The sequence below is a fragment of the Dryobates pubescens genome, chromosome 30 (assembly GCF_014839835.1).
Source record: "Dryobates pubescens isolate bDryPub1 chromosome 30, bDryPub1.pri, whole genome shotgun sequence".
In the NCBI taxonomy this organism is placed as follows: domain Eukaryota; kingdom Metazoa; phylum Chordata; class Aves; order Piciformes; family Picidae; genus Dryobates; species Dryobates pubescens.
Genome location: NC_071641.1, coordinates 1 through 141,425, shown reverse-complemented (window position 1 = coordinate 141,425; position 141,425 = coordinate 1). Strand labels below are relative to the sequence as shown.

At 40.2% G+C, this 141,425-nt stretch overlaps 2 protein-coding genes across 2 annotated transcripts; one reads left to right on the top strand and one right to left on the bottom strand.

Moving 5' to 3' along the window:
* Window positions 1–22,810: 22,810 nt before the first annotated feature.
* On the bottom strand, window positions 22,811–30,998 carry LOC104305258 (protein NDNF). Its single transcript, XM_009906089.2, has 4 exons — window positions 30,792–30,998; window positions 28,489–28,678; window positions 25,348–25,481; window positions 22,811–24,354 (listed from the first exon to the last, which is right to left on the bottom strand). Exons 1-4 carry the CDS (start codon window positions 30,847–30,849, stop codon window positions 23,003–23,005), a joined length of 1,734 nt encoding a protein of 577 aa, XP_009904391.2. The 5' UTR covers window positions 30,850–30,998; the 3' UTR covers window positions 22,811–23,002.
* Window positions 30,999–71,953: 40,955 nt separating this feature from the next.
* Window positions 71,954–134,786, top strand: CCSER2 (coiled-coil serine rich protein 2). Its single transcript, XM_054174671.1, has 11 exons — window positions 71,954–72,049; window positions 72,880–73,058; window positions 81,987–83,460; window positions 84,203–84,402; window positions 94,247–94,337; window positions 98,135–98,297; window positions 98,984–99,179; window positions 109,280–109,363; window positions 113,269–113,355; window positions 114,849–114,947; window positions 133,442–134,786. Exons 3-11 carry the CDS (start codon window positions 82,026–82,028, stop codon window positions 134,261–134,263), a joined length of 3,177 nt encoding a protein of 1,058 aa, XP_054030646.1. The 5' UTR covers window positions 71,954–72,049; window positions 72,880–73,058; window positions 81,987–82,025; the 3' UTR covers window positions 134,264–134,786.
* The last annotated feature ends 6,639 nt before the right edge of the window (window positions 134,787–141,425 follow it).

Here is a 141,425-nt window from a genome sequence, read left to right as displayed (position 1 = left end):
CACTTCTTTACAGTTTCTAATGATGAGGTCTCCATGACCTCTCCAGGAAATTCCTGTGCTTCACTTACCATCAAGAAGTACTTTTTCCTCTTAATAAGTAACTTGAATTATTTCAGCTGCAACTTAAAGCCATTAGTTCTTATCCTGTCCACTATGGACATGGCAAATGAGTTATTCCTTCCTTGTATCAAACTTTGATGCCTGTGCATCAATCCTTAAGTCCCTAAGCCTTTCAGTTCATTCTCAGAGGTTGCATTTCCTCTTGTTCTTCAACAAACTCTTTTCACAGTAGTCTGTATCCTTCCTGCAATACAAAGCACAAAACTGGAGAGCATACCCCAGCTGAGGCCTTACAGCTCTGAACAGAACTGCATTATCTTATCAGCTGTCTCACAATCTCTACCCTGCTTATTAATTTCTTTATCACACTTTTCCTGTCTCCATGGCACCATGTTACTGGCTTGTGTGGATGCACTATAATCCCTTGGTCCTTCTGTGAAGAAAACACTAACTGATTGTTATTTGTCGCATATTTTTGGGGTTGATTCGTTGTGCTGAGCATGGTCTCCTGGTCTTTTCCCTGCTGAATTTCATCCTGTGTTTCTTAAAGACTGTTTTTCTGATTTTTTGACATTTATTTGCACTAATGCTGTACTTCTGCCATTTTAATGCCTCTGAGAAGCATAGTTTCAGTTTTTTTCATCCAGATCATCAGTTAAACACAGAACAGATAGGGGCCCAGAACAGAATATTCCAGTCCTATCTGATACATTCTTCCATTTTGACAGTGAAACAATTGTAACAATCCTGCATTGAGATGCTCATGCACCCATTTTTATGCCATTGATTGACAATTTTTGCTACAATTTCTGGCAGTGTTACGGAACATAGGATTTTAACTCAGCTCAAATTCTGAAGGATGGACTCTGCTGCTACTCCTCTGTCTACAGACAGTCCTCGTTTATTATAGTAGCACATCAGTCCGATAAGATTTATTCTTGTGAGATCTGTATCAGCTGTGCATAGATCTTCTTGCTAAGTTACCTGTTCAAATTACCTATTCCAATTTGTGTGATACTTCTTTTCCCCAGAATATTTCTGGGAGCTGACTTTAAACAGACTAGGTGAAAATTTTCTTGGCTCCTTTCCTGTTTTTTGTTTGTTTTTAAGAAAGTCACTATATTTGATTTTTTTGGTATGTCACTCATCATAAAAGAATTCTAAGGAAAGCTGTTAAAGGGTGCGACAATGAGCAGGGGAATAAATACTTCCTGGGTGAACCTGACAGAAAACCATAGGATCCAGGCTTAACAAGTTTGCCTGAACACACACAAGGTGTTAACATTTGGTAACATTCAGTGTGCTGTATAACCTTATATGCACACTGTTATTTATTATAGCCATGCAGCTTGAAACATCTTAATCTCTGGAAGACCTTTCAACAGACAGACTTTGCAAACCTTGCCTTTGCTGAAATGTCACAAGAATTAGAAACAAATGTACAAGAGACAGAAAACCAGGAATTTGCACTGTTGGAAATTGCACTGGCAATTTCTGGCAAGAGGGCAACCTGTCTCTTCTGTCTCTCAGAAGCAAAGTAATAAAGTTGTGTTCTAAATCTAATCAGAAAACAACTATAAAGAGAGATTTAAATCTTACAAATTAGAAACAAATATATTCTGCCTAATTTGTTAGGAGAGTAAGTAAGAAATAATAGCATGAATTAATGTGTGGTTGTGGGTGGTACTATAAAGAACCAGAAAGACTGAGACCATGAGTACTGCATCAGCAATCTCCTTGTCATGTCAGGTAGTATCCCATGTTGTGTCAAAGGAACTGCATTGCGTATCTCTGTAAATTAGGAAGAGTGGTTTTCCAACGTTTTCAGTAAATTAGAGCCTAAATACTAAATCCTGATTTTGATAACCATGCTATTTCTTACTTGGAAGCATGACAAATTCTCTCACTTCTCCAGAAGCCACATGAAAAAAAAGTCATCCTGGATTAAGAAAATTTGTTCCTGCTCTGAAACTCTTCTGCCACTGTAATCTTCACAGGTGGTTTTTAGGTATTTCACATTCTTTCTGTTTGACTTAAATAAGTTTAAAGTGGCAGGCAGGAAAAAGTGTATATTAAAAAGGGAGAGCATATCTAAAATAATTTCTGATATAACTAACACTGAGGGGAGCTAATCCTTCACTTAATGTCAAATATATACTTCAGCAGTTTTCCTCTATATTCCTAAACTAACAAAAATAAAATCATGCACCAATTAAAGTGTTTTCTGGAGTCAGGATCCAAGTGGATTGACTTTCTTACTAGCATTATAGTAATTTTCATTTTCCTAGTTTGATTTGCTGTTTTAATTTCACTAGCTAATTGTACCTGTGGTGTACATTCTGAGCCTCCTGCATAGCTGGATGTAACAGGGATGCATTTTTTGAAGTCTGTATTTCCATTTCTATAAGGTGATAAGGCTTACTAAATTATTATAACAGTCCCTCAAGTAAGAAAAAAAATATCCTTTACACAGCCCTGATACCCTTAGTCACTCAAGGCTTTCATATTGTCTAAAATGGTTGGACTAATTCATGCAGTTCCACTTCAGCAGTAAAAGCTGACAGCTGCTGAGATCAGCCTTTGGTTGTCTCCCAGATATCAAACAGAAAAATGAGATCTGAGGATTTGTTTTCTCCCGTGAATCTAATGCTTAATTTCATGGCTGTAAAATTGCTTGTACTTTGTGTATCACTATTCTGTAAATAAACACCAAGACAGACTTAGCAACTAAAACATGCTTGCTTTTATTCCCCACAGCTACTATCTCTCAGTCCTCAGTAGCTATGCTTTTACATTGTCAGGGCTATGGGTGCTCTAATAGGCTTTAATGTCTCGGACCAGCCTCACCTGGGGTCCCACCTGTGCTCTAAACCCATAGGCTTAGGACTTCTATTTAAGCTCGGCCCCAAGCCTGCCTTCTTTGTTTGAACTACAGAGGAGCTCATCTTTTTTTGCCCTCTCTCTTGGTTGGATGTTGGGAATGTGTTGCAGGCAGATGGTTTTCTGTTCTGTTACTTGCCATGTTTGCATGGGTTCTTTGGAGACTCATTTTTGTTCTAACAGCATCCAGAAGCAATGGCCATGATGAAATGTCACACTCCACGCAAACCCCAAACCTCTCTGGGCTTGTCTGCTTTCCTTGCAAGGTTTTTCTTCTCTTGGTGTCTGCATAAGGATAGTGCTGAGTTCCCTGGTAGTAGTGTTTTGGGGAAGGAAAGTATCTTTTGGTTTGCCTTTCTCTCGAGCCGTTTACCTTAAGGCTCATCAGACATTTGATGGAGTTTCACAGCGATGTCTGCTCCCTCTGCCTAAGGCAGGCTGTTTTTTTTCCCCCACATACAGATATGCAAATTGTCTATGACTCCCAAAAACGTCAACAGCTTGAAGCCAAAAACTGCGAGCTGCAAGGACTGCTGGTGGCTCTTCAAGGGGAACACTAGGAGCTGAAAACCCTGGTGCAGTTGAGAGAGCTGCAGAGAATCAGCCCACTTCAGCAGGTCAGTTCATGTTCCCTTTTTGTCTGTGGTCAGCATTGTGTTTTAGTGTGGCTCTGGTCATGGCTTTCAGGTGTTTTGTCCTGGGCACCTGGCTCTCTTGGGTAGCCTCGTGACTCTGGTTTCCTGTAGAGGAGTTGCGCAGAGAGCCAATTCTGTGACTCCCTGATGGGTCTTGGTGATTCATCACTGACCTACATTTGATATAGCACCCTATTCTGCTTGTTCTGTTGAGTTAGTGTGAAATTGCACTTAGACTGATGTTATGCCCTGCCTTCCTGGTAGGAACTTCTCTCATCTTCTAGGAATGCCCTTTATTAGCTGCTGCCCTTGATTTCTAATCGGGAGCCCTACTCCCCAGTGGGTATGTGTCAATGCTGCAAGCTTAAATTGTGTAACTGTGACTGAAATTACAGAACACAGAATGTTAGGGGTTGGAAGGGACCTCCAAAGATCATCTAGTCCAACCCCCCTGCCAGAGCAGGATCACCAAGAGTAGGTCACACAATAATACATCCAGGCAGGTTTTGAATGTCTCCAAAGGAGACTCCACAACCTCTCTAGGCAGCCTGTTCCAGGGCTGTAGCATCCTCATAGTGAAAAAGTTTTTCCTTATGTTCCTGTGGAACCTCCTGTGCTTCAGCTTGCACCCACTGCCCTTGACCTATCCCTGGATATCACTGATAAGAGCCTGGCTCTGTCCTCCCAGCACTCACCCTTTACATCTTTACAAATATGAATGAGGTCACCACTTAATTTCCAAGCTAAAGAGACCCAGCTCCCTTAGCCTTTTCTCATAAGGAAAATGTTCCTCTCCCTTCATCACCTTTGTGGCCCTGTGCTGGACTCTTTCAAATGTTAGAGGCGATTCTAGTGGAGCTCTAATGAGTGTTAGATCAGACTTGTTAGTGACACCTAGCAATGTGGACGTGGTATCAGAAAAACAGAATCTCATGAGCTACCTTCTGAATTCAAGACAACTTTTTTTCTAGTACTCTTCACTCTATGTGTTTATTCATCTAGTTTCAACTGCTACTGTTTCAAAATTTCCAGATTTTCACTGACAAAGTAATACCCATGTGTACTTTATGCAGCTATAAGTAGCAGAACAAAATACAGGGAGTGAAAAGTCTTTTTCTTTTTTTTTCTTTTTTTTCCTTTTTTTTTTTTTAATAAAAAAAAGGGATTTTTCCTTTTGGAAACTTAAGCATTGGTTTAATTGTTTCATCTAAAATTATTTGTTGGCCTGGGCAGATGTGATATTTCATTGGTTCATAGAACTACTGGAGTTAAAAAACCTGTTCTTGAAAAGATGTCGTAGTTTTCATTCAGTTCCTCCCCCTCCCAACACTCTTGGTAGCTTTGGTGTCTTTAGTTTTTCATGATTCCTGAAGACCTTTTTGTTCTATTTTCAAAGACAAAATAAACAAATGACCTGTGGTAAAGGAAGGGAGACAAAAGGTCCATGTACTTCAACACAGAACTGGCTGGGAGGGCAAAAAACTTCTTGTCCTTATGAGAAGACACACAAGTACTCAGTAAGAGGCAGCGAGACATCCTCATTCTAAGCACAAGGAAGTTGATAGGTGAAATAATTTTTCTCTTGCATGGTCTTTTTTCTGTGATGCAGGAGCTTAGTTTTGCAACTCAATCCAAGCAGAATCCGTAGGAGACAATGTTTCTCAGTACTTTCTAGTTCCCATTTCTGTGAGTATTACCTTAAACTGGGCATGCTTTTCTGAATGTTAAATACAGATGTGTGAGACAGTGGCCAAGTTCTACAATTAGCATTGTAGGGATGCATGAGAAAAGTCCTGTTTTCATGTCTTTCAGATTTTTAACTTTATTATACGTTCTGTAGTTTCATCATTTTAATATCTAATTTAGGAATGAGAGATTTCTTCTCTTTGGGGTGTTGAGTCAACCAAGGACAAAGTTGTTTGATGAATAAGCTTTTTTATAAAGTAGTTTGCTTTAATGCACCTGTTGCACATAGAATGGCTTAGGCTGGAAGGGACCTTATAGATCATCTACTCCAACATCCCTACCCTGGGCAGGGATGCCTCTCAGCTAGGTTCAGCTTCTCAAGACTTCATCCAGCCTAGCCCTGAACACCTTCAGGGAGCAGGTATCTACAGCCTCCCTGGGCAGCCTATTCCAGAGTCTCACTACCCTCCTACTGAAGAACTTCTTCCTAAGATCCAGTCTAAACCTACTCTTCCTCAGCTTAAAACCCTTCCCCCTTGTACTATCAGTAGAAACCCTTATGAAAAGACCCTCTTTTGCCTTCCTGTAGGGGTCCCTTCAGGCATTGGAAGGCAGCTCTAAGGTCCCCCCAGAGTCTTCTCTTCTCTAGGCTGAACAACCCCAGCTCCATCAGCCTATCCTCTTAGCAGAGATGTTCCAGCTGTTGGATCATCTTTGTGGCCTTCCTCTGAACTTCCTCCAACAGCTCCACCATGAGCCATGACTCTGAAGAGAGTAGCCTTAGTTTCTCCATTGTGTTTCTGCCTGAGGCAGATGAAGACTGTGACCTAAATGTCAGAAGAAGGGAGGCGCAACCTTGCTTTGCAGCTGCATCTGGTTCTTGTGATACTAGAAATGTGCCCCATTCCTGTTGGTGCCAGTGGGAAAGATGCCTATTTGTCAGTATATTTCCTTTAAATGGAGGTAGTTTCAGCAGCTGTCCTTATCTTTGAAGCAGATGACGGAATGCGACTTGGCACCTTACACCTATGTGAAGTCTTTTCAAGTCTGCTATCAATAAGAATGATTTCAGTAGTGGTAAAAGCCTTGAGCCCATGTAGTTCAAAAACTGATGCAAACCACCTTTTACCTGGTCTCTTCAGGATCTATCATCTTGACCTATACCTTTCCAGAAAGACATGTTATCCATCTAGGTTTATTTTTTAAGAATTGGCTTGAGTTCTGTGTGTGATCCAGTACTGAAACAGACCTATAAGAAAATTCTCCTCATATTCAGGAGGTCAAAGATCTCATGTACTGATATGCTTGTTTTTAGTGTGTATTTTCCTACCTGAGTGATCAAAATGCATCCAGAGATTTTGCATACTTAGGCATAAAGACTTCCTTCAGTCTAAACTAAGGAATGAAAGAATGGAGTGGTACAGCCAAATTTCTAACCATGGGGGAAACAGTCATCTACAAGGGCTGTTTCACAGAATGGTATTAGAACACAGGGCTTGGACCCTCAACTGTAAAGTTGTATGACTTCAAAGAATTTATGCTGACAGCTGAGCTTGGGTGATTTACATCAGGTGAGATTGTTTCAACAAAAATACCTTTGATAAATCCAATGTAATAGAGAGAGAGTTCTAGCTCACAATGGAATTAAAACCAGAAGTTGAAGAGGAGCATTGGCAGTTCCTACTATCCTGAAGACTGCAGCCAAACCAGCAAAGATTGAAGGAAATGACTCACAGTACTCAAAAGAAAGACAAACATCATAGTAATAGCAAGAAAAGCTAGGTTAATGTAACCAAACTGTTGAAGTCAAGTTTACTGGCCCACAGAGGCAGAGACAGGAAGCACTGAAATGACTGAATTACATTCCTAAAACAAGTCTGTAATAGTGTTTTATCAGGTTAGTGACTGTAAATGGCCAAGAACTTCAGTGGACATTAAGGAATACATTTTGCTTTTGGACACAGCCATGTCAGAGTGCACGTGTAACAGAAAGATTTGATCCAGAGATTGTTGCAGTAACAAATACTCCTTGGCAATGCAATAAAGCATGTTCTTTAGTTTGCCTAATACTTGAGTTTTGAGTTCCTTATGTGCTAGTTTTTGAAATGTGACTTCCAAAAAGCAGGACTTATTACGTAGGAATGCTTGCTATCTTACTGCATGAATGGGCTGCAAATAGTAAAGCCGAACCTGGGCTTCCACTGTCATTACTGAAATTGCATGTTGACACAGAATTCATCTGAAAAACAGTTTAAACCATAATTTAATATTTATTTGTGAGATCCTGCCTCAAATACTGTGTCCAGTTCTGGTGACGCCATCATAAGAGGGACAGACAGCAGGGCTGTTGGAGTGGGTCCAGAGGAAGACCACAAAGATGATCTAAGGGCTGGAACACTGGGAACTGGGGTTGTTCAGCCTAGAGAAGACTCCAGGGAGACCTTAGTGCTGCCTTTCAATACCTGAAAGGTTTTGGATTTGGTGTGTACTATTGCACTTCTTTTGTACGTAATCTTTTTCCCCTGAGAACTGTGGTGCATGGTGATTTAGTTTTGTGTGTATTTAATTTAATTTTATTTCCCTGATGATGTTCCATGATATCTCTCATCTGCATGGGAGTGATAATGGCCTTTGGGAAATACAGCACCTATACTGTGCTAAGTGGAGCTGCTGTTGCTTTTCTTGTGTTCTGTGTAATGTTTTGATTGCTGTAGATGGGAGGGCATGGGGATAGAGTGAAGTTTGTCATGAAAGCACAGTTCATTGTGTAATAGAAGGCAGCAGCTTGTCTCACCCCTGGAGCTACATCTTACAGTCAACTGGCATCAAGTAAATAGGCATCTTTTGTTATGCAGACCACACTAACATTGTTTCTTCTCACAAGAATTTTCTGGCAGCAGAAGAGACAAATCTACTTTCTAAAATGCTCAACTGGAGACTGTTGTCATTATTGTCTTTCTAGATTTAGTTGGTGTAGGTGAGTATATTAATAATAATAATCAAAAAGGATTCTCAGAAAAGTGATGGAGTTAAGCAATCCATTCAGGTTCATTTACAATTAGAATCAAACATCTGATTTATTTTTATGCGCCCTGGACATTTTTTTCCACTCGATGCCTTTTCTTGAGGTTTAGTTTCTCTACAAAGCTGTGAACAATATTGGAATTAGAACAACTGTGCTTTTAAAGCATTGTTTGGAGTAGTGACTGTCTAGGACAACCAGTAGCAAGTCATTATGGACCGTGTTGTAGGTATAAAGTACAAGTAACCTTGCAAACTGTATATTTGTACATATACAGTTTTGTCTGTACTCTGGGTGAATGATTTAGCATTTGAACTGATGTAGTCACCAGAGCAGTTTCAGCTATGCAGCTATGTCTTCTGTAGCAATCTGAGAGGCTTGGATAGCTTCAAGGTATGTGACTTCCTGCACTTTGTCACAACTACCAAAGCTTGCAGCAATATTTTACTTCTCTGGATGCATATTGCACTTGTATATACAGTCATAATATGGAGCTATGCATGGGTGAAAAGTAAAATAATCAGTCTTCCATTCCTTTTTTGTCCTAGTATGTGCACTTTTAAATGAGGTGAATCACTAACTTGACTTGGTTAACCCTAGGGGAAGGCCTTTTAATTATTAACTGAAGTTGTTGTGGGAATTTTGCACATTCTGCTTGAAGAATGCTATACATTTTTTAGTAAAATGGGCCAAGTGTGTCTTATCTGACTTTGATGGGATGTTTAAAGTAAATCTCTTAATATCCAGTACAAAACCACTGGCTGAGACCTTTGAATCAAATTAATCTCAAGAGGTGCAAGAGTGATTCCAGCTATTAAGTGCAGTGCCTTTCCACAGAGCCATGGTGTGTAAGAAAGAGCTGGTGGAGTTAGCGAAGGACAGTATGATTTCAGAAGGTGATGTAAGAAAGCAGAGAGATGAGGACTCCAGTTTGTGAGGTCTAATATTTCAGTACTGATGCTGAATGCTAAATGAAGTCCACTTCACTAATCTCTACCCTTCGTATGCTTGTTTTTGTAGTACTAAGTTGAATAGTGCTGGAGTAGGAAAAGCCATGTAGGTCTTGAAGTGAGAACAGATGAAAACTGCATGGTCGTATCTTTATGGAAACACGTCCAGAAATACAAAAGACAAATAATCCACTGGTGGATGTGGTAGCTAGGGACAAGCGGCCGGAAGATTTCATGCTGTACGTGTAGATAAGGTTTTCTGTAGCCTATGGTACTCAGGCCATGATGTAAGCAGACGGATGTGACATTGTAACTCCAAGGTTATAAAAGCTGATAACAACCAGCAATAAACGCCATTTGCCATCCACCACATTGGTGTCAGTGTGCCGATGGACCAGCAGCCTGGGTGTGGCCGCTGTACCCCCCCCCCCCCGGACCAGGTCGTCTTTGCCTGCTACAAGCAATCAGCTTGTAAAAATAAAAGGCAACAGGTGGATGTACAGTTAGTGTTCCTCTGATGTGGAGGAACAGACTTCTTGAATCCCCTTTGAGAGTGTAGTACTCAAGAGGCTCACTTGTAGTATCGCATTCCTCAGGAGCAGGGACCAGAACCCTGGAGTAGCCACTGTAGTACCATCATATCTGGTATCAGCTAAACATGGGTACAACTGCTGTGAAACAGCTAAAGCTGATGGATTGGAGCATATTGTGTAGTGGGGACTAGTGTTTTGATGGTTGGATTGTTGCTGATTTATAAATAGATTATTAGATTCATGACACAGGCTTCTGAATGCTTTTTCCACGTTTTAGTAGGAGAAAAGGTAAGATGTTTAGCAAAACCTATTGACTACTAATATTCATTCTGTTGATGAGGACTCATTGCCAGTTTGATAACATTAGCTTTCTGGTGAAGATCCCTCTTTTTGCAACATGGAGCTGATAAAACAATAGCTAATCATTGAAAAAAGCCTCACATGTTCATACCAGATAGTTTCACAAGCAACATTCCTGTGTCTTACAAATGAGCTGCCATGGCACTGTGATTCCTGAGCAATGAGAAAATGTTTTCTTTAGTTTACAGGTGGGTTAATATTGGAAATTCCTATGAACACTGCCAGATATTATTTGCTCTGATAAGGAACAACAGTTTAGTTTTTATCTTGTGAAAGACATCAGTCTTCTAAACTACGATAGCATGGAGGTAGCAAATTTCAGAGCAGTATTGAAGAGTTTTGATTCTTCCTGCTGTAGCTGAAGATAACTTTAGACTGTTACAAAATGTGGGGGGGGTTGCCTCTGTTTTTATTTCCTTATGACACATTAGTTAGACCACAGTTGTATTTTAAAATTTCTGGCTGTTTTTCACACTAATAGCTCAGGTACAGCTCTTAAATTTGACACAATAAATTGGTGAATTTAAGTGAAAATTAAGTAATTAGGAAAAGATGAAAAATGGCCTTTCTAGAGAGAAAATAATTGTCTTTTGTACATGCAGTTATTTTAATGTTTAGACTGTTCTAAGTATTTTCAGATAATTTTCCACAGTGTTGGGGGTTTTTTTTTACTTTTGTTGGAACAGACCAATCTCCCTCAAGATCAATTTGTCTGGCTGGATATATTGAACATGAGAAGGTTCTCAGGCTTTGTGGTACTTTTTCCTCTCCTTTCACCAGTAGCATGATTTCTTTCAGACTTTCCTCAGCAAGTGGCCCATTCAGGATTTTTCCTGCAGCTTTTAGTCAGGCAACACTCCCACTAGAGCAAACCAGCAGTCTGTAGTGTAGAAAGTGAATTGTGCTCTGGTGGGTATTGCGCGATCTGACTCAAGGCAACTTATGTTTGGAAAGTGACTGGCAAGAATCTCAGTAATTGACTTGCCTGTGGATAACTGTCATTTAATGTTTTGCTATCCGTGGCTTAAGCCTTAGAACAGTTGAAGTAGCTAGAATCTAAATATAAAGAATCTAAGCAATGGCTTTCAACATCCTGAATTCAAGCATAAACACAGTGTGAAGTGACTTGTGGACCTTTATTTTTCTTGCATGATCAATGTGTGATTCAAACAACAACAAAAACCCAGAAAAATACTTAGTGAAGAGCATACTCTCATTGACCTGGATTGGCACACTGGCATAGTGCAGCATGAATAATTTTTGATGGTTTATTATAACATCATGAGAGCTATATAAATTTTACAGTATGAATATGACACATTGTTTAATTTACAAATGTGTTAGTTGTGGTTTTTCCTTACTGATTCTGAGTTCTGGTTCATTGTTAATATATCATTATATTCCCATCTTGCTGCCAAGTAGAATGCCTAGAGATTTTTTGGTAAAGACATGGTATGAAAACACATTGTGTTGACAGAATCTAGGTCTAAGCACTCTGTGAGTAAGAACATAGGACCAAATTCAGTTGCTTAGTCAGGTATGTCAGTGGTGTGCATAATGTACCAGTGTTCTGACTGTTAATTGTAGCCTTATGTTTATCTGGCACAACAAAGATGTCTTAAAAAGCAATCTGCAATTAATAATAATAATTAAACACAAAACAAAACTCTCAAACCCCACCACCAGCAAAATCAGAACAAAGCAAATAATTGTAACTTGGAAATTTTTTTTTAATCTTATGCAAGACATTTATTTTCTTTGACTCTGTCAAATGAAATAAATAAGCTGTTGCAGGAGTCTGCTGTAATGCTGGGAAGTAAAGCCTACCTCTAAGTTTATGATGGCTTGAAATCAGCGTTGGTAGAATGCCTAAAAATTCCTGCTTCCTGTTGAAAGCACATCCAGCGCACTGGGACACATTTGTCTGGATGTGTGATATGTAGAAGGCTACTCTTTTATTTACACTAAACTTTCAGTGATTCCTGTTATTTCAAACCACATACACCCACACAGCCATGGTTACTCAGAATCTGCCTTGACTGGAATATATCAGGAGTAATTGGATTGGTATGCCATCTTTTGTTGATAATTGGAAATTCTTGGATCCGACACAGAAAGTTAACAAATTCCCTGTACTTAGCCATATGTTTTAGAAGTTCTTGCAACAGCAATTTTCAGGTCATTTGTCTAGCTGGAATTCGAGACGAAACATATGGCTACCGCTTATGTCTTGCCTTACTGTTCTTAAGAGTATTATTTCATAAACAGAAAAGAGCTCATTAGCTGGTAAATTATTCATAGACCTACCTGGAATTGTACCAGATACTCACAGGGACTCTTGAAAGGGTCATTTTAACAGCATATATTTGGAATTGTCTTGGCAGATATATGTATGTTGGTTTTTCTAAAATTTTCAGTGAGACAAAACACTACAAAGTCATTAATTTCAGTTAAATCAAATTATATGGCAGCTTCACATTAAATACTCCTCAAATGTCACTAAGAACAGAGAAAACCTTGCTAATAAAGATATCCTGGATTTTGCTGTGACTTGCATTCTAACGAGCTGTGTAGAGTCAAGTAATTAAATTGCTCTTCTGCATATCAAGGATGGCTGCTTTTCTGGGGCTTTTTCTGTTGTTTTGTTTTTGAGGTGGTTTTGTGGTTTTTCTACTGTTTTGTTGGTTCCCTTCCCCGCAGTTTAATGCCTTGAATCTGCTCTAAAACTACTCCAGATTACAGGTTCAGGAGGCCTTCATATTCAGATAAAAATATTCTCTGCTGCCACCTAACGGTGAAATTCTCAGTTTTAAGTAACTGAATAATAAACAACGGGTACTTGAGACATTTTTTTATCTCACTTTCAAACAGAGAATGGCTTAGGTTGGTATGACTTTAGAGATCATCTACTCCAGCCTTCCCACCATGTGCAGGGATGTCTCTCAACTAGACTCGGCTGCTCAAGGCCTCATCCAACCTGGCCTTGAACACCCCCAGGGAGCAGGCATTTACAACCTCCCTGGGCAATCTATTCCAAAGTCTCACCACCCACCTACTGAAGAATTTCTTCCTAAGGTCCAGTCTAAACCTACTCTCCCTCAGCTTAAAACCATTTCCCCTTATCCTATCAGTAGACACCCTTATGAAAAGACCCTCTTTTGCCTTCCTGTAGGGGTCCCTTCAGGTATTGGAAGGCCGCTCTAAGGTTCCCCCAGAGTCTTCTCTTCTCTAGGCTGAACAACCCCAGCTCCCTTAGCCTATCCCATTAGCAGAGATGTTCCAGTGCTTTGGTCCATAAGGATTAGTGCTGTTGCCTGAATATACATACAATATCAAAAGCTTCTGACTCAAATTGCTTCCAGTCAAAACATTTCACTGTGAAAGGAAAAAGTACAGTAAACGTTATACCACTTCCTTTAACTGTTTTAACTGAACTGGTTTTTGAAAGGTTTGGATGCAAGCTTGGACCAAACCAACTTGAATGTAAATCAAAGCTGTGTTCCGAAAACAGCTCATAATTTTGTGAAAGGCCAGTATGCTCTTTACCTTTTTTTTTTTTTTTTTTTTTTAATTGGGATAGCAAAATTCAGATAGGAATCCTAGGTTTGTGTCTGTTTTCTCTGTTGGTTTTCTGCTGTATTCTTGCCACAATGCTGTAATTTGCTGCTCCTCCATGATTTCCAGGAAGCAGAAAGGTGTCTCTGAGAATATGGGAAACACAGTACAGATGCATGGCAATAATACCACTCATTCTGCACCATCTTCATAGAGCATTTCAGAGCAGTTGTGCTCTCTGCACAGTTGGTAGCTCTGCAGTGATTGTACCCCCCAGGGCAGGCAGTGTACGGGAAGATGTGTGAAGGGACCCCAATACAGCAGGTGGGAGTTGGTCCAAGGCAGAAAAGAAACACAGAGAAACTCTATGAACCTTGGGAGGACTCCTGGAGGATGTCAGGTTCTTGTATAAGAACATTAGCCTGAAAGCCATTCTTTTGACCTACCCAAAGTAACCCTTAGGAGACATGGATCTGCTCCTTCCTGTGTGAAAGCTTCAGGCAATTTTCTAGTTTTCTTCTCAAACAATTAAGATTTGGTTTTTCCAGTATTTTGATTTCATTTTCTTACCTTTACAGTGGGACATGAGTATGCTTGCAGTTTTATCACTGGCTGTCATTGTCCTTTGCCATGACAATTTACAGGCTTTCCTTGAGGAGTGGGTGGGGAACTGTCCTATTATAAAAGCAACTTCCAGCTCTAAATCAAGTAAAGGTGTGTGTGAATGTTTTGCTCAAGTCAGAACTGTAATAAGACAATAATAGATGCAAGTGCTCATCCTTACAAGAAGCTAGTGGGGGGGAACAGTGTAGCCAAAGGATGTTGCAAAAGAACTACTTGAATTATTTCTCAATCTTCTAGAAAAGAATGTTCAGTATGTTTTGATTGATCAATTATGCTATCACACATTTTTTGAATACCTGGTTAAGATAGACTTAACAGAGCTGAGGAAAATAAACAGCAGTGCCTTAGAGACAAATAACAGTTTATCCAAATAGCTGAACTATTAGGTTTGATCCTGGTTTCTGAGACTCAAAATGCTATTAAATAACATAATTGTCAGTTAGTCTGGTCAGAACTGACTGTGCACAATACCATGTCAGCTGAGGATTTACATTCTGGTGTCCTGGTTTGGGCCATAAACTTAGAGGGTTTTTGCATGCTCTGAATCGTCTTCCAATCCCATCTTTGAGCCCTTTCTTCAAGAAAGGCAAGCCCTTGCAAACAAATTATTTTCTTGAATAGACTCTCAGCACTTTTAGAGAACTTATTTTGAAGTCAGACTGTCTGCATTTTAGCAATGTTTTGGGATTAGAGGGGACTCTTTTGTAGCTGATGAAATGCTGTTCTGGGAACACACCCCATCTTGCTTCCTTCTCCCAGGTGTTCTTGACATTTGAGCATCAATATGTGTGACTAACACAGATAAAGTCGTTTCTATGAAAGGAGCTTTTTTTCCCCCTTTGCATAAGCATGACTAGGGAGGGAAATATTACGGGACAAATTGTTTGCAGATGTAACTGTTGTGGTTTCATGGAGTTACAGGCAGATTTTTTAAAGATTCTTCCCAGTAAGATAAACTATGTGCAAAGCACTTCTGGTGGTCTAGCCAGTTTGTGGGTTCTCAGTCTAAGCAGAGAAGCTGGCACTACATGCTTTTGGAAATCTGGCTTTGAGGACTGACACACTACAACACCAGTGTTTCTTTGGCTCACTTAAGAAAATAACTGCATGAATCTTTGAATCTCTGAATATTTTTTGGTCAGCTCAATAACTGTTTCATTCTTGGAGCTTTAGGTAAAGAAAGGAATTCTTCCCTGTGGGTGAATGGCTGTTGTCCTCCAAGGCACTGAGCACTGACAGTAATGCTTAATATTGATTCCTTCTTTGGTTGAGATTCTTCTGCCTTGAAAAGGTCAAAGAATCCTCCAAGCTGAAACTTTCCCCCATACAGTAAGTATCCTGATTGCCATTGTGAGCAAACTCTTCTTGCTTTTGTGGTCCTTCATGAAATTGCATCTGACAATCCACAGTCATGGATACTGACAAATCCAAATGTTGGAAAATCATGAACCTGTCTCCAAGTCATGAGATGCTGTTAAGCCAAGTAGCTCATACATATGAGTACTTTCTATGCATCAAGAGTTGAAAAAGGTGAAGGAAGGAATGAACTCTCTAATTATAAGGGTTCAGTGGGCAAAACATTAGAAGACAAACTCTTGGCACTAGTGCAGTGAATAGCAATGATTCTACTTGTCCCACACCACTGATTTTAATATTGCATTGCAAGCATCTTGGAAACACAGCAATGCTGTGTCTGTTGGTTATGGGAAACTCAACCTGGCCCATCTGCTCTTTTCAGTCATTATTGTCTTGTTTCTGAAACATTTTCTCTATGTTTTATGGCAGGTTTTTCCAGTCCCTGCTCATGGTTAATTTCTTCCAGGACAAGTTCAGTAGGATTTGAAAACATGGATTCATTAAGGATCCTCATGTCTGTCTGAGTGAGTGTGTGCAGAGAGCTATGGCTCTTTTCCACACTAGTGCCTAGAGCACACGTTGTGCAGATGTGACTTGATCTCTGTGTGACTTCATATGAAGCAATATGAAGTTGTTTGGAGCATAGGTTTTACGAAAATGAAGATGGGTTCAGGAGGAGTCCTTGTGGATTCCTACCTATACATCTTAAGCACATACTTAGTATATCAGTGTGTTCAGTTACTTGTATGCAGAAGTGTTGACTTCAGTTTTGCAACTAAGTGCTACTCATTCTCAATAGCCTTGAATCCTCATTACTGAATTCTAGGAAAAAGGTAAGTTTACTGGCTGTGCTTCTCAGCCATTTCTCAGAGGTACACCTCTGAAACTGCCCACTGGGACATGGCAGGAGAGTTGCTATTTCTTCACTCCTGTAACTGAGAGATCAACTCAAATAGCTGACCCTAAGTGTTCTAGTTAAGTCTATGGCCTTAAAAGAGACAAATAGTGCCCTACGGTCATAGTGAATATGCATTTAGCCTCCTTAAAGCCATCTCCAGGCTCCTCAATGCCTCCACAGTAAGTAGGGGAGCCTACACTGTACTTTAAATTGGACTTTGTTTTCTCAACAGTGGTACCACCTCACCTGTGCTGTGTAGTACCACTTAGAGTGTTGCCAGGCTGGTTTTGAGATATGCCTCCCAGAAGAAAGTGAAAAAGCAGAAGAGCTAGATGTTAACTGTCTCCTTCAAATCTCTGTTTTTGTTTTCTTGTTTTTAATGCAGCTAGTCTGTTAGATGTGAAGTCCAGAACTTACAGCCCCTTAACAGCGTACAGGAGACCCAGAGTTTGAGTATTTTCTTAGGGTCACAGTCTTGGTACAGACAACATGCTGCATGGTGAGTTCTCCTGTTTGTGAGCCATGAGCTACAGGGATACTATGGGCTTGGTAGATTTATATTCTGGCACAATCTCAGAGACAGAAATTAATCAGTAGTGAGGCTCAATCAAGCACAATCTGCCTTCTGCTGTAAAGAGAAGGGAAAAAGTGATTAATATCACAGTTACCACTGTGTTGCTGGTACCTGTAAGATGAAGCAGGAAGGGCCAGGACTCATATATTCCATTGGCAGTGTTTTTCAGGGCTCCTGTAGAGCCCTGCTGAAAATGACTGTCATTCTGAAGAAGTCATTGTTCAGGCAAAAAGGCTACCAGAGTCACTTACAAAAATGGGAGCTGCATGCAAAATGTGGATCTAGACTGGGCCTTTTCTTAGCTTCTAAAAACTCTAATTTACCTTATCTTCAGACTCTTCATGTTTTTCTGCTCCTACCTTGGCCTGTGAGGGTCTCCTTTCCTACTGGGTTCTACTTCCAGGGTGAGTTAGCACAGGAGTTTGAAACAACCCTTTTCTAACTGAGCTCCCTGGTTACCTTCTTGGAGACTTTCTGGTGTCTCTGATACCAATAACTGGAAAAATCCCTGCACTCTGGTGCTTATCTCCTTATTCTGCTGTCAGCCAGGGGAAATCTGTCCCTGTTCAAGTGCTTTCTTAAGTTTGAGGTAGAGGAACAACATTGCAGAGAACCTTCCTTGGAGCAAAAGCAGTATAGGACAGAGTGTATGCAGTCTTCCAGGAACGGCTCTCAGTCCCTGTAAGTAAATCCCCAGTCTCTCAGAGAGCCCCTAAAATCGGTGCCCAAATTCCCTGAAGACTAAACCTGTGCCAAACAGATCTGTTACCCATGTCCCCTAGTATTGGTAGAACATCCAGATCTGGTGTGTGTCAAGTCACCGCAGTGTTATTAGTGAGACAGGGAAGTAATCATCCAGAGAACTTTGTTGTTCCTTGGCTGTCACTTTTTATGCACTTCAATTTTAAATTAAAAGCTACCAAACTTGGAACACTTCACACAGACTAGAAGAAAATAACATGTAAGCTCCTTGGATTTTTCTTCTATTTCTTCTGCCTTAATAATCTTATCAGTAAGATGTTTGGCTTGTCAGACTTGCTACAATATTTGTTCCTGATAAACTTTATCAAGTAAGGTCCTTCCACTTCTCTCGCAGCTGGATACTGCCCTCTTGTGCTCTCAGGCCTGGCAGCAGCACAGCAGCTCATGTACTGCCTGGGATGCTCGACCTTCTGGTAGCCCTGGCTGCTGGAACAACATCCGTTGAGCTGAGCTCATTGTTGAGTTGCAGCATGTTTCTCTGCAGAAGAATGTGAAGCAGGAGTGTGGCATACTTACTGTTTGCCTCTTCTAGTTAATTTATCTGCTTTTTGCAATGCTATTTCTTAATATTATTTGACAGACTTGTCCAGGAAATACCTCTTGTTTTGCAAGAAAAGCACATTTACTTGTCTGTGCTTTGTTACACCGCTGATATCTCAACCCAGCATGTGCAGAATAGGTAACACTGATGAGTAAATCATGCATCTTTTGTTCATCTTTATCCCCAAAGATACAACAATCTGTTTTGTTTTGGTTTGTGTGGGTTTGTTATTTTGCTGAATGAATGTTCAGCTACCAAGTCATCCATTTTTCTCTAAATGCCAGAGCGCTTCAGTTGCTTTAACAGTACCTTAAAGCCTTTGACATTTTGGGGTCACTGGTTTGGACTTGCTGTCAGTGCTAATATTATTTGACTTCCAAGATTAGATTTTAAGCCAAAGCTACATGTGGCCAGGATGTTTAACTGCAGTGTTCATGGTTCATAAATTCCACCCACCAAACCCCAACAACTAAGCCCAAAACTGGAGTGTTTGGTATACATGTAAAAAAGCACATCATCTCTGTATCATTCAAAGTAATTAGTGAGCAACATTTCAATCCAGCACCTGAGGCAAAAAAAAGCAAGACTGTCTCTAACACATTGCTTAAACTACAAGCAAGTCTTTGGAGTGGGAAGGCATTATCCGGAATAACCATGCAAACATACAAAGATGAAATTGAAAACAAAACAAACCCAAACAAAAAAACCCAAACAAAACCCCACACAGAACCCCAACTTGCTCTGAGCTGTGCATGCACCTCTGAATGTGGGCAGATAGGGAACAATTTCTAAAAGAACATGACATCCACTTTGAAGGGTATTTACATTTGTGATGAAAGTCTAAGGGGAATAAATAAATAGATTAAGTGGGAAAAGGAATAACAAAATAGATTATTCCTCATGTCAGTCAAATATTAACTCATAAATATCATGAGTTCTTGAACTCGATGTCAGAAACCTCTACACTGCTTTTAGGTAGCAGTAGTTTTCAAAGTTTTCTTCCATTACTTGCCTTATCTGTTTCTGATCTACCTGACCCCAAATTCCCACGTGGAGGAGTGGCTTAGCAATGGGAGCAATTCTGTAAATAGTGCTGGGAAGAGATGCATAGCCTCAGACTTTGTCAGCTGTGGCAGGACTTGAGATGTGGTTGTGGAAGCACGCAAAAACTTGGATCCACCACTGAACACAAGGAAAACTGCTTTGGCCTGATAGCAATGTAGAGGACTTCCTTTAAGTGATCCACAAAAGCAGAACATTGCTTGTGAAATGTTCTCCATGAAGACATCTGTCTGCATTTCCTATGTGACTCAGGTTCAGTAGGGATGGGGAACAGATGGGAAGATCTGATGACAGCTTAAGACAGGCTGGCTCAAAGGAATTCAGCTTCCTTGGAAATTCAACAAGAAAAACTGCAGAAAGCATAAAGAAAAGCAAGGAGATAAATGTGATAAATGAGAAATGTTTATCGGCAGACTGCAGCAGGCAAGCGCTAGTCCAATGGGAGGGAAAGAAGGCAGAAAGATGCCAAACAGCATTGCAAGAGGACTTCTGAGTGCTGAAGATGGGCAGCTGTGCACATCAGCCATTGGTAGAGGCAGAAAGAGCTCCAATGGTGTAATGCAGCACTTGTGGTTTAGTTGTGGTTAAATCTGAAATTTCACTCCCAGGACAGCAGTGAGAGAAATGACACTCAAAACCTGGTCCACCCAAAGGTTGTTCTGCAAGCAGGGTATGGGCATGAGTGAACTGAGGACAGATCTGTGGTCTGGTGCACATAAGCAAAATTACAGTGGAAAGATCGGTGGAGAGGAATATTCCCTGTGGCTCCTAGGGTCTGTATCACAGACCATGGCTGGCTGCATGCATAAGCAAAGTGGGCTGCTACCTGGAGGGCAGGTTGCCTGCTCGGCTCAGATTAAAGACAATGGATTTTGACAGAATAACACGTTCCTCTCTATAGCTAAGTTCTTTCTCCCATGTGCAGGGGCCTTTGATTATGGAGGGACTGCTCCTCCTGTGAGCAAAAGGCTAGTATCAACCTTCCCCCTGCAGCAACAGTAGTCACTACTCTGAGTCACTGCCTGGGCTGCAGAAGGAGTCAGTTGTGGTCTTAAGAGCTCCACAATGGTCTCTGCCTCGGTCAGTCCTCTGCATGTGGCAATTGCCAGGGAGAGGTGGAGTGAAGAAGAAGTGATGAAACCAGGAGGAGGAGAATCTCTTGGCTCTTCTTGAGCCTTGAAATATCTCCTGATCTCCAAACCTACACTTTCTTCCCTTCGGGTTCTGATTAACTGTCGGTGCTGCACCAGGCCTTTGCTCAGCTCTCCTTCTGTCTCTTTGTCAGGCCTCCTTGCTGAAGCTCTAAACCAAGGTTTTGGGGAGAAGTCTAAAGCCATTTCTGTTGTGTAAGACAGTCATCAGTAGAGGGACTGGCATCAGGCAATGTGCCAATGTAGCTCTTCTTCCAAGTGGCATTTGTGTGCAGTGAGCAAAAGCACTGCAAGGGGTAGATTTAGATTGGATGTTAGGAACAAGTTCTTTATTGTGAGAGTGGTGGAACACTAGAACAGGTTGCCCAGGGAGGTGGTGGAGGCCCCATCCGTGGAGATATTTAAGGTCAGGCTCAACAAGGCTCTGAGCAACCTGATCTAGTGGAAGATGTTTTGCTTACTGCAGGGGAGTTGGACTAGATGACCTTTAGAGGTCCATTCCAACCCAGTGTGTTCTATGGTTCTATAATGGGCTGAGCCCAGTGGATTAAGAGTATATTGTATCTGCAGTTAAAGAGATCTTCCTGTTATTCCTCTATGGGTATTAATGGTTTTTATTGCAGTCATTTGTATGGTATCTAAGTGAAGTTCATCCAGATTATAAATGCCTCCAAATGAGGAGGAAGGCAGAGGAAAGCAGTAAGTTTTCCCAGCAGAGATGACCTCTGTTGCTCTTTGAGCTCAGACTATTTTTGGCAGGAGAAAATGAAGAGATAGCTTGCCTTAGAAAGAAGGCAGTGTAGCTGCCAGCCCATGTAATTAGCCAGAAGGCCCACACATTGCAGGGAGGAGGTCACAGAGCATGTGGTTCCTGCGCTGGCACTGGTCAATCCAGAAGAGCGCCTGCAGGAAGGTACAGCTTAGCCAAAGCCCACACAGTGCAGCTGATCCCATGTGAGGGCAAACCCCTTTCTTCTAGGACTAATGAGTCTGCTAATGTACAGCCTGCACACTGCAGGGTGCACAAAACTATGCAATCTTTGGATTGGGAAACACAGAATCCTTTGTGAATGCACAGAGGACCTCTTCACTCCTTACTGAGTGCCTCCAAGCTTGCTTGCAGGTAATAATTATTCAGAATAAACTAGAACCCGAATGGCCCTGAATGACAGGCAACCTCCTGAAATATACAGGAATGGAATTAATCATTGATATCTCTGCTTACTGTAGTCGTAGAGGGAAAATAATTACAGCAGGTAAGATTTCTCAGTCAAACTCTGGGTCAGTGAACCTGTCATATCTCTTTATATGTATTTTCTTCTGATAGTTGAGGCTGAGTGTGAGGGGATAATTATGAATACTTTTTAAAAACTTTAATGTGTCTCTTGGCATCTAAGGAAGGTAATCAAGTAAAGAAGACCACACAAAAAAAAGTTTGTCAGGATTTTTGCTACAAATATTTTCTATTTAATAGAAACCACATATAATTTTTCCTAAAGCAATGCATTCATTGATACAGGCTGGGTTAAGGATGTCAAGAGCGAGTATATTACACTCGGGAGTTACACAGTGACAGACAAAGGCTTGATATCAGAGGCTGTAGATAAAAACCTCCTTTCCATGGCAAGATTCCTTACTTGCTGCTTTTCTCAATGGGAAGCAGCACAGCAGAGTATTAGTATACTCCCCAGAAGAGCTGCATCCAGAGCCAATTCCATTTTGTCCACCTCTAACCAAGCACAGTTTTTCTATGGAAATGAAGGCAAAGCAAACAAGCAGGAAATAGGGGAAGATATGTCAGCCTACCTCACTCAAAATTATGGAGCTTTACATCAGTTCTGTTGCCTTTTAAAATGTTTTTATCCACATCCCTGTGTGAGCAGCAGGGAAGTTCATTTTCTCAAGAGTAGCCTGACTCGTGGGGTCTCTCAGTTCCTTATTAGCTGATGGAGTTATACAAAGTGGAAAACTCTCTGAGACTTTAAAATAATGATATGTGTTTCTAAAGAGGCCTTTTCCATCGCTTCTGTGTTGGATTTCAGAAGCACTTTAGGTAACCAATCTATTTCCCATGGGTGTCATTGTGGGTATTTTATTTCCATGTGCACGGATTTGTTCCACAGATCTGGTTTTGATTTCTGAATGAGACAGCTGAGGGGGAAAAAAAATACAGGAGAGAAGATGCAAAAATAAATGTAATCATCTAAAAAACTAAGATGTTTCCTCCACAGAATCTCAGAACTGAAACTTTTTGTGTACCAGCATGTTTTAAACTGCACAGGCTATGGCATGGGCTGGCAGAGGTTTTGATAAGTCTTCATTCACTCACTTCAAAACATTTCTTTAAAAACCTTCAACATTTTTTTCTGGTCTTCACAACTTTGCTGTGATATCTGATAGGGATGCCAGATGGCCCAAAGAGATAAACATCAAACAAGTAAAGTGTCCCTGCATCCAACCCTCTGATGGTCTCAGTGGTGACAGCTCGCTGGACGTTTACATCATAGAAATCCTTGCAAAGCACTTTCTCTGACTTGTGCCGAGATTCAGGTCCAGAGCATCTGTCCACACTCTGAAGTTCCATCCAGACCTGGTCTTCTTCAATCCTTTTCTTGTATACACAGTACTTGCTCTTCTCTTGTGTTCCTAGCCAGGCAATGGTGACAGAGTTGCAGGTCCTCAGTTTACTGAAGGACTTGATTTTTAAGCTCTCTGGAAGAAGTGGGAATAAGGGCTTGTGGAAGTAGGGGGAAACCTGTACTTTTACTGAAGAGTTAGATTGTTCTGTGGACCTCAGCTGCACCGCATATGTATCCAGTAGCTTTCCCTTCAATGAGAAGTATCTCAGTCCTGAGATGTTTTCCAAAGCCACTGTTTTACCATTCTTTGTTATGTGAAGCTGTACTTGGCCTTGACACAGCTGGAAGCTGAACTGTATTTTCTTGTGCTTCGCCTGGTACTGCAGATTGTAGAATTTTTGGTTTTTCCCATCCAAGACAACCTGAATCACTTTCCCATCTTTCAGCTCCATCACCTTAGGCACAGGTTCTTCCAGGGTCCTTGCAAATGTCCCAGTGTAAGCAGCACTGGCATTTGTGAGGAGATTGACAACAAAAACATCGAAGTAATATTGAGTGCTGGGACTGAGATTGGGCACTGTGTAAGTGTTCTTGGTACCCATGCATATCTGCCTGACTTCACCACTACTCACTTTATTGATGATACTCAGTTCACTGTTGGACAATATCATTACCTGCTGCGGTTCAAGAAGGTATGGAGAGAGAGACAAAGCTAGTGCAGGTGGCAGTTTCATTCCGGAGGATCTGATTGCTGTCTCAGCAGCACATAAGCTCTTGTAGTTGTGCTTTTCATTAACTAGAAGACAGTAATGGATGTTTTCTCTATGTTGTAAGACAGAGGGACTGTTTTTCCAAGTCAGAGTCACTGTTGTATGCCCAATGCCAATAACATCTATGCGTGGATCCATTGGAAGCTCGGGGTAGAGGTGCCCGGATGTTGTGTCAGTAGTTAAGTAGACCGTGATGTGTGTGTCTCGCTCGGTGGATAAGAACTCTAGCACGTAAAGGGCAGAATGAGAAGACATACCCATGTAAGTCTCAACAGAATTTCCCTTATAATTAAAAATGGTGGACACCATGGTTGGAGACCTCTGAGATTTTGAGACCTCTTGTGTATCATGATCACCTGCAGGCAAAAAGCAGACTTGTAACTTCTATTGTAACAGATGTGAAATAAAGCACATCACATAGGTTTTATTGTTCATATGTCAGGAAACATCCCATTTTCTTCCTGGAAACAATATTTATAACTGAAATTCTTTTTGCTACTGGCAATGTATTGAAATAAAAATTGAGTAGGTTTTATTTTAGCAGTTCAGTTGTAGAATTGAGTTTTCAAAAAGGCTGTAATTATAAACCCACAACTTCTGAAAGCTTGACTTGTGTAGTGTCTGATGTCCCAGCAATTTTCTTTGTCCGGTTGCTGTCTTTTTGAGTACTCTTCTTCAAGGATACTCATACTTTCTATGAAAGGAGTCATCTTTGGTTTAGTTTTGTGCCATTGTCTCCTATGAAGAGGAAAAATTTACCACTTCAAAGGAACATTACTTGAACTCCTCAGTTCAGTGTACCTGCCTGACAGGTGAGAACTCATTAATGTCAGCTTTCAGACTTCAGTTTGAAAACTTAATTCAAAAAATCATAGTAGAGAATGGAAATTGCTCTTGGGCTAAAGGCAGCATGATGCCTGCTGCTATGGTAGATGGTATTCCTAGAAAAATTAACATCTGAGTCTTCTCCACATCACTGTGGAAGACTCCACATCACTGTGGGGAACAAAATTTAAGCCACAAAAAAAGAGCTGAGGTAGCAGAGGCAATTTTGGGCAACTCCAAACACCTTATGAAGCTGATCCTGAAGACTCAGAGCTGTCTACAGGTATGAACCATTGTTACAGAGTTTTTCTCAGGTAATCCTTAATTTACTTGAGTTGGTGATAATATCCCATGATCTCCCATGTTTAATGCATGGAAACAGGGATTTCTTCTTCAGCCCATGGCAGTTTACAGCCAACGGAAGCATGGGTTGATAAAGCTTGTGGGGAATTTCCTGTAACACAACTCCTTATGAATAAATTAGGCTTGCTTTGTCTTTGCTTAGGCAAAGTTGAAGGTCTTACCTCGTGCTGCTTTTCCAAGGAAACTTGCTAAAGCCTTGTATGCAAGTATGCTCCACTCAATGGGAACATCACAGGGGGTCACTGTTACTGTGAAAGGTGCAAGGGCTCTGCCTTCCTCCAAAACAAAGTAGTACCTGTAAATGTGGTTTAACCAGAAAGAAAGTGTCAGGAAATGCAGGCCTGCCTGAGAATTCTAATAATCAGCTGTTCTGATGTGTATCACTCCATTGTGGGTAGAAGTGACTGTTGCTTTTTGAGGTGCATCAACTCAAAGGGATGGTCAATGTCTGAAATCTTCAGCTGTGGGAAGAATGTGTGCTGTATGTTTTTCTAGTCCACAAGTATTTGCTGGAAATTTTATCTGCTTACCATGGACACTGAATTTCAATGCACTTCAGGTGAATCATATAACCATAGAATGGTTTGGATTGGAAGGGACCTCCAAAGGTCATCTAGTCCAACTCCCCTACAGTCAGGAAGATCCTCCGCTAGATCAGGTTGCTCAGAGCCTTGTTGAGCCATACCTGAACATCTCCAGAGATGGGGCCTCAACCACCTCCCTGGGCAGCCAGTTGCAGTGTTCTACCCACCCTCATGGGAAAGAACTTGTTCCTAACATCCAATCTAAATCTGATCTTCTCTAATTTCAAACTACTGCCCCTTGCTCTGTTACTCCAGCCCTTTGTGAACAGTCCCTCTGCAGCCTTGTTGTAGGCCCCCTTCAGATAAGGGAAGCTCACTATTAGGTTTCCCTCCAGCCTTCTCTACTCCAGGCTCAAAAATCCCAGATCCCTCAGCTTGTTCTTGTAGCAAAGGTGTTCCAGCACCCCTTCCCCCCGCCCTCCCAGTCATCTTCATGGCCTTTCTCTGGACCTGCTCCATCAGGTCCATTTCTTTCCTGTGTTGAGGGCTCCAGAGCTGGATGCAGTACTCCAAGTGAGGTCTCACCAGAGCAAAGTGGCAGAATCACCTCTCTTGATCTGCTGGCCATGCTTCTTTTGATGCAGCTCAGGATGACATTTGCCTTCTGAGCTGCAAGAGCACACTGTTGGCACATGTCCCGCTTCTCATTCACCAGTACCCCCAAGTCCTTTTCTGCAAGCATGCTCTCAATTCCATCATCCCCTAGCCTATACTGATATCCAGGATATCTAGAATATTATCTCTTAGTACTTACCTGGTTATTTTGAGTGATGGATGTGATTTAACTTCTAGATTACCACCTATTGGCTAACTCTAGGGAATTTGGTATGCTTTTTGTCAAAATTTCCTGACTGGAGTTCAGTGAAAGGTCTTGGAGCCTATACCTCATATATGCTTGCATACCTAGGTTTCCCTGGATATCAGATGAAGCAGATGTAATTGAATGGTTTTAGCTAGTCTTGGACGTTGTCAAATGGCAATGGCAGTTTCATCCAGGTCAAATCTGACCTACTTGCCTTCATTACAGAAGTTGCTGTGAGTGAGCAGTACAAAGCAACATCAGTCTACTTGGTCAAGCTTTGATTATTTCTCTTCTTTTGGTACATACAGCCACAGGAATATTTAGATTTGGGTCACTCACTCTGCAGTTAAGTAAAGGCAATTCAAGGGGTTTTGTGTTCACTACGAAGAAGTGCTGGACTGTGTCCAGAGAAGGGCCATGAGGATGATCAGAGGGCTGGAGCACCTCTCCCTATGAGGGCAGACAGAGAGAGTTAGGGCTATTCAGTCTGGAGAAGAGAAGGCTCTGAGGAGACCTTATTGTGGCCTTCCAGTATCTGAAGGGGGCCTGTAAGAAAGCTGGTTGAGGGACTTTTTAGGGTGTCAGGTAATCAGAAGACTAGGGGGAATGGAACAGAAATAGAAACGGGTAGATTCAGATTGGATCTTAGGAAGAAGTTCTTCCCTGTGAGGATGGTGAGACCCTGAAACAGGTTGCCCAGGGAGATGGTAGAAGCCCCATCCCTGGAGGTTTTTAAGGCCAGGCTGGATGTGGCTCTGGGTAACCCGATCTAGTGTGAGGTGTCCCTGCCCATGGCAGGAAGGTTGCAACTGGATGATTTCTGAGGTCCCTTCCAAACCTAACAATTCTATGATTATGGATAGGCCATGTTAACCAAGAGGCCTGGCTTTCATTCATGATATGGCTACTGGGCCAGAGTCAAGCTTCACTGGAAGAAGTTCCACATTCTTGAGTCTAAGGCAAAAAATTGTAATGTCTGTTTCCTGTTCTGGTTACTCTGGGGTTTATAAGGTCCATACCAGATCATGCTAAACTGCCACAAGAGCATAGAGAAATTAATTTTTTTTTTTCTCTGAGTTTTCAGTACCCATTTGCCTTTAACAAGGAGAGCTCCTAGCTTTGCTCTTCTGAGCATCATCACATTACATAACATGTGTCACGTTCCAGTTTCTGTGCAGTGCATGTCAGGACTGAACCATCTGGCTCACCCTCTGCTCCATGACTGCACTGCTTGAGTGTATGTCAAAACCTGCATGTGCCCATCACTGTTCAAGTGGTGTCTGAAACCATTTGAGATCTGTCTCTTCCCAAACAAGCAGATCAGTTTTTGCTACCAAAGTGGCAATGCCAGTTGTAATATGTACACCACCTATGTATCTAGATATAGCAGAGAAGCTTTCACATCGTTTGGGGAATTAAAGAATCTGTGGAATTTCTGTGTGCACAGCACTTTTGTCCTTAGCAAACTTTAGTGACATCCAAAAAACCACTTCCAGCATACAGGACACTGGCAGAAGTTTTTCTAGTAAGTTTGTATAGATATTCTATTGATTTTTCTCTTTTGCAGTGAATGTAGGAAGGATGATGTGTCTGCAGTTCTGAAGCCAGGCTGCTTGCGTGACACAACTGTTTGCGGTTGGAACCCACCAGTTCTGTGTCAGCTTTGCTGTTCCTCTTATGAACACCCCAGAAAACTGTCTGCAATGCATACATGAATCTAACCTTCAGAGGGTCATTTCAGATTCTGGGCTATGTAAGGATACCTGAGCTTGACAGCAATGGGGTATTTCTCTGGTAATTCAACAGATACTAAGACATCTGCAGGAGCATAGCAATGCTTGGCTTGTACTGGTAGCATGCAGCTACCAGAGTCATGGGGAAATATTTGAGAACAGGTGTGACTGATTTGCTCTTACCTTTTAGGTATATCCTTCAGCAGGTGAATTGTAGTTTCCTTACCATCATCGAGTATCAGGGAGTGGTAGAAATTGAAGAGATCAGTCTTGAGCCTCTGTTGAGATCTGGTGGTAGGTGCTTTTATGGAATGACACAAGCAAGCCACCATGAGAAGATGGAGAGGCAGATAAAAGCAGAACATCTTCAGTACTGCAAAATGAGATGAGACAAGTGAACAGCAACTGCTGTCTTGGAGAAGAAAACCACTCTTTCTGTGCCTTTCCTGTTATTGGTGATAATCACAGGATGCCAGGCATTCAAACAGTGGCTATCTGCATTTTACAAAATAGTTAAAAGTTCATGGAGAAATTTTTCTCAGAAGACCTTTCTGCAAAGATTTCATGGCAGAAGCTGCTATTAGGTCTTTTATTATGGAAAAATGCAATCTGTGTAGCGCAGGTGTAATATCAAAAGGCAATCCTAGAAAACCCCTTGTGTTGCTGACAGAATGAGTGGAGAATTAAACCTGAGATATTTTTTTACTACTTCATAGGGGTGTTTTGCTATATTTCAAGGATGGGTTATTTGCAATGTAGCTATCACTTTGAAACTCACCGGAGGTCACTATATACCAAACATTGCTTCTGCTGCTCTGTCAGATATATTGTAATTCTTATTTCACCCATCATGACTATAGACATGTGGAAAGAAGAGGATCAGAATAAATTATTCAGTACACTGTATGATACTATTTGATGAGAAGTGGAAGATCCTGGATAAAAATCCCCAAATTGATACTTTGAAGATTTTAAGGTCTTTGTGTATCTGATTTGGAGGAAAGCTTTATCATTGTAGCAGCTGGATAAACGATTCTGAGATTTTGCCGTTGGCCATCCCTTTTACACCTGTATCACTTCCAGCACATGTCAGCATCTGCTGCTCATTTGAGCTTGTAATGGCTCTATTGTATGCACTCTGATAAGACTATGTATGCTAACTTGGCTCCCTTTTGCGAGATAGCTTTATTATCAGCTTTGAATCTATAAATGAAATGTACATAAATAGTCCCAAAAATCATCTCTGAAAATGCAGATGTTATTTAGTCTGTGCTGTTCACATTGCATACAGCTGCACCGATGGAAGCTCCTAACTAGGACAAAAAATTTTGTCAGTATACTACTACTGTGATACATGAGGTTATTGATTATGCTTACAACTTTTAATATCTTCTGCATCCAGTTTCACAAAGAAAGGTAAGGGCATAAAAGGGAGAAGGAAGTGCATAGACCTGCAATACAGGTGCCAGCTGTAGCTCAGGGATTTGAAAAGCAGAGGGAGCTCTGGGAGCAAGATCTCTTTTTTGAGGAAAAACTAGCTCACTGCATCTTACAAGCAACAAGGAATAAAGATTCTGGTTAAATCTGACTGTTGGCTAATGACACAAGAGAACGTAAACACAAAGCCTCCATCCTTTTTAATTTTCACTCTTTTCTGACATGATCCCTTTCCTCATGCTGCCTGCAAACGTAAAGAAGAGTTTAGGGACTTAAAAACCCCCTGCAATTCAGCAGACTTGCTCTCCATTACAATTAAAGTGACTTTATAAAAAGAACAGTTCCTTTATAGGGCACCGTATCAAACATGCACATTTAAATGTAGTATTGAATGTAGCTGTAGATTTTTATGTAAAAAACTTGTTTTCACCTGTGATTCCCAAAGTATTGCATGTCTATAGTATCAATGAGATTATCATTGAAATTAGCACTACCAAGTCATCTGAGTGTCCTACTTAACATCCTGATAAAGTTAGGATATTCTCTTGCTCTTTGTGATGCTTTTAGCACCTGGCTGAATGCAAGATTAGACAGCCATGTGAACAAGCTGATAGCATAGTTAAGATTTTTATAGCTTTCCCTCTGTGACCGAGTCACTACTTTGCTACTTTGTTATTCCTGTAGGCTAGCTATAGCTTACAGATTCAAAACATAACCCCGAGTATTTTGTTTTACCCTTGACAGTGGAATCAGTTTCTCTGTGCTTCAAAGAGGATTAAAAAAAAACAACCAAACCAAAACAAAGCAAAAAGGCAGAAGAAAAAGTCTTTCCACTGCTTAAATGACAGGATCTTGCAAACCACACTGATACCACAGCAGCTCAGTTTTTCTTGTCCAGGAAAATAAACAAACCAAGCAAGCAAGCAACCAACCTATAATCAGCTTATCCCAAAGAGAACATCATCCTAAAGGCTGATTTCACTTGATTACACAGACAGTATACTCTTAGACTTGTGGAAATACTTTAGACCAAAAAACATTCTGCTTACCTATTGTGTTCTGGCCAAACAATCCCCAGAGTACTTGCTTTCTTTGCTGAATAGGCATAAAATAAAGCAACACAGGCTTTTCAGATCTCTGTAGACAGATGAAAAACAAAACTGTGCAATCAGTTTAACAGAGCAGAACTGACTTTTCCATGTGGCTCCTAAACAGTCTTAGTAAGTAAAATGCTTGCAGTCTTTCAAGGGAGAAAAAAAAAAAAAAGCTAGAGAGTTCTGGTATTTTCTTAAATTGTATGTATTCAGAAGTTATTTTAAACTTGCATAATTTGGAAGTCTTCAAAGTCCTGATGGTTGCTTCTTCAGTGATAGAGTTCCTTCTGGAGTGCTGTGAAGCAGGTTTGTGTGAGCTGTCTCCAGACAGCAGGACTTTATTCCTGCGCAGTGTCAGCCAGACTGCTAGAGCAGCCTAATCCCAGTGGAGGCTGGCCAGAGAGCAGGTCTTTGACAGAATGCTCAGAGAGGAAAGCGGAGCGGGGGGGAATGGAAAGAACAAACACTGTTAACCCTTGTTATCCCTTAACTCAAGCTGGCCAGGGTGCACTAATCTACTGTAGAAAGCTTCTTTAGCATTAGCAGCTTGAAGGCCTTTCCATGGAGCATGTGATCTCCTTGCCCACCACACTGCAGAAGTTTCATGTAATTTCAGGTGTTTCTGGTGCATTTTTTTATGGCTCAACAGGTGCTGACTGGCTCATAGAAGGGAAGGCAGAAAAGCTGTAAGAGAGGGAATGCTCTGCATTTTTTAGGCCCACTGGAATTAGTGATCTTTTGAAGACTGTCAGGAACCTACTGAATAGAGCTGGGCAGATTTCTTGGCTTGTAGAGGCTGTGTAAGAAACAAATGCCACAACTGTATGGGCTGGGGGAGTATTTGTGGTGTGAAAGCATTGTGGCTGAGGGGGCAGGCAGGAAAAGGGTGCATGGGTAGTGGCTCACAGTGAGTGCAAAAAATTGCTCCTGCAGCTAAGGCTGCAAAGCAGTTGTAGCAAAGCCATGGTCCTGAAAAGCCCTGCTCCTGCTGAGCGAGAGCTGAGTACAGCTAGGATTCATGCCTGCATTTCTTAGCCTCTTGGCCTAAGATGTCAGGAAAGGACCCCTGTGGGGATGTTTCTCATCCACCAGCACCCCCAAGTCATTTTATTGAGAGCAGCCCTGAAGAAAAGGAGTTGGGGGTGCTGGTGGATGAAGAGCTTAACATGAGCCACCAATGCACACTTGCATAGACCTCTGAGATCATCAAGTCCAGCCTATGACCTAACACCACCACATTAACTAGACCATGTCTCTAGATGCCACATCCAATCTTTCCTTAAACACCTTCGGGGATACCGACTCCACCCCCTCCCTGGGCAGTCCATTCCTGTGTCTCATTACCCTTTCCATGAGGAAGTGCTTCCTAACATCCAACCTAAACATCCCCTGGTGCATCTTCAAGCCATGCCCTCTCCTCTTGTTACAAGTTGCCTGGGAGAAGAGCCTGACCCCCACCTTACTACAGTTTTCCTAGATGTGATGTAAGGGAAATTTCCTGTGCAAAGCTCTGACCTTGTGGGATGTGAGAGACTGCTTCTGAGGTTACTATATCAAACTTAATGGGAAAACTCCTTATTTTTATGACAGATTTTTTTTCCTCTACCAATGTAGATTCAAGGCAGCAGAAAAATATTCAAGCCCCCAGCAAGGAGTCAGTATTACAGAATCACAGATAATTGATGCCTTAGGAAACACCTACAACATTCCCTTCAAGCTATCAAAGCAATTTGGGCATGTATGGAATAAGACCTCACCCCTTAGCTAAAAGCTGCTGGTTATCTCAGTCAAGAAAGTCACGGAAAGAAGTGTCATTGTCCATCAGATGTACCATTTTAATAGGGTAATCCTGTATTTTGTGTTTTAGCTATACTGTTGCTTCTTTTATATGCCAAAGGATTAAACTCGTTTAAATAGAACTAATCCACCATGGTGGGCAAGGAGCATCTCAGTGTTTCCTGTGGTGGAGGTTCTCAAGTGCTGGTTTAACTCCTTTCACTAACAAGTTAGAGAGTGGCAGGAAATGCTGAGCGCCCAGACTTGCCCGTAACACTCCTCTGGAGGGAGGCTCTCCAGTTCAGTGCAACTCCCTTCAATCTGCCCAGGAGGTCTTTATCCTGTAGGTGCTGGTTGAATTTACAGTATTTCTCTTCCCTCTTGGGCTCTGGTGGACCCCTCTTCCTTCACATACACAGGGGAATTTGCAGACAACTGAAATTTCCACTTACGGCACGGAACAATTTTTCACAGGTATGTGATCATCCATCCTTGCTTTATTTGTCCCCATGGGCTGCATCAGTTTGCTCCAAGGAGCTTTAAGCTATAAACTGCCTTTCACAGTACTGGAAAGCAGCCTACATTGTTTTTCCTGTCCAGACTCTTCTGCAGTGGCTGGCAGAGGAGGAGTTAACCACCGACTTCTTTTTTGCCCTGCTGGAGTCACTGGCATCCCATCTGGTTCAGGCTGTCTGTAGCTCTTCCCATCCTTCTCTGGGGAAGGCACTACAATACCCAGGAATTTTAACAATCCTAAACAGATTGGGGGCCACATATGGAGAAAAATTATTAGATTAGAAGAAATCCAATCACATTTGCTGTCTGAGCCTTATATTTTTATATTTTACTTTAGAAGCAAAATCACTCTATGACATGCATGTTTCTTCAATGACAACCCTTTCCCCTCTCCTGTGTTAATAGACAGAGCAATTCCAGCCTCTGTGATATGACGCCTTCCAGTGGTTTAGCTCCCAGCACAGCTTTACAAGCATTTTCTGTGTGTAGGAGTGGGGCATGCAGGGCAGTGATGGGAACACAGGTGGTGAGGGGCAGTGTCAGATATGAGACTTAACTGAAGCCAGTATTGCACCAGACATGGAGATGTTCCTCGTGAGGAGCAGTCCTTGTGAGTCAAAAAAAGGGTGGCCAAAGGGAAACCCTCTCTATGTGGGAGATCTCTTTAAATCATCTTTTAAAACTAAAATAGAAGAAAAGAGCATGTTGACTCTTTGGACAATAGCAGTGCTACTTGGTGACAAATTTGGTAGTTGCTCCTCTAGCCTGTCATTCAAAAGATTTTAGCTTAGATTCTTGCCTCACCTGCTGTGTCTCTTTATATTAGGAAGAAGAGAGTCCCTCCTTGCAGAGCTGTGGCTAGCCAAAGGACAAAATACCAGACAGCATGACTCTTATGCCTCTCTGTCACAGGTATGAGGAAAGAAAGGACCATTATTAATGGAAATTGAATTTGTAATATGTGGTCTGTTTAGTGCTCCTGCAGATTGAAGAACAGGTGTGTTTATAATGCTGGAAAGGAGCCATGCTAGGAATTATAGATACATTATCATAATTAGAAGCAAGAATACATGTAGTAGAATGAAATAATAGAACTTCCAGTTTAAACAGGGGTATCAGACCCAGCCAGGCATCCCTGAGGAAAAACATCGTATGCAACATAGAATTCTGCAGTAAGGAGTACAGCAAGGAATTCCTCCTACTTGGGTCTCCAACCCTAGCGCCTTTGCAAAGCATGCTCTTTGTTGATGTAAAAAATTCCTCTCTTGAGACAGGAATGAGAATTTGTATGCTTAGGGATGCCACTTGTTTAACAAAACAGACATAAATGAGAGCACAGGTGGCCTCTCTCCCTCATGAATTAGTCTTGAGACTTCAAGTATGCGAGGTGTAGCTCCTCCTACATTTAAGTCAACTGTTTTCTGTTTCTGAATCATGAACCTCTTGTCCTTTCTGCACTGCTAAATAGAGTAGGGTGGGGTGAGGATCTAGCTGGGACCCAGAGTACTCTAAGTGTGCTTTTGTAGGGTGTCACAGCTGGGAAAACTTGAGTCGCTGATCTGATTTTAGGAGAGCAGATAAACAGGAGGCAAGACTGTTTTCTTAAGACTGATATTTACAAGTAGATGGATGCATGCTGAAATGAATGATCAATTAATCTGCTCCTACCTGTGGTTTGTGTAAGGGCATTTATTAATGTTATCTGAGATGCATTCTTATCTGAGATGGACTGCTGGACAGAATAGTACAGCACAGCTTGATGTTAAGAGTCCATTTAGGATTTCATTATTTATTCTTGTTATTGATCACTGGTACACCACACTGCTGCCATTCAAGTCAGAGGGTGAAAAAAAAATATCCTGACCTCCACTGAAGTCCTAAATTTCTTTGCTGTGTGTTTCTAGACAAATCAGCTTTTAGGTGACCTGATCCCAACTAAGGTCCCTATTTTGGGCAAGCCTGAGTGCACATCACAGCAGAAGTAAGGCCTTAGGTTCCCAATACTTCATTCTTCCCTTTCATTCACTTTTCTCTTAGTGCACAGGAGAGGAATAGTTGAGTGTTTCCTGGGATTCATAGAACTCCCAATGAGTTGCTGAAAGGCTTTCATTTAACTCAGTGCAAATTGATGGGCCTCCAGGAAGTTTTGGTAATAGATGAGGACAGCCAGATTGTTCCTTGTCTTCAGTTGTAATAGCTGACAATACTGGATGGGGTTTTATTAACATCATTCTGTTTATTTTTTAATAGTACTGTGAAGAACTATGACAAAATAATATCCCTAAAGGATGCAAGTTTATAAAAGTATGAACTCACCACTTCAAGCATTGATTTGCAAGGTGAATCACAGTATCATGAAACACTCAATATGTAGTAGAAACTACAAAAAGTCAACAGTTTTGCATCGCATCCCAAGAGTTAGCAGCACTTTCCAAGCATCCAGATTATTCAAGTAGGAGACAAAACACCACTGTGTGAGGGGTTAAATTAATTACAGGGCTTCTCACTTTCCTGATCTCTATGTAACTTTGGGATCTACTAGTGCAAGTAAGAGCTATGACTGTCCTCTGTGAAATTACGTAAATCCTGTTCTCCAAGTGAGAGATTTCTCTCTGTCTCTCCCTTCCTTCCCTCTCATTTCAATCAGTTTTGATACTTTTGATGAAGAAAGTATAAAAATGCCTCACTGGCAGAGTCAGAGGCTGTACAGAACCTGCTGCCACATAAAGAATGGGAAAGAGCACAAGGAGATTATGTAAACTGGATGGAGATCTTTCTTAAGCCAAGTGATCTGAAAGGGTTGCCATGTATACACGCTTCAAATAGTGTCAAAAGTGATTTTTAAATAATGAGGCTATACAGTCTCATCACATTGAGTGAGTAAAACTTAAGCAAGCATCCTGCTTACACTTTTTATGGAGACTCTCCAGAGAAGTTTCCTCCTGACAGCATGGGAGAAGAATTGTCATTGTCTTGATGCATCCATTGACATTATATTTGTTATGTCTTTATTTGCAGTGGCTGCTCTGTGGGTGGACACAGGATATCTATCTGCAGAGCTGACAATCAATAACTTTGATCAATATTCACTTCATTTTTAGAGTAGAGACACTGCATCAAGAGAAAGGGACAAGTGAGTGTGTTAGGCAGCTTGATGTGTTTTGCTATTACCTCTCTATCACTGCTGTTCTGAGGCACATACAAAAAGCCTCTGTCTTTCTGGTGACCAAACTGCTACCTTTTGTAGAGAAAGTAATCCTTTTATGGACCTGCCTAGCCTCTGCCCAGGGCTCTATTTAAGCTCAGCCCTGGGCTTTCAGCTCTGGTGAGAGCTGTTGCAGAAATGCTGGCCTCTAGCTAAGCCATGCTTGTGATTTACTCTGGTGCCTTCTACTCCAGACATGTGGGCTGGCTTAATGAAAGACCTTCCTCATCATCGTGAGGTACTGTGGGAAGGCACTTGTCCTGCCAGCCCTGTTACTGTGCCTGCCTGTCCCTTAGGAAGTAAATGGCCCATATTGCTTGCTTATCAAAGTTAAAGGACCAGCTGGGGCAACCCTTAGTGCTGAGAGTTTTATTTTTACAAATGAAAGCAGTGGAAAAGAATTGTGAAGAAGACATTAAATATTTATATGATTCCTCCTGCCCACAAACTACAGCAAGCTGAGGATGTGTGTAGCTGTTAGAGCAACACGGTTTCTGTTGCTCAAGCACTAACTGCTCTGTGATCTAGTCTGCTTCCTGCATTGGTGGAAGTGTGTTTGTGTTTGAGGTGGCTTATGGATGCTGCTTTCCACAGGAAGCTGCATGGAATTGAGATCCCCTTGCTCAATCTGTATGTTAAATCTGGCACATGCTGTTTAGGTTTCTGCACTCTGCAAGGCTCTCGTGCAGTGCCTACAAGAAGGCTTGTAGAGCAGAGCAGTGTTTACAATTGCAGCATCCTTTGCATTTGCAATCGACCAAGCACAATCCAGGAGCGCTGCACATGACTTTAGGCAGCTGTTGATGTGAAGTAGGGCAAGATTAAGACCTATAATGTATTCCAGGGCTAGGAGCTGCAACTCCCTGCATCTCAGAAGTTGTTGTCAATTTTTTGCCTGACTCCTTTGAATAATAAAAAGGAAATGTATTGTGCTTCTGGGGATTTACAGCTTCTGATTGGTGCCTGTTAAGTGCGGAATTCTAGTTTGACAACTGAGGAAAAATAGAGACATTTTAAAATACTTTAGGTTAAACAAGAAAACAAAAATCAAATATGTGTTCAACCATCATGACTACAGCTGTGTTGGGCTCTTTTCTAGCTCAAGCATAGAAAAGGTTTCCACCTCCCAGTCTGTGGAAGTAGCCTTGAATCTGCCTTTGTATCTAATTTCCGAAAGTCTTTCTGTTCAGTAGCCACCCTGCATGCACTTCATGAACCAGCTCAGCAAGTGTATGAATTCTGCTTGTTACTCTGAGCCACTGGAATTGTCCTTTACCTGTCATTCCACCCTCCCTTCAGTGGCAACACAGACCAGTTCCTGTGGGGCCCTCTTCATCCCTGTTTGGCTTTCATTGCAGCCCAAGAGCTGTTCCCATCTCTCTGAGCAGGCCTACCTACAGCAGGTCTCCAGGGTGTCTTCTGCTCCAGCAATACATTTTTTAATAGAAAATCCAAAATACAAGTGAGAGGTGGGAGATGAGTTTCATTCTCCACCGTACACTGCAATCAATTTGCTGAATGTCTCTCTCATTTGAGCCAGACAAGGATCTGTGCCCTCTGCAATGCTGAGTCCCCAGGTCCAAGTGCTAACTGGCAGTTGCAGTCCACCTGTCAGCCCTGTGCCCCTCATTCTGTGTTTACAAATGAGTCAGAGAGAAATAAAGTGTGTTTGTGGCCAATCTGAGAGCTCAAAGGGATGTGCTGTATAAGCAGGTCCCTCATGAATGATTTGCCTGGAACTAAGGGGAATATAGCAGTCATGAACAGATAAATATGCCCTTTCCAGGAAAAATTTTATTCCTTAAGAGATACAAGGGAAGTCATCCATCCCTCTTAATGTTTTAACCAAAATTTGCCTGTTTGTTAGATGTGATTTATTGTTTTACCTTGGGTCCTACAAATGGAATAGATTCGAAGGTTAAGCCCACATGAGCTCATGCTGTTCAGCTGGATGATATTAGGGATTAATCCCTTTGCATGGTACCACGTTCTGTAATACCTCTCAAGCCTGATGATTGCAGCTGTATTTTAAAAGCTTGCCTTTTTTTTCTTTTTTTAAGATAATCTGCTGGAAATATGAAGCTGGTAAAAAAAATATAAATCTCTTCTTTCCTTTGAAAAGATACAGTATTTCTTTCCATATTTAAACTTTCCTTTGAACTGGTTTGCAAAACAAGTTCAGGATCTATTGCATCCTTCCAGCGATGACTTGTAAATTCAAACCTATTATAGAGATATAACTGGTAATGTTTCCAACAGCTTCTGCAAGTAATTAAAGGTCTCCCTCACAGTTTTAATAACCTGCTTGTTTCCAGGCTACTACATAAGTCTTTTGTTCCAAGTGGTTTTTCTTTGCTTTGTGTTGTTGCCACTTAACATGGCTGGTTTCTGGAAGCCCATGAGCTGCTCTGTGTTTTTAATTGTACCTTATCAACCAGGTAATTTTCTAGACTTCTGGCTATGATATAATTAAATACATGTATAATAAATTTACCCTATAGACTGAACCTCCAATTGTGTGCTTGGTTGACCTAGGGGTTCTGGCAGGGGTTATTTATTTAAGTCCCACGATAACAGAATGTTTTAGGGATTTGCTACTTACGTGAAATCCTCGTACCAGGTTTCTGAGCCATCTACCAAACAGCTGATCCACTCATCCAGGTTAACCTTCTTGCTTTCCATCTGTGTCACAGGACTCACAGGATGGAAAGTAGATTGCAAATAGCAGAGTTGCTCTCTTTGAAGAATTGTGGGAACGCTGCAGTGCCCCAAGTGTTTGCAACATGCCTCTGAGCTAAATATCAATTAAAGTAAGCTTACTTGAGAAAGAATGCCAGAGTATTTCTAACTCTGCCTTTCTTCATATTTCTCATGAGTTTTATTTACGGCTTCTGTGTAAAAAAAAAGAAAAAGGAAAAAGACCATATGGTTGCATAGAAACCTGATCTGAGCAAATCCTAGTAACCTGGAAGTCAGAAAACAGTAGAAAGTTTAGTGTAGATAAGCATGACTGTCCTTTCACTGTCTGAGTTTAAATGCAAAACTCTCTAGAACATTATGGTTTACATAGCTGGCCTTGGTCTGGTCTGTCAGGGCCTAGGAGAGCTAGTATGAAGCTCTTTCTCTTCTCTAATAGCATTTAGTGTATCAGCTGTTACTCTAAGCTCCTTGTGGGCATATGCTCAATCTGAAGAAAGGAACTCTGCAGGCACACCACAGGGGAGCTGTTTTCAAGATCTGTGTGATCTGTAAGTCAATCAAGTAACTCTGAGGCCTGACTTTCCATTTAGTCTTGCCAGTGGCAGGAATGGAGCAGAAAGTAACAGAAATGTTGTTTGGAAGGAAACTAAGTGATGGGGGAGAAATAGAGGAGGAAGAAAAAGCACACTATTCTTATGCCAGCCATACTTTTCAAGTGGGATTTTTTTTCCCCATGTGTTTCCCTGATTCCTTTCCCACTTTTTCCTTTGCGCTCTTTTTTTTCGCTTCTTGCTTCCTAAATTCAAATACACAGTGCTAGAAAACATTGGTCTTGGATTTTATCTGCATAAATTTGTAGAAGAGATTCGAGTTTAAGGAACCTCAGTTCTAGGCTGGAATTTGTGAATAAATAAACAGAATAAAGATTTGACCAAGAATATAATATTGCCTCTTCTGGTGTTAGACAATAAGTGATAGTGAAGCTCTTGAGGGCTAACAAGTAGGTCATCTGTGCTAACTGTGAGACTTTGCCTCTTTACTTGTTTGGAATAGTTTTCTAGGTTTAGTTATTCAGCTTGTCCTCTCTCATGTAGGCCAAAAAGCATCCTGGGTGAAGCTGAACTAAGACTGCAAAGATATTTTGGTTCTCCACTACCCCTCTGAATGACCTTTGGCAAATCTGATCTTGATGCATCTGTTCAACAGAAACAGCAGGCCTCTCCCAAGAGTGGAAGAGGTAAGCCATTAATGGTTACAACATCTGAGAGTTTCTGAGGGATGAGAAACAAAATACCTGCGGAGATCAGCGAACTTCAATTGGAAATACCACCCTTATTTAGTATGCAATAGCTAATAACTATGAATTGCTTTAAATAAGCATGGCTAAAGTCTGCTTGGTTTTCATATAAACCAATAGTAATATGAGCTAAATTACACTGTCAGATGTTTATCAGTGATGTTATCCATGCTAGTGCTAGCTGGTTGGGTTTTTTTAGCAGGCTCTTTTGTGAAGCACCTGCATCTCACTTCCCTAACAAGCAACTCGCCAGCTTGTTCTTGATTTTGTACTCTAGTTTACCTGGCCCCAAAGCTGCTGTAAAAATCAGCTTAGTGAGAGGAGAACTTATTTTATAAACTTTAAGTTGCTGTGGTGTGCTCAATCTAGTTCACCAGCATCATGCACCTAACTGAGTGGCTGTGTAAAACCCTCTGGGGACCATGATATGTGTAGCTGAAGGGTCCCTGCTGTTGTTCTCTTAGTTAAACTTGGAGCTCCAGGAAGTACTAGTGCCTGCTCATCACTCTTTATTTCAGGCTTTGACCATACTTGGAGAAGGACAAGGTACTTCTGTAGAGATGCAACAATCAGGAGGTACCTTCTCACCCCCTGGGCCTCAGCTCAATGCATCTGGAAATGAAATGCCTTATATTCAAGAGGAGTGAAAACACACCTGGAAGAGGAAGCAGAACTTTCTTCCTGTCTGATTTATAGAAATTAAGTGTTTGTTATTTAACAGGAGAGGAATCATAGAATCAATAAGGTTGGAAGAGACCCCAAAGATCATCAAGTCCAATCTGTCACCCAAGACCTCATGGTCCACAAGATTATGTACAGACCCAAACCCAGGTCTTTGGGATTTTACCTTAATAAGGAGGATGTAGCTAAAGCTCACTCTGACAAGGGCTATACCATAGTGTAACATACTTGGCAATAATTTGCTTCACTGATGTGGTTATGAAGTAGTAGTAGGCAAGGCTAGTCATTCTGTGTTTCACCTCCCCATGACACTTTCCTTTTCTTCTTTCCCTGTATCTGTGATGATGGTTTACTCTTGGTGAAGTGTTTTGGATTTGCTTTTATAAGCTGTAGAAAAAAAAGAATTGCATGTCATATCACTACAGAGACAGTGCTTTTTGGTATCATTGCACAGTGACCGTTTTCCCTGAGGTGTCTGGATTGCATGCTGTATCCTGACCTGGAGAGGGTCTGTGAATGCATGCGTGCTTCAGAGTTCTGCTTGGCTTTCATTGTTTGACATGTGTCCAGCAGCTTCACTGCTTTCTGTAAACCTGCAGCGCTTTCTTCTGAAACAGGAGAGAAAAAGCAAGAAGAGAGATCTGCCTTTACCTTCATCTGCTTGTGCTGAAGATGGTAATTTCAAGAGGGAAGCAGCCACTTTTGAAGTACTGGCTGCCAGGGCCAGCAATGAGCTGGAGCTCTGGATCAGGAGCTGAGCCTCATAAATACTTGTTGGGCAACTCTCTCATGAGTCAAGGCAGCCATCCCAGCAGTTTGTAGGGAGAGGTAAAGCCTAGGCTAGCTGGATTCCTATGCACTACAGGAAGGCTTCTTTCTTCCTGGGCTTGAAAAGCATCAATGAGTTTTGAGCAGAGTGCAGGCTGTGAGCAATTGCTCAGAGTTTACCTCAAACATATTTTGATGATAAATTAAAGCATTAAATTAATTCATTTGGCATAACTATTTGGTCTGCTCATAGTCAGCTATGCTTGGAGGTGACTGTTGCTGTCATCTGATGGCAAACCCTAGAGCAGATATACTCCATTGAGTCACCCAGGTGTGTCCCAACCCTGACTGCAGCCAGGGTAGAGTCCCCAGCTGGGGAAGGCAAAGCAGTGTGCTGCCAAGAGAGAATCCTGCACTGCACATCACTGTGCAGAGCAGGGCACTGCTCAAAGCTGGCCTGTGCCTGAGAGCATCCCAAAAGGAAAATGCTTCCCGGGTTCCAAAGAGAGTGCGTGAGCGTAATGAGAAATGTTCTGGGCCTGCCTGCTCAGTGACCGTCTGTGTCTCCAGCTGCAGACAGTACAGTTCATAGCAGCAGTTCTTCAGTGCATAACAGGTACTGAAAAATGTCTTGTTTAATGGTTTTACTGTAGAAAAGGAGAAGAAGGAAAGATCAGGTTATGATGTGATTCACATACATTCCTCCTTGAGTGGGAGGAAGAAGGAGCAGCCAAATATCTAAGGCTTTCACCATTCCTTCCAGGTGACTAAGCAGCAATTTTATTTCTAACAAAAGCTAACACTAGGGAAGTGAATAGAGCTGATGGTACAATCTGAACGTGCTTGTGTCACTGCCTGCACTGTGAAAATCTGCTTAGGCTTTGAGAGATACATTGCATTGCCTTCTATTGATTTTTCTACTTTGTGTTGAGTGTGCTTGTTAGCTTTCTTCCCTGTGACAGATTAGGTCATCTCTGCTGAAGGTCACTGATGGCTTTTCAGCTTCTTTTTCATTACTGGAGGTTGGGGCTTTGGCTTCCGTGTCTGTGCCGATTTTGGCCAGCAGAGGGCACCAAACGAAAGGTTAACATTGAAAGGTTTCCTTTTGCTGTCAGGCTGTGCTCAAAGTTGAGGATAAACACTGCACTTTAGATAACGGAGGCCTGTAACAGACAGAAAACAATCAGAAACGCTTATATCCTCCAATTGCCTTCCTATGCAAATTTGCTTTGGTCTATGATTAAGACATTTGAATTTAAAACTTGCCCGTCATGGAAATGATTGCTGGTTTTATTCAGCATTCAGTTAGCAATGCATGTTTTACATCCCTGATGACATCTTTTACAGACATGAATAAATGTTAATAATTTTTTTTTAGTAAAAACAAAGCCATAGAAGTAGTCATGAAGTAATTTCATTACTTTTAAGAAAGAATTTACTTTGAAGAATGTATATTTAAAGCTAGTGTTTATCCTCCAAGATTAACATGCAGTTGTCACCCACTATTTTTGTCCTCATGCCACTTCATTTTCTCTTATGTCACAGCTAGTGTAATCAGATGTTGTCTGCCTTGCAATGAAAGGGGTACTAAATGCCCTTGCTCCACTGCTTTTCAGACAGGAGTTTTGCAAAGCCTTGGATAAAGATCATGCTCTGCCTTCCCTAGCTGATTGCTGCTTCTTTGTGTCAGCCCTGGACCTGGCCTTGCTGTGTTAGTCACTGTTCCAACGCATAAATGCCTCAGAGATCCCTGTCTGGGAGGACAGCAGATTGCTGCTGCTGAACTCTTGGAGCTGCAGAGGGGCACTTCCTGTTCCTTACACGGAGGGTAGGGCACATTTGAGTTGCTGGCTGGAGCAGGCTGCAGCCCTCAGCAGCTTCTTGTAGCAGGGAGATCTCCACCTACTCTGCTCTCCCAGTTGATGTGACACCTATGAAGTTTGTTAGAGTGGTTATGAACAGTGTGGATAACTAGTGAACTTGTGCAGCCTCTGAGCTGTACCACAGCCCATGCGCTGCCCCAAAGAAGGGCTGCCGGGATGCTCTGCCACCGATGCTGTGTCCCTTCTGGGTACCCTTGCTGTGTGCTGCGGCAAGCAGCTTGGATGACATTTGGAGCAGTGTGACAGCCAGGGCTGAATGCAAGGCTGCAAGCAACAAATCTGCTCATTTTGGCTCATACTGTGGCATTCCTGTGGATTTCAGTTTTTTACCCTCTGAAAAAAAAAGGTTAAGACTTAAATATTTCACTGAAAATTTGTGACCTGCATTCATGCTCCCAAGAAAATGTATTACTACTATTTTGTTAATTTTTCCAGTCCATACTTGTGTTCCCAAAGTACTACATGAGGAAAACTGAAATACAGCTGCTACCAGGGAAAAAAAAAAAAAAAAGTATTTCAAAATACATTGTTAAAAAAAACAAAACAAAACAAAACAAACAACACACCAACATGTCAGGAAGATATAATGGTGGCATTTTTCAGCTTGAATTCTGAAACAATTATATGTTGCATCTGGGAAATACTCTTCCATGTAGTGTTAGAATGATATTTTGTAGGCATCTTTCATACATCGATGTGTTTATCCTTTTATCTTCATATTTTTACATACAATGCTAACAGTAAAACTGACCATCATGCTTTTATCAGGAAATGCAATGTAAGATTGAAATCCAGTGTGCAGAAATGCAGAAGAGAGGTTCCAAGCCCAGCTGGACCCTTTCATTTCTCATAGGACTTGTGACACTATCTCTCTATTGCATATTCTTTGTCAAGCAATGTACTGCAAAGAGAGTATGGAGAGTGTTAAATTATGGATCTGTGCTGCATCTACAGAAATGTGGTGGGGGGAAACAGAAGTGCTGCAGACATTTGCTGCGCCTCAGTACTCTGCACCTTTCACCCTCTAAGCTGCAATCAAATGTGGAAAATTACAATCCTTAAGGAATTTGTTTCAGAAAGTGATGAGGGAGTGAAAGAGGTGTTATAATGAAAGCTGGAACTCAACCCTGACAATGTGAAAAGTGCTTCTGCTAGCTGATAGCATAAAATGTGGAAGAATGTTCTTTAGAAACCCACCCATGCTCTCTGCCTGCTTCTCAAATTTCTGCTACTTTCCCCTTTACTGCTGTGTTGTGATTGCTTTCTGTCCTTGCTGGCTGGAGTCCCTTTCTTTCCACCTTGATCCTGGGGCTCTGTTTTTTCTCTAGTAAAACTCCCCATGCTGCTAAAGCCTCTCAGACCCCACAGATCCCGTATCAGTCAAGCCCTGGTCACCATTATGGGCCTGTCAGCTGCCTTCCACATTCATCCGTATGTTTGTCCTCCTAAAACTTGTCCTTTGCTTTCTATGACACTGTCATTGTCTAGTCCTTTGCCCTTCAGCAATGTCTACTGCAAGATTTTCCTCTAATGGCTGAGAGGCTGATGGTCCCATTTTATTCTTCCTCTACAACTTGGCTGCAGGAAATCTTGCATGTAAAGCTCCAGGGAGTCACTGACTTTATGAACAGTTCAGCATCCTTTTTCCTGTTTTCCCCTCCTTCCAAATGGAAGCCTTGGCCAGTCTTGCTGCCACCATGTCAGTGTCAACCTTAGCACAGCTTCTGAGCTTTTTCTTTCTAACTACTGCAGGTATCACCACTGTCCTGCTGAGACTCAGGGTCGTATCCACGGTGTGGATATCATCTAAAGCTCTGTAAATCAGACATCCTATGTCCAAAAGGGGTCTATGTTTCATGAGCTGACTTTGAATAAAAGCTGTAAATGATGAGAGTCCTTCCTTTCTATCCATATTAAGCCTCCTACTCAGACTGCAGTCCTTTTTGATCTCTGTTCCTGTAGTATGTTCCTTTTCATCCTCAGCAAACATCCCACATAGTCATGGTATGCTGAGGCAAGGACTTTGTCTTGATTTAAATTTGTTTTGAGCTTCTCATCTTTCACCCCCCTCTGTTCTAGAATATGAGATTTATTGATCTGTCTGCTTTCACAGCCTCGTGACTCTTTGGCAGTGAGATGTCAAACCTTGCTTCTGACAGGCCCACAAAAACTTTCACCATCCTTTTGGTTGCAAAGGACTTATTATGTTTTATGTAAGTACAACAGATTTCTTAAATTCCTCAGGGCTCTCCATAACAAATATTAGTAAAAATGATACTGAAAATAATCTAATGTCTTCCAAACAGTCTTCTGTCCTGTCTTGTGCAAATTCTGTCACACCTTGTTTTGTACTAGATTTAAGCCTCTGGAAGACAGAAAGGCTTAGTGTTTTTTTGCTGCATTTTTTCTCCTTCTAACTGATAGCTAGAAAACACAAGAGTAATGGACAAAATGAACCAAAGTACTTTTTATAAAATGGGCATCTAAACAGAAACAGTGGAATTTAACATATAAACCTGTAAAGCCATAATTGCCTTTTGCTTGTTTTCAGCTTAACCTCTCTGGATATATTGCATCAAGGTGTGAACTAGGAAGATTGTGTACACAGGAGTGTATCATTGCCTGGGATAGAACAGTCCTGTGTTTGAAAGGTGAGTTAACAAAGTGAAAAGTAAAAATAGAGTGCTTGATTTAGAGAACAACACTACCATGCCATTTGCTGACTCTGAAAATGAGATGATTAGCTTGTGTATAAACCCACTTACAAAGCTGGGGCCTTAAGTCAGAGTGATGTTTAGTTACTGCGTAACAGTACTGCTGTATTATGTGTTAGACTGGACCTTAGGAAGAAGTTCTTCAGTATAAGGGTGGTGAGACTCTGGAGTAGGTTGCCCAGGGAGGTTGTGGATGCCTCCTCCATGGGAGTGTTCAAGCCCAGATTGGGTGAGGCCTTGAGCAGCCAAGTATGGTTGAGAGGTGTCCCTGCCCATGGTGGGGGGTTGGAGTAGATGATCTCTGAGGTCTCTTCCACCCTAAGCCATTCTATGAAGTTGTGATATACCTCCCTGAGGACTTGTACTGTTTTCCAGAATAATTTCTGAATTTCCTAGATTTATTTGCCTCTTCCAGAGGTTTCTCCAGAGATCTCTGCACAACTCAAATCTTTAAGTGCACATTGGGAGCTTCAGTAATTTTGAACACTGTTTCAAAATCTGTTTTCTCTCAGTTATTTGTGCTAAGTGTTCGGTGCTGCTCTAGAATGCTTGGCATGCTGAGCAGGTCAGATGGGTTCCTCCAGTTCCTAGATTTTTCAGTTGTATATGGCACTGAAGCCACGTGATTGTCTCTAAAATCAGTAAGAGCTGTGATTGCAATTCTGTGTGATGCCCTGAAAGTGTAATGGTAGCTATCATTTAATACCCCCCAATATTTCTCTGCCTTTGATTCTTTGGAGCAGACGTAGGTTAATTAAACTCTAAACTGAGCTTGCAGAAAGTGATTCTCATCATTATTTATGTATTCAGGATTAATCAGGCTACTGAAAATGCTGCCTTTCTATACGGCAACAGCAGTGCGTGTTTATCTGTGCATTTGGGAAGCAGCAAGGTAAAGCAGTGCTTACAATCTGCCATGAATCTTAACAGCTGTGCATTTATTCCCATGCGTAGTACAATACAGCAATGCACAAAATAAAGGGTCATTGTAAAGCCCTCTGAGGACCATGGTATATGCTTGGTATGTTAGCAAAGTTCAGCTTGCAACACTAGAAGCTTTCCCGTGCTGGGAGCACAGGACAGAGGGTAGTGGTATCTAGTGCCACATAGTCACAGGCAGCCCCGCAACCGATACTGCTGCTCCAGACACTTGTTGGTTTTGTTGTTTGTTGTTGTTGTTTTTCACTTTGGTTTTTTATTTTTGTTTAACTAGATTTTACAGCTAGTCTGCTGTCTGAGGATGTGGAGCTGAAGCAAGAATGAATCAGTCTTGTCCTGCTCCCATTAGAATCAACCCAAATGGTGGCAAAGACAGCAATTAGTGAGTTTTGCTTCAGTTGTTGTTTCAAATCCTGAGCTGATGTGGAAAAAAAAAGAGGCAAATGGAGCAGCTTAGTGTGGTGCGATCCATAAAGTGTCTATTCCATACACTGCAAAACACTTCAATATCTTAAAGGGCTTTGCACTGGTAATTTGAGCTCACAACTGCAGCACATTGGGGAAGAATGCATGCTCGAAGCAGGTGCTCAAGCCTGCAGTCATGCCTGCAGTCTGGGAGAAAGGCTTCACCCATTAAAACTGGTTTGAGAATACAAACCAGCAAAGAATGTCCCCCCTCATTTTTCATATTATTTGCATATATTTGGGTAACATAATTAGCATAATGCCCTAAGTAGCTGTTGATACTAATTGTAAGGCCGCATCTGGAAATACTTATAACATCTATTTTTGCTACATTTATTTTCAGTTTGAAAAACACAATCAGTTTTTTAGAGCAATAGGTAAATCATAATTTTTCAGCTCTGAGAAGAGAATGCATGAACATCCCCTGGGGATTATTCTATTAAAAGAAACTTTCATAGTTCACGCCTCAACCTTTGATTGCAAGGAATTGTTAAATACTCTGAAATATCACTAATTCAGCAGATAGCATCGTTTGTATAATCAGGGTAACTAATTACTGTATTGAAGATGTTGTGCCAGGTGCACTGCACTCTGTCCTCTTAAAGTACTACCCCTGTTCATACATGAAGTAAAATTCTATTAGAGTGCAGGCTTTTAACAATGCCCCTTCATTAGGAAGAAATGGCAATTTCTCCACAATAATCACTTCTATACTTTACATCCATTCTTTTCTGTACACCTCATTAGGAAACTCTCAAAACCAATTTGCACAAATCTGGGTATCCAGTAAACTGTTTTGAGTCTTATTTAACAAAAACTGAAAAAATATTTATGAGAGGCATAGGAGATGGCAGTGTAAATTATATTTCTAAAATGTTTTTCTTATGCCAGAAAGATTTTATTTAACAGAAAGGACGGCAAACAATTCTAGATGCCATCTATTTGGTTTTGCAGATGGAATATTTTGCTTATTATTTTTAGTAAGTGCTAGAAGTAATATTTTGCTCTTTTACTTTGTTAGTGCAATGCTAAAGTCTCTACAAACCAGTTTGTGTTGGAGTTGTAGTAGCCTCTGAAATAACAAATCAAGGTCCCTTTCCATCATACCCTAAATCTGCCAATAACTGTTGCTTTTATGAGGCAGCAGCTGCGGGGAGCTTGGCTTCTGTGGTGAAAGCACCACCCTGTCTTGCAGTGATGCTTCAACCTGTGGTTCACTGTTCCCTGCCTCGGGATCACACACTGCTTAAGATTCTATCAAATACCATGCTTAGCAAAGTCAGACAGTGGGTTGCTGACCTGAACTGTGATTGCTGTGATGGAATTGCTTATTTCACTGAAGTCAGAAGTTCCACAAACTGCAGAAATGCGCCACACCACTGTGGCCTACAGGTAGCCAAGGGAGTAGAAGTCTGCCTCAGAGTGGACAATTAAAACAATGGGAAAGTGTAAATGTGGGAAAGTCTTGGCTGTAACAGTGTCTTTTTGAAGTATTCTTGTGGATACTTAGGAATTGTGCTAAATGTTCAGTTAAATAACTGTTGGAGGGTTATTAATTTAATGGTCTGGACAATCTCCATACTGGGATAAGTATACAGGTCAGATTGCCTTAGCTCAGACCCCAGCAGAGTCCCCAAGGACACTCAATATGCACACAGGAGAAAGCAGTAGCAGGTCTCCTGGTGATATAACCTCTTTTTGACATGTTTAGAGGCATTTCAATTAGGAAACAATTGCCTTCCCCAGAAGGAACAGTATGGGATTTTTACAGGGGTTAAAGCCCATAGGCCTGTATTTAGCTGAGGGATAAGAGCGAGCAGCTTCTATTTATGTCATGCAGCTGTTGAAATGAGCACATTGCTGGCTGGAGGCATCAGCACAGATGCTTTAAGGAGCTTATTGAATCTGAAGCTTTGCTGTTTACTGCTGCCCTTTTATTCCTTCTCAAAACACAGACAGAAAAATCATGTTTGTTCTCACAGAATAAATACCTGTTCCACTCTTCTTTCCTGCTCCTAGGAAAAAAAAATGTGCTTGCTTCTGTAAAGCAATGCAAAAAATCAAATAATAAGCATGTAGATTTACCCCAGTTTTCCAGAGCCTGGACAAAGCAACTGCCATGTGTGCAGGGAGAGGTCAAGCCCCATTCTCAGCCTTCAGGGTAGAAAGTCAATACTCAGACACCATATTGACTTATGCAGCACCCTGTACCGCGCTCTATTATCTTCCTCCCACATGAGCCAGAACCCCTCACAGAAGAACACTAGGCTGAGAGCAGACCAACTGAGATGGTGCTGCACATGAGGTCAGCCTTCAGAGCACTCAGCAATGCCCTTCAGCGACAGTTAACTTCCTTGCTGTCAGCCACTCCATATGTTAGGGTAGGATTGTTGCCTTGTGCTTTTTGTTGTTGGTGGTTTATTTTGTTTTGGTTTGTTTGTTTGTTTTTAATGATTCCCTCTTGTTGATATAGCAGTGGATAGAGAATTTGGAAACAGCACTATAACTGTCCTGTGTGGGAGGCATCCTAGAGCTGCAACCAAGGCACTGGGCATCTCTGAGCCTGGCCTCAGCAAGGCAGGGAGGAAGATGGAGGAGGGAAGGGGGAGGTCAGTACATGGAAATGCTGCTGTTTCCTTACCTCATCAGTGTATATGAAGAGCAGAGTTGATGCTGAAATGACTCAAGCTGGTTCCAGTTTGTGCTGGCTATGCAGAATCTGGATTGTGACCCCGTGTGAAAAAACAGCTTCAAAGCACACAGGTTTTACATGGCAACTTCTTTTGCTTGCTCCTTTCCTCATGTGAAACCTAGAGAACCGGGAGCTCACATGCTGACTTCCTATAGTCTTTGATACGTGCACATAAAATGCTGTAGCTCTGGCTACTGAATCCCAGGCATGTAAGAAAAATGGAACAAAAGAAATTTCAATTCTCTGTAAAACTCAATAGAATAATTAAATCTCATGCTGCTGAAGCACAGTATAAATAAAAAAAAAAGTAGGCTGTCACCTGTACTTTACATTTATTTCAAAATGTGAAATTATGAAGTGGAGCATATCAGCTTGTTAAATTATTTTCTTAGCGATATCTATGTACAGTGTGACTTCAAATCAAACAACTGACTACTTAGGAACCAGAAACAATGCAGTTCCTGTATGAACTTGTGAAAACAGCTAGTCTTCATCTTAATTTTAGGCATGAGCGTGGAAATACCTTAAATCCTAAACTGAAGAGTATATAATGAGTCATTTCAGTCATATTGCAACTTTATCTAAAATTGAGAAACTGTTTAAATATCTTTCCAGAGATGAAGGCCCCATTCTTGCTTGCAAATAGTGTTTCAGCAATAGCAATGCTTTAATGAAAGCCCTGATTGAGAATTGAAATTAGTTGCTCAGCTGCATAAAAGGACTCATGGTGAAATTAATACAGTAGAAATTTTTAAATGTTAATTCAAATCTAAATTGACTATGACAAAAGCCCCCATGACTTCAAAGGAATTACTCCAGTGGGGATCTTCTGCTGACTTCAGGAGGCATGGGTAGGGCTTGTAATTATAGCTGAGCTGTAAGAAATGACTGAAAAAAGACAAGTAATAAATGAGTACATCACTGTGTATGTCCCAATGAGTGGGTTTCTTGAGAGTAATGTGGAAATGGGCTCCAGATGTTCTCCTTGTGCAGTGGCTGCATGGCCAGTCCACCTTTACATGTTCCCTGGCACAAGGGCTGCATGAGGCTGATGCATTTGGCTCTCCACTGGGCCACACAACAGCTTCTAGCATAAAGAAGTGCTGTTAGTCATCCATGTTCATAAAGACCATATACACCCAGCTCTTGGAGCCTACTGGGGAGCAATTGCCCTCAGTTTTTCTTTAGATGGCTATGGGAAAACTTCATCATCCTTTCTGTGCTCTTCCTGAATGTGGTACTTCAGAAAGGAAACTCCTCATAGCAAGATGAAGAAATAGATATAATATTCTGAGGTGGGATTAGACTTTCAGGACAAGAACCTGTTTGTGTGCTGGCTTGGAAGCTGCCAAACTGTTAACAAATGACTAAAACAAACAAACAAAAAATAACCAAACCAAACAAAAAGAAAGAAAGAAACAAACAAAAACCCCAGAATAAAAAAAGAATGCCCCTTGCTGTTTGTACATTCAGTGCAGCTGGCCAGGTCCCTGGAGGGTGGCAGTGTCCTTGCCTGTCTGCAGCCTGCCTTGTGAGTGCTCTGCTTTGAGACCGAGATTTGTAGATGCCGCAAGATAAAGTCTTTGAAGAAATTACTGTTGTTACTGTTCTGTTTGTTCTTATTACTACCCTAATTAGGATGACAGCAAGAGCTGAAAGCCTGAGAGATGAACTCATTGATACAAGTTTAGGTAGTTCCTCAAAATCTCAAGATATTTATGTACAACAGGAAAAAGTCAGACTGAGAAAGAGAAGTTGAATTGTGAATTGGATTGGGTCGGATTTGATCTGAATGCTGTCCAGGCTGCAGCTGGGAAAACTTTCACAGACTGAAGGGGGGTGGGTGTAAAATAGGTTTGATTAATTTCCCATCGAGGTCCTGTAACTGTTGTCCCTTGTATTAAACATTAAGGAAAATTCTGTAGAGTTTGCAGCTTAAACTGGTATATCACTTGCGCGGTAAACATTTTGTTTATTGATGCAGAATATGCTGGATGCCCTTGCACAGCTCCATTTCAGTCTCATAAGCACATTAAAATGTATTTTAGACACCTCTCTTCAGTGCTGAGATACCTGGAAAATTCCTCTTGGATCCTGTGGGGTATGACTCCCTCATTGTGCAGTGTCATCCTGTGATGCATCATTCTGCTGTATCACTGTGGACAAATCAATTCCCTGTTCAGTTAACCCATGTGACTCTGATACCCAGCTCTTCTTTAGCACACAGATAATTCTTTCTGCTCTCATGACAATACAAGAGGAGCTTTCTGCTACGGAAAAGACATAATGACGATGAACAATGCCCAGGCAGCACTGCAGAACTGGATGGCAGGACATTGCATATAGGATCAATCTTTCCATTAGTTCATCTCTAAAATGCTGTTGTCCCATGAAAGTAAGACGTACAAGTCCAATGAGATTTCCATTACATGATTAACTGAGTATAGGTCAAATATTATTTAAAATCATATGATAATTATCCTGTGAACATGAATGTACTTCCCTAAGGCACATGTAATAGAACTGTGTGTTTGTGTAACTAAAAGTTAAGCATAGATTCTATTTTTAAAAAATCTCAGAGAATCCACAAAAATAAATTATCATAATATCAAAGTCCCAGGCTAGGATGGCATTTTAGTTGTGTGAGAAGCAAGCCGGCATCACTAAATCCTGGCCTGAAATTGTATCATGGGATGTAATATCATAATTAGGTGGCTGATCACACTTTTCCCTTTAGCAGGCTCATCTTGTAGATGAGCACTGGCTCAAGGGACTAATCAATTCAGATGGCCCCACATACCATCTCTTGTATCCTAATACAGCTGTTGGGGTCCTGATCCTAATTCTACAGGCCCAGGTCCTGTCAGGAGTACTTTAGATAGCCCGCTAATCCCCCCCAAACTGCTAAATGACTTTCACAATCCTTTCTAGACCATTTTTCTGTGGAGGTGTAGATCTATACTTGTGTTGCCTACTCAAAACTCTGTGTGGTTTCTCGTAAGGTCTCTCCTCTTTTGCCTCCTGTAAGCAGACAGAATAATGAAATACTTGCATTAATGGACTATTACAGCTATTCAATCCTTTCTTTGATCAATCAAAAGCTTACTAACAGAGCATGATATCTGAGGCCCAAAGCAGGCTAGCCCATGATACAGGACTATAAGGTTAGAATGGATCTTTTGGGCATCCTGTCTCCTTCCATGGTACTGCGGGTAACCATGCTGTATAATCCTCCTGAAGCAATCTAGCTCCACAGATAGCCAGCATGTAATCTTGCTTTTCTGTTTATGATGGCAGTTGTCATCTATTCTTTGTGCTAATTTCAGACTGTAGAAAAAACAGTGCACTAAGCTTTAGAAAGCAACTTGTTATTTTGATAATTAATATCAAAGGGGTACTGATGTTCCTGCTGCCATTTGGTTGGGGGACCCAGGAGATCCTCCAGGCCAGATGACAGTGCGTAGCTGGATGATACTAATCTAACAGCCCTCCCTATAGAAATTAATCCCCGGTGCATCTCTTCTGTGAGAACTTAGTATGGCATCTGTCATGACAGATTTTCATAGAATCCTAGAATGTCTTACGTTGACAGGGACCTTAGAGATCATCAACTCCAACCTCCCTGCCACAGGCAGGGATGCCTCTCAACTAGATTTGCCTGCTCAAGGCCTCATCCAGGCTGGTCTTGAACACCCCCAGGGAGGAGGCATCCACAGCCTCCCTGGGCAGCCTACTCCAGAGTCTCGCCACCCTCACACCGAAGAACCTCTTCCTAAGATCCAGTCTAAACCTGCTTTCCCTCAGCTTAAAACCATTCCCCCTTGTCCTATTGCTAGACATCCTGATGAAAAGTCCCTCTCCATCTTTCCTGTAGGATCCTTTCAGGTATTCCCGTGGAGTCTCTTCTCTAGACTGAACAACCCCAGCTCCCTCAGCCTACCCTCATAGCAGAGGTGTTCCAGCCCTTGGATCATCTTTGTGGCCCTCCTCTGGACTTGCCCCAACAGCTCTGTGTGCTTCGTATGATGGGGACACCAGAACATATGCAATATTTGAGGTGAGGTCTCACAAAAGTAGAGTAAATTTTCAGTTGTTCTGCATCATTTTATACTGAAAAAAACCTCTGGGGTTTTGTTGCTGCATCTGCATCCTATTGGCAGATCACTGATTGCCAGTGGAGAAATCCAGAAACAAGCCTTTTGTACTTCATGCTCCAGAAGCAAATAACTGATTCTGGAAATTAAATTAGAGTTTCTTGCCAAAATCTACCCATACAAATTCAACTGGAAAATGTCTCACATGTAGAGCCAAACTTTCCTTTGGGAAACAGAGACCTCTAGATTGGACATTTAAAGCTAAAAGCATCTCTTTTCATTTTCAAGCTGTACATAAAGCAAGCATGAATGTGTTTTAGCTGAAAGAATGTAACAATTTGGTCAATTATTCCTCTCAGCCACTGGTATAATTGCTGACCAATTCATAGCAGTAAGTCCTCAAAGATCACATCTTTCTGTGAGCATGACTAGGCTGCGTGTCAAGGAACACCCTCATGAGCAAAGAGAATGTCTCAAGAAAGGTCTTGTGGTGCTGATGAAAGCAGATTTTTTCTGCCACTGTTGATATGCACAACCAAGCAACTTCCATGCAGCTCTGCTGCTCTGTTATAACTCATCCAGGCACCTGGGATCTGTTGTGAGTTAATGGATGTGGATTAGTATTTGCCAGCTTAAATTTCTCCTATCTGTGAATCCTTTTCCCAGGTCAGGTTGTTTGTCTGATGAGCTATGTCTGCTGTACAGCTGAACAGTACGACATGACTTATGGGCAAAGGCTGAAAAGCATCTGTTTGAAGGACGCATTTGCTTCCTTTGCCAGCCTTCAGACAGCCTAGTGCAAAGCCAGTGGCTTGGGTTGAAGGAACACAATAATGGTTTCCAAGCTTCCTGAAACTGTCATTGCTGGCTGCCTATAATGTTCTAGTTCAAAATAAAGAGGTACAAGCAGAACTCGTCTGCACAGTTGAATACAGCCTCTTCTAATGTAGTCAGTTCATGTATCATATATCAAGAGGAGTTTGGATAGCAGGTCTCTGCTCTTGTGAGACTCCACCTCAAACACTGCATCTAGTTCTGGTGTCTCCATCATAAGGATACAGAGATGTTGGAGCGAGTGCAGAGGACGACCACAAAGATGATCCAAGGGCTGGAACACCTCTGCTATGAGGACAGGCTAAGAGAGATAGGGTTGTTCAGCCTACAGAAGAGCAGACTCCAGGGGGACTTTAGAACTGCCTTCTGATACCTGAAGGGATCCTACAGGAATGCTGGAGAGGGACTTTTCATCGTGGTGTCTAGCAACAGGACAAGGGGGAATGACTTGAAGCTGAGGGTAGAGTAGGTTAAGACTGGATCTTAGGAAGAAGTTCTTCAGTGTGAGGATGGTGAGACTCTGGAATAGATTGCCCAGGGAGGCTATGGATGCCTCCTCACTGGGGGTATTGAAGGCCAGGTTGGATGAGGCCTTGAGCAGGTGAGTTTAGTTGAGAGGCATTCCTGTCCATGGCAGAGGTTGGAGTAGATGATCTCTAAGGTCCCTTCCAACCTAAGCCGTTCCATGATATGATTACTTCCAACAATTTTGAATCAATTTTCTTAGTTCCTGAACTTTTTAGCAGACATCATTTTTCTAAACTGGCTGTTAGTCAGTTGGGCATGAAAACAAGAAGAAAAGCACAGAGAAAATATTGTAAAGCAATGGAGTGTACTGAATGTATACAGTTATATGGGGGAATAGCAAACCTGTTCTCCCCCACACTTATTAAACCTGCTGTTGTCCTCCTTTTTTTTTTTTTACCCCCTCTGCAAAACATTCCTATTTATGACAGAATGAGCTGGAACCAGTAGTTAAATCCCCCTTAAATAAGCAGCAGTTTCTAAATTGTTTTTGAGATTAACACATGGCATGTGGCCCTTCCATGTCTCTCCTGCCTGGAAGGCATCTTTTGTAGGATAAAATGAACTGTTGCACTGGTGTACTGGGACATCAACAGATCTGCGAGGCCTCCAAATATTGCTTTGTAGTAGCTGCCAGGATCACATCTGTTACCTGTCAGGGTGATGCTCAAATGCCTCTGATCTAAACCAGGTGTCAAAGTCAACAAAATTCAATCTATATGAACTCCTACTGGAGCTTAAAATTTGGTGTTTAGATGGACTGCACCTGTGGCCTTTATTTCTGTCCTTCACAAATGGCTATCTTTTCTCAGCTGAAGAAGAGTGTCCATGATTTTGTGTTTAGCTCTGCAGCCTGTCAGAGCTTCTCATGGGAATGACCTTAGAAACTCTTCAGCAATAAAATTCTGCAGAAAATCACAGCAGGACTAAGAATAAATGCTCAATTTACATTGCAATGCACGGAGCAGCACTTCTGATTCCTAGCTTGTGTGTCACCATGAATTCCTTTGATTCTGAGTGACTGAGTATCTGCACAGCTAGGCAGATGGGATTGATTCATTAGAGTTCAGTAGGTTATCATTACTGTAGAAACAGGTAATGACATAATGTCTAATTAGAAAAAATACTCCGTGGTTAGAATGAATTAAAGACTAGAGCTGATTTGACCCCAGTCAGTACAAATGAGGATGCTGTGCTTCATCACGCAGACAGCATCAGTAGCATCAGGGTTCAAAAGCCACCTGTTCCTTCCAGCCTTTAAAAGAAATGTGCTCAAGGGTGTTTCTAGGACTGTTGTGTTTCAAACTTCAGTCTTTTCATGCAAATGGGCGTGAGCTGGGATTCTTGAGGGAAATTACTCTAATTGCTGTTTAAGTCATTGTAGTATTTGGGAAAATTGTAGCATGCTGGCAGAACTGGTGCTATGAGAATGCCTACCTGTGCCTGCGTCTGGCTGAAGAGTCCTAGATTATACATTAAAACATGAACTCCATCTCCTGGTCAGTCTTACTTTAGGGACATCCATGGGGTTGCGTATGATAGTACAAAGAGTTAGCAAGAGGTTGGGTTACTGGCTGTTGTTTTTTACAGTTTCTAAGATTGTTGTATAGCTCAAATGAAACTACACTTGAATTTGTCTCATTGAAAGAAGCATTACTCATATAAAAGATATGTAAATGTTTTTTTCCCAGCACTATGGTGGCATTCAGTTTGCTATCTAGAAATTGCTACCTGTGAGCTACATATTTTTATACCAAACCCATTTGAATATAGTGGAATCTCAAGAACCTCAAGAAGGGATTGGACGTGGCACTTGGTGCCATGGTCTAGTCATGAGGTCTGTGGTGACAGGTTGGACTCGATGATCCTCAAGGTCTCTTCCAACCTTGGTGATACTGTGATACTGTGATAATTGTCCACGTAGGGGACAGCATCTCAGAGATCTGTTAACATGGAACAGGAAGCTAGGAGTTCTCATAAAAGTGTTAGCTAGAAACTTCTGCTAAGCATTATTTTATATTCACTCACAAGTAATAGAACTAACAGTTCATTCAGGTTGAACACACCGGTTTTTATTTCTCAGATGAATGGATTTGTTTTGGTGGTCTTGGATTTGAGCAGGTATCAACACATTATCTTCCTCTTTGCTCTCATATTTTTGGTCATTTTTGCAAGTCTAAAGACTAGGATAGTGTGTTTAAGCAATTTAAAAGGAACTGCTTTGGCTTTGGAGCATCATTTCAAGGCAATAGAAAAACAAATGGAGGCTTTTCATACTGACTACAGCAGACGAAGGAAGTGGGAAGGGATATCTGAAACAGCTGGGAAAATAAGAAAAAGGGTTCACAACAGATCAGAGGAAAAAGGGTATTTAAGGTGTTACTCATGTCCCTATTTATCCCCTTCACAGCTTTCAGAGGATAGTGTACTCTTGGCACTCTTTGGTTCTACTAATCTTTTAACAAAGAACAAAGCAGCCTGGGGATTTGTGTGTCTAGCTGTGAGAGGATCTAAGATCAGGTACATGATGATGAGCTGTCACTATATATTTACAGCCTGAGACCCATAGGGTCCTGAATAAATGAAAGTGACTATCAAAGTCCATTAAAGCTTTGCAGTAGGCTTTGCAAGTTGAGCTTAGAGCATTCACTGTTGGTTTATTAAAATGTGCAATTAGCAGTCAAGGTCTTAGAGATAATGATATTCTTTGTGTTTGAAAGCCCTTAATTTCTACTGGAATTTATTTCAAGTATATACACAAAAGACTGACTTAATCTTACTGTAAAATATTTGATAAAGAAATTTTCATCTAAACTGAAATATAGTTTGGGTTTGGGTTTGATTTTTTTTTTTTTAATGTTTGTTTTGCCTTGTGGAATTTATAGCTGAGTTTGAAGTATTAGAAGGGTCAACAACAACAACAACCAACAACTCCCCCCCGCCCAACAAACAAACAAAACCAACCAACCAAAAAAACCCAAGCCAAAGCAAACAAAAAATCAACCCTGCACCTACTCAGCTCAAAAAATGATGTTAAATTCAATTAGTGAAACCATAATGTAACCCAAGGAAATAGAGCAGCCTAATTACTATTTATCCTAAAAAAAACCCCACCACTAATTATTTTAGTTCTTGTCATTCTTCAGAGTCTTGGCATTCCTAGTAGCAGAAGACAAATTCTGTGCAGAAGACAAATCCCTGCAAGAGACTGCAGGAACTTTATTCACAGAAGCAATCCTTTCGCTTAAACTTCTTTCCCCACGAAACCTGACCTGTCACAGAGGAAGCAAGACACAGTTAAGGAAAGCTGTGCCGGTGAAGGAGGTTTGCCAGAACAAGAGAGTGGCATTGAGAGAGAGAGCTCTAGCAGCATGTCCCTGTTAGCTTCTTACACTGCCAAACAGTGTAACTTTTCATTTAGAAATCCAGATCTTTATCCTTGCAGAACAGCTTTGGATTTCTGGTTATGATGTTTGCATTGCCACTGTGTGGTGAGGACTTATGCAAAGTATAAGCATTGTATTTCAAATAAAATTAAAATGTCCAGCAATCTCTCTCTTGAAAACTAATTTCAAGAGAGGCATATATTATTGTCCATATCCTACTTGTGTTGGAATGGAAAAAAATCAGATAAGGAAGACTTAGTTATTAAGTCTAAATGTGGAAGAGAATTTCACAGGTAATTAATGATTTGCCAGATTATAAGTATTATTAATAGACTTTAATAATATTGCTAATAGAATATTAATAATTAGACTTTATATGTGTCACTGATTGAGTTGAACCTGCTGCTGTTATTCATACCATGCTGCAGTCATGCCAGCTTCAGAAATGAATGTGCTGGCTGGAGCAAAGTGTTATGGGTCTCGAAGTTCAGATTGCAACATGGGAAGCTTCCTGTTCCAGTTGTTGCTTCTGGGTTCTAGGTATTTTGGGTGTTTGTCTATTTTGCTGGGATAGCAGTGGGACAAAAAGGTGTGGGAGAGTACTTTTCTGGCCTGGACTTCTGGCTCACTTACTTCTGCTTGCTGCTGCTTTGAGCCATGCTTTCTCTGCGAATAGGTTAAGGTAATTATGCAATTTGTACCATGTTTTTCTGATTTTGTTCAGTAAGCTTTAATCTTATCTTACTTTTTTTGTGTCTCAGTCCCTAATTTTTGTGTGGTACTTTTCCGTCACTTTTGTGTTGGGCAAATAGAAATAGCCAGGTTAACCCACTGGTTCAGTGTGACCCATTTTGTTCTGAATTAAACCATTAAAATATATTAGTAAAATAACCATAGAATCATAGAATAGCTTAGGTTGGAAAGGACCTTAGGGATCATTTACTCCAACCTCTCCACCATGGGCAGGGATGCTTCTCAGCTAGACTCAGCTGCTGAGGGCCTCATCCAACCTGGCCTTCAACACCCCTAGGGAGGAGGCATCCACAACTCCCTGGGCAGCCTATTCCAGAGTCTAACCATCCTTATACTGAAGAACTTTTTCTTAAGATCCAGTCTAAACCTACTTTCCCTCAGCCTCAAACCATTCCTCCTTGTCCTGTTGCTGAGACCCTTATGTAAAGACCTTCTCCAGCCTTCCTGCAGTATCCCTTCAGGTATTGGAAGACAGCTCTATGCTCCTGCCAGAATAGTATATTTCTACTTGTTAAACATGAAAACTTAATAATTTTTGCTTTTTCATAGTTCAAGAAGCCTAACAGAAATACAAGTAAGTAAAAATAAAACCAATGCTGCATTAAAGAAGAGGTAGGGTCCAAAATGCAATGGGAACAATATCTGCTTATTCTGTACAGGCGAGACCTCTCACTTGTACACCACTTGTGTAGCTTTGATTCCAAAACTAGGGAAATAACCATGGAATAAGCTTTCCGTATTAAAGCATATAAATATTGCCCAAAAGTCATATGAAAACCACCAGAGTTTTAAAATTTAACAGTGTATAACAATGCTTAATATAGTGCTTAAAAGTACCTTGTAATCACAGGATCACAGAATGTTAGGTGTTGGAAGGGACCTCCAAAAAATCATTGAGTCCATTCCCCCCCTGCTAGGTAGAGCAAGACTACCCAGTGCAGGTCACACAGGAATGCATCCAGGTGGGTTTTGAATGCCTCCAGAGAAGGAGACTCCACAACCTCTCTAGGCAGCCTGTTTCAGTACTCTGTCATCCTCACAGTGAAAAAGTTTTTTCTTATGTTCATGTGGAACCTTCTATGCTCCAGCTTGCACCCATTGCCCCTTGTCCTATCACTGGACATCACTGAGAAGAGCCTGGCTCCATCCTCCTGACACTTGCCCTTCACATCTTCACAAACATGAATGAGGTCACCTCTCAGTCTCCTCTCCTCCAAGCTAAAGAGACCCAGCTCCCTCAGCCTTTCCTCATAAGAGAGATGTTCTACTCCCTTCATCATGTTTGTGGCTCTGTGCTGGACTGTCTCAGGGAGTTGTCCGAGGTCCTAAGGGGCCCAGAACTGGACACAATATTCCAGATGTGGCTTCACTAAGGCAGAGTAGAGGGGAACAAGAACCTTTTTTGACCCACTAACCACATTACTTCTAATACATCTCAGGATGCCATTGGCCTTCTTGAGTACAAGGGTACATTGCTGGCTCATGGTCATCCTGTTGTTCACCAGGAGCCCCAGCTCCCTTTCCCTATGCTGCTCTCCAAGAGATATTCCCCAACCAATACTGGCCCATGAGGTTGTTCACATCCACCTCACTGCCCAGTCATCCAGACCATACATCCTGCGTTTAGCTGCAAGGATGCTGTGGGAGATAGTATCAAATTCTCTCCTGACTTCAAGATAAAACATATCCACATAATTTTGGATCATAAACTCCATCTCCGTCTTCCACCAATGGATTTCAACACATTAGGAACAGCTTTATAGGCAGTTACACACATGCTCATGCATCTTCCACTTAATAAAACTGGAAGGGAAGGCAGAAGCAAAGCAGAGAGAAAATTTCTGCTGCTTTAAAACAGAAAGAGTGATTTAACAGCTTCCCAAATGAGCAGAATCACCAAGTAGCCCAGTGTCTGAGCTCTTCTGGTCTGATTAAAGGGTTTCCACAGTGGTAGGGAACTTTGCAAATAGAATCAAATATTAAATTAGTCTACAACAGCAGATGTCACTGAAACCTTAACATTCAAGAGAGGATTTCAGAAGGTAGATGAACTGAAACAAGTGAGCCTTAATGTTATGTTAACCTTGAAAATGCTTAGTATATACATTACTTTTATTACTGAGTCTCATCTCTAGGAGATACAACAAATTCACATTCGTTATTGTAGTCATTGTTGTTACTATTATTTGACTTCACTAATTTATAGAATACAGAATTAACCAGGTCAGAAAAGACCTTCAAGATCATCGAGTCCAACCTATCACCCAACACCACCTAATGAACTAAATCATGACAACAAGCACCCCATCCAGTCTCTCCTTAAACACTTCCAGTGATGGTGACTCCACCACTGCTCTGGGCAGCCCGTTCCAATGACCAATCACTCTTTCTATGAAGAACTTCTTCCTAACATCCAGCCTAAACCTCCCCTGGTGCAGCTTGAGACTGTGTCCTCTTGTTCTGGTGCTGGTTGCCTGGGAGAAGAGACCAACCCCCACCTGGCTACAATCTCCCTTCAGGTAGTTGTAGACAGCAAGAAGGTCTCCCCTGAGCCTCCTCTTCTCCAGGCTAAGCAACCCCAGCTCCCTCAGCTTCTCCTCATAGGGCCCCTATGAGGACCCCTATGAGGACCCCTCACCAGCTTTGTTGCCCTTCTCTGGACACCTTCCAGCAAGTCAACATCTTTCCTAAACTGAGGGGCCCAGACCTGTACACAGTACTCAAGGTGTGACTTAACCAGTGCTGAGTACAGGGGCAGAATGACCTCCCTGCTCCTGCTGGCCACACTGTTCCTGATACAGGCCAGGATGCCATTGGCCTTCTTGGCCACCTGGGCACACTGCTATCTCATATTCAGCCAGCAACTTTAGCAGCAGTAATATACGGAGAAAGTATTAGGATGAAGATTATTCATGTTAGCCTTCAGCTTCCAGTATCTGATTATTCCATACAACCCTCAGAATAGAATTGTTATTGTAGCCTTTTAGTATATGCTCTTTGCTACTACTACTAGTGTTGTTTTTCTGTTCAGAGATCCTAGCAATGAACGATGCCTAAAATGCCTCCTGAGGCAGAAGATCAGTGAGAACTTCTGTTGTTTGGAGGCTGTGGGGCATCTGTATTGATGGCTGTCTCAGCTGTGGGTCTGTCTGGGTCTCCTCTTTCCTCTAATGTAGGTCAGCCAGCGGCTGCGATTTTATCAGCTAGGGTAGGCTCAAACGCCTGTGTTTTGCAGTCTTGTGATTATATCACTGGGGCTGGCTGCTCCAGTGACCTCAATCACTCCAGGACCTAGATGTTCCCTTGCTGAGACAGGGCTGAGGTAAGGGGTGTTGGCAGAGAACCCAGGAAGGAGTGTCCTGAACAAAGATATTAGGGATTATTTTGTTAGACATTAAGCTGCTAAGTTGTCCCACTTTTCAGGTCTTTTCAGTAGGGCTGCTTATAGTGTAAGGAAGCTTAATATTGTGTATTTGTATCAGCCCTGATTGGTACAGCCTGAGACAAGGAAGCTGTGCATGAGCTGTCTGATTCATTTTTCTATGCCAGGTTTTAACCTGTCCCTTATATTCAGCCTGTTTCTTCATCTGGTATTTACATAATGCAAATGCAGTTCAATTTTCTAATGAGAAATTGACCTGGACTCCCTGACTGTTCTAAGATAAAGTAAGTGGGCAATCACTACCAATTAGGGCTAGCATGGATATGCTAAAAAAATCCATGTGGATGCTATTGTCAACCATCCATCTGGTTATGTAAATTAGAGGCTGGCATTTTTAAACACCTTTTGATTAGAGTGTCAGACATGGGATTATCCAAGATGAAATTTTCATGGAGGAAGCTTTGGTGGATGCATCTATGACTTCTCATTTAATTTCATGTTGATATGATTTGCATAAGAGAAATTAGATGATGGTCCAGATGCCACACATTTCCCTGTTAAAACATGTAAGGTGAAAAAGGCTGATTTTTTTCCCCCCATTGGGTTCATCTGCATTAAGCTGCTGAATTCAGTAATGTTTCCCAAGCTCTTCTATACTGTTTCCTAATGCAAAATGTGTGACAGTTCCACACCACTAAGGTATTTCTCTGACCTCCAGATTATATTTAGACATCATATTAGACAGGTCTAAATATAATCTGGAGGTCAGAGAAACATCTTAAAGTCTTGCTGTTAAAGCATAAAAGTTGCAATCTGTCCAAAGAGGTAGCAATTATAATCAGAACCAACAGTTAAATATGTTAGATTTAGGTGTGTTGAAGAAGAAAGAAAAAACCCCAAGGGAAGCATATACTTCTCCCTACCTGTGCATGACTGAAAATTGCACAAAAACTTGACACCCAGTGATTTGTTTGTTGTCATGTGGTTGATGATCTCTGCTTCTCCCTCCCTCTTCTCATTACCTTGCATGGCAGGGTTGGCTCTGTCTTTGCTGATAATCACAGACACGTTGCCTTCTTGATTAATACAATATAGGTTAGGCTGAACTGTGTTCGACTGGCATGGATGAATAATGAATACTGTGCTGAAGATGTTCAGGCTCAGTCCCTGAATTCACTTTCTAAGTTATTGAAAGAGTTAGTGATGCTCCTCCTTTATAATAAATATTCACAAAAGGATGCTCTTCATGATTCACCCTAGAAACTTCAGAGCTGCTTTGCTTTGAGAGAAAAATCTCACTGCATTGAGCTGACAAGATTTCCTGCCACATACAGAGGCTGTATTTCATATCTTTGGCTTTGGCTAAACGATTCCAAATAATGAAGTCTGTAGCCATGATCATCTGTTGCTTGTGAACAGCCACATGTTGAGAAGACTTCTTCTAATTCTTAGTTCTGCTCTCCAGGAACTATTGGGAATGCTTCTCGACAGACCCCATACAAACAAACAAACCAAACGAAAAATATTCAGGATTATATTGCAATATTAAGTCACATGCCCTGTGACATTGTTGAAGAGCCTCACCATCTCAGTTTGTAGCTGTTTGCTTAATTGCTTGAGCTCTAAATTGCTCAAAAGGAAGGAATACTTTCAGGCACACAAATCAATGGGATGGGATACAGAGGATGACAAACTAGATGCATCTGTGGAGTACAATGCAACTTACATGAAGAAGTCAGAGTCAATAAAGCAGCAGTAGGTTGTAGTGACAATAGCATTACCGAGGGGAGCAAAGACACATCACAAGCTGTTTTATAGGGCAGCGGCAAAAAAATCATGTTACTATTTGAGAAACTGTACAGGACGACAAGTAAGTAAAGACTGGTGCATGATGTGTGTACCCAGAGGAAAAGGTATGCAATCATAGGTTTGCAGTTTCCTGAATTATGAATGTTCAGCCCTTTAACTAGAGGATTTCTCAAAACCATTTTCATATGCAATGTACATTAACTGGTGATAATGGTGACAGTTACTGAGGAAGCAGTATATGAATATATTATTTTGCCTTGCTGCTATTATTCTTCATCTGTTTCAGGCAAAGGTAATTTCAAGAAATTGTTGTTTTCCAAATAGAAGAAAATAGAGCATGAAATAAAACACACACATTAAAGTATGTATTGATTACTGACAAAGCACATTTCAAAACTGATCTGAGCGGAATTGTGTCCAGCTGCAGCAATCATGCTATAAAGAAGGATTGTACCACATTGCCACCGAGAAACTCTGGTGGCCAGAACTGCCAACAGGGTCTGTTACGTTTGTTTTGAGCCTCGCCTCAGTTCCCAGCACTGCAGGAGGCGTCTCCAAAGCAAGGATGTTTGCCTGTCCTAAATTTAATCTAGTGGAAAAAATCTTTTAGATTATTGCTCTGTCCTTTACTGACCCTCAGCTCTTACCAATAGGTCTTGGTGCCAATATCTTAATTTTTCATTTTATGCTGCTTGCTTTAACAATGTGTTCTTTGGCAGCCAGCCACATCTACAGCACTCAGCCCTTACAATGTCTGCTGCAGCTGTTCATTTACTTTATGAACTGATCAGGCGGTAAAATGTAATTTAAGGGAATAGGAGCGAGTCATAGTTGAGGGCACAAAGTATCAGCTGATTTGCTGTATGCAGGTCTGTCCTTCATAGATTTTTGAACCTAACTTGTCATCCTACTTGGTTGTTTTTTCTTTCAATTACTGAATAATATGAAAACAGTGGCTTGATATGCTGCACATAGTGGGTGAATAAAACCACTATTGCCCTTGTGGAAATACCAGTACCAGGAGTACTCAGGAGTGACACAATTGTCAGCGCGAATGCAGTGCATACTTCTTCTCTTGTAATTACTGAGGTCTTACTGGATTGCACCAAACTGTAAGCTGCATTTTTAAGTGAGAGACATTTTAGAACGTGCCCTATTTGCCTGTAACAATGGTTGTCAAGAGAGATGGTGCAGAGAGTGGCTTACTGAACTAATAAAACCATCTACTGATACAACCCAAAGACTTGGGTTGACATCATGTCTGGTAAACAAGGGAGGAATGGAACCAGAAATTACTGGATCATAATTGATGTGTTGGCAATTAGAACTAACTAGCAGGCAGAGTAATGGGGGGATGACTCTGCTCCTTATGGGTTTTTTTAAGTCATTAAGAAGTGTGGGAAGTGGCTGTGGAGAAAGACTGGGAGGATGGAAGGAATTTTACTGTCATCTTTGCCATTTTCAGTATCCCTGGGATTTGGAGAAGTCCCCCAACACACCCTCCTCAAAACTGCTTCAATACTGTGCTTGATCCAGGGACATGTGTTGATTAGATAGGCCAGAGATAGAGAATATTGAGATTGTGATCTCATCTCCACCAGCAGATTAAACCTGGGAAGACCTCTTTTTCCTTCTCTGACTTATTTTAGTTCTCTCATCTATTATTAAAAAAAAAAAAGGCATTAGCAAGACATGACTTACTCTGTATCAATATTTCCATAAGCTGATGTTCTGCGAAGCAGTTAAAAGCAATGACTGAAATGGATCAGTGATGATCTGTACTTGCCATGTCTCTGAGGAGCCAGTGGGCCTCAGTGCTTGAATTTATTCCACTAAGAACAAGCTGGCAAGGTATATATATATGAATATGTATATGTACTTTTATATATATAAATGGATTTTAAAAATCAAGACAGGTGAATGAATCAATGATAAAAATGAGCATAAACCAAACACAGAATCCTAGAATGGCTTAGGTTGGAAAGGACCTTAGAGATCATCTACTCCAACCTCCCCACCATGGGCAAGGGTGCCTCTCAACTAGACTCAGCTGCTCAAGGCCTCATTCAGCCTGGCCTTGAATACCGCCAGGGTGGAGTCATCCACAACCTCCCTGGGTAACCTTTTCCAGAGTCTCACTAAAGGAGGGAGAGAGTGAGTATGAAAGAAGAATATCCTTATAAAACATTTCCCAGATGATTTTTCCAAGCACCTATGATTTTGAGCATATAGTATTGCTGTCCTTGATGTTCCTGTGGAACTCTTAACACATTCAGTTAATTACTGATTGGTCACATACATAATTTTAGCTAAGGAGATCTCCCTTTTCAGTGCACGTTACTGCCACCAGCACAAGACGAAAAGCCATTCCATCTTTTAATCTGTGTCTTTGAGCTTTTTGTTTTTTGTCACCATTTAATACTGAAAATGTAATTTAATCACTGAAAAATGGATTTTCAGCTTTCTTTTTCTATGTTCTGATACTTTCATGTGTTCAGATAAGAAAGATTAGGGTCAAATATATATGTGGAATAAAACTAATTTTAAAGTGCTGAACTGTATTTTGAAAGTCCTGCATTTTCATCTTTCATTTTCTATCTTCTGATGTTTTCATGTGTTCAGATAAGAAAGATTAAGGTCAAATATGTATGTGGAATAAAACTATTTTTGATGTCTTGAACTGTATTTTGAATATGCTGTTTACTACTGGAGTGGTCTGCTTGTATTTTTCTTTAAGTGTCTAAGTTAATTGAAATGAATAATTTGAATTAAAAAAAAAAAGACAAATAGTATTCATGGAAGCAGTATCACTTTACTTAATTCATTTTTGCAGTCTGCTTCAGCTATGAATCAAGACTCACAAAATATAAAAATCCTCTTAAAAGGATCCTCTCTGAGATAAATAAAAATGAGTTTCATCCAAGCAAGTGAGAAGTATCCCCTATGCCAGCTTCTGATAAGCTGGAATCCTCCACAAACGAACTGCTCAGCCAAGGACTGTCCTGTGGTGCACAGCCAGCAGGGATAACCTGAATGGGCTGAGAGGTGAACCAAGCTCAGGCAAGAGTCTGAGTTGTTCTTTCTCCTCTCCTTTCCTGGAGAATTTGTAGCTTTACCATTTCAGGTTGCTGTGGCCAAAGTGACTTATGGCTACAGTGCAGGATCTCTGTTGCCTATCTACACTATTAAGAGGATAATTAAATTGATCACAGGACACATTAATCATTAAGGCCTCTTTATTTTATGAGCATCTTCTTTAATATGTTCAGTTCCTATGTACTTCTTCATATAATTCGCTAGATAGTGGGAATTTTCCTTGAGAAAGGAAAGGGATTAATCTGTAGTTCTGTCCTATCTTAGGTTTCTTATCTAGTCTCTCACCATATAAAAGAATATTTGTCATTGGTAAAAACAGTATCTAAAGAATCAAAATTATTAGCTCATAAAGGTAATTTTGTACACTCCTGAAAATTTCCAAAGCCAGATAACAAGTGTTACAATGAACTAGATCAGTAGGTAGTGCAGGAATTTTATTTTAAAGGAGTTTTGATGGAGCATCAGACAATGAAACTATCATTAGCACTGGTAAAACTGTCAGCAGTCCTAGCAGAGAGGATAACTGCCTAGAATCAAGCATGTGTCTCAGCCATCTTTGTAGTTCAAGCTGCAGACTCATTGGTGTGGCTATGAATTCTGTATATTGTGTTTATTGGTGTGATAACAGCATGTAGAATTCTTTGGTCATCACACCATGTGGCAGTCTCCTATTATTTCAGCTGACTTTGTTGAGGGCAGGAATGCAATCCAAAAGGATCTTGACAGGTTTGAGAACTGGGCCAGTGTCGACTGCATGAGGTTCAAGCAAGTCAAAGTGCAAGGTCCTCCATCTGGGCCCAGGCAATCCCAGGCACAAATACAGGCTGGGTGCAGAATGGGTTGAGAGCAGCTCCAAAGAAAGAGACTTGGGGGTGTTGATTGAAGAGAAGGTCAACATGAGCTGGCAGTGTGCTCATGCAGCCCAGAAGGCAAACAGTGTCCTCGGCTGCATTAAGAGGAGTGTGGCCAGCAGGCTAAGAAAGGTGACTCTGCCCCTTTACTCTGCTCTTGTGAGACCTCACAGATTTTGTTCAGGGGTTCAGATTTTGTACAAGGGGTAAAACTCTGTTACATGGACAAATTTGAACAATCCTTCTTTCATTTTCCATTAGAGGTAGGGAAACACACTCCCAGTTTGCAGAAAATACTTGTGTGAATATCACTATCTGCTCATCTAGTTCTTACACTTTTCTCTGGGTGGTTGATGTGTTGTGTGTCTGGTTCCAGGAGGCAGCACACTGCCAGGTCAAGAAGTGAAGTGGATAAAACAAGCTTTTAGTCCATCTCCTAGCACAATGTAATGTCCATTTAAATCAATTTAGTGTAAAACAAATGGAATGTCAAGTCTTCAAGCTGATGAAATATCAAGTACTAAACTGATAAAAAAGATACTACCTTTGATCACAGTAGATCTCAGCCTATAGTCTATCAGCAGGATTAAGACAATCTTTTGAGTGAAGTAGCCAGAAGCTGGAGTTGTGTATGTAATACTTCCCTTGTTTGATATTATTAATCATAAACTACAAATTCTGCTTAAAGACCAGATCTTAATCTGGAGGTGATTATTCAGCGTTGTAGAAATCTGTTAAATGTTTAAATGGGTAGTGAGGGTCTCAAGTCTGTTCTGAAATACAAGTTGTTTTCTTGGTTTTACAGATGTTGTGTTACCTTTGTGTTTCATGATCATTTTCAGATAACAAAAGCATGAGCTGCCTATACTACCACTTCCAGGTGAGAACACACTGCTTATGCACCTCTTTTGTGTTGGTTACAAGTGTTCCCAGTCCTCTGATCTAGCTGAAAAGTATGATGACAGGGAAAGATTTGTTGCTTGATCTTGTTCACTCTGCATCTGCTTACCTGCCTAAGAGATGCATCATGGAAGCTCCACAATTGCTTGTGAGGTGAGGTACTGTGGTTGATGAAATACATGCTGGTGCCTGCAAAAAAACAGTGAAAAATTTAAGACTCTCCCAGTGAGTCTATAATACAATTTATTTTAATTTTGGGAAGGAAATGGAGAAGAAAGTTGGAGGAAATTTCAGTGGGAACACTGAGGCTGTTCTGGTGAGCAAAGTAGAGAAAAATCAAATCTTTGCTAATGCAGTTGATGTCGACATTAACGCTCAAAGCTGAGAATGCCCAAAAGGATGATTGTGTGGTTAAAGTGATGATGCCTGACTCAGGAAATCTGAGCTCATTTCCTGGCTTTGCTATATCTCCAGCTTTGTGCAAGAGTTTTAATCTCTTTGCTTGCCTTCCCCCCCTCCCTGTTATCACAGGGGAGTAATAATGCTTCAGTTTGTACTAAGAATAAACACATTAATGTGGCTGGTACTCTTAAGGTCAGGCAAAATACTGTACAAAAGCTTCAGTACTTCCTTATTTTTAAAAAAAGTTCTTTCTGGGGCAGATGCACCAGTCTTCATGCCCTGTGTCTAGGAAGATGAGGAAACACTTGCAGCTATCAGCTGGTATCTCTAAGCAGGTCTGATACCCTGGCAGCATGCCCAACTTCTAGTCAACAAGCTGTGGTAAATGATGCTTATCAATGACAGGGTGGTGGTGGGTTCTTACGCATGAACACTGGTTGAAGCTACTGCATGGCATTCTTCCTCTGGGAGGCCTGGTGAAGCAGGCAGGTAAAAATGGAAAATATTGGCAATGAAATGAAATGAAACCTTGAGAATCTGAATTAGAAAAGAGATGCTGAAATGCTAACACAACACTGATGGTTCCAAACCACAGGAGACACAGAAACACAAGCCCCAGACAAAAAAAGCAGTGAGGTATAATACTGAGCCTCTGGAATGATCTTGAACCATCTCACCTAACCACAGCCAAACAACTTTGCATAGGTCTTTGCACAGGTTTTTGACATTCTGTCAGCACCTTCGGATCCCTGGCAGGGGCAGAAAATTTAAGGGAATTACACTTGCAAGGCCTTCCATGAGCATCAGAATGGAGAAAGCCTGGTCTGGTGTGCATCTGCATCTCAGTGTTGACTGCGATAGCCCTTCCAGGCTTTCCATGTAGCTGTTCCCTGTGTCAAATCCCAGAGTCGGGACACTCGCAGGCCTACTTCTACTGCACTTCTAACTGAATTTCTGATTCGCTTAATGGCCTCGCTAACTGTTCGGGCAGACCGGACTGATGCATTCTGCGGACCTGCAGTCCTCACGCCCTGGAGAGCGCGGCGTGACGCCGTGCCCTAACAGCCTCGCAGCAATGACGGTCCGGGCGAGGCTCCACGCCGTTAGCAAGCCCCGGCGCCGGCCTGTGCCTTGTCTCGAGCGAGGCGCGCTGAGGCGGGTCTGCGGCATCGCTGAGGCGGGTCTGCGCCGCGGCTGAAGGGCCCGCCAGCGGCGCCGTCGCGCCTCGCGCCTCCCCCCGCCGCGGCGCGAGCAGGGCCGTTCACAGCAGAGCGCTCCCGCGCGCCGCCTAAGCGGTGGCACAAGCCGGGCCGCAGCGCACCGGCTGGGCGCGCTGACGTCAGGGTGAGGCGAGGGGCGCGCAGGGGCGTGGGGAGGCGGCCGGCGCCCTGCCCGGGGCATGCGCGCCGGAGCTGCGCGTGCCTGCTCTCCCTTCCCTCCCACCTCGGGCCGGGCGGGGCGGGGCAGCCGGTCGGTACCTGAGGGCGCAGAGCGCCGCGGCCCTGTCCGAGGAGGACACAGCGCCGGCCTACGCTTGACCCGGCGGTGAGTGCGGCGGCCGCAGAGGGAGGGTGCGCCGTTATCTCTTCGCTCTCCCCCTTATCTCTTCTCTCTCCCCCTCTTTCTTGCATGGTGCGATGCACCGCTGACGGTTTCCTTGGCGGCGGCGAAAGGGGAGCGGCCGTTGCACCTTTGCCTCCGCCGTCCTCTTTCCAGAGCTTGGTTCGCCGGCTTGGGCCAGGGATGCGGAGGCATCACGGGCCGCGTAGGCCGCGGGAGGCCGGGGGTCGGCGGCGGAGGGCCGGGCGGGTGGGGCAGTTTCCTGCGTGTCCCTGCCGGGCGCAGGCTTCACCTTTGGGGCGGCCTGAATGTCGGCTGCGGCTCCCGCAGTGCTGTTGGCTGCGGGCCGTGCTACAGGTGTGGTCTCCCCGGCTGGCAGGGCGCTTGAGCGGGGCCAGCCTGGCTGGCAGTTTCCTCGGCTTGCGCTCGCCTTAGTCAGCTGCGCTGCTCCCAGAGGTTAAAGGCGCGGCAGGCCTGTAGCGGTGTGCCGCCGTCGGTTCCTGCTTTGAAGTCAGTTTTGCGTCTTTTAATTCTCTATTTCTCGAAACGTACCTGCAGGTGTATTAAGAAATAGTAGCTGGTCACAAAGAGCTCTTGGTTGCCCCAAAAAGGGGAAGAAGCAAAAGTACCCAGTGTGTGACTGTTCAGAGATTGCAGTTAAAAAAAACGCAAAGAAATGAAAACCAAACCCATAAATACTGGAATATCTGTTTCAGGTGTGATTTGGTCAGTTTTGCTTGTAACAACAAGGGAATGCTATGTACGTTATCATAATTTTTCCTTAATGACACTAAGACTGTGCTTTCATCATCCAGAGCCTGCTGTTAACGTCTCGTTCTGTCAAATGTACTTTGGCACATAATGAAACGTAGGCAACCTCAGCCTTAGAGTTGGAGGAAGTCAAGCCGTTTATCTTCAGTTAAAGAAAGCAAAACTGAATGGGAACTTTATGCTGTAGCAGAGCATTAGTGTCCAGGCCAGTCAACAAATTAAGGTAAGGATTGTAGATCTGGTGCTCCATCTGGTCTGTTGTATAGTGTTTACCACTGTAAGACGAATTGGTTCAAATTATAGGCTTCATGCTTTGTATTCATAGCAGATTTGTTCCTGGTGTTTTGTGGGCTTTGAGTTTTGATTTAATGCAGAACAGGTTTAGGTTGGGGGGTTTGTGTGGTTGGTGGTGTTTTATTGTTGTTGTTGGGTTTTTGGTGAGGAGGTTTTTATTATTATTACAAAGGTACTGAAAGCAAAACTAAGGTGGATTTAAGGTTTGTTATATTCTTAAAACTGAGAGCTGCTTGATCTGTTCTCTGAAATTGAAAAAATCTCTTTTTTGGAGTAGTCAAAAATATGAAACTCTTGATTGTGCTAGTGTGAAGCAATAGATATTTGTTTTGGTGATACTGAATGAATTTGGCAGATATTTTTTCATTTATATAATGAACATATAACTCTAAATTCTGTGGGCCCATGTTAAATTTGATGCCTTCGAGCTCAGGAGGTGAATGCCTGACAAATGGAACATTAGTAATAGCTAGCTAGCTACCTAGATGTCAACCAAGGAGCTACATGAATATGCAACTTGCAGTAGAGAAAATGTTTTTAAAGTAAAAATTTAATGTTTACTCTCAATTAGTATTTTTCATTATGGGAATCTCAATGTTTAGACTCCCAAAACTGCTGACTGTTGTCTTATAGCTGTAAAGCTATTTAAACAGGGGAAATGTTTCAGGTTTAGAAGGTTTCTATATTTAATGTTTTTAACCACTGCAACACCTTGCATTTTTGAACTGAAGTAGTGATACATATGCATATAGAAAAAAAAGGAATAGTAGTTGTCTTCACGTAATGTTCTCATTTAATGTATTGTTACACTAATGAGTAATCCTGTTTAATGGAACTGTTCATGTTAAAGCTTGCTTGGAGTAAAACCTATTACTTTTGGAACTTGTCATCATTTAAGAGGGATTGGTTATTTGGAATAAACCAGTTACAAAGAAGTGTTTGCACTAGCTCTCTAGATAAAAAGCCATCAGTCTTCAGATTAACATTACTTGCCTAAAATTGTTAGGAAGTGTGTATCTCTGAAAAATGGAAGAGAGGTGAAGGAATAAAAAGTAGCCAGTTGCAGCAGTGGTTGTGATTTTTCTCTTTTAGCCATTATTTGGAAGTGTAAACAGCAGTACCGTCTTCTTAATTAGAAGCTTTCAGGCAGGGTTAGATTCTCTGATGACAGGGATAGTGAGATGAAGAAAATACTAATGGTGCTTTTGATAATTAGGCTTAAAATTCTTTTGTGTGTTTCAATTGGAGCAATTTTTTAAAAAAAGCTTCTGTAAATCTCTGGATATCTGAACACTTTTAGGTTACAATAAAATCCCAACAGCACTGAAATAATTATACAATGTTGAAGTTTAGCTAATCAGTGAGGGTCTTTGCTTTTCTTCCTACCTCTGGGACACATACTGCAGCTTGCTCTCAAACGTCTATCAAATAGGTGAATTTTGGAAGACATTCTGAGAATATTGACTCCTTCTCGATCACGAGTAGCTTGATTTAGAGAGATATAAATGTTGCTCACTGGCTACTCTCTGTTCTAAAGGGAGGATTCAGCTGCAACAGTTCTGCTGATACTGTCCTATAGTAAGGGGAGCAAGAAAGTCTTTTCAGACTGATTGATGCTTATCTCTGGTCATGTGGTGAACTGGAGCCACAAGTTCAGTCAAGTGCCGTTTTCATTACAGATTGCTAGGATTATCATGAGCACTTAGTTTGAGATGAGTTGAGCTAGTCCTCTGAAGAGTGCATTTTAATGGTTGTGATTGAAGCATGGTTCATGTTGGCAAAGTTCCTGCCACAAGGAGGCTTGTCTTCTTAGCCAGAGGAAAAGAGCTGATACAGTTTTACTTTTATGTGGTCGTTGAACAAGTTGTAGGTCTGGAATAACCCTGGAATTGCAAACCGTTCCTGAATCTATTCCCTGAAGCAAAAGAACTTCTGTGCTTTTAGTCTAAATAGTCCAGGTGGCTTGTGACACACAAAACACGTGTGACGCACTGGAGAACTGAATATCTTGGGTTCACTTGGCTCATGTACTTTGAGCTGGAGATTCAAGTATCTCTTCATGCAGATGTGTTGATCAATATTTCTGATGACTTAGGGAAAGCAGTGACTTCAACCTTCTTCTCAGTAAGGCAAACTTGCATAGGTAGACACATGGCAAGGCCAAAGCTATTGCTGTTAGTACCAGGAGATTTGAGGACAAGAGCAGAGTCTTTTATCCTGCATAGCCTTGTCCATCAGTAAACAGAGTTTTAAAATAAATCCTTATCCCTCTCTGTGTAAATCTTTGTCAGCATAGTTCTCTGAAATGGTACTTTATAAAAACAACACTTTGCCATGACTGAGTGTGAGATCTTGAATAAACAAAAGAAATTGTGTATCAGCTTCCTTTAAAGTCAAGTAAAATATGAGCATAGATGACTGTGTAACTGTAAGCTAATGTGGGAGAAAATGATCCTGAGTTCAAACTGTCCCTAGTAACTTAATTACTCATGTAAGTTTTCTTTTTTTCTCTCCCCGCCTTCTGCCCCAGTTTCAAGTGTATGAAGCACTAACAAGTATCTGTGTCTTCTACATTGTATAAAACTGACCTTGGAAGGTCAGCTGTATCTTTGTGTTCACATATCAGAAAATCGGTAACAATATATAATGCACACTACAAAATAACTGTTATGCTGTGGCAAAGTTGTTTGATACTGAAATCTTTGTAGAGTTGGGTTTTGAGATTGGGACCTGATTGTAGCAATCAAATTGTAGGCAGAAGCTGTGGGTGTCCAGCACTAATGAAATCAAATTGAGTAGCAAGGCAGTGATACTTTGAAGACATGGTTCAAAAAAAATCAAGTTTCAACTGAAGTTATAATGTGCTAGTACATGGCTGCAGTATTTTTGGTTAAGATGGGATGCTGAAGGGAAGGCAAACTTCAGAGAATACAAGTAAACGTGTATCTTCTTGAATGCACCTAGATGTGAAACAAATTGATTGATATAACTGGTATATTTGGTAGCAAGGAGAGCAGAAATCAGTGACTAGTTCTTGCAATGTAGGAAGCTTGCAAGTAGTTTCCCTGAAGAATTGGAGCAATGCAATGAAATAATATGGCAGGGGGGAAATGTTGGCAGGGCTTTAAAACTCCTTGCTTAAGCAGTCATGGATAAAAAAAGTTGAGGGGCTTGAGACAGGTTGGACAAGGTAGCGAAGGAGGGAGCTGTAAAGGGTTTCTGAAAAAACTCTATGAAATTTAAGAAATCCTATGAATTGAAAATAATTGAAGGTTGAGGAGCTCACTTTTACTGCTTGCCCTGTTCATCCTCGGAGAGAATGTGGCTTTTTATTCATCACATTTAAAATAACATTGACTGCTGGAGCTGTGTGGCTGAGCTGGAGAATTGAATCTGGACACTGAATTGCCATAATCCAAACCCAGAGAAATAATATGATTTATATGATATTTCAAGTTTTTCCAGGGCTCATTTGGTCTCTTTCATAAGAGAAGTTGTAAAGATTTCTTTGTTGCCCTTCTAGCTTTTTTTTTTTTTTTTTAATATTTAATCTAGCAGTGGCTACTGACTGAACAATATGAGTATTTTTAAAAATTAAATAAAAGATCTCTAGCAGTGGCTTGACATGGTTTTGTATCAAAGTCATGATCTTGTGAAAACACCTTGAACTATGTTGAAACGGCTTTGTCAATATGTAGAAAAGAGATTCCCACAACTATTTTCTTCTTTTCCTTTTGCTTCATCTAGACTAGTCTTGCTCAGTTATCACCTGTGAACCTCTTCAGGCGTACTGAAGATATCTCAGAACCAGTGAGTCTATGAATTACATGCAGTCTTCTTCAATTATCTCTGCTTGTCATTCAGCCTAACCTATAACTAGAATTCTTACTCAGGCAGCAGTGGAAAGAATGAGCATGCATGGCTGGAGGGAGAGAAGCCTTATTGCAAACTTAAACTAATGGGAATTCTTACTCTTAAGATACCTATGTATATAAACTCTTCAGCAGTGGTTCAGGCAGATGGTATTGTTTCTGTCTTTAGATAATCAATGCAGAAATGTATTGAAGAATATCCATTTGTAATGCCATAAATGGCTTTTAGCTTGTCGTTCTTATATGGAGAAGATGCATCAGTGAGTGAATAAGCAGACTAGAAAAGGGATACTTCCATTTCTAATCAGTTGCATCAAATGTTTCACTTGACATTCAGTCTGCTTGTTCTTATCAGCAAGGTATTTCTGCTCCTGTTAGCTTGCATGACTGAAGTAGCAAAAAGTGGTAACTGGAAGCTGACTCTCGATTTCGTTGCTGAATAATGGGGAAGTATGTCTTTCTGAGTAGAGTTAGGGACATTAGAAATTTGTTTGAATTGTTTGGTAACAGTGCATAGTTGTGAAGGAAAAGGGAGGCTCTTTTATTTTTAAGTGAAATATTTGTCAGACAGAACCAGACAATTCCTACTTGTTTGCAAGGTGCCATAGCTTTCATGTCAGGGCTCAGAGACACATTAATCTGTCTTGTAAGAATAAATTCATAAAGACTGAAATTACCTGCATGAAATACTGCTGCTGGAATAATAGTACTATCAGCAAAAGCAGTGACCTGGTTTTGCTGTCAGTTGCCTTGATGCTGACATAATCACGAAATTTTTGAAAGGAGAGATTGAGATCTGCCTTTTCACCTTGTGAAAGTTTGGATTCCAGACTGCAATTTACCTTTGGCATTATTCAGTCAATCTTAACTGCACCATAACATTTAATTTGACTTCGATATAAACAATGATAACAGTTTTAAACTTTTCTGAAAGGTAGCCCTCTACATGAAAGAGTAGTTTCAAATCAGTGTGTTTCAAATACACATATACACACACGTACATAGGCACACTTAGAGGTTATCTTCCAGGACAGAAATCTTCTGAAATATAAGCAAGTTCTAACACAGCAGAGAGGGTACCCTAGATACAGGTTTGCTTTATAGTCACAGAACTTCGGGGTTAGAGCAAGAATAATACTTGAGTAACACAATAGTTCAGTTTTTTCTTCTCTGCATCTGTATGACTGTCTTTAGGTTGCAGAGCATTAGATCTGTAGGGCAGACAGAGTGTGTGTCTCTTTGTAGTTTGGTTTTGTCCGTTCCAGTTGTTATCCATGAAGATTGATAACAGATTAAACTGAGTAATGTCATCAAAGAATTAAAGCAAATAAAGTCTTATTGTATCTCTTCAGCAAAGATTCTGAGAACAATACATCTCTTTCAGTTTAAGTGCTGTTAAGCTACCCTGATGAAGAAGCTTGGTCTACAGGAGTTGCTTGACAAGGTTCAGTCTGTTGAATTGGTTCTGTTCACAGAAGGCTGTTCTTTGTGTAATACAACAAATGAAGTAATCCACGTAATTTAATTCCTTCTAGCAGAAGTGTTTCTACATTTGGGCTAGGTATATCAGTCATCATTGCTTCAATGTTTCTGCCTCTGATTTATCAAAGTCTAGCCCATCCTTCTCTTACGTTGCTTTAAAAGACGTTCTTTGGGTTAATACACTTAATGTAGTGTTTTTGTCAGCTGTGCAATGTGTTCTCTGGATTTCAAGTGAAAACCTTACTGGACTCTGCATCTTGTGTTTTAAAGAATTGGTTGTGCAGGAAGTGTGTGGTGCCTTTATCTGCTGACACAGAGCTGACATCAATAGTTCAGATTTAAAAAGGTATGGGACTGCTACACTTGGATGAGCGATTGGAAAAGTATGCAACAGCAAAGTTAAGGAAAATCCAATGTCCACCAGCATCTAAATCAACTCTAGCTCTTACTAAAGGCATTTTCCAGAATTTAGAGTCAGAACAGACCTATGTTTTATCTCTCCTTTTGCCTGGCCTTTGAAGAAGGGAATTGATGACTTCCTTCAAGAGGATGCATGAATTGATTAGCAGCTTTGGAGAGGAGTAGTGCCTCTGCAATGCTTTATTCTAATTGTTAGATGACCTCTGTCTTTGACAACAGTTAGGCTGTCAGCCATAATGCAGTGTCATTGCACTTCACATGTCATTTATGAATTAATTATAATAACCTGTATTGACATTTAAGAACAACATGAAAGTGCAGTGTTTCAAGTCTGTTTCTTCCTTTTTTTTCTGGCAGTTATCTATTTGGAGTAATATAGCCCAATACCCAAGTATCTTTTCCCATCTTCCTTTCTTTGTCCTGCAGCTGCTTCCTTGCTACAGCTGGCTAATGATCTGCACGTTGACTGCTGTTATGCCTTAAGTCCTGTCAAAACGCCAAAAATCAGGGCTAATTTACTTATTTGAGAAACTTCAGCAGGGGTCTTATTTGTAGTTAAATTTTTCATGACGTCTTCAATAAAATCTTAAGGTTTTATGATAAATCCTGGTGTGTGGGGTTGGTTGGTTGGTTTTTTCCAGTTGGTTTGTTTTTTTGTTTTTTTAAAGATTTGTATGAATTCAAGACTTTAAATATATAGTCTCTATTTTACTAATATGCAAAACACAAGTGGGTGAACCATTACAAAGCATACAATTCTGCACAGACAGGAACTTAGCTGCTTCCCCCTGCCCCCCTCCTTGAGCTACCTGATACTCAATGTAAAATAACATTAATGGCTGAGTGAATTGAGAATGTGGCCTTAAGGGATGAGTGGAGTTTTTGATTCTGGAAGTATTCCAATAGTTTTCCTCTACATTTCCCTATTTCTTTTTCTCTAGTAAGTGTTTGTGTCCTCTAGCCTTAGAAAGTATTAAGAATACATGTGCTGATGAATAACAACAATGCTTTTAAAGATTGCAAGGAATGTTAAATCTTTTTTGCTGTATTGACTAAAGATGCTGTTCAGTGTTAAAAATGCGGAACAGCTAATTACTTCATGATGTCTTTCTTTTGTCCCTTTATCTATATGTATTATCATGCTCTTCCTTGACCTAATGCATTCTGAATAATGGTAAATAAAACTCAGCACAGCAGCAGTGTGGGTAACTGGTTTGCTTGGTGCTTGATAGGTCAAACTATAGTAGTTAGAAAACATCAGCATAACTAAATGTGAAGGTAGAATAAGCTCTCTGAGATCTGGGAACAGAATCTTACAACTCTGAACATTGAACAAAATCATTTCAGAGAAAAAGAACAATTGTTTTGGAATTTCTTACCAAACTTTGAGTATGGTACCTTCAAAAGGCACACTGTTGCAGTTGCTAGTATTAATCACTATGCAGGAAAAGGAGTGACACCAAAATTTTTTGATGCCTTCATAAAGCATTGGGAATTGATGTTGCCTCACACTGTAATCATTCCATGATATTCTGAAGCAGAACCTCGCTTGCAAAACTGAACTTTGGTGAGGAGCTCATATACAGGAAGCTGCCTTCCTGGTGCTGTTAAAGCAGACTGTGAATGAAGTAAAAATGAGTGTTGTGTTTGCTAGTTGAAACTAGTGTTGGAGGATCTTGTCAAGGTGTAAATAATTGTGTAAGAATGGATTATCACCAGGGTCTTGAATATCCTTGAATGTAAGGCTGTAGCAGCTTTCCAGTTAATCCAGATTCTACTTCAGAGAGAGTCTGTAAGTTCTAATTCCTTCTCCCTGGATCATTATGTAAGTTTAGGATCTGAAGTGTTTTATACAATCAATACAATGTTCTTGAAGATCATGTTTTGTCTTCCCTCCCCTAATTAAGGATAAATGAGCAAGTACCCTTTGTGGAGAACTGAGAGGTCTTCTTTTCAAGTTTAATTTGCACCACTTGGTGGAGGATTCAAGTAATCTAATTAAATGACCGCATTTAAATTTTGTAGTCACCTAAGAGACAGATGTGGAAAGGGAATTCATAGAGCATGAATGTTAACTTAGCAGCTTTTTAATATAACTTTTTTTTATGAGATTTGAACTTTATTGTTAGTATATTTTTTCTATATCTGCAGTATGATGCTTGCTGTGAATTCATCATGATGTTAGAGGCCATTTTTATGCATGGAGTTATTTTTAAAAGTATACTTCATTACCTTTATATATTTGACAAAGTAAACATCTTTGGCATTTGATGTTAAAGCAGAATTTTGGTGGGGTTTTTTTTCCCTTTTGCAAGCTGCACAGGTACAGTGTAGACAAGTTTCTTTATGGATACAGATGTGTGAGCAAGATGCTGTGAATGCTTTTTTAGTAGATGATGTTGATAGAGCTTTTTGAGAAAAGCCCAACATTAGACATCTAAGTCCACATGCAGACACCTGTGTAAGAATTCACTTAGTATTTGGAAACTCTGCATTTGTGTGTTTCTACAAGTTGGTAGGACATGGACTCTGAGTGTGTTTCTCTATCTTTTTAAATGTAGGTCTTCCAGAAGTACAGCTCTGGGGCATCCTATTAATTTACAAAATCCTAAGGGTACTTCAGTTTGCATGCATTTAATGCCAGTTTGATTTTTATCTTAAGTGTTTCTTAGTGAGCTCGTGCAGCTTGAGGAGTGAGTCACTTTAAGGCAATGCTTGCTGTGGTAACACAAGGTATTTTCTGTACCCTGAATAAGTATGTTGTTGATTGTTATGTATTGAGTCTCATGATTGCTGTGGTTTCAATTTTTTTTTTTTTTAATTTCTTTTTTCAATCCTGCCAATTGTATGTGTGTCTCCCCAAAGAGAAACATGGATAAGGGTTTCAGGGAGTAACATATGAGTGACAGAAATTGTGTGTCTATACATCATTATAAAACCAGGGTTTGGAACTGACAAAACCGTAAAATCCAGGCTGGCAAAAGCAAGATACCATTTTACAACTGTCTTTAAAAAAAGAAACCTGATCTTGTTTAATGCGTGGTTGTTTCAGGTCTTTTTTTTTTTTTTTTCCCTTTCTTTAGATTCAAGCACCATTTAAGGACCAATGTACCCAACAGCTCATGGAAGAAAAAAATCAAATCAGGACATCCTTGGTTTCCAGGCTACCGAAATATGGAATGAAAACTTTAGGAGGTGTTTTGCAACCGATGCCAAATGGAACTGCTGTTAGTTTAGCAGGCAATAATGGTGGCAAAAATTTGGGCAAGCACAATGGCACTGTTCATATGTCTTCCTTTTCTTTCAACTGGAAAAAATCAAATAAGTATCAACTTCATGATCAAAACAGGAGAGAGACCAACTCTAAACATAACTATAATGAAAAATTAACTGATTCAGAAAAGTATTCTCAATCTCAAGGAGCATTGGGTAATGATGTACTCAGGGTGGATTTGAACAGTACTGCTTCAGTTGCATCAAAAGCAGCAAAGCAAACCAATATGTTTGTATCTTCCACTGAGGAATTAAACCCAAAGTCTTTGCCTGGGCTCTCTAGTTCAGCAAAATTCACCAAAGGTACCCTGTCAGGAAGGACCTCATATTCTGGACTCAGTGCTCCAAAATCACACTTAAATGGGTTCTATGGAAATAGGCCAGTGGTAGGCTTGCAGAGACCTAGAGCAAATTCCGCCACCACAAGGACAAGTTCAGGAGAAAGCCTTGCACAATCTACAGACAATAGCAAGGCTTTTTCCTGTGAAAAGATGGTAAGATCGCAAAGCTTTTCACATTCCATTCAGAATTCTTTCCTTCCCACTGCATCTTTAACCAGGTCGCATTCCTTTAATAAAGCTGTGGATCTTACAAGGCCTTATCATAGTCAAAATATAGCTGCCAGGACATCTCAGAGGTCAAGTTTGTTATCAAGAAACGCACATCAGTTGGATGTACCCAATGGAAATGAATCCATGAAGTATGGATTTACCAGGCCGTACTCTGGTGTGTCAGGTCCTTGTTCAAAGATGCCCCCAGTGTCAAATGGGTCTGGGTCAGCGCCTTCTTTTGGATACAGATTAAGTCGACCTTCTCTGCTGAAGCCTACCAGGCAGCGATTTGTGGGAAATATGGTGGATGGCCGCAGAAGTGCAACTCCTGATACGTACATCGTGGAGAACGCTGAAATGTCGACAAACATTAATACAGCAATTGAGAAAAACAATATTAGAGAGAGCAATGCACGAAGAACAGAATCTGATGAGGGCTTGCATGAAAGTATAGGAAAGCAGGGCTCAAAAGTCATGTGTATGAGCGATGATGGAGATGAAATATCTATATCTTCTTTGTCATCCTCTGAAAAAAATGACTTGAGTGAAGACTTCAGTGATGATTTCATAGATATAGAAGACCCAAACAGAACTGTGCAAATACATCAAAAGGAGAGCTGCCTTCAGGAACTGGAGCATGAAAGTGTAACCTCAATTGAGCCATTCACTTCTCTCAAGAAAAGTGGAGGATCTTGCTGTAATGCCGATGACTGGCTTGATATAAACGTGTCTGGTAAATACTTTATGTTCTGCTTGAAATTTTAGGTACTAAAAATTATTGCCCATTGCTTTTGAATCATGTCAGAATGGAATTTGGCTCTATGCTGGTTGGTTTGTTTGTTACAGTGCTTATTCTTGATAGCTGTATGGCTGTCAGATTCCTTGTATCCTGCTTTGCCATGCATTTCTATGGACTATTGATCTTTAAGAAAATTATTCCTCCTCCCCTGCCCCCTCTGTAGGGAAAGAACCACATTATAATAGCATGAATGAGTGTAGGATGTCTAACTAAATCAGTTAAATTATAACTACAGATGTTAGTGTTGTTTTTCCTGACACGTGCTGTATTATTCCTGTAACAATTAGTGGAAAAGGCGATGTTTTAAAAGCCACATTTTGAATGGGCCTCTCACACTGCAACCTTCTCTCGAGAAAAAGTGCAGCTGGAAGATTGGATGCAAAGCATGTACTTTTGGACCCACCTTCCAATAGATTAAAAAGATACAGAATTTTAGAAAGTTTATATGGTGGGTGAAAGAGTAGCAAAGGTGTATGTTGAAAGAATACTTAGTTGTAGCTACCAAACCAGCTTGAAGTTTTTTGCCTGCTAGCATGAGTGAACACCACTTTAGAATTCTTTCAGGTACAGTACAGTTTCAGAACAGTTAATGCACCAATAATACACACATGAATTGTTACTTTTGAAATATCCGAGTGATTTTGGACTCTTAAGTGTTCTTGTTTCCTTCAAGCAGTGGATGATAACAGTGAAAGCACAAAGGATACTACTGAGAATGTGATTTCTCCAGAGATGAATTACAGAGCTGGGTCCTCTTTTGAGCTTTCTCCATCTGACAGCTCTGATGGCACCTATATGTGGGATGAAGAAGGATTGGAGCCTATTGGAAGTGTCCATCCATGTGGAAGCTATGAATCTTCAGAAATGAACAGCATAGTATGTATTTATTTTCATAACTTGCATGATATTACTGCTTGGAGATTATTGTTCATTAAGTACATTTCAAAAAGCAGAATCAATGTATTTGTTTACTTTTTTTCTGTAGTTGATAGCTTTGAGAAAAATCTTCTTTAGAATGTTTCTGTGTAGGTGACCTTGATTAAGCCTTTTTATTTTTGCCTTATTCTCAAGTTAGGACTGAACAGATCCTTCCTTATGCAGTCTTGTGATAAGGTTCACAAAGAATAAATGAATAAAGGAATTAACTTCTGCAAATGGTAGGCTTAATATCTCCTACCAATCTCTAAATCTAGGAGTGAAAGGCAAGAAAATAACTATCATCTATTTGAATCCTCATAGATCCTCTGGTTTCTCTACTGTGTATGCATAGGAACCCTTTAGAGGGGAAATTTGTTTAGCTTTCTCAATTGTATAAGCATAAAATCTTGACTATAGATACCTGACTGTAGCTCACCATAACAGGACTCTTCGTAGTTCTGAAATGTGATACACAACATTCATAACCTTTTTCTTATTGCTAAATTATCACGGAATCATGTAAAGGCTTAAGTTGTAAGGGACCTTTGAGATCATCTACTCCAGCCTCCTCACCGTGGGCAGGGATGCCTCACATCTAGACTTAGCTGCTCAATGCCTCATCTAACCTGGCCTTGAAATACCTCCAGGGAGGAGGCATCCACAACCTCCGTAGGCAACTTCTTCCAGAGTTCCTCCACCTTTGTCCTGAAGAACTTCTTCCTAAGATCCAGTCTAAACCTACTCTCCCTCAGCTTCAAACCATTCCCCTTGTCCTATGCTAGACAACCTTATGAAAAATCCTTCTCCAGCCTTCTGGTAGGATCCTGTCAAATACTGGAAGGCAGCTCTAAGGTCCTCCCAGAGTCTTTCTCTAGGTTGAACAACTGTAGCTTCCTCATCCTGTCTTCATAGCAAAGGTGTTCCAGCCCTTGGATGGTCTTTGCAGCTGTCCTCTGTACTTGCTCCAATGACTCCAGTGACAGCACACTGCTGTCTCACATTGAGCTTCTCATCAATCAATACCCCCAAGTCTCTTCAGGGCTGCTCTCAACCCAGTCTCTACCGAGCATGATCTACAAGATCAGTCAAGCATCAATGTAGCCTTTGCAGTGCTGTGACCTGGCAGCTGAGGTCAGAGAGTCATCTCTGAGGTTTTGGTAGACATGATTAGACTATTGTCTGTCCTTAATTTTTCACTGTTCATATTTTTTATCTGAACAGACTTTTGTGTTAAGCAGTTCAGAGCTTATTAACAGGATATTAGGAAAGAGGACTTTGAACAAAAAGAATTTGGCTTAAAGGGTGTGTCATACTTAATGTGTTTCAGGTGTGTGCCACTTTAGTAATGTAGATACCAGTTTTGGACTTGCACAGTTTGTGACATTTCCATAGACTTCAATTTGCAATTTTAGTAGGGTTGTCTGCTCCAGCCCAAGAGCAGAACAGCAGAGATTTCTTCTGAAAATTGAACATAGCTATTTTAATGTGAACTATATATAAATTCTTGATACATTTTTAGCTGCTTGTGGTATTGTTTGCTATCTTGTTTCTCTTAAATTAAGATGTAGTGCTTAAAAGAGTTGAAAACACATTCAGTAAATTCTCAGGATAGTTGTGACCAGCTTGAAAAAAAATGTGTGAGACTTCCAGTATGAGCTTTGTAGTTTTATTGATCTTTGTAGGGGACAAAAGTGCTTAATGTGGGCCATTGGCAAAACCAGAGATATGCATGCCAGGAAAAAAAGGGAAACTTTGAAACTTTGGCCTTGATAAGTTTTAAATGTAGGTGTTTTTTATGCACACAATGGAACTTATCAAACAAAAGAAACACCAAATACTTTGCATTTGGAATTGTAGCTCTGAAATGCTCGTTGAATTGCCTTATAGTGGTGGTGTTTTTCTCCTGTGCTTGTTTTTGGTCAAAAGCATAATGTTTTACTTCTTCAGTCTAAAGATTAAACACTGACTTTCCTAATCTGAAGATGTAGAAGAATTTCTGAAGAGTTATGTTTTTGAGTAGGTTAATGTAAGCTTTTGTTCCATGTTTTGCCTTTTCTGTGCAGGCAATGAATATAAAGACAGGTTAAAAAAAATAACCAGAATTGAAAGTGTAGAGAATAGTTATTGTGATTAATCAGAACATCAGATGTTTTGATTACTGGGAGGTATGTGATCAGATTGTTTTTTCTATATGCTACTGTGGTGAGGATAAAAACAGTTGTGTCTGTCAAAGTCCAGTTGAAAGGAGTCAGACTGAAGGATTTTGAGTGCCTGAGCCATTACCGGACTGCCCCTTGGAATTTATATTTCTAGAGGAATATCTGAAGCAGACGGATAGTTGGTTCTAGAGTTTCTGTGCGATCAGGCTGGAGTGATCAGGCTGAAGCGTTGGAGCTGAGGAACAGCTCAAGTGGATGGTAATTGGTAAAGTTAGTGTCAAACTCAACCTTTTTTAATTTCCATCCTGCTGTTTTGTTTGTCTTTCAAGCTCTTAATATCCTTAGAACTGACAACTACCAACTGCTTTCCCTAAATTGTTCTATAGATGGCAGAGCAGTTCTTCCTGGGTAGTTTTAGATGAGAAGTTTTTTGACCCTCTTGGATGAAGTAGCTTGTGCAGCGATCATTTAACAAGCCCTTTGGAATGGTAACCGGAGTAGGAAGACAATGGAAGCATCTTACTGGTTAAAAAAATCTTGTTCCTTTTCTGGGAGAAGAAAAGTATATTTATCTTTGCTGCTCTCAGTAGAGTTTAGTTTTAAATACACAGAGGGATGTGTGGAATAAAGTAAACTTAGTGAAGAAACTAAAAAGATGCTATCTGAGCCAACAGCTCAGTTAATGCCATTGTCAACCTTGAGATGTTTGCCACTTATCTTAAGCTGGTATTGCTTAAGTTCATGAAGTCGTGTCCACGTTCCATGCTCTTTTGTTCCCAAATCTTCATGCTGTGTTCCAGGATCTGGTGAAAAGATGCTGACTCGCTTGAATTCTTGTGTTTTAAGTTCATTGTTTTCACTATATTGGAAAAATGAAAGCAATTACAAGTATACAAATCACAGAATGATATGGGTTAGAAGAGACCTTTGGAGATAGTCCAACTCCCCTTCCAGAGCAGTTTCATCTAGAGCAGGCTGCACAGGAGGATGGTCAGGCAGGTTTTGAATAACTCCAGAGATGGGGACTCCCCCATGTCTCTGAGCAGTCTGTTAGTGCTCTACCACTCTCAGACTAAAGATGCTCACATGCTACATGACATGTCACATGCTCATGAAAAGCTACACATGCGATCTCTAGCAATTTCATGTTGCTTCAGAGTGTAAAATGCTCCATTATTTGTAGGTAAACTGAAAAAATTATGCTGAACTTGTGATATGAGTTGAATTTTTATGAAAACACAACCTGGAAGTAATGAGCAGAAAGGTTTGCATTTCCTTAGCCTCTGCTACTTCTCTGTTATTATGTTTCCTGCTCATGGCTTTCTATTTCTGTGCTCAGTAGTAAAATGTAAATTTTCTACTTAAAATCATCTGCCAATTAAAAAAAAAAAAAAGATATGTTCTTAAATGTTGCTGGAATTATGCAGAAAGGTCATCAACATGCTTCCCCCTACCTCATTCAGTTTCTCTTCTGTAGGTTTACTGCTGGAGGCTAGATGGCAGTCAAGGAATGCTTTTTGTGTCTTGGGATTTAACTTGGCTGTATGTTTGGCGAGTGCTGTTCCTTATGAATTGGTGAAGTCTTAACAGGAAGATTGATTCTGATTTTCATCTTTCCCTCCCTTCATCATGCTATTGAATTTCAGATTTCTTGCAGAACTGGACATCTGATTTTAAAATAATAAAGTAGCAGCACTCCTCAACATCCCACTCCAGCAAACCTAGCTGCTTCTTAATATATAGTAGGTAATAACCTAATTATTATTTCCTATCTACTTTTAATAAACATAGGAAGAACACACAAGTCCTTTATAAAATGCTTTTAAGAATAGAAAATCTTTATTGAAGACCATTATATCTAATAGCTAAACAGAAAATATCTTGGATTTTCAAAATAAAGTTATTGCTGTGTTTGTTGTCATGGCAACTTTACTTTACAGAGCATGAACCGAGCATGATGAAATGTGTTTGGATGCTTGGCTTAATTATCTTTAATGTAATTCAATGTACAGCAATTAAAACAGCTCCCTTTATCCTAGTTCTGGTATTCTGAAGAATTCTCTCCTGTCTGTGCTGGTGTGGTTGCCTCTGTTGTTAGCCTTTGTTTACCGTGAGTTTTTCCTCTTCACCCCAGTTGCATTGTCTAGTATGTGCTTTCCTGTGTCATGATCTTCTGTCTCTCTTGTCCACCCTCACTGAACAGTTCGGTTATTATTAAACGGTGCCCTTTTGGAGACTTGCATTGAAATGTCAAATTCTGAAAATATAATCGAGAAGACCCTGGAAATCTTCCTCTAATCTACTGTCAACCTTAAGTTGTATTTGAATTTTGCAGTTATCCTTAAGCTGCTTTTACTAAAGGTTTGACTAAATAGATTAATGCCAGGTGCTTCTAGCAGGTCAAGACAGGTGGTTCTTCCCCTTTACACTGCTTCTGTGAGACCCCACTTCAAATACTGTGTAGAGTTCTGATGTCCCCAGCATAAGAAGGACACAGAGAGGTTGGAGCAAGCCCAGAGGAGGGCTACAAAGACCATCCAAGGGCTGGAACACCTCTGCCATGAGGACAGGCTGAGGGAAATAGGGTGGTTCAGCCTAGAGTAGGAGGGACTCCAGGGTGACCTTAGAGCTGCCTTCCAATACCTGAAGAGATCCTACCGGAAGGCTGCAGAGGGAAATTTCATAAGGATGTCTAGCAATAACTGATCTCTAAGGTCCCTTCCAACCTAAGCCAGTCTAGGAGTCTATAAATGCATCATCAGTAAACTGGGAAAGTATTATATGAACACTGATATTAAAGCTAGGCATGCTGGAGAGGTGTTTAGGTACCAGTGCTGTGGATGACAACATCATCTTTGGCTGTGAAATTTTGAGCTTGTAGACACGCTTTCTGTAGTTTCATTTTTCTCATCAAAGTGGTGGCATAGAACCATAGAGTGGTTTTGGTTGCAAGGGACCGTCAAAAGTCATGTAGTCCAACACCCCTTCAGTGAGGAGGGACATCCTCCACTAGATCAGGTTGCTCAGAGCCTTGTCAAGCCTGACCGTGAATATCTCTAGGGACATAGATCCTTTAGGTTTTTTGTTTGAAGTTTTTAAGGAGTTGTAATCTTTTGTATTTAATGATTTACACTTATTGCTCATGTGGTTCTTTTTTTTTGAGCAAGATGGAAAATGTGAAAGAAATTGTGATTGTTTTTAAGAAAAATCATGATGTTGAGCAAATCAAACTAAATAAAATTGTGTGTGTTCAATGGAATACTTAAATTCCATGTGAGATTTTTGCATCCATTTTCCACTGACTTCAGAAGCACGTGATTATTATTGGAAGCAAGACCTGAAATGCTAAATCAGTAACAAAAATAATTAGTTATTTTCCTTCAAGAGCCTACTTTTTAAAGGTAGGGCAAATGAATGAGGACTGAGGTGGATGGTAGACAAATGTAAAACATCATGTTCCTGATATTCACCAACAATTCATGATTACTTTCAATGCAATTGCTTTTCTAAGCAAAACAGCATGCCTTGGCATGGAATGAAGGATATGGAGTTGTTATTTTGAGTCCTTCAGGGTTATCTTAGTTCTGTGAACCATCTCTGAAATGACTTGTTTGAGGGTTGCTTTTGTAGAATCGCTCTATTTCTGTGCTAACCCAAATGCCTGGGTGTTTCTTTTTCCCAAGTAAAATACTTTGCATCATAAGCTTTCACTGGTCCACATCTTTTGTGTTTAATAGGGAGGAAATGTAGAATAGAATAGACCAGACCAGGTTGGAAGAGACCTATAAGATCATCATGTCCAACCTATCATCCAACACCTAATCAACTAAACCATGCAACCAAGCACCCTTATCCAGTCTCCTCCTAAACACCTCATAGGGCTTGTGCTCCAATGTCAGTGACTTCCAAAATTTGAGTTAGTGATTATAACTGATTTGTTGTAATGCTAAATCTAGTTGGAGAACTTGAAACAATATGTATGTGTGTTACAAGTAAGGTGTCTTGGACCAAAATTCCAGATTAAGCATGCAAACTGAGATGCTAAAACCCAATGCAAGGAGATTATTTTGCAGAAAATGATTCCTCTGCATCCCAGGCTGCGCAACATTAGCAGAGATGCTTGAAGGCTGCCCTTCTGGTCAGGCAGATACAGGATGAGCAGCTTCTCTTTTGTCCTGTATCCTTCTTCCAATTCAGGCACACTAATTTATTTCTGTTTGCATTATATACTTAACTCAAATATTTCCTATTCCATTGTGATATGACATGAAAACACTGCTGCCTATGCTGAGCTGGTAGCCTTTCTGGAAGGAGAGCTTGGGGACAGCACTGCAGGTTGACTTGGTATTTTGCAGTCCCAAAGTTTCTCTCTTTTCTAGGTTATACAAGCTCTAAAGTTACATTCCCATTATTCTTTTCAACTATACCGATAAAATATGATTATTTTCTTGCTGTATATAAAAAATATGTAAAATAGCATTCTTCTGTTACTGTAACTTTTAATGCTTGCTGAAACATGTAATATTATGTAGGGTTTGAGCTGATGCACTTGTGAATAATTTTTTTAGTTCTTGTTCTGTTTGACTTCATTGCCCAGCATCACTTCATGATGATAATCGCATTTAAGCATGTATTATTAACAGTGTTACTGCCATGTAGCGAACTTCAGTTCATTCTACAGTAGTAAGATTAACAACAGAAGCCTTTAAATACAGGTTTTATGTGTACTGATGTGTTGGTGAGACCTGCACTTTGTCTCGTCTACTTTTATGTTCCTGAAGTAGATAGCATTGGGAAATACTCAAAGGGCAATCATAGACGGTCCAGTTTTTATGAAGACTTCATCTTCACAGTTGTGTGTTCTAGCAGAGTGTGCTTCAGGAATGTGTAATTAGGAAAGCATAATGAAATGAGCTGTTGACAGAAAAGCATGTTTGGCATTGTGGCGGTTTTTGACTATGCCTTTAAAATTCAGTTACAGATTTTGAGCAGAAAAGTAGAAAAATATAAATAAATCACTATTGGGTGTAAAAAGGAAAAGAAAAGATATTCTAAACAAATTCATTGGGTAAATATCTGGAATAAGAGGAGCTGTACCATAACAATCCTTCCCTTTTCTCTTCTGATTTTGGCTGTTTTGCTTCGCTCAGAAGAGATAGCATGCTTCCGGCTGACCTTGGCTAAGTCTAACCCACTGCTTTTTTCTCTCTGTTCCTCTCTTGGGACAGGGGGTAGAGGGGAAGTGGAATAGCTCTCCCTGTTCTTTTTGACCGGGGGTTGTTTGCTAATTGTAAATATCTGCATAACATTGTAAATACTGCATATTTTGTAGATATTCATTGCATTCTCTTGTAGAGTGTAGTTTTTCTTGTAAATGCAGCTTCATTTGCTTCTGAGTTAGTCTGGCAAAGTTAGTATTGGGGGGGGGGGGGGGGGGGGGGGAACTTCAACCCACCACAGGCATCTGAAATGCTGACCTTCTCTGACATCATTAGCCTGGTAAAGCTCTGATACAGAGATAGCCAAGTGCCTTATCTACATTTATTAGCTATCACTCTGAAAAATTACCGTTTTATGTTGCCCTTTTCTAGATGCTTTTGCACAACTATGGCAAGCATTTTCAACTTTTTAACCTGTTTGTGGCCACTCTTTGCAATTAGTCATTCTCATTAAAGTTCTTGCAGCGAGACAAAATAACGCTTGCTCATAGTAATTTGGAAGATCAAGTCAAGGTATAGAAACAATTTGTCATCTCCCAAACCAACGCTACCTCTCAAACACTTACATTTTGCAGACTTGTTTTAAAAAAGACATGCTAAAAATCTTCTAGTTCCTGGAAAAAATATAAATTGGTGGAAACAAACAAAAGTAAATATATGCAGGCAGCTTGTTCTCCAAAATGTTAAATCCGTATTTTGTTCAGATGGCTTCTGTTTCTCATGGAAGTTTTTTCATAGTTAGTTTCACTGTTATTCACAATGCCTTGATCTATAGATTTTTCTCTTGTTTTTGTTGTTTTTTTTCTTTTCCCCCTTGTAAATCCTTAGACTACTATGCTTAAGGAAAATAATTCAGTAGAACTTTAAATACAATAAAGCCAGCTTTTCATCTCAAATATTCCATCTTTTCTTGATATGCACTTTTTAAACATAAGCAATATGTTAACTGTTTTCATGGAATGATTTGGGTTGGAAGGGACCCCCAGAAGTCATCTAGTCCAACCACCCTGTGGTCAGCAGGGACATCTTCCACCAGATCAGGTTGCTTATAGCCTTGTCAAGCCTGACCTTAAATATCCCCATGGATGGGGCCTCAGTGACCTCCCTGGGCAACCAGTTCCAGTGTTCCACCACTCTCATAGAAAGAATTTGTTCCTAACATCCAATCTAAATCTGCTCTTCTCTAATTGCAAACCATTGTCCCTTGTCCTGCCACTCCAGGCCTTTGCAAACAGCCCCTCTCTAGCTTTGTTGTAAGCCCCCTTCAGGTCCTGGAAGGCCACTCCCTGGACCCTTCATTACTCCAGGCTGAACAACCCCAGATCCCTCAGCCTATCTTCATAGAAGAGGTGTTCCATTTTTGTGGCCCTCTGGACCTGCTCCATCAGGTCCATGTTCTTCCTGTGTTGAGGGTTCCAGAGGTGGATTCTGTACGCCAGGTGAGGTCTTAACAGAGCATCTCATACTATCCTTCCTAAGTCAGTAAATAACTTACCCTGCTGAAATGTAGAATGTTTAATATTCTGTGTCACCAACAAAAAATAACAATTTCTTAAATATATCTAGCTCTTAGCACCACTTGTCATAAAATACAGGAGTCCTTCATGAATACTAGGAACACTGCTGAAGAACATTGGAACAACAGTTTTGACCAATAACTATTAATGTTCTGCCCTTTCACCTCTACATCTCTGATAACACTTAGTAGTGTGAAAGGAAGAAGGGTCAATTTCTGTCTTTAACACTGATTGTCTTCATCACACTGCACTCCTTTATCTTTACACCTCACTGACTAAATATGATATGGTAATTCTATTTAGTACTAACATAATATTCCATTTCTTGATATTAGCACACTCATGCAACACAACAATTTTCTAGTCCCTTTAAAGCAGCTTTATGTGAACCACAATCTTAAAGGCAAAAGGCAGCAGAGCTTAGTGCTGATAATTGTGTATTTAAAGTTTTGTTGGCCCAAAAGGTCAAGATGATGTAGGTTTCCCCCCGACCTTCCTTTCAAGGAAATTAGAATAATATGATATGAAAGCTAAAACAAGGTGATGTAACATTATCTCCTTACCAAGCTGGTTTTCATTTCTAAATGAGCAAAGTAATTGAGTTTTAAAATGCTTCCAATTGGGGAGAATGCAAGTAATTAATGAATAGAAAAAAAAATCTTTGGAAGTTTTCAAATATAGCAGGCAGAAAAATGTTTCAATCCATCTGTTTCATCAAGTACTGTTATTGTATGTTTGCTGTTGTGGATGGTCTCAAGTACAATTGATCTTGGGTTCTAAAGAGGAGGCTGCTGCTAGCATCAGGTGTGTGTACAATACAAATGTAACAAAGCTTTGAAATAAATGTTTTATGACAGTAGGTTCATGAAATATTATGAAAGCAGCTGTATCTCACATTTTCTTTCAGGATATCTTGAATAATCTTGATTCGTGTGATCTTGAAGATGATGATCTCATGCTTGATGTGGATCTGCCTGAGGATCCTCCTCGTGACAAAGGTTCGTAAGTTAGCCAAGCAATCTTACTGTTAAACTGCATTATAAGCTTAAGAGATTTTTTTTTTTTCAGTTGTGTTGTTCTGATGTGTGCTTTAGTAATCCATTGCACTCTTGAAAAACAATTTGAAGTAACTACTCTGAAATGTAGGATATATTATACAAATACAGCTCTTACATTTGAAGACTTCTAAAGTTAGAAACCTCTTGCATTTTACAGAAATGCAACCTTGTTGCACGCTATTACTTCAAATTATTTTAGTAGAATAAATGTCAAATGTTAAAATTAGTCATTCAGTCTCATGCTTCAACTACATTTGAAAATACTACAACAGAGTTGTTGTGGGTTTTTTTATTTTCAGCTTTGGTGAATGACAATTTAATAATTTTTCATCTACCAAATAAAAATATCTCCAAATGTATTTTATATAATTCAGGGTAGCAGAAGCTTAAGGATTTAAAAAATGTGGGTTTTTTCCAAGCTGTCTTTTATCTACTCTTGTCAGTGAGGATGCTGGCAAACTTCTCATAGGGAGGGTAGCAGTATCTAGATACCACTAAAATAATACAAATCTAGACTAGGTAATTAGACAAATTACTGTCGCATGCTTTCAAATTCTGGCCTGAAAAAGTTTGAGGTATTTGGGTTTTGTCATTCCTGCCCTACTCATAATAATTGTCACTGTCATGTGAATACACGTATTAGCTTTATCTCCAACTTCAGTGATGCCTAATATATCTTCAGATGGACAGAAGTTTTGAGTGTGGAGCGTTGTACAAACAAATACTGAAGAAAAAAGCATTTCCTTGTTTTATGTAGTGCTCAGCTGCTTGCTGAACCTTGGGGAAATTTTAGTTTTTCGAGAGTGCTTTTAATTCATTGTGTGAAAACGTTGGTGCATATGTTAGGTATTAAGTCATATTAACAGTAAATAAACAGTCTTCCATCTGCTGCAGTGGTGGCACATCATGTTTTAAGTGTATATGTATGAAGTGTAAGTAATTTTATTAATGACAGAATGTTTTCAGTTGGAAGGGACCACCAAAGGTCCTCTAGTCCAACCCCCCCTGCAGTGAGCAGGGACATCGTCCACTAGGTCGGGTCACTCAACCTTGTTGAGCCTGACCTTAAATATCTGTCGGTATGGGGCTTCAGCTGCTTGCCTGGACAACCTGTTACAGTGTTCCATCACCCTCACGGGAAAGAACTTCCTCCTAACAGCCAATCTAAATCTTCCCTTCTCTAATTTCAAACCACTGTCCCTTGTCCTGTTGCTCTAGGCCTTTGTAAACAGTCCCTCTCAGCCTTCTTGTAGGCCCCCTTTCAGGTACTGGAAGGCCGTTATTAGGTCTGCACAGAACTTTCTTTTCTCCAGGCCGAACAGCCCCAGTTTTCAGCCTTTCTTCATAGGAGAGGTGCTCCAGGCCTCTGATCATCTTGGTGGACCTCCTCTGGACTTGCTTCAGCAGGCCTCTCTTGTGTAGGTGATCCCAGAGCTGGATACAATACTCCAGGTGATGTCTCACCTGAGCAAAGGCCAGAATACCCTCTTTTGACACGCTGGCCATGCTGCTTGTGATGCAGCTCAGGATGCGTTTGCTTTCTGGCTGGAAGCGCACACTGTTGGCTCATATCCAGCTTCTCATCCACCAGCAATCCCAAGTCTTTTTCTGCAGGGCTGCTCTTAATAATCAGAATCAATTTCTGAAGTTACTTTTGTGAAATGAAAGGTGCCTGTTGACAATTGTGGCAATATTAAAGTTTTCAGTGAAGATAAGTGTACAATTATTTACCCTTTCTTTAACTTTTAAAAGTTTTCTGAAATGGATATGAAACAAAGTGTTGGGAATATTCTTTTAATAAGGGCAATTCTAACTCTGGGGAAAAAAATTTCGAAGGGTAGATCAATTTCTCATAAATTTGTTGGTTTTTTTTATAGACTGTGCAATGCATCTATATCAGTAATTGTTTCAAATTATTATTTTAGAAACTGTTAAAAATACATTTATTTTGGAGTTGCACATTTTCCATGGAAACTTAGTGTTTGCCATTTAGACACAAATGAATATATGATCAATTCACTGCTCTCTAAATGGCATCAACAGAATAAACTTAAATCTCTTCCCACTTCTGCAGCAAGCTATCAACAATGTTTGTGTAACTAAGTATGTTTTGTGACTACGACAATCTGCAGTGTAAGCTGCTGATTCAGGAGAAATGTACTGTTTGAGATCAATATTAGCTATTTACTGGCTTTGGTATTTTTAAAAAGTGTGGTTTCTATAGAAAATTAGCATATCGTAAATGTCTGCTATAATCACTTTTTATCTTGGAATCACTGAATTTTTAGCAAAATGGATCTGAAAGGAATTCAAAAGTCACCTCCCTTAAGTATAGACCACCTGAAAAAGCAGAATTTGTTCTTTATTAATATCCAGATACCTTCTTTACTCAATGTCTGAATTTCATTTTCCAAAGCTGAAAATCCTAGTGATAAAACTACTCATGGAGGGCTTATTTTGCATAGACATACCTGAATGTTCATGTTTTATTAGGTACAGAAGGATATTGCTTAAGGAAAATAAATTTTCTGGTACTTCAGGTGAACAAGTTTATTTTCCTGCCCAATTTCTTTGTTACTGACCTAAGTGATAAAAACTGAATTGTAGTATTTGTTATAATAATATTTAACAGCACTTCTTGATGACATTCGTGTGACTGCACTGACGTCAGCCTCTTAAGACTTTCCAGGTCCCCAGAAACTATCCTTGTTTCACTTTGGAGTCTAGGATGCTGCTTGGACACTATTTATAGAAACAGTTCTAGCTCAACAAGTATGCAGTGAGCAACGATGGCAGTTTTAAATCACAGGGTAAAACTGGGCTCCCTTCCCACCAACACGCAGGCTGGGAACTAAGCAGGAAGGAAGGCCTGTTTACAAGCGTCTTACACGCAACTATGTCTGAGTAGGCAGCCGAATAAAACAGTGTTCTCATGTGGAGTTATTCTTCTAGCCAAGAGCTGACAATGTGAGGAGAAACTCCTTGGGTAAGTGAAGAAGAAAGTACAATGGCAGAATAGCAGTGTATGCTGCCTTTTTTTTTTTTTTGCGCTGTGTGGGACTGCATGGGTAGCAGTTGTTTTGGCTTTGGTTCTAGTGGGTTACAAGCTGTTGCCAAGTACAGCTTTTGTTCTCTCAAGAAGTTTGTAAAATTTGCTTTTCAGAAGTTAGTGTTTTAAAGAGATTATTTTGTTTGCTTGTTGAAAATCGTGCCTGTTGCACGAAGATTAAATGTCTTTGAAGTTGAAAAGAGTTACTAGAATGACATATATCTGTAATTTAAATAACAACACTGTTGTGTTTTGGAATGGTGTACTGGTCTCTTCCTAAAATGTCTTTCTCTTTGTGTGTTGCTAGAACTTTTTAAAAGGCCTGAAGATACTGTCAGTAAGGAAGAGGATAATGTTACTTCTGACTTCCCCCTTCCCCCCCCCCCCCCCAATTCTTCCTTCTCCAAATGATTTCCTACTGAAACTGGAAATCGTGCAAAGGCTGAATTCTGTCATTTCTGCTAGAGGTTACTTTTATTCTTGTAGCAGGTTCATACACTGTTGGAAATGTGACATTATTTTAGAACTCTTCTTGATGCTCGCAAAATGCTTACTTTTTCCGATCAGTTGAAAAAAAAATAAAACCCCACAGATTTTACATTGCATCTGTTACTAGCACATAGCAAGTATTTTATTTAGAAGGTCTTGCAAACAAATTTTCTTTGTTTTTACTTCATGCTCTCTGTAGAGGAATGTGACAATATGAACCGTTATGAGAGACAAGACAGAAGTGCAAGGCAGCATCAGGAAGGATTCTGGAAAAGAGCACCACAGCAGCGATGGAATGCACAGGATCACTATCATCTTGGCCTTACTGATCACTATATTCATGGTAAAAATGATTTGAACAGGTAAATGACTTGTCTTTTTTTCTTTCAAATAGCAAAAATGTTCTGATGAGAACCCTTTTATTGCACTGAAGAATTTCAAGTGATACTGAGTACAAGACAGTTTTAGAATAGTTTTATGTCTGTAAATATTGCATCTGTGTGGGAGCAGCACTGAGTCTTGTAACAATTTCTCTTCAAAACTCTTTCTGACACAATTTTTAATCCAAATATTTGTGACTTGTGTTTTATATTCTAAATGTTTGATTAAATGACCCTTATGTTCTGTGGGGGGGAAAAAAGCCAACAGAACTGAACAAACCAAAGAGAGAGAAACAAACAATATTTCCCAGCCTTACCATGTGCATTTTGTAAATTTTGACAGCTTTTAACTCATTAATTTGTTTTAAAATTAGATGTAATCCTTTTGTTCATATAGGGTAGCTTGAATGACTGAGCTTATAGAAATCCTGATGAGCAAACTACTTTCAGGGTACTGTAGCTCTTATTCTACAAGAGATTTATGTGGAGAAGCCCAGCATCTCAGTAAAACAGAGCGGGCATTTTCTAACTCCTTTTTCTGTTGTATGCCAGGATATGTGAGTAAAGCCCATGCTACATAACAGGTTTTTTTACTAAATGTTCTTTAGCTCTAGTTTGTCATGACTGCATTTATTGTTATAATTTTATTTTTGTTTATTTGTTTTTAGGGGATCAAACTGTGTAGAATCTCCTATTGGTCACTTGGAAAACTATGGAGCACCAAATTATTACCAGGCTCCAAGGCAGCTGGTGGGTGTACCAGAGAATACTGTGATGCTTGATGAAATGACTCTTAGACACATGGTCCAAGACTGCACAGCTGTGAAAACTCAGCTGTTGAAACTGAAGAGATTACTGCACCAGGTGAGCTGTTTAAATGGAACAAAAGCATAGGTGGGCTAATCTTCTGTTTAGGCTTACTAGGCTTTTGTAATTTCCTTTATACATTTGAATTACAGTTCTCAAGAAAGTATGCAGTTGTTATTGCTATTTAAAATAGGAATTTTTTTGTGTGCACTCTTCCTGACTGCAAAAAAAGTATCAAATACTGTTATTCTGCTTCTCTGAGGAAATAATGCTAAACTAAAAACCAAACAAAACCCACCATTGCATGTGAAGACAGACTTCTATTGAATAAGATTCTAAAATTCTGGTAGTGGAAAAAAATAAAGTTACAATTGATCTCATTGATCAAACTTGCCTTAAGCAAGTCAATGCTAATCACTTTTTTCCTAAAGCTTGCTTTCTCATTCTTTTCATCTTTTCTGTTTGTTTTGACAAGAAGCTTAGCACATCCTGCTGGGTCATCTATATTGGAAGTGTTCAAGTTTAATTCTTCTACTGTATGAAATCACTGAATTGTCAGAAACATTGAAGGAGCTTTTTCATTTTACCCCAGAACTTCAGAGGTTGTGGGATTGGTAAACTACTGGATGTCTCAGCAGAAGTATGGCATTTCAGCCACAAAAATTCCTTTGCTACCTGCAAATAACAACTCCATTAGACTTTCTTTGCAGGCATATGCAGATTAACATTGAAAAGTATCTGTATGATGTTGTCTTTAATATTAGATATTGCTCTTCTTTTCTATCAGGATAACGTAATGGAAATAAGTTTGTGCCCAAAACAAAAAGCAAATCAACCTAGAGGCTAGTTCAAGAGTATGACTCTGCCTTTTAGAAATGTGAACATTTGCTTGCTATGGTAACTGAGAATGCTGGAGATACTCTTCCACTGACAAAGTCAGGAGTACAATTGCCACAAAAACAATGTAGTGTCAAGGAGGGAAGGGGTGTTCTTAGAACCTCATGTCTGAGTAGTGAAACTACATAAATTGTGCTTCTCAAAAGCATCAACAATGCAATTAGTACATAAGATAGCAAGCAACTTTTTGTTCGGAGTTTTTAATTCCTTTACCACCAGGACAATCAAAATGGAGAGATGATCTGTGTATGTGCACTTTGTCCAGTGAAGGAGTGCATTGTATGGCCAAATAGGGATGGCAACTCCACTACTGTCCTTGGCAGCCTGTTCCAACACCTCACCACACTCTCAGTGAAGGATTTTTTCCTAATGTCTAATCTAAACCTCCCAATCCACAACTTAAACCTATTTCCTCTTGTCCTATCACTGTATGCCTGGGAGAAAATACCACCACTAGCCTCACTACAACCTCTTCTAGCCCTGCCTCTGTAATAGGGAGTTTTCTGTTAACCAGTACTAATCTGAAGTTCAAATTTCATCAAGCATACTTTACATTTTCTTGATCTAACATCTCCTATTTTGACTTGCTGCTATCAAAACTCATGGCTTCTGTGTATTCTACTGTCCTGTTTATTTTCCAGTCTTTTAATCAAACACTATGAATGGTAATGTCAAAGTAAATTAACCTGCTACAGAGGAGAAACCTTGGGACCTTTACCCCTATTTACAAAACATTTTGAGTAAAACTTCTATGAAATATTTTTTCATTAGAAGTGTTTAAACTTCTGTTGGCAGAAAGCTATTTTCAAGGAAATGAGATAAAATATTCAAATTTTTTAATTTATTTTTTTTTTACTTTGAAGGAAAGAGATGCAATTTTGAAAACAATTACATGAACTTTAGCAGTCATAACACTCAACTAGGAGTGGATCTGTGGATCTTAGTCTGGGTTTTATGATGGGCCTTTTCTTGCAAGACGTTAAAAGCCAATGTACAAAGTCACCTCCTTTCAAACAGGAAGGAAGCAGAAGTTCTTACATTTGCTTAACTGATACCATATATTTAAATGTATGTGTTACCTTTTTCCAGTTAGAACTTCTAGGAATACTATTTAATTTTGGGTAGGTACAAATAGAGCTATAGTCAGGTCTTCAGGATGAGGTCTCACAGGAGCATTTATAGTAAGATAGTGAGCTATAGTAATTAACTTCAATTCTCTACAACTATCTCATTAACTGTAGTGTGGCTTATTGTAGAATATAATGTGTAATGAATACCTAGCAGATTCCTAGGGAGACTTAATGTGGTCTACTGGATTCATTGCTGTGACTCTAGGCCATGTAACTGTGTATAAATTATCTTGAATATTACTAGCAATGTTGCTGAAATACCATGGCTTTAAGGTTGAGTTCCAAATTCAGCTTGGAAAAAGAAGTGGTTATTTGAGTAGGCTTGCCTTGTCTGACCTTTGTGTGACTGCAATAACAATGTTAGCAGTACAACTGCTGCCTGCTTACTTCTTGCATACTCCCATCATTCTGTGTTTTCTAACAGTGAAATTTGGAACAGGAGTTTGTCTCGTGCAGAATTGTTTAAAATTTTTACTGCAGTAAGAATAATGTTCTCTGATTTTGCTGTGATGTTGTACTGGCTGGAGTGAAAAAAATGTACATTCTTCTTAATTCAAATGCAGCTGGAATTATTTGCAGGGAGTTGGTGAACTACTGGTGAATGTTCTCATTTAATGCTTAACTGGAGCAATAACTTTGTATTATCATAACAAAACGCACTGGAAGGCTAACTGTAGTAATAATTGCCATCTAAATGTTAATGTCTCTTAAACATTGACTAAGGTACCTCATTTGCATGCATAACAGTTAAGAAGTTTTCTGCTGATCTTAAGAATTTCTTCCTTTTTCTTCCTTCTCAATTTCTTAATTGAGGCTGCAGATAAAATGTGTTAACACTTCCTTATTTAAAGAGTTGTACTGTTTCTGATGTCCTAAAGCCTTTGATCTAGACAAGGATGGACTAGCCTCTGTATTAACTTTCTCTGGAGCGTGGCATTAGTGATTTGCAGCCTCTCTGTTTTATCTCAGAGAAGCACTTAGTGATATTTTAAGAATTGAAAACATGGAGCAGGTCACAAAACTGTGAGATCTGTGAAACCTTTTTTATTCTGATGTATTTAAGTTTTATTAAAAAAATGTCTATTTTCAACTTTCATGAATGGAGAAGAAATTCTATTTTTCTAGAATAGAATAAACCAGGTTGGAAGAGACCTTCAAGATGATTGTGTCCAACCTATCATCCAACACCACCTAATCAACTAAACCATGGAACCAAGCATCCTGTCAAGCCTCACCCTGAACACCCCCAGCGACGGCGACCCCTCGGGCAGCCCATTCCAATGGGCAATCACTCTCTCTGTGTAAAACTTCCACCTAACCTCCAGCCTAAACCTCCCCTGACGCAGCCTGAGACTGTGTCCTCTTGTTCTGGTACTGGTTGCCTAGCACAAGCTTTCTATGTAACTAGTCAGGTAAATGGACTGATCCTACAGTAAGAGGTATGAATAAAAATGACCTTTTTTCAGTGCAAAAAGTTACAAGCATCAATGTATTTTTTTCTGATGCTTTAGTAAGTCATGTACCTTTAAAGTATGTAGTCGTATTCTTTTTGCATCTGGTGAGGCTGATAAGAGGTATTTATCTTTGTTACAAGAAGTGTGAAGACAAAGAAACAGACCTAATTAATGAAATGCAGAGGTTTCTTTGTGACATGTATTACGTTGTATAAATTGTACCTACAACTGTTAATTTTTTTTTTTCTCTTGGCCACAAAATGGTTTACGTCACTGACTTAACTGTGCTTAAAAGGAACAGAAGTGAAGAAATCACCAAACAATGGCAAATAAAATTGGCAAATCTTATCTTTAGACAATTGCTTAGCTGTTGGACAGTCATTTGAATGGCATTTGTTAGTAGGCAAAGGAAACTGTCATACTCATTTGTAGCAATATTGGAGTAAAGCTACACTCAAAATGCCAAGTAATCGGCAGGTGAACAGCACCCTCTGCTTGATGGACTGGTAATGAATTGTCTCTTTGCAGGTTTATGAAAATGCTGTTAGCAAAGGAAAGCATTAAAATGAGTAATTTGTAACAGAGCAAACATTGAATTAGGAGTCAAATGATAAAACTTTAAACCTTTGTAAACTTCAGAAACATCTGGTTTTTGCTTTTTGACTTCTTCATCAGCTGCAAATGCTGCAGTGGTGAATTCTCAAGTTGAAATTGTTAGTATAACATTAATAGCATATTCTTTTAAAATACTGTGTGTTAAAAGGAAGCCTATGGTGTTAGGGAATCATAAGATAATTTCCAGAAAGGCATTTACTTCTGAGTTGATTTTTGTAATAGAAGAATTTAAAATACACTAGTGTAATGAAAACCACTATTCTAAGCTTTGTGTTCCAGTGAGGCAATATCTTGACATTCTTCTGAGAGACAATAGCCTTTATTTTGTTTCTTTCATTTTTCAAGATCATCTGCAATTTGTCTTTACTTTGCATGTGCTTTTAACTAAAGCCTTCAAATAATATCGTCCAAAGAAAGCAAGAGAAAAGGAAAAGAGAAAGATGGAAAGGGTAGGCAGTAAGAGCAGCTGCACTGCCCATATGCTGTATGGAAGGCTCATCTTTATAATCTTGAAATGTGGTTCAGGGATCACTCTAGTGTATTTAGTCATGGAGTTTGGCTTTTCTTTTGGATATGCTTTTCTCTTTTTAAAATAGAGGCACTTAAAATGAGAACCTGTAATTGCCGGGGGGATAGGAGAAAACATAAGCAAAATGTGGCATTTTTAAGCTGCTGAATTCAAACAGCAGAGGTACTGCAGTGATCAAAACCCAACAGTCTGTAGTAGGTAAACCACTTCTGCATATGATCAGAGTAGCAGGTTAGACAGATAGTAAGGTTTTCATTAGGCTATTCTTGACTAAATACTTGTATCTCACCTGGAGTCCTATATCCAGCTCTGGAGCCCTCAAAAGGAATGACGTGGACCTGATGGAGTGGGTCCAGAGGAGGACCGTAGAATCGATGAGGGGGCTGGAACACTTTGGCTCTGAGGACAGCTGTGGTTGTTCAGCCCGGAGAAGAGAGGGCTCAGGGCAGACCTAATAGCAGCCTTCCAGTACCTCAAGGGGGAGCCTACAGGAAGGCTACAGAGGGACTGTTTCAGAAGGCCTGAAGTGGTAGGATGAGGGACAATGGTTTGAAATTGGAGAAGAATAGATTGGATGTTAGGAAGAAGCTCTTTTCCATGAGGGTGGTGGAACACTGGAACAGATTGCTCAGGGGAGGTAGTTGAGACCCCATCTGGGGAGATATTCAAGGTCAGGCTCAACAAGGCTCTGAGCAATCTAATCTAATGGAGGATGTCCCTGCTCACTGCAGGGGGTTTGGTCTAGATGACCTATGGTGGTTCCCTTCCAACCCAAACCATTTTATGATTCTATGATCTGATATGCTTTCTCATAAATCATAATCACTAAATAAAGATTACTATTTGGCATGCTGTGTACCAAAGACAATAATGAAGTTCTTTCTAAATTTGTCAGCTGAAGCAGGCACAGAGATGGTGTCATTAGTACTAAAAATTTCACAGTTAAAACATTGACATGAGAACATGCTATGTACATCCACTCAAAAAGGATAGGTTTCATCTTGTGGCTCTCTGAGTGAGTTTGTTGTGTTACTGCAACAGCCATGATAGAGGCTTATTCTAAAACCTTCATCTTATGTTCTTGAGATGGATTAAAAATGCCGGATGCAGACTTGAGAATATAATTGAGTGGCTCTCTTAAACTGTAACATTTCAGAGTAGGCATGTGAAAATGTTTGAAATGTAGAAAATTAATCACCTGGAGAATAAGGTGCATGCCAGTGTTAACACTTGGGGAAGAAAAGATTCTTACATATTTTTGCCTCCATGTACACTTAAATCTCTTATTTATATCCCGCACTGAGACTGTCCTGAAACAAAAATGAACTGGTTTGTAGAAAATGAAAACGGTATTGATTTCCTAAGCAAATACTCTTTGCAAAGGATTGTGAAGCTGAAATAATATTAAACATGAAATAGGGCTGGTTTGTGAAGCTTTAGGCATTCCTCTGTATTTCTTGTATGTGCACTATGCTGATGAATATTTAAGTGTTGTTAGAGAGATGGTAAATTGTATCTTCACACTTCGTAAAGTCAGAGTTTTTCAGAGCAGCCTCCTGTCCTTTGAGTATTCTAAAAGTATTTGAAGGGAATTTTTGTGTGGACTATTTCCACTACAAACATTTACTCTCTTCATTTAGCTAATAGTAAATTAGAGAGGTTTTCCAAGGCTTGCTGGTATATGTTGTAATAGTTTCTGACTCCAGGTTTGCTTTAATTTTATAAGCCACTTGAAAACATACCTTGAGGCATGTGGTTACCTCAGTTAATTATATAGGGACCACCTAAAACTTATCAAAAGCTCATAAATACGCTGTTAACTTCTGTCCAGCAAGAACTTTACAGTAGGTGTGGTTGACTTAAATCTCTGGGGAGAGCAATTGAGATGAATTACAGATACTCATAGCAATAAGAAGAGGGCTGTGAAATGATCAGTCACTGCCATACTGCTTAAATGAGCATATTTTTGATTAAACAATGCATACAAATATAGCTGAGTTGATATCAGGTTGTAATAATAAAGTCTGTAACTGCAGACTATCCCTATGTACTAAGTAAATGTCAATGTCTGCAATATCAGTCCTCTGTCAACTTACATACTGCAGGTTGGTTTTGTGCCCAAAACACCAGTAATGTTTAAAAATAACTCTACCAGGATTGCCAGAATCTGTGAGGTGTGAGTTGTTGCAGTGTTTTTTGATTTACAACATATGCAAATACAAAAAACTATTTTTTTCCTTTTAATCCTTCCCCCCCCCCCCCCCCCCGCAATCTAATTTCCTGTTAGATTGAAGTGCTCTCAACCTAGATCTCACAATCTCACCACTGCTGCAAAGCCCCCACTAAACCACATCCCTCAGCACCACATCCATACGGCTTTTAAACACCTTCAGGGGTGATGACTCCACCACCTGCCCTGAGCAGCCTATTCCAATGCTTGATAACCCTTTCTGTGAAGAAATTGTTTGCAATACCCAACCTGACCCTACCCTGGAACAACTTGAAGCCATTTTAGTAAAAGCATAATTGATGTTCCCTGAATGGCGTTCACAATCAGACTTGATGTGGCCCTGGGCAGCCTGATCAAGTTGAAGGTGTCCTTGCTCACTGCCGGGGAGTTGGACAAGATGACTTTTGAAGGTCTCTTCTAACCAAATGCAGTCTGTGAACCTGTGAATGTAGGGCATGCATCATCCAGCTGCACAGAGCAGAGAACCTACAGGAAACACCTCCTCTTAGCATTTTAATTTCTAGGCTACTAAAAATGGAATGCATGTAAAACTAGTTGCATTTAGTTGTCTATGTCTATTGTCTTTTTGCTAACTCTAATTTTCTCTTACACATACAGCTTTATTCTGCTGATTTCTCCTTCCTCAGTCTCATTTTACAGTATGATGAGCAAGAAAGAAAAGGCAAAACAAATTTCATACATTAATCTTATCCTATGTTCACAATGAGATGCTTAAATTCTCACTGCTAACATTAGGACAGAATATTTTTCCATTGCTCTATCTTCATTATATGTGTTAAGATAATCAAGACAGTGGTAAGAATTAAATGAACTTGCTTTGCTGATGATTATTAGTCAAGTATTAGCAATAGGGTTGAAGTACTAGATTTATGTTTCCAGGGAATATGTAATGTACTAATTTTCTTTGCAGTTAGGTCTTAATCTTCTGTCTTAGTGTTTTATTGCTCCACTTAAATGCATTTTAATGGCAATAAAAAGCGTAGCAGAGATATCAGTGATACGACTTTTAAAAGCCATGCAAAATACTTTTGCATGAAGTAGCTTTTTGTTTTGAGTGGTTTTTCCATTCCCCTGGTTACTCCTTCACAACGGTAACTGTGGCTGTGTGATGTAAATTTTCTTGAGTGCATGTATTTGTTGGAATCATTGTTTAACAAATACTGACGTAACCTGTTAATTGTGGAATATAAGACAAATAGAAAAGATATAAAGTATCATCTCTTAATCTAGAAATTATTCTGATTCCACTTGCTCCTTATTTTCTCTAGCACACGGGAAATATTTTGGATTAAATAATGTTTTTTTTCTAAAGGTACTCTTGTTCAAATTATTTTAAAACATTTGATGAGGACTTTTTCATAACATAGAATGTGAAATTCTGCTTCATCAGTCTGTCGCTTGCTGGCAGTCTGCCCAGAAAGGACAAGAAGCTACTTGTGAATTGAACATGACCATGTGTTGGACAATGTCAGCTGAAATATTTACTATGTTAATGAGTCAGAAGCCTTGAAATTTGTCTACTCTCAAAATAGTGTCACAAAAAAATCCCAACCAAAAAAAAAAAAAATCAAAATCAAGAAAACCTCAAAACCCAACAAAACAACACCAAAATGTTCCAAAATTATATCTAAGTGATAGAAATTAAATTTCATTGTCTGTAGTATCATAAATGCAATTTAGACTTGTATATTAGTTCTTGGTATTTATCTTTAAAGTCTGATGGTGGCTGTGCATATTTGGCTATGAGTAATCAGTGTTTGTATGAAAAAGTAAAAATCTAATTGATATAATTTGTGTTTGGTTTTTTTCCCATCTAGAGAATTTCATTCATATTTCTCTGCAGTTGATTTTTTACAAGAAATACCTATTATGGATTAAAAAGAAAAAAACCCAAAACAACAAAAAACCCAACCAACCAAACAAAAAAAAACCCCACCCCAAACCAACAACCCACCCCAAAAAAACAAAACACCCCTTCCCCCCCAAAAAAACCCATACCAAAACAACAAACAACCGAAAACCTGCATAGACACAAAGAACCTAAATAGGTCTGCTGTAGGTTTTCCCCTTAATTGATCTGTGGCATTTATGCTGAAAATTTAGTCTTGTGGTTTTAAGGAGTTGCTGGCTCAGCCTTGGGCTGTTTTACACAGGTTTTGAGACATGCTGCAGTTATTTTCTACAAATACAATCTTAAGCATTGAGGTCATTGAGTTAAACTCCCATATGAGAACCCTTTAAAACCCAGAGGAGAATACTGTAAGGTAGAACATTCATTTATTCGTAACGAATGTAGCAGGTGGAGAAGATACATGGGGAGTAGGGGAGTAAATTTTTTATACCAATAAAATGGGGGTTATGAATATCCATGACCATGACATACCTGTACTGTAGTTGTTGTCACTCTTAAGATTGGATACAACAACATGGTACAAACCTGAGAATGTCACAATGATACATCCTCAGCTTTTGGTCTGTGACTTGACTCTAACATGACCTTTTCAGAGTTGAGTGCTGCAGCCTTAGACTGCACATAATGGCTCTGTGTATTTTTTTTTTCTGGGTGTGTGTGTCCTTCAGAATGGACCTAGACAAATACTCTTTTGTTATTTTTTGTTAATTCTGTTAATGCCTCATGTGTTTAATTTTAAAGTTCATGTCTGTCATGACAGGGGAAAGAGTACTTCCTATGGAAGGGGACTGGGGAGTAGATGATTTCTGAGGTCTCTTCTAACGTAAGCCATTCTAGGATTGTACTTTTGTGTGGTTCCAATTTTTATCATTTATATTTAGTTCTGATAGCTGTGAATTAATTATGTATTAGTCTGCCCAGCAGCAAGTGCTGCCATTCTGGGTAATAATTTGTTGCTGAAATATTTTGGCTGTGTATTTTGGTACTGCTCGGATGTCATCATCTGTTTGACTTGCATTCTGAAGGTAATGAAGCTTTTAAAATGACATAGCATCACTACTGCTTCCTGATGTGACACACTGGAACACAATGGCCAGTTTTAAGCAGATTATTGTGCAAAATGAATACACTTCAACATAACTGCAGCTATTTGTATGAGTTTGTGAGCAGCGGGATGCTATTCGTGACCCCTGTTTGGGCACTGTACCCATGCTGCAGGAAGGGAGGGGAAAAAGAAAACCCAGAGTGAGAGCTCAGAAATTGTAACAGGTTCTGCAGAGATATGTCTTCATCTGTGAAAGGGACGTTACAAGGGAGTTGTTTCAGCAAGTAACTTGTGTTTTTGTTCTTGTCTTTGGTTCTCTGACAGAATGATGAAAATGTGTCTGCCCAGGACATCTCATTCTCAATTCCATCAAGTCCAGAACCAGAAGAACATGAGCCAACTTTTAAGGTAAATGACACTGATTTACTCTGCAGAAAAAGATACAAATCACTTAATGTTTTAAAAATACAAACTAAAAACTTGTGTCATTATAAAGTAGTGCTTCTGGCATCCTTTTTTCCCCTATTAAAGTGCAAATGTAGTATGTTTATACACTTAATCTTTTCAGTTTTGTTAAAATAGAAGTTTGGTTTTAATTTTTTTTTAACCTTTTAAAATATGTGTTTGAAAAGGTTAGCACAGGTTTGCCTTTTGGTATTTGTAGCACTCTTGTGGGAATTAACAGGGGTGAAGTAACATCCTTCAAAAAATTTCTGCCACCTTGGAACGTTGGAATTGGAAAAGACAATTTTTGCTGTCAACAGTAATCATAGCATACTTACTCAATCATTTTGTTACATTTGCTATTGACTGCAGGTTAAAATATCTTTATCTAAATTAAGTTGTTCCTGAGCTAATGCAGGTAACTTAAAAATCCATGTGAACCCCACGAAGTCAAAGATGAGTTTGTTTTAGAAGGGGTGTTAAAGGAAGAAGCGATCGCTTGGGATATTGTAAAAAAGAGATCATCTTTTATGGTCACAACACTTTGTGATTTTTATAGTGGCAAAATTTTGTGGCAATTGCCTCAGGCTCGTAGTGTAAAATCAGGATAGAAAGATCACTCACCCTGTGCTAGGGGAGAGGAACAAGACTTGCCAAAGACATAATGAAATTACAAGTACATCTTGAAAACAAAGAATGGTTAAGATTGTATTCTTGGCCAAATCCTGGGTTCAGGGACTGAGGTTTGCCAAAGCTGTAGGTCCATATGCAGCATCCTTTCACAACTCTGGTTTCCATGTTGTTAACATTTTAGATGGTCTTTCCTCTTTAATTGTTGTCTGATATATTTGTTGTGCTTGTCCTTCTACAGTCATCTCCATCAAAATCTTAGATCCTTAGTCTTAATTCCTAGAGGAAAAACTAATGCTTAGACAGATGGATGTTGGTCTCTTCTCCCAGGCGGCCAGTACCAGAACAAGAGGACACAGTCTCAGGCTGCGCCAGGGGAGGTTCAGGCTGGATGTTAGGAAAAAGTTCTATACAGAAAGAGTGATTGCCCATTGGAATGGGCTGCCTGGGGAGGTGGTGGAGTCGCCATCATTGGAGGTTTGCAGGAGAAGGCTTGATGGGGTGCTTGGTGCCGTGGGTTAGTTGCTTGGGTGGTGTTGAATTGGTTGATGAGTTGGATGCGATGATCTTGAAGGTCTCTTCCAACCTGGTTTATTCTATGTATTCTCTTAACAAATATGTTAGGCTTAACTGACATTTTGAATTGTTACTTTTGTGATTGATGCTGGCATATGACTTGAAAGAATTTACAACTTAATTGGTCTGAGTTACCCTAAAGCAGTGAGCAATGACATCTTCAGTGAAACTAGAATAGTAAATGTATGCTGCTAAATGGAAGCATGCCCCTTAATTTACAGCCTAGCTATAATGGCACAGTTAAAAAATCAATTAAAAATGCCTTGTGATGAGAAATGATTAAAAAAAAAAAAAAATCACTTGCTTATTCCCCAAATTTTTAAGTCTGTACTTTTGCATGATTAAGTGTTCAGTTTTTAGTAGGATGCACTCACGTCAGTCCATAGAGTCATAGAATGGCTTAGGCTGGAAGGGAGCTTAAACTCCAGTCTTGCTGCCACAGGCAGGGATGCCTCTCAACTAGTCTCAGCTGCCCAAGGCCTCATCCAACCTGGTCTTAAAACACCCTCAGGGAGGAGGCATCTACAATCTTCTGGGCAACTTATTTCAGAGTCTCACTACCCTGGGGTAATCACTGTGCACCTGAAGGGTGGCTGAGAGATTAGGCCCAGCCAACATGGATTTAGGAAGGGCAGGTCCTACCTGACCAACCTGATCTCCTATGATCAGGTGAACTGCCTGGTGGATGTGGGGAAGGCTAGGGATGTAGTCTTTCTGGGCTTCAGCAAGGCCTTTGACACTGTCCCCCACAACAAATTCCTTGCCAAGCTGTCAGCCTGTGGCTTGGACAGCAGCACTCTGCGCTGGATTAGGAACTGGCTGGAGGGCCGAGCCCAGAGAGTGGTGGTGAATGGTGCCACAGCCAGCTGGCAGCCAGTCACTAGTGATGTCCCCCAGGAATCAGTGCTGGGCCCTATCCTGATCAATAACTTTCTTGATGATCTGGATGAGGGGATTGAGTCAGTCATCAGTAAATTTGCAGACGTCACCAAGTTGCGGGCATGTGTTGATCTGTTAGAGGGTAGAAGGGCTCTGCAGAGGGACTTTGACGGGCTGGACAGATGGGCAGAGTCCAACATGATAGCATTCAAACAATTCAAGTGCTGGGTGCTGCACTTTGGTCACAACAACCACATGCAGTGCTACAGGCTGGGGTCAGGGTGGCTGGAGAGCAGCCAGGCAGAAAGGGATTTGGGGGTACTGGTTGACAGCCAGCTGAACATGAGCCAGCAGTGTGCCCAGGTGGCCAAGAAGGCCAATGGCATCCTGGCCTGCATCAGAATTAGTGTGGCCAGCAGGAGCAGGGAAGTCATTGTGCCCCTGTACTCAGCACTGGCTAGGCCACACCTTGAGTCCTGTGTCCAGTTCTGGGCCCCTCAATTTAAGAAGGACATCGAGACTCTTGAACGTGTCCAGAGAAGGGTAACGAGGCTGGGGAGAGGCCTTGAGCACAAGCCCTACAAGGAGAGGCTGAGGGAGCTGGGATTGTTTAGCCTGGAGAAGAGGAGGCTTAGGGGAGACCTTATTTCTGTCTACAACTTACCTGAAAGGTGGTTGTAGCCAGGAGGGGGTTGGTCTCTTCTCCCAGACAACCTGTGAGAGAACAAGAGGACACAGTCTCAAGCTGAGCCAGGGTAAGGGTAGGCTTAAGGTGAGGAGAAAGTTTTTCACAGAGTGAGAGTTGTTAGCTATTAGAATGCGCTGCCCAGGGAGTCACCATCCCTGGACGTGTTCAAAAAGGGATTGGATGTGGCACTTGGTGCCGTGGTTTAGTAGTCGTGAGGTCTTGGGTGACAGGTTGGACTTGATGATCTTTGAAGTCTTTTCCAACCTTACTGATTCTGTGATTCTATGATTCTATAACCAAATACTGAAGAAATTTTTCCTAAGATCAGTCTAAACCTACTCCCCTTCAGCTTAAAAACATTACCCCTTTTTGTTATTGCTAGACACCCTTATGAAATGTACCTCTTCAGGCTTCCTGTAGGATCCCTTCAGGTATTTCAAAGCAGCTCTAAGGTCCCCTTGGTGTGCTTTCTTGTGTAGGCTGAGCTACCCCAGCTGCCTCAGCCTGTCACCATGGCAGAGGATCTAGCCCTTGGATCACCTTTGTGGCTCTCTGGACTCACTCCAACAGCTCTGTGTCCTTATGATGGGGACCCCAGAACTGGACACAGTACCTGAGTTGTGCTACTTGCATTCAGTAATTGTAGTTACACTTCTGTTTTTGAAGTACTTTTATTTCTGCCATTTTAAAATAGTGGTTTGCCTAACTTTTAAGCTTCAGGTTAGTGTGTGGTTTTTTGGTGTTGTTTTTTTTTTATTGGATGATGAGTAACAGGTGGTGTTTGACTGCTTGGAATGTTAAACTTCTTGATTATGGTTGATTGTACAACAGATGAATTACTGCATTAAAGATGCATGTGATCTCCTTACCCTGGAAAATTTAGTGAGTCAGCTCAGCCTCCTTGACTGCTAGTCAAGTTTCTTCATTCTTTAGGTTATATACCTACAGCTCATTTTACTATGTGACTGAGAGGAAAGCATATGCTAATGTTACTGCCAGTCCTCCCTGAACATCTGATGCCATGTCCTGTAGAGGTGTTCATGTGGATTGTATCACTCTTACAGAAAATCTCATATTGCCTGCTGTTGTTTTGCAGATGGCTGATCTGCTGAATGAGATCAGGCAGCTTAAAGATGAACTGAAGAAGAAGGATGAAACAATCAACCAATTAGAACATCAACTTGTAAGTATGGTGCCAGCTGCTTCACAAAATCCCAACGTGCACTTCCATAGGAAATTGTTATGGAGGCTAGACATTTAATTATTTCCTATGCTTTCATAACAAAAGTGGAGTTAGTTCTTTTTAGACCCACCTGATTGATGGGTCTGTAAGCATTTAGTTCTACATGTTCTAGTGTGTTTGCAGTTATACACCTGGGATCTTTAATTCTGTAGGCCAGTCATGATTTATATGTAGGGCATTAAGCAAGTATGTTTATGAAAATGTTAAATATATTTAATTTCCAAAACAAACCTTTTGAACATAAAATTCGAGCAGCTGTTCAGAAATAGCAGTGAGTAAATATAAGGGACTTTATGCTTAGTGCTTTAAAAATTGACAAACAGTAGGCTTATTGTTCTGCCTGAAGGTTTTTTTTGTTCTATCTTCTTTCCCATACTGTCCATTAGTTCAATAAGGAATCCCACCGTAGAATTTAAAGCCAAGCAAGACAGTATTAGTAGCTGATTTTTTTTTTTTAATACAAATTAGAACAAAATATGTTGAATAGTAAGATTAAATTGGCCAAATAAATAAAAGTTGTGGTGGAAGTATTTTTGTCATACATCCATTGCAGGTAGACACAAGTCCTCAAGCAAAAGTCAAGTATACCTACTCGTTTTTATTATTTGCTCTTGTTCTTAGTTCTCTTTGGATTTTGCTCTGTGTATCATTGCATTTGATTCTGGTAAACTCCCCTGCCATGACAGTTCTTGCAAAACAGCTCCCCATTTTCAAGCCATTTCAAGCTGTGGCTAGAGACAGCCTTATGTGACTAATGAAGTGTTTAGCTGTGTACTGAAATTGACCCGTGGTCTTCATCCTTACCCTGTCTAGAATGAGATAATTCCCTCTCAAACAAAAATGACAGGCTCAGATTTCACTTTCAGTTCTGCTTAAAAATGGAATTCCAGATCACAGCATACCTAAACAAATGATCTTCTTGTCTGTTAGTATTTTGCAGTAGGTGTTGTTTTTTCCCCCAATAGAATTAGTCTCACTCTTAACATCATTCTTAAAAGATTTCTTCAAGGAAATTTCACATTTCCTGATAGGCTTCCAGAGTTTCTTAGCTGCAAGAGAGTCTTAAGTTACTGCAGTAAATGAAGACTTTTCTTGCAGCTAAGAACCTCTGTGGTAAAGATGGGTGAAATTTCTGTTTGTAATTATTGAAAGGTGACTTTAAGAACATTGTGCTTCAGAAATTTAAGCATATCAGATTCCTTTCCCCAAAATCCCTAATTATTCTGGATTTTTTCTAAATCCACTTTGGGAAGAGAAGCAGTTGTGCAGCACTGTAAATAGTGGTTTCTATGCTTCAATCATACTGTGTTGTACTGTCAAGTAATGCATGATGTTTGAACACGGGACCTTGTCTTCATTTTCAAGAGGCTTTGTCAGTTTTCTGCTAACAAATTTTCCTTTCTCTTTCTATTTTTTTTTTGGGGCTGATTAAGGCTGTTAGATGTAACTGCCAGAAAGACAGTCAAAGACCTACAGGGACAACATGCGCGTATGCTGATAAATTTACACAAACCTCCTGGAGGAGGAGTTCTGTGAGTGAACCGTGTCATTCCATCTCACTTGTGACTTCTGCATTTTATTTCCTACTGCTTTTACTGCCACACAAGTGGGCCTTGTTTAGGAGATTCTGTGCTGTATGTCAGAGTGGTAGCTCTTCCGTGCATTGCTTCCATTCTTTTGCAACTCTTTCATTTAAACATCTATTACAAACATTTCTTTTAGGTATGTAAACTTTAAAAATCTCTTTAAAGGGTGATTACCTTTTGCACTGATTATGTTACAGTCAGTCCAAGCTGTTTATCTAATTATACAGAAGATATCTTCCTGTATGCTCACTTCAAAGTTATAGGTGTCTTTATTTGGATTTTTTTTCCTGGTGAAAGTTTCATCGTTGATTCATAGAATGGTTTAGGTTGGAAGGGACCTTAAAGATCGTCCAGTTCTAACCCACTGGCAGAGAAATCTTCCACTAGGCCAGGTTGCTTAAGGTCTCATCCACCCTGGCCTTGAACATTGTTGAGAAAAAGAAAGAGTATAGCCTAAGTTTCAGTAAATAAGTGTAAAAAGAAAAGTTACTCCTCTAATATAACTTTATTCTTCAAAAAAAGTCATTGGGTGAAAAGCACTTTGACAAAGGACATTTTCATTCTCATATGTTGTTTCATGGATGACATTTGTTTCTGTTACATAAAACCTAAGTGCCTTATAGAATGATAATAGAATACTTAGGGGAGGAACGACATATTTGATATTAACAATAATAATACCCTTGAATGATTAGCAGCGCCTTTGTCAGTCACCAGCAAATTTGTCTTTTCATCTTGAAGCTACAGCTCCAGCTAGAGAATCCTAAGAGTGTTCTAAAACAGCAAAAGTGGGTTAGTTCCTGTTTTTTCTTTGTTTTTACCCTGCCATATGTTACTTGATGTAAGGTGCTAGTAAAGATAAATTTCCCCTGCTATCCTTCTCAAATTATTTTGTTAAATACACAGTGCTAGGATAGAAATACCACCACACTGAATGTTTACCAGTTGCTAGCAAATAGCTTTATCTTGACACCATGCTTTCCTACTGTCTTCTGTGTGCAAAGAATTCAATGTGAGAACAGAACCTTAAGTATCTTTTGTTTTGCTCTGACACATGTGTTCCAGAATGTGTGTAATGTCTTTGTTTATCCCATTTCTCTTTTCCTGTTACTTGAGTACTTCTGAACTTTTCTTTTTTTTAAGCTTTAATTTCATGTATGTGATGTTTAATTGATGTTTCATATATGTGATGTTCATTTGATGTTTTTTGTGCATTGATGCTATTATAAGATTAGTGACTGTTTTTGCTTCCATGTTCCTTTTTATTCCTGTCTCATTTTATACATAAATCCTGAAGCAGAGTACTTATCGTTGAAAGTCAGTTGCGAACTACAGGAGCTTTAGGTTGAGTGACCTGTTTCCAAAAGACATTTGCTTTGGTGTGAAGAAGTTTGGGTTAATTTTTTTTTCTTTTAAAAAAGTCCAAAAAACCCCACTGCTATATTCATGGTTGTGTATTGGATGTATGTATATGATCACAGAATCACAGAACCACTTAAAGCTGGAGAAGACTTTTAAGATCGAGTCCGACTGTAACCCAATTACCATTACCACTGAATGATATCCTGAAATGCCACATCTACAGCTTTGTGAGCACCTGCAGGGATGGTTACTCCTCCACCTCCCTGGGCAGCTTGTTCCAATGCCTCGCCACTCTCTCAGTAAAGATGTTTTTCCTAATGTCCAATATAAACCTCCCCTGGGACAATTTAAACCCTTTTCCTCTTGTCCTGTCTCCAGTTACTTGGGAAACTGACACCAGTCTTACTCCAACCTCCTTCCAGATAGTTGTAGAGAGCAATTAAGATCTCCCCTTATGCTTGCCTTCTCCAGACTAAAGAATTCCAACTCTTCTAGCTGCTCCTTGTATGCTATGCCCTCCAAACCCTTCACTAGCCTTGTTTTTCTTCTCTGGAAACCCTCCAGGACCTCAATGTCTTTTTTTTTTCTATGGTGCTCAGAATTTAACACAGTACTCCAAGCTGTGGCCTCACCAGAGCTGAGTACAGGAGCACAGTCACTTCCAGGCCAGGATGTCATTGGCCTTCTTGGCCACCTGGGCTCACCGCTGAGTCATGTTCAGCCATTTGCCCATCAGTACCTTCAGCCCATTGATTTAACCTGTTCAGATCTCTCTACTGTGCCTTCCTACCCTTGAGCAGATCAACACCACTGCTGACTTTAGTGTCATCTGCAAACTTGTTGATGGTGCCCTTGATCCCCTCATCCAAATCATTAATAAAGATGTTAAACGGAACTGGCCCCAGTACCAAGACATGGGGTACACCACTTGTGAACAGCAATCAGCTGGGCTTATGGGTTATGGATACACATGCATGTGTGTGCAGGCATATGATCAGTAGATGATGACACAATAAACATCTCAGTAGTTTTATCTACATGCCTATGATGGAAATTGAGAAAGGAGTTTGAAGTGCTGATATGTTTTTGCAGCCAACTGCCTTTCAGAAGCTTTTATTTGTAAAGGATGGCTGGAAAGCTTTCGGCAAAGTGTGGTGGGGTTTTTTAGTGTCTCGTCATTTGTGTATTTGTAAGTTACAGGCTTTGAATGGACAAGCAGAAATTGATAGGAGCTCCTTAATGAGGGATTTTGTAAAGGAAGGTGGTAGTCTTGCTGGTGTAGCTAACTTTCAGTTCTAACAATCACACCTCAACTTCAGCAGTTGCTTTGCTAACATGCATATGCCTGCACAACTTAATAGATCTATGAATGCAGAAAAAACACAGGCATGAAATCATTGTTGATCTGGAACCCAGTAACACAAAATGTCACTTGTAGAAAAGAGGCACAATTTGCTCTGTTTTGAGGCAGGGGTACAATAAATGGAAACAGAGGAGACACCCAAGTAAAATATTCTCACAAAAAGAAAAGATGTTTCTCCTTAACATTCCTGTTCAGTTTAAGAGTCTTGAACTGAGGGTATAGGCTGGGAGAAATCAGGTTTATTGTTCCTAAAGGTGGTGTGAATCATGAAATGAAGTTAAATGTTTATGGAATGATGAAGTTTTTGTATAGACTATATTTTTAAAACCCAAATAATGATTGAGCATCTTGGCAATGAGAGAATTGCTCCTTTGAGGCATATAACCTTCTTTTTTCTTTAAGCTTAAGTTGTCAAAGTTGATGAATATTTAACTGTTTTGGGGTTTTTGTGTAAGAGTTGACCTGCCAGTCACTTTAAATGATTGTGAATGTAAGAAAATTGCTTTAGTTCCATTATCGTAACTTCAGACTTTATTCTGGCAGTTTATGAATTCTGGAATTGATGCTATGTGTTGGTTTCTGAAGCATAAATAACATTCTAGGAACATAGAGCAATTTACTGATTGGAAAAAAAAATATGGAAGTGCTTCAAGAAACATTAGTGTTTCACAAAGAATAGATACTGGAATAAGCTAGGAAATGGTAAGAGTGGCAACTGGCTATTAAAACATTTCAGCTTGGGGTGAGGGTTGGACTGGATGACCTTTGAGGTCTCTTCCAGATATATTCTGTGATTCTGTGAATGGCAGCAATTTATTGCATCTTTTCTGTCCATTTGGAACAGCCAATATTTCTGATCACTTCATGGCTCACCCAGTAAAGAGGCAAGTGAATATAATTAAACATACTCTTTTAAAAATGTCACAGAATCACAGAATGGCTAGAGTTGGAAGGGATTCTTTAAAGATCAACTAGTTCCAACCTTCCTTCTATAGGCAGGGACACCTCTCACTATACCAGGTTGCTTAGAGCTTCATCCAGCATGGTTTTAAACACTTCCAGGAATAAGGCATGTCATTAACTTCTAAAGAAACAATATGTTTATGTTTTTCTTTCTTTCTGCCTTTATTACCACTTATTTCCAGAAAATAGCCCATCCTGATGCGATTATAAACTTGTCTGGTGCTATGCTTTTTAGAGACTGCCGTTTTTGAAAGCATATTTAGTTGGGTGGGTTTTTTTTTCCTCTTCCCACCCCTCCCATTTAAAAGGCAAATGTGTATATAAATGGAAGCTGTGTAACTTCAGGTTAGTCATTGGAACTTAGTACTCATGCAGTAAAACCTAATGGCTGCAAAGAAATCTTTTGGAAATTTGGCCTATTAATAATCAATGGCTAGGTACCAATTGCCTGGCTGCTCTGTCTGCTGCATGGTATTTCTTGTAACTAGTCTCCTGACAGTGTGCTGAAAATCTGTGGAATTGCTGACTGATAACTTGGAATTTCTGGATAGCTGTCTTCAGGATGAAGGCTTGTACAAGTATTCCTTGATGGTGGTTTTAGAAAGATGTCTTACAGCTCTCTTCTACAGAATTCACTTGCAGTTAATCTTATAATTGTTTTGGCTGGAGAATCATTGAGTCCGACCTTCAACCCAACACCACCATGCCTGTTAAAGTATGTCCTGAAGTGCCATGTCCATACATTTCTTGAACATCTCCAGGAACTGTGACTCTGCCACCTCTGGACTGTCTGTTCCAGTACCTGAACACTCTTACTTAGGTTTTGAGCATAAAATTTCCTGAAGAAGTTAAAGTTGACAGAAATAGCTTACCAAGAATGTAATCTGTGGTAATGCAGAATTTGTGGCATTATTTCTGTAATATTAAATACCAATACTGTTGTTGAGATTTTGAGGGCAAAGTGGTTAGATGTCAAGTTCAGGTCAACAAGTTTTTGGTTTGTCAAAGTGGAAAAGTTGTTTGCAGATGCTGAGAAGTAGAAGACAAGCAAGCGAATTAGAAAGCCCTGAATTTGGTTGGCATTGTAGGTAAGATTCTGACCTCTCAGGTTCATTAGTGTAACACAACTACTATTTCATGGATGCTCAGTAGATAGCATATAGGAAAAGCTGTTTTTTCTCCTTGCTGTCAGAGCAGTACACAGTGATTAGGCTTTGCTTCCTAAATGTGTATACGTTCTTCTTGTTGACAATATGACAACAAAACCCCTCAGTCTGCATGGGAGCATGCTTATTCTTCTTCTTAGCTACATCTCTGCTTCTGCAGTGAGATCTTCCTTACTTTCCATTTGAGCCTTCCAGTTGTTTGTTCCAAAGCCTTTCACATTTGTTTTGATGAACTTTTTTTTTTTTTTTTTTTTTAAATGTCTTTCAACCTTGGCCTTAAACTCCCTTTGAGATTTGACTCTGGAACCATGAATTTAACTTTTCAGATTTTGAAGCCAAGTCACTCTGTTAGTGTTTATCTTAACATTCACCCTAGGTTTCTCTCATTCTCTCTGCCATTTCTTTGCTGATCTGTTATAACATGCATGCTTAGTGAGACAGAACCATAGCTGGATTTAAGATAGTCATGTGGTGCATCTATTTCTTGTACTGTTAACAGTGACAGCACATAACACATAGGGGCATACACAGAAGAAAGGCTCTTTAAAACCTTCACAGGCAGTTCTTTTCGGTTTAGTGCAAATTGGCACATAAGACGCTTTTTTGGGTAATTTTTGTTTGTTTGTTTGGGGGCTTTTGTGCGGGTGGGGTTTTTTGTGTGTGTGTGGTGTGGTGTGGTTGGTTGGTTGGTTTTTGGACCTATTCACTTCCCAAAGACTGTTGCATGTCAGAAATGCTTATTAATCATCACCTTCTGGGTGCTAGATGGCAAGAGGAGACTACTGCAGTTGTTTGCATTAATACTTAAAAGTATGTAAGTCTAGGTTTGGTCATTATGTGGAGCTCTGTGACAAGTGGCAATGCTGGATGAGGTGCAGCCAAAAATCACTTGTACTTGGAAGTGCTCAAAGGTTCCAGTCGTATGGATAAAAATTTATCTTTCTTGTGTTTGTGGTTCTGTAACAGAAAATTCTTCTTAAAGCAGAAACCGTTTGGGATATTGGTGTATCCTTGGAGCAAGAGCCAGAATACTTGGCTGTTGGCCTAAAGTTACTGTGTAACAACAGCTTAGAAACCTTTCTCTTGTCCTGTTCTGGCAGAAGCAGTTACTTTCGTTGCTGCGATTGCTCATTCTAAGGCTGAGGTTTCTTCATGGCAATAGGGAAGTCTGCTTTTGCTGTGCAGTTAGTCAGAACTTCATAAAGCACTTAGCAGCAATTGTACAATTCATCAGAATCTCTGAAGAACATTCATCCTTTACAAACACACACACACACACAGTTCTTAGTCTACTTTATTTGAGCTGGTCTTATTTTTCCACTCCTGAATCTGCTGTTTTGCCTGGTATTTAAAGTTCTGAATCACTTCTCTTTTGGAATGCTTTTGCTGTTTCACAATTCTAGTATCTGGGAAGTGAGAAGGATGGGATCTAAGCTTAGTGGCTTGATGCAGTGAGCAGATAGGGGAGGAGCTGCTGAAATGCAAGTGGAAAGACTTGCTTCGAAACCCAGGAAAACCCATTGAAATCCCATCAGATGTTTATGTTTTGATTTTAGTAAAAATGAGGTAAGTCATATTCTCATTTTTCAGTTCTGGCATTGTTTCCTTGTAAGATTTAAGGACTACCTAATAAATTCTCAGTATATCCTCCTCCATCCTTGGCTCAACTGATGCTGATCTGATGTGTAATTAAGCAGCACTTGTTATGTTTTTTATTTTTTTTTTAACAAATAAGGAATCTGGCATTTATTTGACATTTGCCTATACAAGCAGTATAAACTCTTAAGACTACTGCCAGATCAAGAGCTAGTTATTTTGCTTGTCATTATAGAATGTTCTCCTGCATTTGGGAAAAGGGGATTGAACAATGCCTGGAGACGAACTCAATTTAGCAGGCAAAAAACACTGAAGGAAGTTAACTTGCACTTACTTCATTTACTTCTCCAGTCAGAGTAATGTGTCAATAACATGAAGAATTATTGAGAGGACTGTTCTTAGTGCTTTGCTCTGAAGTGCTGTTATGGATTCTTAAAAATTACTGGAATGTATCAAAGCATCTAAATATTTATTTGCTTTTACAGTAGTATCACAACTGTTATCTAGCTCATCTGCCTTGTATTTGTCTTAATCTTTCTCTTTAAAGAGGAGAAGGGAAAGGATACAAAATTTTCACCTCCCTTCTTGATGCATTAAAAAATTTAAAGACCTCTGTAAAAAAGCCCATTGCCAACTTGGATAAATCTCTACAAGATGAAACCTATTCTTGAGAATACTGTGCTTTTTACTATCTGAAGATTAAGTTATTGTTTAGAGAGCGGAAAGAATCCTTTGTTGTTATCTCACCTTGAGACAATTTAGAATGAAGTGTGAACAAACCTGAGAAATTAAGTATTCTTTTTTACAGTGCTGTGAAAATCCAAAGCTGCTGTTAATGTCTCATCAATCATTAATTTTGTTCCGAGGAATATTTCTGTATTTAGTACTTAGCTGATGCAACTTAAGTTATTTTTTCATCTTGCTTGACTGAAGTACGTACCGTTGTTCTTTCACGCAGCAGCCTAAAAATTGTGTTGATTTTTAATGGCTACCGATGAAGGCCTTCCGAGTGTTAGGTAATCGATATCTCCATCTAGAGACAATCAGATTAAAGAACTTGTTTAATTTTTTTTCCTTGGATTTTGCTCCAAGAATCATTTCATCTCAGCTTCTGAAGAAGAACAAAGAGGTCTTGTCAGATTTTTTCCCCCTTTATTTCCTGTTCTAAAGTCTTCTGGCTGGCAAATTCTAAAATTTTATTAAATGCACATGTTAAGTTACACCTGAGCAGTACTGAAGTGTGGAATAGTTGTAGGTAAAAATCTAACTAGACTGAGATAGCTGGAAAGTCAGGAAAGTGCTTAAAGTTCTCCTATGATAAAATCAGTTTATTTCTTTATAGAAATAATGTAATGCTTAACTTTCTTTGAAAAGAAGCAGCATGGAAATAAAACTTCATTGTTTGTCCAGCCCTGGCAGTATTACCCGCAGCAGATATACCAGCAGAGAAACTGGAGAGGAGGGACAAACTGTGTTCATGGTTTCCTTGATACAGATGTTCTTTCAGACATCTTATGCTTGCTGTCTCAAAGAGTAACTACAACTTGTTGCTTTTGATACCTGCTGGTTACTGGTAACCAGGAGGTGGTGGCAGTCATTACTGATAGCACAATATTCAAGAACTTGTAGAGGCAGAAGTTTTCACCTGCTAAAGGGTGAAAGAATTGTAAAGACTTAAACACCTTTCGCTGAAGTAGGAAGTTAAGTTTATGCAGTTTAAGAGGGCAGTTTGAACTTGGATAGATTTCTTTTAAAGCTTAGGGTATGGAGAAAATTATAGACTACTTCTTCTTGTTTTGAGAATGAAACTACTATAGTGTCCCTGCTGTGGTGATCTAAAATGTCTGACAGGCAAGCCCAGCATTGGCGTGGACATGCACAGTTCTCTAGTCCTGTAATGGAGTACTCAAGGTCCAAGAGCAAAGTGAAAGGAAAACAGTTCTATGTTACTTGTCTTCTACATTTAATAATAATATGAAAACATGAGGGAAATGGCCTCCAAAGGGCTAGGATTTGCTAGAAAAATGTGTTTCTATGCATTTGAAATTTTTTATTGTAAACTAAAGCTGACAGCAGATTAGTGTTAAAAAACTTACTGCTTGGTGAAGCATTTCAAAAACACCTTTGAAAGCTGAAAAAATGCAATTTTTAGTATGTATTTTAAAAAAGAAAAGCTCAATTCCTATACTTTTCCCTTGAAACCGTCTTTAACAGATGTATGAGCATATATGTACTGAATAAAAATGGAGGCATTTTGTAAGACTTTTTTTTTTTGCTAGTTCAGGGCATCATGATGTCATTTTTCCTCTGGGCTCATTTGCTTTTTGGTAGCATTTGCTTTTACAAAGTAGAACTGGGAAGTGATACCATTATGGGGGGAGAAGAAAGAATGGGATGGCTTTTTGGTGTCTTGTTTTTTCCCTGTTCTCTTTTTTTATTATACTTCTCCCCCTCTCTCTTTCTGCACAGGGTGGGTATTCTGCTCCCTCCTTCTCTCCCTGGCAGGGCTCATTCCAGGGCATCCCTCGGACTGTTCCACCGCACCGCAGACAGAGTGAGTCTGTACTTCTCACTCATCTCCCTCACCGTGTTCCAGTAGAAGCTTCCCTTTTGCACGCACTGTTCATCTTGTAGTATCCTCCTTTCTCAGGCAGATTTACAGGCCTACACCATAGCCTGTGGCTAACCAAAATGCTTCCTTCAGCCAGTGTATAAGCAGCTACCACTTAGAGCTTTGTAACAGTTATTAAATGCTGATTTACTTCAGCAGTTCTTCAGGCAAACCCGAGTAGCCCCTTGTGTTCAGTCTTGTCTTAACATAAATCTTGCTTGCTGCATTTTCCCTGTCTTTTTCATGGCTGTAATATACTATCCTGTTTGTGTATATGTTCTGTTGGCTCATAAGACTGCATGTGTACATATGTGAGTGTATTGACATAAATATGTTGTGGATGTACTTAAAAATGTTGGTGAGAGTGTTGTCATTGTCTCTCACAAGAAATTTTCTTAACATTTCAGAATTACTTCCTTGAAACTAATTTTTGTTTTTTTGTCCCTTTTGGTATTTGTTGTAAAAAAGCTTCTAATACATTGAAGTGGCTGTTGCAAAACTTGCATGATTTATTAACATTCCTTATGTGCTAGCTACAATGTGGGCTGATATAAGATGCATTTGTTCTCTTGGCTTGGATCTGCAAAAAAAAAAGACAATGGTTGATTTTGAAACTGTATGCTTACATAGACATAGAGAAATGGTAAGTCTTACTTTGTGCTTTGGGATTGCATTATAAACAGATAATTGTTCAAAGAAATATAACTAGTTCATAAAGTTATATTTTTTTTTAAATGTACTGTAATTGAAGAATTACAGTGTCTTTGCATAGCAAAACCCAAGAGTGTATTTGGACAAGAAATAAAAGAGTAAAATGCTGGAAAAGTAGTAAGATTTTTAGGGCAAATGGAGATCTGAAGAGCGAGCTGCACCTTCGAAAACAAAACTTAAGTATATTTGAGATTGCAATAATCTTAACTTACTTCAATTGCAAGAAAAATATATTTTGTGTAAAGTATTTTGTAAATTGTGTTTCAAATACTCTCTTGAAGTTTCTGTGACAATGTTCTTTTAACTAACTCATCAGGAATGTATAGCCTGTTTCTTAGGCTTTCCTCTGAGCAATGGAGGGATGTGCTTTATTTTCCTGCGCTGTTTGATGTGGGGCTCTGTGTGTGTGTGTACCAAACGTAAAACCCCTGAAGTTGATCATCATGTCTTCTGTTTCTGGGGCCGGCAGTAGCACAGCCTGACTATTTTTTCTTGTCCTCTCAGCAGAGAGTCCAGGTTTACAAAGATCAGTTCTAGGCTTGAAGAACATACGAATGCCACATTTTGGGGGATTACCAATTGGAGAGAGTCAGAATGGGAGCATGGTGTCTGAGCTACCAGATGTGGTGTTCTGGTGTCATGTTTGCTTTGCTAAACTGAGGGAGAAAACTTTGCTAATCTCCTAGCAGTTCTCTGAGCTCCCACCTCTTCTACTAACTCCAACTTCTCATTCAGGGATTCCATAGCACACTTCCATGACTGAAGCAAGTTGGATCTTTTAGTATGCATCTTACATGTTCTATTAGCAAGAGAAATGAGTGAAAATTTGCCTTTGGCTAATTAACCTAAACTCTAATTAACCTGCTGCTTAGGAAAATGTTTCCTAAGCTGAGCGTTCCTAGCCTTTTTATTTATGTTTTGGGTTTGATGAAAAGATAAATACTAAGAATAAAGACACAGTATAAATGATGAGGTTTCTTGGATGTTTTTGCTGACACACTTGTAAAATCAATTATTTACCACTATGTGAGGAGTCCCTTAAAGTAGAACATTACTGGAATTACTAGCATCCTTCTCTTCCCACATTACTTTTCCCTTGGTTTAGTAGTTCTAGGCCTGCTGGTTTTTGAGCTAGTATGGAATGTCAAATGTGGGGTTTTGAGACACACATTGATCTGGGTATAACCACTGAGAATAAGAAAAAAGCCTTAAAGTATATGCTGATGTTCTTTGAGATAATGTAGAGAAGGTGGTGGAAACATGAAGTAGTCTGTTTTCCTTTGGCTGTGCTTTGTCTGAAGATCTTAGATTTTGATCAGTTTTTTTCCTTTTAACTTCTGTATCCCAAACCTAAAATATCATTTGTTTGTGAATACTGCAAATTCCATTACTGATTTGATAGTAGTGGATATACAGATCACTCACAAGCACTGTAAATTATGAGGGCATAAATCTGTAAGTTGTTCATATTTAGTTGTTTATGTACTACAATATAGTTTTATGGCTGCTGTACAGGACAGGTTATATATCCTTGCTCTCTAATACTACAGTGCTATCACCTGCGTATGGTTTACCTCTATTAGCAGGAGTTGGTCCTAGCATACCTGCTGCTTGTCTTACCCTATCAACATTAACATTTCCCTGTGCTTGTTTTACACCTAATTGGATGCATCTTTTACACCTAATTTTTAGTATTTTCACATTTATTAACTTTAACAGCCTTGAAACAATTCAGCATTTTGTACATTGATTTTTGGGTTTTTTTTGTCATTTGATGAACAAAGCTATGGGGTTTACTTTATAGCATTCATATTCTGGAGCTTTAGTGATGCAGTTAGAAGTCATGTTGTCAATGAACAGATTATGAGATCTCGCTGTAATGCAAGAATATTATACCACTTTTTCTAGGCTCTTAGCCCCAAGTGTTTCTCCACACAGAAACCCTGACTGAAAAAAATGCTTTCTTACTCAGGCATTGTGGTGTTCACAGCTTCGCTTACTGTACACCTCAAGGAAAGTATTTAGACTTTTTTGTATATAAGCATTACAAATAAAGATAATCTAAGCAATTTTAGCAGGTGACACATAGCTTTTTATAACCAGCAAGAAAGCTGCTGTGTGCACATTGAATCAGGTCCCAGGTTTGCTTTTTCATGCATTTTTTTGTTATGCTTAACATGGAAGTGTTTCCAAACCTTTATTTAATGATTCAGGTTCTTTGTGGGGTGTACAAAGTGTTGGTGGTAGAAGATAAAAAGTTGCTTCAGAATGTTATCTTGGAAGTTCTATCACTTATGTTAAGACAGTGGCAAATTATTTAACATGTCCTGTACTCATTACCTTTTTGTCCTTTATATGGAATGATTTTTTGCTGTAAGAAATGATTGTTCAGCTGTAAGAAGAAATGTCTTGGAAGAAAAACTCCCTTCTCTCAAGCTGAGTAGTTGCAGGAGATGTCTCCTGTACCTTAACCAAGTGTATCTTTGTAAGCAAAAGTTAATCTTTCAATGAGGTTGTATTTGTCTGTTCACAGATTGCATTGGATTGGAAAGGACCCTCAAAGGTCATCTTGTCCTGTGTCCCTGCAGTTAGCAGGGACACTTCCAACTAGATCAGGCAGCCAAGGGCCACATCGAGTCTGATCTTGAATGTCTTCAGGGACAGGGCCTCAACCACATCTCTGGGCAGCCTGTTCCAATATTTCACCACTTTCCTTGTGTCCAACCTAAATCTACCCTGCTCTAATTTCAAACCACTGCCCCTTGTCCTGTTGCTACAAGCCCTTCTAAACAGTCCTTCCCCAGCCTTCCTGTAGGTCCCCATCAGATACTAAAACACATCTATAAGGTCTTGCTGGAGCCTTCTCTTCTCCAGGCTGAACAGGACAAATTCTTTTGGCCTGCCTTCAGAAGAGAGGTTCTCCAGCCCTCTGATCATCCTCATGGCCCTCTTCTGGACCTACTCCAGCAGGTCTGTATTTCTCTTGTGTTGGGAGTCCCATAGCTGGACACACTACTTTGGGTGAGATCTCACCAGAGAACAGAAAAGCAGAATTGCTTTTCTTGAACTGCTGGCTAAGCTGTTTACTTTTAGGGCTGCAAGCATGCGCTGTTGGTTCATGTCCAGCTTCTCATCCACCAGCAGCACCAAGTCCTCTTCTGAAGAGCTGCTCTCAATTTCATCTTCCCCCAGCCTATATTGATATCAAAGATTGCCCCAACTAAGGTGCAGGACCTTGCACTTTGCTTTGTTGAACCTCATGAGATTCTTCTTAGCCCGCTTGTCCAGGCCTCTCTGGATGGCATCCTGTCTCTCAGTCGTATCAACCACACCACTCAGCTAGGTATCACCTGCAAACTTGATGAGAGTTCCTTCAACCTCACTGTCAATATCATTGAAGTTACTGAACAGCACTGGTCCCAATACAGACCCTTGAGTGACACCACTTATCACTCCTCTCCATCTGGATATCAAACCCTTGACCACTACCTTTGCATGCAATCATCCAACCTGTTCCTTATCCACTAGACAGTCTACCCATAAAATCCATATCTCTCCAGTTTAGAGAGAAGGATGTGTCAAAGGCTTTACAGAAGTCCAGATAGATGACATCTGTTGGTCTTCCCTTGTCCAGTGATGTAGTCACTGTATTGTAGAAAGCCACCCGGCTGGTCAGGCAGGACTTGCCCTTAGTGAAGCCATGCTGGCTGTCTTGACTTGTATCTTGGTCCTCTGTGTGTTTTAGAATACCTTCCAGGAGGATCAATTCCATGATCTTCCCAGGAACAGAAATGAAGCTTACAGGTCAGTGATTTCCAGGGTTCTCCTTTTTACCCTTTTTTATAATAGGTGCAGTGTTTCCCTTCCAGTCTTCAGGGACCTCACCTGACTGCCAGCACTTTACAAGTATTGTGGAGAGTGGCTTGGTGACTACAGCAGCTTGGCACTACTTCAGAACTCTGGGATGCATCTTATCATGTCACATAGATTTATGTATGTTCACATTCCTCTGGTGGTCTTGAAGTTGATCTTCCCTTATGCTGGGAGGGTCTTTACCCTGCTGGTCTTCACCTAGAGGTCTCTTGACTGGGGATGGGGGAGGAGCAAGATTTCCAGTGAAGAGTGAGGCAAATAGGTTTGAGTACCTCTGGCATCTCCTTGTCCGTACCAGCTCTCCATTCTTACTCATCGGAGGGGGGACACTTTTCTTTAACCTTCCTTTGCTGGTTGATGGACCTGTAGGAGCTGCTTTTGTTATTCTTTGTGTCCCTTGCTGTGTTCAGCTCCAGCTGTGCCTCTGCCTTCCTGGCCTCTACACAACCAGGCAGTGTTGGTATGCTCCTCCCAGGTTACTTGTCCCTGCTTCCACTGTCTACGCAGTTCCCTCTTGCTCTTTATTTTGACCATCAGGTCTTTATGCATCTGTACCAGTCTTTTCCCATCCTTCCTAGATTTCTTACCCATTGGAATCAAGGACTTTTGCATTCTAAGGTTAATATCCTTAAAGATCTGCCAACTGTGCTGAGCTCCTTTGTTCCTGAGGATTTCTTTACCACGGGGGCCTACCGACTAACTCCCTAAGGAGCTGGAATTTTGCCTTCCTAACATTGCCTGTCCTTTTTCACTTAGGACTGCAAAGTTCACCAGTGCATGATCATTGCATCCCAGTCTTCCCCCAGCCTTGACATCACTGATGAATTCCCTTACATTTGTGACCATCAGGTCCAGTATTGCATTCCCTGGTGCAGGGGTCTCGATTATCTCCCTCAAGAAGTTATCACTGAGGCACTGCAGGAGTCTTCCTGATGTGCTACTTTCCCAGCAGGTGTCAGGGTAGTTGAAGTCCCCCAGCAGGACAAGAGCATGTGAGTGCCAAGCCTTCTCTGGCTGGAGTAGAAAGGCTTCATCAGTGGACTCCCCTTGATCTGGTCACCTGTAGCAGGCCCCAACTACTGTCTCTAATTTTTATCCACAAGCTGTTGACCTGTTCCCTGTTCATGGCAGTTCTTGAGGGATGGTTCCTCGTGCTTTGTCCCTTTCCTGACATAAAGGGCAATATCTCTACCCATCCTTCCTCCCCTGTCCCTGTGGTGAAATGAGGGATGTCAGAACTGATCAGAAACCAAAAAAATCTTATCTAGTGGGGTTTGTGTCCCTTTCCCCCTGTCTCTTCTAAAAAGAAACCATGGTAATTTGCAGTCTCTTTGAGCTGGAGGAAGACGAGTTATTAAACAGCATGAGCAATGAAATAAAAATGTGCATTACAGTGTACCTTGTTCATTGTTAGAGATCTTGTATGTGCATGGATGCAAATATTTTTGATATGTAGTTGTAATCCTACACACAATTTCTAAATACAGCTCTAAACAGTATTTCAAGTGTTAAGAGATTAACTGTGTTAGAAGACTTGGAGTTGTAAGAGCAGAGATGTTCCATGCAGTTCTTCCCTGAAATATGATTTGTACAGCATTACTTAAACACTGTTACCTTTGTTTCTCAAGGTGGGATTAAATCCAGCAGGGGACATGGAAATTGCAATTTAAATGGTGAAAAGTTGCAGTTCTGTCATGGCAATTGCTCATTGTTTTGTCTTAGTCCTCTGACATTGTTGTCCTTGTCTTTTTCTTGTCTCTGCTTTCCCATTATGCCATTGGCAAGGAGTTGAGAAGTTAGTCCATTACTTCTGTGATAAAGCGTGGTACAGTACAACTTCAGATTTATTCTCATCTCCTCATGACTTTTCTCTGTAGTGCTTTTTCTCCCCTCCCCGCCCCATGCATGATGCATGTCTATGAGATGTGCATGCAGTTCTCAGATTTCTCATTGCTTCACTTCCCTCACGCCTCAAAATACTGCAGGGAGAAAATGTCTTTATTTGATTCTATGGAGAGCTCCTGCCAGCGCAAAGAAGTCTTTCATTGTTGTACACAAAGGAGCATGTGCACAAAGCATTTCAGCTAATGTACTTTCACTTTGAGGAGAGCTAGTATTATTTCTTTATATTGCTGTCAAAATATTTGAAGAGTCTAACTTTTTGGAGTTGGAGCAGCCTAAAGGAATTGCAGGTGTTTGTCCAGATTATTTTCTTCGTGAAACAAAAAGAGGCTGATTAGCAGGACAGTCTGCACCAAGTCATGGTCTGTCTCACTTTGAAGTTTTATCAAAGTGCACTCAAAGCAATGCAGATGACTAACAGTTTTCTTAAGACTTCCATGGGAAAGAACGCCCTGCCTGAAAGACAGAATTGACCAAACATGAGTCCCTCTGCTGGACGTACAGTCATGACTTCCCTGGCAAAAGGACAACTTCGTGTGTAAGGCCAATATGTAAATTGTGGATTAGGATAATACAGATTTCGGCGACAGATACTTTGTGAACTGTTAGTTGTGTATTTTGCAAGTGATGTTTCTTAGCTCTGTGTCATCTTAATATATGTAGTTCTTTCTAGAGATCAGTAGCCGTGATAATTGGGCAGACTTTGACTAAGCAGAAATTCAAAACTAGAAGACTACCGTATTTAAAACAACTCAGCAAAGATGGTACCACTGTTCTCCTCATTTTTAGCCTGTAGCTGCTCTTTTCTAATTAACTAGCTTTCTGGATAGTAAGCTTCTTAGACCTTTTTAGGTTATGGAGGATGAGGAAAAGAAATATTTGGTTATATTTAGGATGTATAAATGTAAAATTTCGGTTTTACCATAGGTTGAAAAATAGCATAATCATAAGCTTGTTGGTTTGCAGTATTTCAGATGGGTTTATTTCTTTACAAACTGAATTTCTCCTGTAGCTTATGAATTTTTCATTTTTCTGGTTAGTGGGAGTAGGGTTGCTTTTATATCAAAAAGTTAGTATTTGTAATGGTCAGATGGGATATTTGTCTGCGTTTTTGAGGCTGGCATTTTGAAACCCTTTCTAGGTGAGGAGAAAATATTTTCTGACTATTTTTACATACTGAAATTTGACACACTATTGTTAGTTGCAATGGTACTGCAGTTTTGCTCCATTTAGGATTAGAAAGTGTTAATTGAAGTTTTAATTTAGTTTAAGTATATGTATGGGAATCAGGTATGCATTGCTTTGGTTTCTGCACTCGTTTTTAGCAGTTTTTTTGCAGCTGAGGTTTCAAAGCTGTAACAGTTTTAGTATTCTGAATTATTGTGTTTAGTTCTTCCTTCCGGTAGGATTGCTTGGGTAAAAATAATACATATAGCTAAGCTAGTTTTGGTCGTGTAAGGAATAATGTTTTGATGCATATTTGACATCATTTTGAGGGCTTTTAAAAATAATTATTCTTTCCAAAATCCAACTTATTCAGAGTGCTTCACGTATTTGCACTTGACCTGTGTATTGCTTCCTGATGTCACTGATCCAGCTTAGATGTTAGTTCTTCCTACAGGTAGAACCAGTGCATTCTAGAGGGAAAAAAAGCTAGTAAACCAAATTTAGATTCAGAAACCTTGATATTTCTCTCATTACCATTAATTTGGTGTGTGTGTTGGTGGGGGGGTTTTGTTTGGTGGTTCCCCCCGCCCCCCCGATGATGAAACTTGAGGATTCAGTCTTCAGTAATAATCATACCAGGGAAAATATCAAAAGCTTAAATAATCCTGAAATGTGGTGATATCCAAGAAATGTAATGGTTCCCTTCCTTGAGAAAGATGACGAGAGTCATCCAAACCTGAAACATGCTAAAACTAAAATTTGTCTTAATATGTTTTGAGTCTTGTCATCAGTTGTAGAAGTTTTAATAATTCTTACAAGATCTGTATAGAAGTGGAAGGTCTGGGATGTTGTTGTGGAGCTAGCACACAAATTAATCTTTAAGAGTCTTTTTACAGGGAAGAGCAAAGAGAAAATAGAAATGACCCAGAAGAGGTACTGGCAAATCTCTTGTCTGACATGTCTGATTAGCTTGTATCTTCTGATAAAGCATAAAATCTTTGAGTTGTCTTTATTTCTCGTTTATCCATGTGGTAGTATGTGATATCTAGCTTCACATATACTCCATTTTACCCTGGTGTTTCTTTATTGGCCCATTTGAAATCCATTCAAGATAAAACTAAGTGATGCCTGGCGCCTAATTACAACATACCTGTATCCAATTTTCTGACCTCAGTAAGGCAAGGAAAGTGCACTGTAAGTTCATGTGGTCCATTAAACTCCTTTCCTGCCTGTATGGTATAGAACATTGATAAAAGGTTAGGGATAGTGAACCTGAGTATACAGTGAATAGAAATTAAAAGATGGATACACTCTGGTAGCCATTATATTTGGGTATTAAGCATTCCAATCACAACTGATCAGTACTCATGTGCCATTGTTACACTGTCCTGCAGGTTTAGGTGGGGAACCATCAGCCATGCCTTTTTTGTGGTGTGGTGGTTGTTTGTGGTTTTGGTTGGGTTTTTTTAATTTTGTTTTTTTAAAGCTAACTTTTTTTTTGTCCTTATGTTGTTGTGTATTTCAGTGCTGCTTTAATTTCTTCCACTTAAGTTGCATTTGTAGATGCTTCATGAGCCATCCTGTTTTGCTGAAGTCACAGTTTTGATTTAAAAACCAAACAGACAAACAGCCTTTATCAAGCATCCAGCCAGCACATGTTGGATTCAGAATGTTACTTGGTGTTTTCTTTGCCTAATACATGATTGCATTCTTTTATCTTTAACAGCCTCAAGTACTACAGCCTTCCAGCAGCCTTCCCACTTCCACAGACCTCGCCCAGGGAAAACTAATAAAAATGCCACGTATCGAGGCCCACAGTGAATATCCTAAACGTGGTCTGCGTGAAAATAGCAATCATCAGAATCGAAATGCTGCAAATGGCGCTCTCCCAAATAACCTGACTGACGTAAACTCTGTAAAGAGCACACAGTCAAACATAAAAGAGGAGAATGCATCATATTTGGAAAAAATGAAAAATAAAACCACTGAAGACACTGGAGATATGACTTGTAATAAGGAGGGTACATTGCCATCCCATTCCTGTTGTCAGGCCTCTGCACAAGCTGATGCTAGAGAGATGCAGACTGAATTAGCTGTGAAAGGTCAACCCTCATTCACAAATCAGGCTTCTCAGCCAAAGACTTCAAGAATCGCAAAGCCCCCAAATGCTTTAGTGCCTCCTACGATGGCCGTTCTCCCACGATCTGCAAATCATTCCACCGCTTCCAAGGAATGTGAGCTTCTACCATTAAGTAGCTCAACTCAGCTGCAGACAACATCTGGTCAGGATAACCTGAAGGGTAAACAGAGTCAGAAAGTGTCTAAACTTCGCCCACCAACTATGTCCTTTGTTAAATCTAAGCAAATGAGCAGTCAGAAATCCACACTGGTACCTCCAGAGCCTCAAAACACCTTTTCGAAGACTAACATCCCAAAGCCACCAGTACAGAGGAAAGAAAATGTGCAAACACAGAATAGCAGTTTGCATCCTGGGGAGACTTTGCCCTCCAGTCGGCAATCCCGCCTCCCTAAACCAAAGATGCATTGAAGATGTACCTACATTTCAGCAAATGATGCCATACATGAATCTACTCTATTTTGATTGCCTTTGAGGCTACTTTATCTACAGCCTGCAAATCCTGAGTGAATAGTAAAATTAGCTTTTTTCTTTAGCGTTTGCATCCTCTAGCCCATTCAGTTTTCAGGCTCATGTTATCCATTGTGCAGCTTCTCTTGTATTAAAGATTGTTTTGCCCAGTGATCTTAGTGATTAGGCAAATACTGAAGTCTTGGTGATCACGAACACCAGAACGCTGCACAATGTTATTTGAGGATAGCAGAAATCAGGGGTTTTTTTACCTCTGTTTGAGTTGTCAGACAATGAAACTACTCTTTGGTTTAACTTGGTTCTGAGTACTCGTTAGGTTAGAGTGGTGGAAAATTAGACTTGCTAGCAGATGTTTCATTGGCCATAATTCTGACTCTGTATTCCAGAGGCCTATGCAAAAATGCTCGTATTTATCATTATCTCAAGACTGACATATTTAATGTTATTTAATCTGATGGGGGGGGTGGGTGGGTGGCTTGTGTTGTTTTGTTTTGCTGTAATCTGAAGTTGCTCTGTTCTTTATTTATCTCGTTTTCACGGTTCACAGATGTTAAAGCAGATTTCACAGGGTGAAACAAATCTCTCTTAAACATTGTAATATGTTTAAATCTAGAGAAATGTTTTTATTGTGTTGAATAGACACCTTACTGGGTAGGTTCTTAAAAAGCAGTGCTAAGGATACCTGTGCAAAACCTTCCAATAGAGGATTTTATGAATTGGTTAGTGGGGAGCCTCTGGGAATATGGGGTCCATAACACCTATGTTGAGGTTGCACAACATATGTTTTAATATTTTTAAACTTTCATTGTACTACTTGTATTTATTGATTTCTGCCTAATATTGAAAGACTCTAATGTACCTGACTTGAATTTTGCACAAACTTTGCCATATGTGTAAGGATTTGAAGCTATTTTACAGAATAAAACTTGCATTTAAAAAAAAAAACCCAAACATCTATTTTTAGAAAACAGTGAGTTAACCCCAGTTCTTTGCTTTGAGCAATCCTGTGGTGTCCTAATCCAGAGCTGGTACTCCTAGGAGTTTTTCAGAGATGTATATTTTGGGTTTAGGTTTTTTTGTGAATTAATTTTGGTTTGGTTGGTAATTTCTGAAAAAAAATGCATGATAGCTGGGAAGGAGCTTTTGGGGAAAACAAAAAACTAATAAATTTGCTCTCTAGGAGAAGTTTTGTTTTTGGTTTTTTTCTGCAAGTAGTCTGGAAATTCATGCCCATCGTGGTGGATCTATGGGACCATGACATGTGCTATGAATTCAGTACATGCATATCCAGTGAAGCTTTCTAGAAGTTTAATATTGTGTCACGTTTCCAGTTCTTCCTTTTGCCATCGCTGTCTCGTGGATGATGCCAATTTGAATTTCTTCTTCTTTTCTTGAATTGTTTTTTATGGCAGAGGCTGTTACACTGACTTTGCTCAAAATATGCTCCTGAGCAGCAGATAAAGTCTGTGAAATGAAACAGAATAATGGTTTCTTTTGAATTTTTGGCTATAGGACATTGACATATTATTGTATTTTCTTGGAGAGAATGGAAGAATAGGTATAGACATTTCATAACAAAGTTCAAAAATCAAATCTGGAATACCAGCCCTTTAACTAGGGGTATCCTGGTGGATCTCTTGGGGGGATGGGAGAATAAAAAAAATCATCTCACTTGAATTTCTCGTTACGTAATTGATACTCAAGAAAGGTTTTGGATTTGTCACATGAAAAATTGTCATTGTTAAAGTTCTTTTAACTAACAATGAAGGGAAAAAGTAAAAGCTTGAGGGGCAAGCGGGTAAGAAGACATTTCTGGTTTAGAACTGTTCCTATTAATCTGGACCCGCAGAACTTCTGTTAATTGGAGGCAAGAATGTCAGTAAAAAGTAATAAAGGTAACAGTGATTGTTACAGTTGTTATAGGAGCAAAACGACTACCCTTCAATGTTGCTCTAACAGTTATTCTCTTTCCCTGAGCATCAAATTAAATGGTCTTTGGTGTAAGCATTTCAAGGAGAAGACAAAACTGACTTTTTATAATCCCCAAAACTAATTCCTGGCAGCTAATTTTCTCAGGAGTGTTAAAACTGCTGAGGGAACAATCAGATTCATGGTGTGTTGTCTGGTCCATATAGATTTTTGTGGAAGGTGTTTTGGTGGTTGTGTGTGTGGGGGGGGTTGTTTGGTTTTTTTTAAGTTTACTTTCCTTGCAGAGAAACTGGTTTTATTTTTTGTTGTATATACTTTTGTGTAAAAGGGTGATTTTCACCTCATACTGTTGACAGGTATTTCACCATAAGTTCTTTTGCTTCTTATTCTGGAGGTATCACCAGACTGATTTCGTGTTACTCATTTTTTTTATGTTTACATTTGAAAATGTAGATATTTATCTGCACCTTTACTGACAATAGAGGCACAAAGCTAAAAGACGATCAGGGTTTTCATAAAGAAAATCGTTCTTAATTTTTTTTATTTCAGAACAAAAAGAGATTTATCCTTGGGGACATTTTTCTGTGTTACAGGAGCATAAGTAGATCATGTTCTTTGTTATAGCATTTCCCCATTTTGTTCTGACAGATTAGTGAGACAGTGAGCTGGAGTCAGAAGGATTTGATGATGGACGAGACGGATGCTAGCTTGAACTGTATTTATATTCAGCTGCTAACCTCACATCCCTCTGAAGACAGCTACATGTTCTGGCTCTTCAGACTTTACCAGGGAAGGCTCTGTTGCATGTATAGCAAGTCCGGAGTACGAGCAAAGCCTGTCAGTAGATGGGTGACTGGAAGTAGTAAAGTGAAGTTTGAAGCTTCACTGAAGGATGAGGCTTGCGGGGAGACAGATTAAGAGAGTGCTTTGTAGAGCTTGTCAAGTGGAATTAAGGAAGTATTTTCAGGTAATGTATCTACCTTGTGGATGGCGCAGGTATATCATCAGTACTGGTGCAGATAATCCTGAATGCATTTTTTTAACGGATTTGATATCTTCGGGATGTTTTAGGTTTCTAAAACTCATTTATTGCCATTTTTTTGTTGTTTTTACTTCTCATTCTTTTGTGCAATATTCACAGAAAGTATTAAACTACCATTCAGCATGTGTGTACAGAGGCAATTAAGCATTTTAACAAGTGAATAAACACAAAAGAAACATAATTGCACTTTAAATGAGCTTTATTGCTTGGAGTTGTGCCTAAAATGATCTAGATGCCTCCTGCTATGTGTGGCTTTTGTTTGAAACTAATTTCCCTGCTAGTGTTGCCACTTCCCAGGTATCCTGACATCCCTTTCACAGAACTGACATGCACTCTAGGATGTTTAAAAAAATTCATAGTGTACTGAGATTTTGTTGTGCAATGACTTTAACTGTGGAATTTTAACGCTGATGATGTAGACAGATTATTACCTTCACCTTCCCTGAAGCTACCTAGCACTTCCTACTACCGATCAAGGCCACTGGCAAAATTTCCCAAGGACTAACCCTTGAAGAATGATATACTTAGCATACGTTTATGTTTGAGGGGAAAAAAAAAAAGTGCAATATTACTTCCTAGACTTTCTCAAAATAATCACAAAGGTCCTGAAAAATCCAAAACAGCAGTGATTTTTTTTTCCATGCAGCTCCAAAAAGAAGTGGGTTCTTCACAACAGTGAGACTAGACAGCAACTAGACTGCATCATAGTCAGTAAAATTCATGTAATCCTTGATCTAGAGACTGATTTGTTGTAAAGATGCTAGAAAACTGAATACCATTTACTTTGTTTGCATGTCACAACCATATGCACATTCTGAAGTGTCATACTCAAGTCAGTTGCATGTTGGGGGGGGGAAGTATTTCTGGTATTGAACAGCACATAATCCTCTCCATATGGACATTTTCTTGCCATACAAATGGGAATCCCATCTTGAATTGGGCTTCCGTAGCTATTCCTCATCTCCTTATAGTGGCTTTTTCTGAGCAGAGTGGATTTAATAGATGACCCTGGTAGTAGATCTCCGTATAGTCATTTTGCAACTGTGCTATCAAGGACATTCAGTTACTGTTGTGGTAAAGCTGCTCACTGCCTACTTAATTGTAAAAGCACCACAATAAAAACAATATAATTCCACTGTCAGTGAAACCTTAAATTCAATACTAGTGAAAACAAGAGGTACCCTTACAGCTGCTTTGTTGTTTTTGTGTTTTTAACCCAGGCCAGAGTAAATACTGTATATTGGAATTTGCTTGTAAAGTTGATTTAAAACAAACAACTGTATGTAAAAATGATTTCCTCAATGTTGCTCTAGTGAATAAAAATAAAAGTCATAATTCTACTAAGTACCTATTTCTCCTGTCTGGTCACTTCTACGATTTTTGAAGTTGTTGTGCAGAATTATATGACCACAGGAAATTTGGGGCAGGGTGATGGGATGTTTACGGTGTGTTCTCATGGAATTGTCTTTCTCAAAAAGATTTCCAGAATTGTAACATTAGACTATTTCTTAAAGAAAATGAAATGACAGAAAAGTTAAACATGTCTATGTACTCTTTCCAGAAGAACAGGGACGGATGTGGTTAATTTTTAAAGGTATGTTTTGTCTATAGTACATTGAGAAAAGTCTTTAAGCATTTTCTGATGTAATCAACTAGTTAGAATCATTATCCTCAGAGTTTCCTTCAAGGCATTTCCCCCAGGAGTCTCAATCAGCACAGTGTATGCATACATGTAAACATTTAGTATTTTGTCCATGGTTTCACCTGACCTGTTTCAGTTCAGGTTGGAAATTTCAGACAAAATTTCAGGATTGTTACAGGGACCATCCTTTAGTTTGAAGTTGGAACTTCTAAAAAAAAATATGCTGCAGATGCTTGTAATTCTGAAAACAAGAATTACAAGGTGTCTTTGAAGACTTGCACAGGTTTTGGGGTTGGAGGGAAGTCCTGTGTAGGGTTTCCAAGTTCAAACACGTTTTAGGTAACTTCCTCAACTGAGGCCCACAGAGGTGTGTGTTCCTCCTGCCTTGTAGTTCTGCTGGGTAAGTGGTCTTCGCTGCTTGGTGCATGTGGCTTTTCTTTCTTCCCCGCCCCTCCCCCCCCCCCCCCCTTTTCAGTGATGTCTGATTCCATGAGTGTGATCAGGAGATGCCAAACAGCTGATGTGTTGACTCTGTAAATCATGTTTATAGAAGCTGCAAGTTATAGCTTTCCTGTTTTCCCTCTCCTCTCCCATCCAGAGGCAAAGGCCTCATGGCAGCAGCGAGCCGTGTTCTGCTGGCTGGACTGAGAGCAATGGTCTCCTGACAGTGGAGCATGTCTGTTTCATTCTCAGTGGGCAGAATATTACATGACAGGATAAAACATTAGATGAGGAAGAACTCCTGACATTTCTCTTCTGCAAGCCTGAATCAACACTCTTGGCACCTTCCCTTGTACAGAAATGGTTTATGAGCATGTTTGAATGCAGCTGGACCCCAGGACTAGTTCTGTTGAAGCATCATTGAGATTTACGTTGCTTTCCTGAGGTTATGCATATTAGCTGCTGTTGCAAATAAGAGCTGGCTTTTAGCAGAGGACACAATGTAAATGCTACAGCTCTAAAAATGAGTTACACAAGCACTTTGTGCTAATCAGTCAATCCTGAAAGATAAAGGGGATTTTCTGCTAGGAGTTCAGTTGGTTGTGAAACTGCAGACAATAAGAGTCCTCAGGTCTAGTGCCATACATGGAGCAGTTCTGCCTGCTTGCTCAAAGAGAATAAATGCAGTGGGAATTCTTAGTATGAAACTGAAGTATTTGCCTTACATGTCAGAATCTCTGTTTTAAGAATGATATTGAATTTGGTTATCTAAAGCAGTACAAAATCCTAAGATTTCAAAGCTGTTTAAAATGTTTCCCTCCATCACGGCTTCTGAAAATCAAATGCTGAAAGCATTTCATAACAGAGATTGGCTTTTAAATCCTGTTGCAATGCAAGGCTCTTTAAATAGCCCAACCAGCATTTAAAAACAGTTGTAAAGATGAGACACTCCAACAGTTGCTTTACTTGATTTTCTTCCCAGAAAATTCTGTAGAAATGCAAGAATTTTTGGAGAGACATTTAGATTTCATTGAAGCTTCACATTCTAGTAAAATGTAATTCTCTTAATGCCTCTCCAATCAAAACAACTGTTTAGATTTTATTCTGAAGACGTCTGATCCATCATTATCTTGGTTACCGCAATTAGGAAGAGAGGCACTCTTCAGAATCAGCCTGTGCAAATTTCCCTAATTTCCTTGTGGTCACCAGTATAGAATAGTTTTTGTGCACACATGGTGGTAAGTCTAGAGATGGTACATTCAGCAGATTTGCATGTAATTGCAAGCTGAGTGGTGTGGTTGATAAGATGGAAGGACAGGATGCCAGCCAGAGGGACCTGAGACAGGCTGAGGAGAGAATCTCATGAGGTTCAATATGGCTAAGTTTCAGGTCCCGCACCTAGGCTGGGGCAATCCTAGAAATCAGTCCAGGCTGGGGATGATGAAATTGAGAGCAGCCCTGCAGAAAACAACTTGGGGGTGCTGGTGAATGAGAAACTGGACATGAGCCAACAGTGTGGCTGGTGGCATCCTGGGCTGCATCAAAAGAAGCATAGCCAGACGTTCCAAAGAATTGATTCTGCCCCTTTGCTCTACTCTGGTGAGACCTGACCTTGAGTGCTGTGTCCAGTTCTGGAGCCCTCAGCACAGGAAGGACATGGACCTGATGGAGCGAGTCTAGAGGAGATGATCAGGGAGCTGGAGAACCTCTTCCATGAGGACAGGCTGAGGGAGCTGGGGTTGTTCAGGCTGCAGATAAGAAGGCTCTGGGGAGACCTAATAGCGGCCTGGTGACTCCATCTATTGGGGAAATGGCATTTCTCAGCATTGTGGTGTCACTGGTGGCTGTGGAGGATTAGACCAAAGGCCCAAGCCCAGCCCTGTCTTCCTTTCTTTCGGTAGAGCGTTGGGCCTTACCGGTTTCAAGTGGAGACCAAACCGGCAGGTGCAGACCAGCATACTCCTCAGGGTACTTCATCAGCTTTGTGTGGCTTAGGGGACTTCCTAAAGCAGAGCTTGTATCTCCATGTGTTACAGCCCTTTATGAGT

Bases quoted from the DNA above. Each gene is read 5' to 3' on its own strand.
- LOC104305258 (XM_009906089.2), bottom strand. From the start codon at position 30,849: ATGCCTATTCAGCAAAGAAAGCAAGTACTCTGGGGATTGTTTGGCCAG. The intron at 28,679-30,791 runs GTAAGCAGAATG...CTCATTTTGCAG, and splicing joins GTTTGGCCAGAACACAATAG to TACTGAAGATGTTCTGCTTT. The intron at 24,355-25,347 runs GTAAGACCTTCA...TTTTGCCTGCAG, and splicing joins CCTTGGAAAAGCAGCACGAG to GTGATCATGATACACAAGAG.
- CCSER2 (XM_054174671.1), top strand. From the start codon at position 82,026: ATGGAAGAAAAAAATCAAATCAGGACATCCTTGGTTTCCAGGCTACCG. The intron at 84,403-94,246 runs GTATGTATTTAT...ATTTTCTTTCAG, and splicing joins CTTCAGAAATGAACAGCATA to GATATCTTGAATAATCTTGA. The intron at 113,356-114,848 runs GTAAGTATGGTG...GGGCTGATTAAG, and splicing joins ACCAATTAGAACATCAACTT to GCTGTTAGATGTAACTGCCA.